The following is a 144,179-nucleotide window of genomic DNA, read 5'->3' as shown; positions in this document are numbered from 1 at the left end:
GGTCAGTTTATTTCCCACAAAGGTGTAAAGGCAAGTTAGTGGAGAAAGGATTTTTTTTTTAACAAATGTGCTGGAAGGATTGTATAGTCATATGCAAAACAATGAATTCCATTGTAAACCATAAACAAAATTACCTAAAAAGGGATCATATCCCTAAATGTAAAACCTGAAACTATAAAACTTCTAGACGAAAATATGAGAAAATCTTTGCGGCCTTGAATTAGGCAGATTTCTCAGTCAAGACTCCAAGCATGATTCAAAATAGAAAAAATTGATAAAGTAAGTTTTCTTCAACATTAGGGACTTCTGTTCTCTGAAAGACACTGTTAAGATAAAAAGCAAGCCACAGACTGGGAGAATATATTTGCACATCTCATATCTGATTAAGGACTTTTATCTAAGATACATATTTTTAAAACTCAAAAGAAAATGATGAAAACATTCCAATGGAAAGTATACAACATATTTGAATAGACACTTCAATAAAGAATATATATAGGTGGCAAATCAACGCATGAAAATATGCTCGACTTTATCAGTCATTCAATTAAACAACAAGAAGATGTCAATACACAACTGTTAGAATGGCCAAAATTGAACAACCATTCCCAGCATTGGTGAGAATGTGGAGAAACTTGAACTCTCATACACTGCTGGTGGGAATTTAAAATGGTACGACTACACAAAAGCACTAATTCAAAGAGATATATGCACCTCTATTTTTTTTTCAATATATGAAGTTTATTGTCAAATTGGTTTCCATACAACACCCAGTGCTCATCCCAAAAGATGCCCTCCTCAATACCCATCACCCACCCTCCCCTCCCTCCCACCCCCCATCAACCCTCAGTTTGTTCTCAGTTTTTAAGAGTCTCCTATGCTTTGGCTCTCTCCCACTCTAACCTCTTTTTTTTTTTTTTTTCTTCCCCTCCCCCATGGGTTTCTGTTAAGTTTCTCAGGATCCACATAAGAGTGAAACCATATGGTATCTGTCTTTCTCTGTACATATGCACCTCTATTTTTTAAATTTATTCATTTATTTTGAAAGAGAGAGACAGTGTTGGGGGTGGGGGGCAGAGACAAAGGAAGGGAGAGAATCCCAAGCAGGCTCTGTGCTCTCAGCATGAAGCCCCACTCAGGGATCAATCCCACAAACCATGAGATCATAACGTGAGCTGAAATCAAGAGCCAGATGTTCAATCAACTGAGCCACCCAAGTGCCTCTGGACCTCTGTGTTTATGGCAACATTATTTACAATAGTCAAGATATGGAAGCAATCCAAGTGTCCATTCATAGATGAATGGATAAAGAAGATGTGGTGTATATACACAATGGAAGATTACTCAGCCATTAAAAAAAAAAAAAAAAAAGAATGGAATCTTGCCATTTGAAACCACATGAATAGATTTAGAGGGTATAATGTTCAGCGAAATAAGTCAGTCAGAGAAAGATGAATACCATACGATTTCACTCACATGTAGAATTTAAGAAAGAAAACAAAGGCAAAAGAGACAATTGAAAAACAGACTTAACCGTACAGAACAAAAAGATGGTTACCAGAGGGGAGCTGGGCCGGGGGAAGGGTGAAATTAGTAAAGGGGGTTAAGAGGACACTTACCGTGATGAGCCCTGAATAATGTACAGAATTGTTGAATCACTATATGGTACACCTGCAGCTAATATAACACTGTACATTAATTACACTGGAATTTAAAAAACAAATGAATTCTTTTTTTTTTTAATTTTAATGTTTTTATTTATTTTTGAGACAGAGACAGAGCATGAGCAGGGTAGGAGCAGAGAGAGAGGGAGACACAGAATCCGAAGCAGGCTTCAGGCTCTGAGCTGTCAGCACAGAGCCCGACGCAGGGCTCGAACTCACGAACGGTTCGATCATGACCTGAGCCGAAGTCGGACGCCAAACCGACTGAGCCACCCAGGCGCCCCCAAATGAATTCATTTTTAAAAACAAAAAATACATTTAAAAAATTAAAAAATTAAATGGTACGACTACAGATCTTCCTCGACTTATGAGAGGGTTACATCTCAATTGAAAAATGTCATCAGTTGAAAATGTCGTAAGTTGAAAATGCATTTTAACCCCCCTCACCTACCGAACATCAGGTAGGTTTAGCCTCGCCTGCCTTAAACGTGCTCAGAACACTTACTTTAGCCTCCAGTGGGGCAAAATCGTGTAAGACACGATTTTCTAAGAAAGTCTTGGGTATGTTGTGTAATTTATTGACTGCTGTACTGAAAGTGAAAGCGGATTGGTTGTCGGTGTAACTGTTGTTTGCCCTTACGCCCCCGCGGCTGCCTGGGAAGTGCCACACAGTCACTGCCTGACCTCAGCAGAGTCTGTACCAACACATCACTAGCCTGGGGAAGATCAAAACTCAAAATTCAAAGGTCAATTTCTACTGAACACATATCACTTTCGCACCATTGGAAGGCTGAAAAATGTCAAGTCGACTTATTATAAGTTGGGCGCTGTTGGCATGTCGGAAAACTCTGGCAATTTCTTAAAATGTTAAGCAGACACCTAGCATATAACCCAATCATTTCTCTCCTTGGTATTTACCAAAGAGATATGAAAGCATATGTCTATCCAAAAACTTCTTTATGAATAGTTCGTGGCAGCTCGATTTGTACTAGCCCAAACCTGAAAACAATCCCAATGCCCATCAGCAATTATCTTAGTCCATCTGAGCTGCTATAACCAAAAATCACAGAGGGAGAAGTTTATGAACAATGGAAATTTATTTAGTTTTTACAATTCCGGAGACTGAAAGCCTGAGATCAGAGTGCCAGCACAGTTGGGTGAGGGCTCTCTTCCTGATTGAAGACTTCACAGTGTTATCTTCATGTTGGTGGGACCAACACACTCTCTGGAGCCTCTTCAATAAAGGCACTAATCCCATTTATAATGGCTCTGTCCTCATGATCTAATCACTTCCTGAAGCCTCCACCTCCTGGTAGCACCACCTAGGGTATTAGGTTTTCAACATATGAAACTGGAGGGGACACAAACATTGAGACCATAGCAATAAGTGAATGGAGACACAAATTATGCTATAGCCGTACAATGGAAGAATGCTCAGGCATAAAAATGAATGAGCTTCTGGTACATGTAAAAACACAGGCGAATCTCAAAATAATGGTCCTGTGAAAACAGCCAGATAAAACAGTGCACAAACTCTTTGATTCCATTCATATAAAATTGTAGAAATTGCAAGCTAAATTAGAGTGACAGAAAGATCAGTGATATTCTAGAAATGAGGGAGGCAGGCTAGGGAGGAAGGGATTAAAAGGGAACAGAAGGAAACTTTGGGGAGTGGTGGTTATATTCATTATCTTGATTTGGGGGGATAGCTTCATAGATGTATTCATATGTTAAATCTATCAAATTGTGGAATTTAAGCATGGGTGGTTTGGTGTATTTCAATTATACCTTAATAAATCCATTTAAAGAAATAACGACATTTTCTAAAATTAGTGAGAAAGGTGTCATTGCCTGATATTTCTGCACATTTGTTTTGTCACACTTAATAAAAGACAGCTGGATTCTCATATCTGCTTGCTACATTTAATATGTAGAATTATGTCGTTTTAGTTTAAGTATATAAAGAAAATCCATTTTCACACAAATATATAGTGAGAAAAGGGAGAAATATTTTAATAGCCTTCTCAGGTACTTGTCGATATTCTTCCTTGATATCACATTAAAACTTGACAAGTGGTACTTTCTTAGAAGTTAGTTGCGGTGTGAAATCTTAAACCAGATTAATGAGTTTTTCATACTCTGCTATGTTAAAATCCCCTGATTCATTTTATAGTTTGAAGGGATCTTTTTCCATGTGTAGTTTTATTATAGCATGCATCGGTCATTTGGAAACTATTGACTCACTGAGTTATGCAGAGTTTTCGAGTGTAGACACTGATCTTATCAAAAAGTCCTCAGGTATTGGAGAGCTGTCAAATTCACTGTGGCAAGTACAACTTTTCCAAAGCTCCTAATTTTCCCTTGAAAACTCAAGTCTTAGAATTGGCAGCAGATGCTATTCATTGTTTTTCTCGAAAAAACAGCCTCCTTTCAATCATTTTCTGAAAAAAAAAAAAAGAAGAAGAAGAAGAAGCCTGCCAAACATTCAAATCTAAATATCCAGTTTCTTTTTTTTTTCAATATATGAAATTTATTGTCAAATTGGTTTCCATACAACACCCAGTGCTCATCCCAAAAGGTGCCCTCTTCAATACCCATCACCCACCCTCCCCTCCCTCCCACCCCCCATCAGCCCTCAGTTTGTTCTCAGTTTTTAAGTCTCTTATGCTTTGGCTCTCGCCCACTCTAACCTCTTTTTTTTTTTTTTCCTTCCCCTCCCCCATGGGTTTCTGTTACGTTTCTCAGGATCCACATAAGAGTGAAACCATATGGTATCTGTCTTTCTCTGTATGGCTTATTTCACTTAGCATCACACTCTCCAGTTCCATCCACGTTGCTACAAAGGGCCATATTTGTTCTTTCTCATTGCCATGTAGTACTCCATTGTGTAAATACCCATAGTTTCTATGTCACTTATTCTCTTAAAAAAATGGTTTCCCCTAAGGCTAGTGGCGAGTTCAGCTTGCAACTCCACCATTTCACAAGGGCTCTTTTGGAGACGGCCATCTTCCTTTGGTAGACAGCAAAAGTGCTTCATGCATACCTCTCATCCCATCACACCACATATTAAAATGTTCTTTTCCAAGGATTTGAGACTGAGTAGAGGAAGTTTTCACATCGAGAACATTCTTTTTTTTTTAATTTTTTTAAATGTTCACTTATTTTTGAGAGAGAGAGACAGAGTGCGAGTAGGGGAGGGGCAGAGAGAGAGGGAGACACAGAATCCGAAGCAGGCTCCAGGCTCTGAGCCATCAGCACAGAGCCCCATGCAGGGCTCGAACTCGTGAACCGCAAGATCATGACCTAAGCCAAAGTTGGACGCTTAACCGACTGAGCCACCCGGGGGGCCCCCTCACATCGAGAACATTCTTAAGTGACACTGGTCCTTCTATTTTGGTGAGGGCATGACAGGGAATTGGACATTGAGTGCTCTGCTAATAGTTTGGTGCCACTGCTCTAATGTGTACTATGCCATTGCAGGTTTACTCCCCACTGTTTCTGAACTTTGTGTCCAAATGTTAACACAGGGAAAAGGGGTCTCTGGGACCCCTATGGGAGCACAGACCACATTTTAAGAACTGCTTCCCTAGACTGAAATTACAATGCTTGTGCTTGACTCTCATCATCCTGCCTAGAAATCAGTGTGCCCTTAAAACCAGTCAAGCTTCCAGAGTCCTACTCGTTCATCTCGTACATATTTACTGAGTGATTACTTTGGGCCAGCTCCAATTCTAGGTGCTGAGAAGAGCGTGAAGGAAACATAAGCCTTGCCCCCTTAGATCTTATATTCGGGGGAGGGGGGGAGACAGACCAGAAACAAACAAAAAATAAATAATTAGGATGCCCGATGATGATAAGTGTCATGCAGAAAAACACAGTTGGGAGATGGAGATACGAGGAGGGAACCTCCATTAACAGAGCGTCAGGAAAGCCCCCCTGATAAGATGCTTGAGGTAAAGCTTAAAGAAAGTGAAAAAGCTGACTGGGCAATATCTGTGGGAGGAGCATTTCTTCGGAGAGGAGCAAGTGCAAATGCACTAGATGCTTGGCTCAGTGGAAGGACCTCAAGCAGGATGTGTGACTGGAGGACGGTAGGTGAGGAGAGGAAAATGTAGTATCAGAAGTGAGGAGGGAGCATACCATGTAGAGTTTTGTGGGCCAGTGGGTTTTAAGCTGCCTAGGATGGGAAGTCATCAAATGACTTTGACCCAGTGAATGAATAACATGATCCACTGAATGTTTTCTAAGGACCCTTCTAGTTGATGTTTTAAGAATGGACATTAGAAGGTACAGACAGAAGCATGGAACCCCACGCACCAGGCCAGAGCAGGAGCTGCAGAAGAGGTGAGAAGCAGTCAGATTAGGGATATACTTTAAAGGAAGAGCTAGTCATATAGTATAAGAGAAAGGGGTGGCATTTAACCCCAAGACTTGGGCCTGGATAGCTAGAAAAATGGGATAGCCATTTATGGAGACAGGGAAGCCTGCTGAAGGTCGGAATTTGGAGGCCAGAGGAGACAAAGAGCTCCATTTTGGACATCTTAAGCATGAGATGCCTTCGGCCATCCAAGCTCCCTTACTCTTTCCTCCCTGTAGTCACCTTGCAAAATAGAGTTGCTTTACGTCACATGACACCAGGGCCGGTTTTACAGGCACACAATCTGTGTAGTGGGACAGGACCCACCCTCAAAAAGATCCCATTCTTAATTTAATGCTCAGCCATCACTGCCTTGAGACTTCTAAGAATTTTATCCTTGAACTTGTGCTTTGTAGGTGAAGTCCGATGGGGAAATGGGGCATGCCTGTGAGCAGCAGAGATGCACCAGACGGCCACACTCACTCCCAGGCACAGGGGGGAAGCTGGGGTCTGAGCAATTGGCCTTGCAGCCTGGAGCGCATGTGCGTACCTCAGGGAGGTGGGACCTGGCCACAGGTTGACTGCGGTAACTGAGGCAGCAGCAGCAACAGTGCATGTGGCCAAGGGAGGAAGAAGGGCAACAATGAGACCCTTAGGGGGAGGCCGGCTGGTCCATCCAACCTCCGGAGCCCACCCCTGCAACATCAGCACAGACAACTTCTGGACCTGAGCACCAGGACCGGAACTGCTAGCTCTTGGGCAGTGACCTCTGCCGATAACTTATTACAAAACAGAGACATACACGTGGATATTGCAATAAAGATAAGCAGGGAGTTATTCTAATTCTTGAAAGAAACTCCAGTTTTAAAACCCAATGCAACATCAGGGCGCCTGGGTGGCTCTGTCAGTGAAGCGTCCGACTTTCGCCCAGGTCATGATCTCACGGTTCGTGAGTTGGAGCCCCACGTCGGGCTCTGTGCTGACAGCTCGGACCCTGGAGCCCGCTTCGGATTCTGTGTCTCCCTCTCTCTCTGCCCCTCCCCCACTCATGCTCTGTCTCTCTCTGTCTCTCAAAAATAAATAAATGTGAAAAAAAAAAACCTACTGCAACATCACAAAGCAAATACGCACAAGCCTAGAAATTAAGATGTAAAGATCATCACAGCTGATAGAAAAGAGAGAAATTTTCAGATAAAGTTTCAGAAGAACCAATCTTTGAGGAAGATGATTTTAGAATGAACTTTTGCTGCACTGAAGCAAAACAGGCTTTTGGAATGATGTCTGTATCACGACAACACTTTCTGTTTCTTGCCCTGCCTCCACGTGCTACAGGAACCACCAGGAGAAAGACTAAAATGCTATTGTACAAATTAACAGTGAAAATTAAATCATTTCAGACTTACTCAACGCAGATTTGGATGAAGGGTCAAATCCCTTTAGAAAAATAGGTCGGCGAGAACCATCAGCTCTAGATGTGCTAAAAATTCTATTTTGAAAGAATTCTCAACACATAGGTCACATTGTTCAAACTATAAAGGAATCTTAGTAACTGCGATCATGGTTGTCCGCAGAAAGAACCTTCTCAAAATGGAAAATGATAAAAAAAAAATGATTTACAATCTCGCATTGGTCGAAAGCAACTGAGGTCTTTCAATTATATCAATTGAAAATAAAGCTGCTAAAAGTATAAATTGTGATGAGCTAATACATTTACAGAAAACTGAGCCAGGAAAGAAAAATCTTATGATCAAGTTCTCACATTAATAAAGCGTTATTATGTAGAATATTGTACAAAAATATAACACTAAAAATATTCTTTGCAGCTTGCAAGCTTATGTTGTTACTCACTTATCACTCTTCCTCCTATTGCATTTTATAAGTAATTAGTGGTTTTGATGGAAAAAGCTTTATATTTTAGTAAGTATAATAGCATTTTTCCCCCTGTTCTTTTTACACAAAGGCCTCCTGTCTGACAAAGAAGTCTGACCAAGCTTTCGGTGGGTTTCAGTGCATTCCGACCAGACTCTCCACATTGGCCACAAACCAACAGGGCAGTGACTGGATGGAGCCCGTGTCTTCAGGTACCTGCCGAAATTAGCGTTGACTGAGTGATGCATGAATTCAAGGATATTCTGGCTTCCTTCACTGGCAATGCCAGGATACTTAGAAACTACTTTGTAAGGGGATTGTTTTGAGTATGGAAACGAAAAGACACAACAAATGATCACACATGGTTTATTTAACTATGACCACGTTCATCTCAGGTTCTGGATATCCTTTCTACGCAAAAGTAGTTTTACTCGAGACCAATATAAATGTCATTGACTGAGGTCAAAGTGTCATGAAGAAGCTTATTCATAAGACCGTAGGTCCCAGATGGAGTCTAAATGACAGCCGGATATGTCTGGGCACATTTGGTAAAGTGGCCGTGTGGGTCTGCCAAATACTGACTGGCAGAAGAAGATACCTGGATAAAACTAGCAGGGCTTAATAAACACACCTGTGAGTAGAGGGGAAGGAGGCTGTTTACAGCACGGTGGTTGTAACTTGGTTCCCTCTCTGATCCAAACCCATAGCTGGGTGCCAGGGTTATAGAGAGCAAAGTAAAAGCCATAATAGCTACTTGGCTGATGTGTAGTTGGACCCCAAGCAGCACTAGTATAGGGCACCTTTAACAGAGTGTAACATAGGGGTGCCTGGGTGGCTCAGTCCGTAAAGCGTCTGACTCTTGATTTCAGCTCAGGTCATGATCTCATGGTTCATGGGTTCAAGCCCTGCGTCAGGTTCTTCACTGAGCACACGGAGCCTGCTTAAGATCCTTTCATTCCCTCTCTCTCTGCCCCTCCCCTTCTTGTGCTCTCTTTCTCTCTCAAAATAAATGCACAACAAAAATTAAAAACAAAACAAAGAGTGTAGCACAATGCAAGTACAGACAACGACACTGGGGGTGGGGGGGGCGGTGACGGGGGTGGCAAGGAGCATGGACCTTCCCACACTTTCATCTACCTTCAGTCCCTATTCCAACCAACAGCCAGAGAAACCTCGAGAAAACAAACAAGTTTTGCCTAGAACCTTTCAGATTAATCTAAGGACATGGTTTTTCTAAGATAAGATCTTGGGATGAAGTCCAAGCTTAAGTCACAAACATGTCCACTAAACTGATATGCAGAAGACAATGAAGGAAATAATTCTTACTCCTAGAAAAGATGGAGAAACGGGTGTCCCATCCCAAATCATCAGTAGAGTGCCTAACACCCACAGATGTTTAGTGTGAGGGCACAACCAATGCAGCATTGGGGGCAGCTGGTATCCAGGATTCAGAGGAGGCCAGAAGAGCCAGAGTTCTCCTGATACTTGATGGAAATCCCTGGAAAACCATTGGACTTGCACATAGCATGGGATGGTGGTGTTCAAATAAAGCTCATGTAGATCTCAAAGAATAATAGGGAGTTCCTGGTTGGCATCTGAGATAAGGTTGAATGAATGGAATGAATGAGGAAATGAAAGAATGAATGGAGTTAGAGGTGTCACCTTGAAGTGAGAATGGAGAATTTTAGCATTTTATATACTTCAGTAATCCTAGAGGAGTCTACGATGATGTCTGAGTATCAGACACTCCAAAGTCTATCCATTTGATTAGAATACCTCCGATAATACTTATAGGCACTTTAGCACCAGATTTCAAGTTTTCATCAGTCTAAAACCTTGAGGTCAGTCTTGTATCCTCTTTTCCTCTCATACCCAACATCCCAGCTGTCAGTAAATCCCAGTGAGTCTACCTTCAAAACATATCCAGAATCCGGGGCCCCTGGGTGGCTCAGTTGGTTAAGCGTCCGACTTCGCTCAGGTCATGATCTCACAGTTCGTGAGTTCGAGCCCCGCATCGGGCTCTGTGCTGACAGCTTGGAGCCTGGAGCCTGCTTCAGATTCTGTGTCTCCCTCTCTCTCTGCCCCTCCCCCACTCACACTCTGTCTCTCTCTGTCTCTCAAACATAAAAAAAATTTATAAAAAAAAAAAAACGTATCCAGAATCCAACCACTTCTCACCAGTCCACGGCTACCACCCCAGTCCCAGCCAACACCATCTGTTTCCTGGATAATTGCGGTAGCTTCTTTATTGATCTCCCTGCCTCCATGCTTTCCTCCCTTGGAATTATTCTCAACTGTTCTTAAAGTTTTCAGGTCATGCTACTCCTGCCCAAAACCTTCAGTTGTTTCCATATCTTGGCTACTTTGAATAATGCCGCTACAAACATGTGAGTACAGATGTCTCTTCCACATAATTATTTCATTTCCTTTGGATAAACATCCAGAAGTGGGATTGCTGGATCATATGGTAGTCCTATTTTTAATTCCTTGAGAAACCTCCATACCGTTTTCCATAGTGGCTGCACCAGTTGACCTTCATGGATGTGTTAACTCAAAGGGAGAACCCTTCCGCGATGTATACATGTATCAAACGTAGGGTATGCTTTAAATATCTCATAATTTTCTTTGTCAATTACACCTCAATAAAGCTAAGGGGGAAAAGTCTTCAACAGCTTCCATTTCACTCAAAGGGAAAGTTATAGTCCTTACAATGGCCCACAAAGCTCTATGGGATTGGCCTGCCCTAGCCCCGCCTTACCGCCTCATCTCCTACTGTTGTCCTCCCCCCTTCTCTTCACTTAGCCACACTGGGTTCCTTACTTTTCCTGCATGTGTCTCATGTCATGGAGCTGTGCATCTCCTCTGCCTACTACATTCTTCCCCCAGATAGCTGTACAGCTTCCTTCCTTGATTTCATCAAGATTTTGCACAAATGTCACTTTCTCTGTGAAACCTTCTCTGGACACCCTTTACCACTGTGAAACTCTCAACCACCTGGGACCCTTCCCTTTTCCTGCTTCATTTTTCTCTAACCATACATTATCATCTGACATAGGATATATTTCATTTAATGGTTTTATTTTGTTACCTGTTTCTTCCCAATAGAGTGAAAGCCCCACCAGAGCAGGGATTGTTATCTATTTTATCAGAAGCATATCCCTAGCTCCACTAACAACACCTGACCCTACCAGATGCTCAATAAATAAACAAATAAATGCATTGGTCATTCTAACTCTTATTTGAGGCCATTTATCCTGCCAAACCTCAGTTTATTTACAACCCTTTTCACAGCGACCCTATCCTGGCAGCTGACAGTGGCATGTGAAGGAAATCGTGCTTGGAAAAACACAGTCCATCATCGGAACCCCTAGGGGCATTGCTCGGGCAACAGAGATTATGGTTCAGCTAGTTTGGACTCAACTGCTTCCTCTCATCATTCATAAATCTGGAGCTGAGATTGGCAGAGAACAAGTGGACTCTGGCTGCCCAGTAGTTAGAGGAGGGACCTTTGATAGGCCCCCCCGAGAAGTCTAACAACCTAGTCCGAGAACCAGCTGGACTCTGGCAAAATCCTCAGAATTCTGGGAAGCTGTGTCTCAGCACAGGAAGTACTAATTCTCCCTTTCTTGGCCTGCTGACTGGTCATTCCCCACAGAAAAGTCCTTCTTCCTAAACAACAACTATTTCACTAAAATCAGACCAATACCCCTGCACTGCTTAGGATATGTATATTCTTCACCTACCCACTGGTTTTGAGATTAAAACCATGACATCTTATGTTGGCTGTGCATCTGTCCATGAAACGCAATAATTACAAGTTGACTTTTGATGATGCTTTCTGTAAGAACAGACTCTGGCGTGGGGTGGGGGCAGGGGGTGGACATTCTAGGACAGGTAAGGTAACCTTGCCTGCCTGGTGTGAGTGCTAACGTTGGGGGAGTCTACCAATCCCCAGAAATTCTTCCTTACTCTAACTCACCAAAACAATAGAAAGGTTAGTCAAGAAGGCTTGCTGCCTTGACAGGACAGATTTTACCACATTGTATGGGCTGGACTGTATCTTCCCAAAGTCATATGTTGGAAATCCCAAGCCTGGTACCTCAGAATATAACTGTATGTAGGGATAATGTCTTAAAGAGGTGATTAAGTTAAAATGAGGCCATTAGGTGAGGCCCTAATCCAGTATGACTGGTGACCATAAGAAAAGGACAGGGTGAGTGCACATGGGGGTATTCATGTGAGGATACAGTGAGAAGGTGGCCATCTCCAAACCAAGGAAAAGAGCCTCACAGGAAACTCACCCTTCTGGCACCTTGATCTTGGACTTCCAGCCTCCAGAACTGTGAGAAAGTAAATCTTTGGTGTTTAAGCCCGCCAGTCTGTGATATTTTATTATGGCAGGCTCTAGCAAACTAAGACATGACCTTATTTCTCATGCTCTATTTCTGTTCCTATCTGATCCATCAAAATCACAAAATGCTGAAAATTCTGAAGATATGAGGGCTTTCTGATGCAAATGCATTTCTTTTTTTTTTTTCCTTAATGTTTATTTATTTATTTATTTTTGAGAGAGAGAGAGAGCACAAGTGAGAGGCAGAGAGTGAGAATCCCAAGCGGGCTCTACTCTGTCAGCCCAGAGCCTGATGTGGGGCTCGATCTCACGAACTGTGAGATCATGACCTGAGCCAAAATCGAGAGTTGGACACCTAACCCACTGAGCCACCTAGGCACCCCTGCAAAGGCATTTCTTACGTACCCACTGCAAAGTTCTTGTAAATGCCTTTAGAAATTATAGCCCACAAGAGGATTCCTATGGCCCTTAACTCTCATGGCGATATAGAGTAACTTAGGGACAACCACGTAGGTGATTTGCAGGAAAAAGCTGACTGGAATCGTGCTCTTAATTTTGTTAGTGTACCAGAGTTGGGTGAGAACAAGAATGCTGACTTTTACCGCTGAAACTCACTGAAATATATGAACCAAACTACAGACGTATTACTTGACAGTGGGAGTTATCTCTCGCTAGTGGCTAAAATACTGCTACTCCTATCTGAGGCATGGTGTTCCCACTCACAGAACATATTGGCGAGACATATTGGCAACTGGTGATCAGAAGTGAGCCATGTGTGTGGCATCAGATCAAAGGAAGGTAGTGGATAGTCACCCAGGTGTTTTTCCAGGTCATGGTCCCTGTGCCAGGAGACAGACCTTCTCCAGGCACCAGAAAGCTGGTGCTGCCCCAGAGCATCTCCCTCATCCGGACAGTGCCAGGTACACACGGACAACTTTGCACGCTCCAAGCTGATCCCGCCCTTTCCTGTTCGCCTACCCTTTCTCCTCACAGGACACTATGTGATTGATTCGACTTCCTTTTTCTCATGACAAATCACATTGGAGTTGGAGTTTTAGCTGTTCCCAAATTCTCTGAGCCCTCACTTACAGTTTCTTGCTTTACCCTCAGAGACAACAGTCATGTTCATTGCACGTGGATTTTATTAGAGAAACACTGAGGGCAGCCATTTCTCCAGGTTTTAGGGAGCACGTTAGCACGACAATTTCATGAATGGGTAATAATACCTGGTTTTCAGTAGGAAAAAAAATATGTTCTGGGTGTTATTGTTTATTTTATTCCCCTTTTTCAATTCATGGGGGGTTGGGGGGTGACAACGCAAACCGAAGCCTCCTTTCGCTGCTCTTCCCCTGCTTCCTGCCCTGTCATGTGTGTGTTTAGCTTCTCTGGCAAGTTCCACTTAAGGTGGCCAACATCCCTCTTGAGTACCTAGGACAATAGAAGTAACAAACACTTCAAGGGATCTAGCCAGAATTTGTTTGGTTGCAAGAAATACCCAAGCTAGTTTGAATAAAAATAAGACTTCCTAACAAAGATACACAACCTATGGGAAACTGAAGCTTTTAAGTCCAAACCTCACCCAGGCAAAGCACATCCAGTCTGACTCCAGTGCAGGGGTGGGAGGAAGGGAGAGCTGTAGGAGCAGGGTTTTCCCAGGCCTGCAGCGATGGATCCAAAATCCGTGAGATCTTGTGTAAAACACCCTTCAAAGTTACTTGGGGGGTCTAAGAAGAAAAGGAAATCATTAAAATATATCTGTACGTGATTTTTGTTCAATTATAGAAAGCATTCTGCTGTGCCTCAGGATGAGAGGGTGTTTTGATGGCAAAGACCCCCTCTGTGCATCTTTCCTGTTCTTTCTCCAGGAACTGTTGGAAGATTGATTAAGAGGGTCTCTCACAGAGCTTTCAAGTAATCTTTCTCTGAATGTCGCCCTCTCGTCTGGTGTCTCCACCATTTCTCTTTGTACCTTGCTTCCATTCTTTCTCTCACTCTCTCTCTCGCTCAGCTGGCTTTCTCATTGGGCCATTTCTGCACCTTCTCCCTTAACTGAAACTTGCCCTGTGGCCTTGGCATCTCTTCACTGGGCCACAAAACTTATTCTGTAGCACCTGTCAGTGCAAATTACTAGTCTCTGTTACTCCCAGGCCAAATTACCAAGAGGGAGAGAATCTGAAGGCCATCAGGTAGCTGGATAGGTCTGCATCAGGCGTCCCCCATGGTGTAATCAGCATTGACGAAGGTAGACGTGCTCACCTCTCACATAGGATGGGGCGCAAGAAGCCAAGAGGGAGGGTTGGGTGGCAGCAAATGGATCAATCTGTTCTCTACTTCCAAGTCTCCTGGCTCCCCCTGGAGACACCAGCCCTGGAGGCCGAGGTTCCTGATGCCCATTCAGTGCTGCACCCACTACAACATATGCAGTGAATACACTAACAGTAGAATTCCTCCATCCAGAAATAGACCCACAGATACGCTGTCGCTTGCTTTCCGACAAAAATGCCACCATACCGTGGTGAAATGGGATGGCCTTTGCATTAAGTAGTGCTGGAACAATTCGATATTCATACGGCAGGGAAGGAAAAGGAATAAACCCTGACCCCTACCTCAGGTCACACTCAAAAGTTAATTTGAGTTGTACTATGGATACAACTGGAACTCTTACGCACCGTTGATGGGATCTCAGCCATTTTAGAAAACCATTTGGCCATGAGCACTAAAGTTAAACAAGCATATACCCTCTGAGCCAGAAATTCCGCTCCCGGGTATGTACCAAAGAGAAATGAGTTCTTGTGCCAACTAAAAGACATATGCCAGTGTGTCCTTAGCAACCTTATTTATAATGACCCAAGATGGAAAACAACCCATATGTCCATCAACCGGAGAATGGTTGAATTCTGATATAGTCAGCTAATGAAATGCATTACCTAGTTTAAGAAAGGAAAATCTACTGATGCAAACACCAGCACGAATGAGCCTCACAGACATGTGGAGCGACAGATGCTAGACACAAAAGACACACCCTGTGTGTTCCCGTCGATATGAAGTCCACCAGAAGGCAAAACTAATGGACGGTGATAAAAATCAGGAGTAGTCACGTCTAGTAGGGGGCTGCACACGGGCAGGGGAGAGCATAAGGAACCGATCTGACGTGCTGCAGATTTTTCTCTCTTGATCTGAGCGATAGCTACGTGAGTGCACACGTATGTCAAAATGTATGGAGCTCCCTACTTACAATTGTACGTCTTGCTTTGTCTACTTCAGCAGGCGCTCATTTTTGTGCCACAATAGAAAAGTAAATGCAGCCATTCCAAGTAAAAGCCTAAGTGGTGGAAGCAATGGTTCTTCTCATTTTTTGTCTTTTCTAGACTAGGCTCAAAGCCGCCATGAAATAGGGGAGTGGAAATTTTTTTTTTAATTTTTTTTTTTTAACAATTTATTTTATTTTTGAGACAGAGAGAGACAGAGCATGAATGGGGGAGGGTCAGAGAGAGGGAGACACAGAATCTGAAACAGGCTCCAGGCTCTGGGCTGTCAGCACAGAGTCCGATGCAGGGCTTGAACTCACGGACTGCGAGATCATGACCTGAGCTGAAGTCGGACGCTCAACCAACTGAGCCACCCAGGCGCCCCTAGGGGAGTGGAAATTAATAGCACTGCCACAGTAATGAATCATGAATAGTCTTTAAAAGAATCATCACGTCACCATATTAAAATCATTTGTCCAGAAATCTATATTTTCTCTCATATGGAAAAAAAAAATACATTTTACATGTTCCGGGCAGTCTTAACTTTTCTCATCAGCTACCCTTACACCACTCCGGAAATCTGGTGGGTTAGGAAAAATGAAGCAGGGAAAACAGTTTTTATCTTCTCCATCTGAAAAAAAACAAAAAAAACACAAAACCCTAAGGGGGTTTCTATAAAGAAAGAATAGAATGGGTTGTTCATGCTATTAACCATGTGTGCAATGGCCTCTCTGGCGGGCAATGCAATCACTGTACAAGTACTTCCCACACTCGGTCTCCTGTTTGTTAGGAAAATAAGAAACAAGATGTGAACACTGGGAAGATAAATCTTGAGCAGAACTCTGCTCCAAACAAAAGTAATAGAAGCAGCCGCCGGTTCAGGACTGAAGGGGCGAAGGGAGGGTGGTGTGCACACGGAGATAAAGTCTGGGAAGCAAGAGGCTTTATCTGGAAGCAGTGTGCAGAAAAGCATCAATAAGCTTGAGCAGACAGAACACGTGGGTCTGAGTGATAGCTTACCTTCGTCCTTAGTGCGTCTGTGCTGACCTTACAAACACTAGATTTGCACCTGATGGGAAAGTCTGCATAAGTTTCCTTAGCCATTATTTATTTTATTTTTATTTTTAATTTATTTTTAATTTTTTTTAACGTTTATTTATTTTTGAGACAGAGAGAGACAGAGCATGAACGGGGGAGGGGCAGAGAGAGAGGGAGACACAGAACCGGAAGCAGGCTCCAGGCTCTGAGCCATCAGCCCAGAGCCCGACGCGGGGCTCGAACTCACGGACCGCGAGATCGTGACCTGAGCTGAAGTCGGATGCTTAACCGACTGAGCCACCCAGGCACCCCCCATTATTTATTTTTTAAAAATATTAGATAAGAGAGTAATAACACTTTAAAGGGGGAGGGAAGAGTGGACTTGTGGAACTGAAAGACTTTTCCAAGTATTTCTCAAAGCCTGGTTCTACTGTGAATGGGTTATGTGGCCTGGTGTGAGTCCCCCAGCATTTCGGGGGGTTGAGCTCTGCACTTGCAAAACAGAGGGACTGAGTTAGAGTCTGAGTTTCTATCAGCCCTCCCCACCCTGACGTTAAATTGTGCTCCATATTCCCCATTTAAAGCACTTTTGGAAAACATGTGATAAGGTTTCAGAAAGATGTTCATCAAATATGCTTCATAGTTTTATTTGTTTATTTTGAGGGAAAGAGAGAAAGAGAAAGAGCATGAGCAGGGGAGGGGCAGAGAGAGAGAGAGAGAGAGGATCTCAGGGCTTAGAGGGTCTTGGTGCAGGGCTCGAACTCACAAACCGTTGAGATCATAACCTGAGCCAAAATCAAGAGTCGGACACTTAACCAGCTGAGCCATCCAGGCGCCCCTCAGACATGCTTTAAAAATGAAGGTTGGTGCTTGAAGGGCTAAGCTTCTGGTAATGTGACATTTTGCTCCTTTGAACATCTTTTGTGAGCTGGTTTCATTTGGGTACTTTTCCTCTCTACATAGAGTCTCTTCCAAATGACAGCTTCTCGATTATCATCAGTCTCAACTCAGAACATCAACCACCCTTGTTCTATTTCTTTTCCTGCACAGTCTCGGGGGCCCCAAATAGGGGACCACTAGAAGAGCAATTTTCGTCTATTCACATGACTTTCATCTACTCTCATAGAGAGGAGAACATAATCATGGCCGCAGTTCCCTCCCTTTGAGACCCGGAACACGGAAACCTACCAGCCACAAGGGAAGGGGGCTGGACGCTCCACAGTCCTGCCAGGATTTCTCCACTGGGCCTCCAAGGCAGACCCTGGGAAATCTGAAAACAGATGAGTGTCATGCTACACACAAAAGACAAGGCGGATGTTTATTCTGCATTTACATCATGCTGGATCTCAAGTTTTTGCTGCCCTCAAGTTTAGACCAAACCTGCAAAATGTCTGTGACACAGAAACAATTCACAGCGCATGAATTCAATACAACAGGTGTTTAACTTTGGATTAGTCCAAGTTTTTGACTCAAGAGTCTTTTTCAAATGAAATTGCCTTTTTTTCCAGGACTGCCTGGCTGAAGATGGTATCTCTACCTGTACTTTATCATTCAAGTTAACCGGGAAGACATTTGACACAAGTCTGCTAGGCTGAGAGAGTGAAATAGCCTCTCTTCATCATAAAACGTTCTTTCTTTTAGTGGGGAACCAGCAGGAAGACAGAAGGCAACATGCTTTGACCACAGTTGACCTTGAAAATGGTGATTTGGTCTCAGCGGACACTGATCACAATCTTCAATAGAGCTCAGAGATCTGAAGGAAATGGCGACACTTAACACCACCCTCTCTTCTTTTCTTAACTTTTCTGCATCAGATGCCACGCTCTCGTCTCTTTAACATTTTCTGCTTCTGAAATGTGTACTTAAAATCCCCCACCACGGTCACAAAATAGCATTTGTAAAGATATAATTCCCAAAACACGACCCACGAACAACCGTCATCCAAAATCCACTGGGGGTGGGGGCGTGGTCCTCGCAAAAACGCAGATTCCTGGGCCCAACGTCAGAGCTACCAAGTCAGAATCTGTGAAAATGGGACTTGGCCGTGTGGGCTTTTAGCGAGTGTCCTGAGTGATTCTAAAGCACAATGAATTTGAGAACCATTTGTCCGGCTTCCTTGGCCTAAACAAAACTGAGGTCTGACCGTTCAATTTTAACAACAGCTAAAGAAGACAACAGAAAGAAGTCCTCAGGTTTCTGATATATTTGAGGACAAGGCAGAGGAGCTTTTCTGGTTGACCAACGTGGGCTCTGAGGAGGAGGGGCGTGGCTTGTCTCCACGACTGCCACCACTCCAGTGGAGTCGCACTATGGAGATGGGAGGCCTCTGGGGGGATCGTCCTTGGGTGATGGCATGCAGTGTGGGCCACACGAAGTCTGAGGTGCACACTAGACATGTAAATGTCGGCATCAATTAGACAATTGAATAGGATTTTCCAGTTTGGGAGACTTTACTTGTCCACACCCACAGAATGTCCAACACCAAGAGTGAACCCTGATGTAGACTATGAACTCTGGGTTACAATGAGTCAATGTGGGCTCATCGGTTGTAGCAGAGGTACCATCTGATGGGGATGTTGCTAATAGGGGACTGTGCATGTGGGGGGCAGGGAGCATATGTGAAGTCTCTGCACCTTCTCCTCGATTTTGCTGTGAACCTAAAACTGCTCTGAAAAATAGTCTATTTAAAACAAAACAAAACAACGACCACAAAAACAACCTACAACCTGGGATGCCACCCCCCTGATATTGGCCACCAAGCCAGTTATCTCTTCTTTAGAAGAGAAGTTTAAATGACCACAGATCGTTCTATGATATAGGGTATCGATGTGTGTGCGTGTGTGTATGTGTGTGTGCTTTTCATGCGCGCAAGGCTTACCTGGGGATCTTGTTAAAATCAGATTCTGGTTCAATGGGTCTAGGGTGGGTCGTGACCTTCTGTGGTTCCAACAAGCTCCTGGGTGATACTGGCTGCTGATGCGTGGTCCACACTTTGAGCAAGAAGGGTCTAGAGCTTTAGGTCCATTCTGGAGTTCTCCATGTGTCTCACAACTGAAGGACCTGGTCTCTGGCTTCTGTGAACCCATGTATCCTCTGACTGACATGCCTGCATCTGGAACATTATGGTAACTGATTTGGCCACAGCCCTTTCAGAAGCTAGCAGCATTCTGAAAATAGTGATGAGGGTTTCGAAGTTACAAGTTTGGCTTCATGTCCCATTTTCACTGCCTGTTTCCCGCGAACAACCTTGGGCAGGATACTTAAGAAGCTATGCCTCAGTTTCTTCGTCTATAATGTGGGTATACTAATGCCCAACCCTCCATGTTGTTGGCAGAATCAGGTGAGGAGATGGAAAGTAACAACACTCTAAATTACAAAGGGCAGCATCACTTCATGGGTGATTGAGAAGGTGGGCTCCAAGGTTTGACAGAGTCATTGTTTTCCAGTTGTGGCACTTTAGATGAGTCCCATAATCTCTCCGGGCTTCAGTTTCCTTGTCTGTACAGTAGACCTGTCTCACGGAGTTAAGAAAATTAAATCAGATCATGTGCCATGCAAGGTCCATAACTGATATATTTCAAATGTTAGTAAAAACATTTTTTTTAAAAAGGGGGCCCCTGGGTGGCTCAGTGTGTTGGGCATCCGACTTCAGCTCAGGTCATGATCTCACAGTTCATGAGTTCGAGCCCTGCGTTGGGCTCTATGCTGACAGCTCAGAGCCTGGAGCCTGCTTTGGATTCTATCTCCCTCTCTCTCTGCCCCTCCCCTGTTCATTCTCTCTCTCTCTCTCTCTCTCAAAAATAAATAAACATTAAAAAAATTTTTAATATTACGATTTTTTAAAGATATTTTTTATTTCACTATTATAAGCGTTTCAGTACATTCCAATTTTTTTAAAGAAAACATGTACTATATTCACAAATCAGATTAATAAGTCACAGTTCCTCATGTGACAACCTTTCCTGGGTTTATCTAATGTCTAAACCCAGTTAAACATGAATCTCCTGAAAAAGACCATTAGGAAGGATCAGTGGTAGGAATCTGGGCAGGGTGGATGCTGTGGGATGAATTGTATACCCCCAAAATTCAAATGTTGAAGTCCCACAAGAATATAACAAGTACTTGAGAATATAACAAGTTTAGAAATAAGATCTTTAAAGAAGGTGATGAAGGGGCACCTGGGTGGCTCAGTCGGTTAAGCGTCTCTCGATTGTGACTCGGGTCACGATCTCACGGTTGGTGAGATTGAGTCCCGCCTCGGGCTCTGTGCTGGCATCACAGAGCCTGCTTGGGATTCTCTCTCTCCCTCTCTGTCCCCCTGTGCCTGCTGCTTCCCCACTTGCTCTCTCTCTGTCTCAAAATAAATAAATAAACACTTAAAAAACATGAAAGACGGTGATAAAGTTAAAATGATGCCTTTGGGGTAGGACCCTAATGCGATATGACTGGTATCCTTATAAAAGGATGACTCCAGAGGCGTGTGGATAAGGGGGCAACCAGGTGAAAACACAAGGAGACGACAGTCCTCTGCAAACCAAAGAGAGACGTCTTAAGAGAAACCAACCCTGTTGACACGTTGATCTCAGACATCCAGCCTCCAGAAGTGTAGGAAAATGAATGGTGCCAAGCCCCCCCAGTCTGTGGTATTTTGTTCTGGCAGCCTGGCACACTGCGGTAAAAGGAACTTGTGCCGTGAGCAAACCATACTCTACAAATACGCTGCTGTTTTCCAGGAGTGCCCCCCAATTCCACCTCATTATTATTACATTCAATAAAACTATTCAATGCACAGCTGACATGTGTCATTCTCATACTTTCACATGCGGAAGTTCACATTTTTCACATGACCCACTTTGTGAATCTATTTGTCATACCGCCGTATGAATTTTGACTCATACTGCAGTCTCCCCTCTGGGAGCTAACAGGTGCACCTGTACGTGAGGCTCACGCGAAGCCACCACACGTGGGGACCACTCTGTCATCTGGCATGCCTGGGGAACTGTGCAGCTTGAGGAGGAGCGTGCTGTGCAGAATAACAGCCCCTCAAAGAGGTCCACGCCTATGGGGCGCCTGGGTGGTTAAGCGGCCAACTTCGGCTCAGGTCATGATCTCACGGTCCGTGAGTTCGAGCCCCGCGTCGGGCTCTGTGCTGACAGCTCAGAGCCTGGAACCTGTTTCAGATTCTGTGTCTCCCTCTCTTTGACCCTCCCCTGTTCATGCTCTGTCTCTCCCTGTTTCAAAAATAAATAAAACAATTTAAAAAATTAAAAAAAAAAAAAGATGTCCACGCCCTAATCCCCGGAACCTGTGAAAATGGTAAAAGGGACCTTGCAAGTGTGGTTAGGGTAAGCGTCTTGGGATAGAGGGTGATCCTGGATCATCCAGGTGGATCCAATGGATTGACAGGGGTCCTTATAAGAAGGAAGCAGGAGGGTCAGAGTGGGGAATAAGGGATGTAATGGTGGAAGCAAGAGGTCAACATGATGTGAAAAGGGAGCCATGAGCCAAGGAATGCAGAAAAGGGCAAGGCAACATTCTTTCCGGAAGCTTCCAGAGCACCATAGCTCTGCTGACACGTTGATTTTAGACTTTGACCTCCAGCACTGCGAGGGAAGAAATCTTTGTTATTCTCAACCTAAATCTGTGATAATTCATTGTGGGGAGCTCTGGTTTGCAGAGGTGACTGGTTCCCGAGGAGCAGGCTGTCTCCCCAGTGGGTGACAGTGTCGTCCAGGGTGTGCCAACTGCAGGAGTGTTTGTGGCCACCTCTGCTTGCTCCCAGCTGTCCACTGCAGGGCATTGCCAGCCCCCCGTCTCTGTCTGGGCACCTCACCAACCTGTAGCCAGTCTGACACCCCAGCCTTCCCTGCCCTACTTACGGGCAAATGAGCGGTCAGAACTGTCTGTGCCAGGACCTGGAGTGAGGTCTCAGAGGCCCAGACTGTATGGGTTCTACCCTTTTGGTTGCTGGATCCTGGGAGTCCGGAGGCAGGGGCCTGGGCAGCTGAGGGCAGCAGGGAACAGTGGAAGGACACCGAGGGACCTGGGATAGTAGCTATGGAAATATTTCAGTATTTTAGCCTCTTTGGCAGCCTCACTTATCTGACCTCCTTGTGATCCAACCCCGCCACACTCCTTGTAGGGTTTTGTCCTTGATCTCTGCCAGAGATAGAGGCCCCACAGGTGGGCGACAGGGCCAAGATGGATTGGGTGTCCCACCCACGGATACTCAAACCGGCAGCACAGCCACGCCGGGCAGCAAATCACAGCCCAGCCACAGGGCCCGAGTCGGACTCCAGTCCGCAAGACAGGAGGAGATGGCAAGACACCAGTTATTGGAGCCAGAACTCGGATAGGGGAGCGAGAGAGGCCCCCGTTATGGAAGGAACTTCACTGTCACCAACCAGTTGGGAGCAGATCTGAAACACAGCTTTTCACGTGGCAGGATCCTGCTCTCCTGATACCGCGTTGCTCTTTGAAACAACAGTGATGGAAAACACCAGCAGGAGAGCCAGGGTCCCTGGAACCCGGAGCAAGGAAGAAGGACCGACAGCATCTGCCCACACACACCGGCTGTTTGCAGCCGTCAGTCTGCAGCTGCACTTCCCGGTAGAACCGAGATGACCTTCTGCCTTCAGATGCCGGAGGAACATGTTGGAAAGCGGCCAGGGAAGGCAGTGGGAGCAGGAGTGCTTTTAGCTTATGCAGCACTTAGAAACCCAGATCTCCATCTGTGTTTCCCCCAAAGATGTTTTCGGTCTCTTTGAAAAGAACTCATTCATCTTATAAATGTCATTAGGGAAATTGCATGTAACAGGAGGTAAAAGCAGGACCAGAGCATCCAGAGGCTTTGAGGACTCCCTACCCCGCTCTCCCCATCTCTTTCTATTGTGCTCTGTGCTCTCTCTCTCTCTGTCTCTCACTGTTTGAATCATGCAAATCTAGAAAGCTCTACTATTTGTAAAAGATTCAAAACAATAATGCTTTTCAATAGCAACAGACATTCAATATGTTCAGCATTCATTCACTTCTTCTTCCCTTCATGTACATTACACACACACACACACACACACACACACACACACATCAGCTTGATCCCCGTATGATCTACAGGACCACACTGCCAACTGTGACTTCGGGACTGGAGATCTTCAGCTGACTGCCAAATCAGGAAGGCAGCAGCCTGCCAGGATGTATCCCTTTCTGAAAGCTAGATGTACTGATAGCTGGGGAAGCTTTAATCCCCAGATCAGCTGCCTGTCCTTGGGCAACACTGTTTCATTCATACCATGAAATGAACTAACCAGATTCTTTGGGTATCTTTGATTATTTCCAGATGGGACTTGGGTCTTAGAACCTACCTGAACAGCTCAACTCTGGTCCTGCACACAAGGGAGTTTGCCCTGCATCTTACACTTGAGAGGCTCCCCAAACATTTTGCATTGTCATAAGTAATGTGTATGGAGCATTCAGCATTGATGTCTTGGGAGTCTAGAAATGATACCCTCTTTCTTCCCACTCCAGAGCTTGGAACCTGAGCAGTGAAACATGGAAGGACAGATGGAGACCAGAACACAGCCCTACTACTGATGAAGTGGCCACAGGACAAGGCTTTAGCTCATACACAAGTAAGCAAATGTATATATTTGATCCCTGAATTGGACTGGATCGCCAATTACAGACAACACTCCACAACCACAGACCCCTCCCCCTGAGGGCAGAGCTAGTCCCCCTTAACCTACCTCATGCGGAGACAGACCAGAACACATCCCTCTGTGGCCTGGCTTGTTTGAAATGACAGTGACTGAGCCATTAGGCTCATTTCTTCTCCCCGACTCCGTATTGGAGAAGTCACTCTGCTGTCTTTCTGGATAGGGGTTGGGCGGTGGAGGGGGAGGGGAAGAAGTAGTGACTGAGGAAAGATTCCTGAAGTCCCTTCACCTGGTAATACAAAAAGTGACATTTCCCCAACATTTCTTGTCTTGGAGCACTGTGCTAATCGTCTCCTTAACAAGCATTAATTCACGTAATTCCCCGAATAACCTTGTGAATTAGGCTCTCTCATTTAACCAGATGGGCAAATCTGGAAACTGGCTCAGAGAGATGCCCAAGAACCTATGGCCAGTGAGTGGCGGCACCAGAATTTGAACCAAGCCAGTCTGATGCTAGAGCAGGCAAGCCTAAATCACTTAATTGTAACTGCCCCCATCCATCAGTTTTCCTAACATCCCCGTAGAAGAGAAATCACAAAGGTTACAGGCAGAAGGGCAGTTACATCCAACCATTCCACCCCTAAAGAAACTCACGTACCTACGCACAGGAACTTTGTCCCAGAATGTAGAAAGTACCATTGTCAGTGAGGGCAAGAGCCAGAAACAGCCCGTGATGGAAGAATGGATAAATAAATGATGGGGCCTTCCAACAGCTATGCAGTGCAGGCCAGTGAAAGACAGTGAGTCACAGCACACGCAATGATGAAGAAATCTCGAGAACATGATGGTGGGAGAGAAGCAAGAATGAGAGTATGGTTCCATTTAACCTAAGTTTACAACATTGAAAACTAAAATATACACTGTTTAGAGACAATCACAGGTGATAAGGCTATAAGGAAAAGCAAAGACTTAATCAACAGAGAATTCAGACAATGGTCACCTCCAGAGGAAGGGAGGGAAATTCAATCAGGAAAACTGCACAGGAAGCTTCTGGGCTTTAGAACATAGTATTTCCTGGCCCAGGTAGGAGACACTTTTAGGTTGTGTTACTATTCTTCACATTGTAGAAGTATTTTGTTAAGTTTATTTATTTATTTTCAGAGAGAGAGAGAGAGAGAGCAAAAGCAGGGGAGAGGCACAGAGACAGGGAAAATCCCAAGCAAGTTTCCCACAGTCAGCTCAGGGCCCAACGTGGGGCTCGACCTCACGAACCACAAGATCATGACCTGACTCGAAATCAAGAGTCAGATGCTTCACCGACTGAGCCACGCAGGCGCCCCTGTACAGGTATGTTTTATACACTCTTGTATGTAAGGTATGTTTTACAATAATGTTTTTAAAATAAAAACAGTGGGAACATTAAGACGCAAAGAAGTCTGCAAAGTGACCCAAGTACAAAGTTCATGAAAGAGCTGAAAACAAAACTCAACTTTTTCTGATGCATGTAGATTACAACTGTTATGGCAAATTCTCCTCTACATACAGTGAATCAACATTAACTCATTCAGTGAGAAGCAAGAGAAGATTCCTTGGCTTTGCAAAACACCCAGCTGCCAGTCAGTATCCTTTGTCCTGGGGATGCAGGGGTTAAGAGGGCAGACCCCAGAGACTGACTTTATTGGTAAAATGAGCCTAAAAGTCATGCTTATCTGTCAGGATTGATGTGTCTTAAAAATGATCATGCACATAAAACCCTTTAATCATTCCCTAGAAAAGACAAAATAAAGACTCAATGACCATTAAGAGTTATTACTGGCCTAGAGATGAAGAATCATTTCAGCAAATTTAACTTTCAGGGCACTAACAGAGTAGATGTTTCACACCTTTTAGTATTTTTGTGTTGAGGGTAGGATAGGGACCGTGGTTTTTCTGAATTAGGAAATCAATGAAAAGAGAAATCTGAATTGGTAGCCATGGGAAGAAAGACTTGGCTGCAATCGTGACGTGTTTCAAGAGTGGAATCTGGAACTTGGTCAGAGGCTCTAGTTTCTTTCACCTACCGCCTGCCTCCAGCCTCTTTGGTGCCTGAATTTTCAGGGATCGAATTGCCCTCAAGTTCCTTTCCAGACTGAGGGTCTCATGGGATCTCATGACACCTTCACATTAGGGGTCTTTATTCTTTTACTCAACTATCCAAAGACAGGAGTCTGCATACTGTTGTTGATATTAGTCTGGACAAGACAGAATTGGACAAGCAAATATGTTCTCCCGCCAATGTCTCCAACACCCACCCCCCGTATTTCTTGAACTCCCTCCTTGCTTAATTTCCCAGATGCTAGCACTGCAAGCCATATGAGGTAAGAACAAAGACTCTGAAGTATAACAAATCTGGGTCCAAATCTTAGGTCTGCCACAGGCTAACGGTGTGGCCTTTGGTGAGTTATTTACTCTCTCTAGACCTCGATCGCCTCATCTATAAAATGGGCATAATTCCAACTTTATAACCATTTTGTTGTTGTGAGAATCAAATCACATACCGCATGAAAAAGTATTTAGCATAGTGCCAAGCATATAGTAAGCACTCAAAACAATAGTAGCTATTCTTACACTCTCCCAGATGTTATCAGACTTGATAAGCACCCTGTTGGTTTCATTGCCTGGCTGGCCCTTTCTGCCTGCACCGTTGACATCGGGTTTCATTTATCCCCCTGATTTGCATACTTACCCAGGGAACCTCACCCAGTCCCATGACTTTCACTGCCTACCACAGACAACGCACACACTGATGGTGCCCAGAGCTCTCTGTCCAATCTTGTTTCTAGATTTGCATCTCCACCTATCTGCCCCAGCCCCCTACTGCCTCTGCTTTGGTTCTGGTCCTCCTTACTTCAGGCTGCTTGAAGGAAATGGCCTCTATTTGTCGCCTCATGCCCCACACACTAACTCCCTCGCATACCCAATCATTCTCTAAATGCCATTCAATTTGTCTCCTTCAAAAACAAGCCATGGATGGACTACATCAATACTATCTGAATGCGGGAGAGAGGAAACATCTTAACAAATATTTAACAGTGAAATATTGGGGGCATACCCACTAAGATCAAGAAGCAAAAATGATGCCTAATAATGGTATTATCGAACATGGTCTGGTTTTTATCATTTACCCTGGGTATATCCTTCTCCCAGATGGAAGCAGTCGCTCTGCCTTCTAGCCCCCCACTACACTTGCTTGGCGCTTAACATGTATAGCAACTCATCATTCCCTCCCTGCCTAGCCCACATCATTGTCCTCTTTATATTTCCAGAATCTGCTGTCATGCCTAACACATAGTCAGAACTTGTTAACAAACAGAAAACAATCTTATAGTTGACTTTTTGTGCTTCCCTTTAAAAGCAAAGATAATTGAAATTTTTCTTGAAGTCACAGAACGACAGTATCATTTTTTGTGGGATCTAAGTATTTTCCCTTCTTAATAATTCAGAAGGGGTTGCATTTTTGTTTTTCTTTTTAATCCGTTGGCTAGGACCAAGGAGTGGGAAGGCAGCTTTGACCTATAACAAATGATTCATTTCTTAGCTTTGAGTTTCAATCTAGACTTTTATTAAAGAAGTAGGGAGAAAGTCTTGAAGGAACCAAAGCTTGGACAACGGAATAGACCAGAGAAGGAGGTCCTTGAAGGAAGCTCTTGCCCCCTGGGAGGAGGAAGCCTTTCCACTGGCAGGAGACCGTCAGTTTTCCCACTTTGCACATCCGGAAACGTAATGTCATCTGTGTATACAGGACAACTAAGTTTGGAAGGTCAAGCTTCACCCTAACTAAACTCATAAGAGATCAGTGCATAAAACACAATGGCAGGGGTTGGTTTGGTTTATAACTGATTCACCCATTTAACAAGGACATACAGCAAAAGGTTAACACCAGTTCCCGAGTCAAACTATCCGGGCATGAGCCATTCACTAGCTGTGCGACTGGGGCCACAGACTCAGTCAGCCTGTTTATTTAGTCCTTTAGCACAAAGCGAAGATTGTGTTCCCCCTCCTGTAGAGTCTCAATCTTCTATTCTGTCTATGTTTGTAACATCCTTAGATTAGCATCCAGGAAGAAGTTTCCAAATATTAGCTATTGTTATCAGAACTAAAGTTGTGGATACCTGATCCCTGTCCTTATGGTGCTCTCTGAATGCCAGACTAGAGTTCTGGTGTTCTTCATCAATGCATTCTTTCCCCACGGGAAATCTGTGGAAGCCAAATGATCAATGGCTATGTCCCTGGCAAACAGCAGCCAAAGCCAGGGATGTTAGTTGGTCCATTGGTTCTAGTTGTCACACTCTGAAGCATCTTTCCTTCTTTGAAATCACAGGTGCATGCTTCTTGAAAAAAAGGAACTCATTTATTGTAGCAGAAACTGCTGTGTTTGCATCAAAGACTCTTCTTACCGGGCACATACCTAACCTCCTGTCTCATCTCCCAGCTTTCCTTGCAGTTAGGGGAGGTCGTGTGACTGGGCACTAGCCAATGCAATGTGAATGGAAGTCGTGTGTGCCCGTCCTGGCCTGGCACATAGAAACTCCCCCCAAGCAATCCTCCACACTCATTGAGACTTTGAAAGCCGCATATTGAAAATGTCACAGCCACAAGAAGAAGAAATCCGGGTCCTCAAATTTCTACTTGAATGAGGCATCTACTCATCAGCAATGCCCACCGTGAACTTCATATGAGGAAGAAATGAACTTCCATCATATCTGAGCCATTACAAACTCTTGAGTATATTTGGTATATTTGCTACACATTGAATAATTACATCAACAAATACATCTGTCTTTATTATCGTGAACTTACAGTTCCTACAGCAGTGCCGGGTAGGAACTCATGGCCACAGAACCCCAGATTTCACTAGAAAACGGAGCCTGGTGTTTAAACAGCAGAGTAAGGGTCATCATTAACATGCAGGAGGGGCGCCTGGGTGGCTCAGTCGGTTAAGCGTCTGACTTCAACTCAGGTCATGATCTCGCGGTCCACGAGTTCAAGCCCCGCGTCGGGCTCTGGGCTGATGATGGCTCAGAGCCTGGAGCCTGCTTCCGATTCTGTGTCTCCCTCTCTCTCTGCCCCCCCCCCCATTCATGCTCTGTCTCTCTCTGTCTCAAAAATAAATAAACATTAAAAAAAATTTTTTTTAAATAAAAAAAACATGCAGGAGACAAACTCCGGAAATTTACAGACAAATGTAGTGATTGAAATTTCCAAAACATAAGAATGTTACGTCCAGGAAGAAAATATAAAGCATTTTTCTCCAATTTCAGTTCTCCTTAGATTTCACAAATCAGATCATCCAGATCCAGAATGACCAGAAGTGATTTCACTTAGAAACAGTAGAAACCAGGCCATGTACGTGCGAGGAGAGCAGCCACGCTCTGAGAAGATTCTTCTTTGCACAATCACTGACAGCTATTTAAAGAGATGGAAAATTGATATTGAATAGATGGGAGAAACTCTAGGTTTGCACTAAATAAAAAGACTGACTGAACCATGTGACCCCCCAGACTGGCACTGTCCCGGGATACCAGCAGTGTCTGGATAGATGCCTGAGAGAAAAGAACAGTGTTTGGATAGACGCCTAAGGTTTCTTTTCAAATACCTCCCACCCCGCTCCACTTCTCCACATTCCCCAGAAAGTTCTTCCTCTGGGAAGAGTCCCAGCATACTGCATTTGCCACCGATGGTGCACAAGATGTGTGTGTTGTTTCACACCACCATGAAACACTTCCTTCTTCTCAAAGTTTTTTTTTTTTTTTTAATTTTATTAAAGAAGCAAAATCATACCAGCTCTCCACCACCCCATCTGTTACTCCCAGTTAAAGAGAAAAGTAACACTTGGGCTCTGTCCAAGTAATGCAGGTGGCAACCTATAAAATGTGATCTTGGGGGACACCTGCGTTGCTCAGTGGGTTGAGCATCTGACTTTTGGTTTCGGGTCCAGTCATGATCCCAGGGTTGTGGGATCGAGCCCCGTGTCGGACTCTACGCTTAGTGTGGAGCTTGGGATTCTCTCTTTTTCCCTCTGCTCCTCCCTCCCACTCACACTCTCTCTCCTTGTCTAAAATATAAAAAAAAAATAAATAATTTTTAAAAATTTGATCTTAGACCAAGAAGATGAGCATTAGACAGGAAAATGTCATTGTAGGTGGGAGTTAGAGGCAGTCTACGGGTGTATATGGGACAGGAGAAGTCTTGGAACGCACCACTCCCACTGACCCCTCATAAAGGGTTATACACAAGGTTCCTCACTTCACTGAGATGCTGGTCCATAAGCATAAATGGCCATGTCTGTGCCCTGCCTCCAGACTCACAGCTTATCGAACCAGAAATGGACATCCAACCCAACGTAGTCAACTTAGGGTTGACCAGCAGTCTATGGGAAAGCCTGGTGAGAAATGGCTTCCCTTAGAGATGATGGTGATTAAGGCATCAAATTATCTTTCTCAGCAATATGAAATGAAGCCAAGAAGAGAGTCTGTCTTTGGTCGCAAGAGAGAAGGATAACAAACAACACAGGGAAAGGACAAACAGGATTGGAAACAAATATTAGAAGGTCAAGGGAAAGCAGAAATTGTGAAACTCGAGGAAGCAAAAGCTATGGGGACACAAAAGTCAAGATATATGCACGTAGAGAAGTAAGTAGCTATTCACAGTGGGTTGGAGATACAAACGGGAGGGGTGCCCCAGAATAGTTGACCACTTGAAGATCAACACATTCCAGCTTCTCAGAAGGAGAAGACAGGAGCTGAGGCTGGAAACAGGGTAACTGGTCTCAAGGACGATGTGAGTACTGAATGACCTTCCTGGTGCCATAATCCATTCTGGGCTCTGTGATGCTGTGCTTCCCGGTGGCTCTTACTCCTCTAGACAGGTTGCATGGCTTTACTTCGATTCCCAAATGGCCCGGCAACAAGCTTGAGATTCCGGTCTTTCTTATTCCCATGAAGACACGAGCAATACCCACCTTAACTTGAAGTGACACAGGTAAGTATATTCCTTTGTATTCCTTGCTATTGAAGAGTGGAGTGTGTGTGTGTGTGTGTGCGTGCATGTGTGTGTGTACAATGTGCATCAGCGTGCGGTGGGTTGGCAAGATGAGATGAGAGTAAAAGGATGTTGCGGGCAGCAGAGCAGTGATAAATTTGGGACAGCAGGGTTCTAGGGGAGGAGACCCTGGTAATGGGGGTAAAACAGAAATGGACAAACTCATTGGCGCTTTTTCACACTTTGTCTGGCACCAGTCTGGCCTCCTGTGTCCGTCAGATTCCCTTTCTCCTAAATATATTGCATGCAGAGAGAAAAGGGCCCATATCCCTTCCATTCACATCCTTTATCTATTATATTTACTCAGAAAGTCAGCTCATCTTCTTCTAAGGAAGCACTTCCTGCGCTGATTGCTCAGGACTCTCGGTGGAAAAGGGCAGGAGCTCAGTTCGGGCTAACCTCTGGGGCTGGTCTCTGATGGCTCGTCGGGTATCTTCTCACAGGCCTGCTGTCTGCCGGAGGCAGGAACCGTGAGGGGGTGGCTCCCGCCCTCACTCACATCCCTGCGGCTTCACCAGCCTGGACCCCAGACATCCCTAGAGCGAGCGATGTAACCAGAAGGGAGCCATCAGCTCCTATTTGCGTCAAATGTTAGACCCGTGGCAAGGCGTGGGGGCAGACTGGGCAAACTGCCGGGGGTTGTTGGGACCCCCCCACACACACTGTGTCTGTTGCGGGGCCTGGGGGTCTCACTCTGGGCTGTGACCAGCACAGCAGCAGCTGTGTGTGGATGCACACACACCTGCAGCTCCCCTCCAGCCCAGAAGGGGGCAGCATTGTCTCCCTCTGCCTGCTAGGCCCTGGCCTCCCCACTGGCTGGGATTCCAGGCTTCTGTCTCAGCAGGACTAGAAATGGAAAAAAGATTTTATCTTAGGAAAACCATCATGCCGCCAATGTCAAGACTCTCTGAGGTCAATCTAGATTTTCTTCCTCCTTTTAAGGTCTCACCTTTTAGGGGCGCCTGGGTGGCTCAGTAGGTTAAGTGACTAACTTGACTTAGGTCATGATCTCACGTTCATGAGTTCGAGCCCCACATCAGGCTCTGCACTGACAGCACTCAGCCTGCTTGGGATTCTCTGTCTTCCTCTCTCTCTCTCTCTGCCCCTCCCCTGCTCATGCTCTCTCTCTCTCTCAAAAATAAGTAAATAAACATTAAAAAAATAATAAGGCCTCACATTTTAAAACAGTCATAATACCCCAACGCCAGAAGGAGACTTTCGGATTATATCCTATCTAGCACTCCAGTTTAAAAATGAATAAATAGGCCCTATAAAGGAAAAGAGACTCAAATACATATTTCAACATTTGGTAGCAAATTGGCAAGTCACCTGAATCAAACTTAAAAAGCAACGAAGGAGAAATAAAATATCTGAATGAAATATTGGGTATCAGTTTCTAGAAGGCAGAACTAAACTTTCAACAGGAAGACAACTTGTCAAAAAAATACCCAAATAGCCTTTAAGAGGAAACGCGTGCACAAACGTTTTGGACACGCACTGGGCAACAGAAATATGATGTAAGCCAGATGTTAAGTCATAGATGTAATTTTTTATAATTTTTTGATATGAAATTTATTGTCAAATTGGTGTCCAATTTTAAAGTGGTTGCTGGAAACTTTTTTAAAGGTAAAAATCAACAGGTGAAATTAATTTTAATGGTACTTTAATTTTTAACCCATATATCGGAAATATTATTTTGCCATGTAGTCAATAAAAAAATTATGAATGGTATCTTTCACGTGCTTTTTTCATACCAAGTCTTTGATCGCTGGTATGTATCTTATGCTTAGAGCACATCTCAGTTCTGACTAGCCACATCTCAAGTGCTTGGTAGCCACACGCAGGGACGCAGGGAATGGCCACCGTATTGGACAGAACAGAACTGAACAACACATTCCTTCTAGACCTTGCAAAGACACTGCACAGACATTTACACTCACTCCAGAGCCCCCTGGAGAAATGTTTTATACAAATAGACTATAATGGACTGATAACTTTTGATCAGAAGGAGCTTCCTGTTTCAAAAGAACCTGCTTTTAACTTCCCCTCTCCTCCTCAGAGAAACCCCAGAAGGACGCATGATAATTGCAACATTATTATTCCTAAACAATGAACTGAAGTTGACATTGTCCGGTCAATGCCAATGGGAATTTGGTGGAAGAGGCCTTCTGTTTTACTCCCAGAGGGACCACCCACTCCATGAGCCAGAGGGTTTCAAAAGATCTCATCAAGCCAGCTGAGAACAAATGGATATTTTTTTTCCCCAGTACTGCAAACACCAGCGACAATTTTTGTACAGCTGCCCTCCCTTTTTCATAGGAGGTGATGGGAGAGGCAGGCCGTAATCACAGTGTGTTATTTGAGGACAAATAGAGCACGTCAGGCAGATTGCTCTTTCGAATAAGCAAAACAGCTTTCAGAGTTTCAAGTCACTTTCAAGTGCTCAGGAAAGAATGGCAGTTTAAACTTGCCATCAAAATGGCGGACAGTCAAATCCAACCGGGGCACAGCAAGGAGTGGATTCAGAATTCCCCAAGCCCCTCCTTCCCAGTAAAGATGGAGGTGCACGCCAGTGTCCCTTTTGGGGAGTGGATGTTTCACACTCTGCTCTCCTCAGCAGCAGCCTTTGAGATTTGTTCGTTATTGTTGTCTGGCATGGAGACAGGCACAATGTTTGTGCACACCTCCAACCACCTCTCCCTGGGGCTGCTGCTTCCCTGTCTTCCTCAAAGCCCTTGGCAGTGACCTCTGAGGTGAGGGTTTCTCACTCAACAGTGAGCCGCGCTGCAGGCACACCTTGACCCAGCCTCATCCTAACTGCATTGAAGTACAAGCATGCCCCCTAAAAGGAGGCAGTGTCATCCCTTTATTGATGGAGTCTTCCTTCCATGGAAGAATCTGTGATGAGGATATTTGTCATTCCCAGCCTCTGAGTCTTCTGTTCTAACAATAATGATTGACCTTCCCTGACCACTTAACTACAGTCGCCTGGGGTTCGCGTAGTAACTCACTTAATGCCCTTTTTCTGTCCAAGTGCTTTACTTACAGTTTTATGGGGCTAACAAAGGATCACAGACAGGGTGGCTTACACCACAGAGTTTTATGAAAGTCCAAGGTCAAGGTATTGACAGGGTTGGTTTCTTCTAAATGTTTCCAGAGAGAATCAGCTCCTTGTCTCTCCCCTAGCTTCTGGTGGTTTGCTGGCAATCCTTGGCGTTCCCTAGCTTGTAGGTACATCAGCCCAATCTCTGCTTTCATTTTCACATGCGTTCTCCCTGTGAATATCTATGTCCGCGCTTCCCCCTGTATCTATAAGGACACCCATCACACTGAATTAAGGCCCACCTTAATCACCTCATCTCAATTAATTGCATCTACAGTGACCCTATTTTCTAATAAGGTCACATTCTGAGATATTAGGGGTTAGGACTTCAACATCTCTTGTTTGGGGGACCAAATCCAACCAGTTTCATATACATTAACTCATTTCATCTTCCCCAAAGCCCTCTGAGATACGTTCTTAGAAGATTTATCCCCATTTGCATAAGACACCTGAGACACAGACAGAGGAAATGACTTGCCAAGGTCATATGGCTGGCCAGTAACAAAGCCACCCCAGACTGTCCAGCTGCAGCATCCAAGAGGCAAGTGTGTGCTATGCAGCCCTGTGAGATAAGCATTGCTATTTCCATGTCGAACTTACCCCTGAGGAAACTAAAGCACACAGAAGTCATGAAACCCACCCAGGTCTACACAGGTAGTGATTGGCAGAATTGAAATTTGAACCCACTGCTATTTGGCTCCAGTGTCCTAGTTGTTAACCACTAAACTATACAACGTCTTTAAATTAAAGCAAGTTCCCGGAATTCAGGAAAGGCCACACTTTCCAAGGCTGCACAATTTTTTGGTATTGTTGATTCTATGTCATATTAGCCCTTGGAAGGGAGCGATACTGGTCATTTGTACCCAGTGGAACCAGGCTAATACCAGGAGTGGGGAAAAAGGACTTAGAAACTTTGCCAAGTGCTTGAGGCCGCTTCCCCAGCACCGCCCTGGGCCACCTCAGGCTCTACCATGGCCACGGGAAGAGGGTGGACAGGTACGGAAGCCATTCTGGGCTGCTTTGGCTAAATGAAGAGGGGGGGTGGGGGTGAAAGGGTTCAGATCTTTAAAAGAAGAGTCTGACAGACCCCACCTGATCCATTCTTCATACCTAGAAGTAAGTGAGGCTCATCCCACTCTCTCAGGAGAAATGGGGGAGTCTAGCTCCTGAGCAAGCGGACCAGTCTTGCTCTGCGTCGCAGTGCAATGATTTTTCTCTCTGAAAAATTTAAATGAAGGGACACAGAAACTGGGAGCAGAGACCTGAGTTTCACTAATGTCATCGCTGGTGAACCACACAGGCCTCAGGATCGGCTGTTCAGCTTCTCCTTGAAATCTGAGAGAAATCCATTGCGTTCCCCTCTCCCAACCCTGCTACTTGCTGTCGGTTAAGAGAGCTTGAGTTGTCTTTTCGATACATTTAGTAAGAGTCCCATATAGTCAAAACAGTAGTGGCGCTAGCTTTCATTTCATCATTCCAAAAACCCTTCTCCCCTGGTTCACCCAACTGGAAGAAGGTTCCTTTACTTGGTTCTTACAAACTAGGTACCATACTTCAACTAGCTGCTTCCAAAATAAACCAATTCTGTTTACACTCCTAGGGTAAAAGCACCCCGAGGATAGCAGTGTCATCTGTTGTATTTACTTCTGCATCCTGAACACCTAGTGAAATGCCTATTACATGGTAGGATTCAGTAATATTAATGATGGATGTATAGCTATGCATAAATAGTTTCCCCCATTTTATGCATTTACTTGCAATATATGCCGTTCTGCATGTTGCTTTTTTTTTTTTTTAACTTATCCGTATGCATTGGAGATTGTCAACTGTTAGAGAGGCAGGAGGCAGGGGGTGGGACTCTCCTTTCTGTAAAGCAGAAAATAGGAAAAAAAAGCAATTCTCCGACCCCTTCATGCACTAATCCCAGGATACAGCCATCACCCAGCATGAATTAAACCTGCCGTGTAGGGCATGCCTGGTATGTGACAGAGCCTTCTCTTTGTTGTTTTGAAGCAAGATGACCCACACGACAGCCACTAGTTCTTAGTGCCCAGTATTCAGGATCTGGCTACATTTTTTAATGTCTATTTTACCTGTGGACTCCTGTTATCTTCCTATCAAGCTAAATATGAGTGACGTCCGCATCACGGGTACTCAAACACGTATGGGATGGATTAAAAGTTAAGATGCACTACGACATAAATTATATTAATTTTTCTAATTAGGGTCATTAAAATAACAATAAGATACCGGTACAGTGTCTGGCCAAAATCCAGAACATTAACAACACCAAATGTTGGAGAAGACAGAGCAACCAGAACTCTCACCCGTTGCCGGTGGGAATGCAAAATAGTACAGCCACTTTGGAAGACAATTTGGCCGTTTCTAACAAAACCTACAAAGCTAAACCATACAACCCAGCAGTTGTGCTCCTTGCCATTTACCCAAAGGAATTGAAAACGTATGTCCATTTGCGAGGTGGATGGAGCTAGAAGGTATTATGCTAAGCGAAATGAGTCAGTCAGAGAAAGACACATACCGCATGATTTCATTCATATGGGGAATTTAAGAAACAAAACCGGTGAACATATAGGGGGGAGTAAAAGAGAGAGAGGGAGGGAGGGAAACAAACCATAAGAGACTCTTAAAGATAGAGAACAAACTGAGGGTTGATGGAGGGAGGGGGATGGGAGATGGGCTAGACGGGTGATGGGAATTAAGGAGGGCACTTGTGACGAGCCCTGGGTGTTGTCTGTAAGGGATGATCTGAATTCTACTCCTGCAACCAATATTGCACTGTATGTTAGCTAGCTAGAATTTAAATAAAAATTTGAAAAGAAAGAAAGAAAGAAAACGTATGTTCATTCAAAAACCTGCACACAGATGTCTGCAGCAGCTTTACTCATAGTTGCTGAAACTTGGAAGCAACCAAGATGTCCTTGAGTAGATGAATAAATGAATAAGCTGTGGTATGTCTAGGCAATAAATATTATCCTGGGCTGAAAAGAAGAGAGCTGTAAAGTCATGAAAAGGTAGGCAGAGGCCTTAAATGCAAATTACTAAGTGAAAGAAGCCAGTCTGAAAAGGCTGGATATGGGATGATTTCAACCATATGACATTCTAGAAAAGGCAGCACTGTGGAGACAGTAAAAAGATGGGTGGTTGTCAGGGCTGGGGGAGGGGGGGGAGGGTAGGAGGATGATTTTTTAATGGTTTTCAATAAGGTAGCCTTTGGAATACCCTTGGGACTTAACAGGCTACTTGTAAAGTCTTTTAAGTAGCTTGTCCCTGCTGCCTGCCCACCCATTGTCTTCATGCCCTAGAGCCAAATTCTTCTGTCTGCCCTTGGGTGTGGACTGCTTCCATAAGAACCAGCTAATTCAAGAGTTCTATTCCCAGACAGAGTCAACTTTCTCATTTATGGCCAGGGACATCTCGGTTGCTTCCAGATTTTGGCAATTGGTGCACCGTAGGATGAAAAGTGGGATGTGGGCAGATGTCTTGGAATCTAGAAGTTGTAACAGCGGGAGACAAAGGGGTCATCAGAGATCAAAGGGGACCATTTATCAGGGTTACTCTTGTCATAGACTGTTTCTTCAGGGCATTTACATCACCCCCTGAAGTCACTGTGACCAAGAGCTTCTTTTTGTCTCTGTCTCCTCCCAATGGGATGTATGCTTCATGAGATGGGTGCCTCTGCCTGTCTCATTCACAGTTCTATCTCCAGTGCCTAAAATCACTCCTGGCATGTGTTTGGTGCTGAACAGTTATCTGTGGAACGCATGAACAAAGCAAAGAGAAGAATGGGGATAGTTTTCGGCTTTGTACCAGTCCGGGTGCTTAGGAGTCCTTCATTTTGGGAACCCATCTGGAAATTATCTAAGAAAGCTTTTCCCTGACAAACGAGAGGATCATTGAGAAAGGAGCAGCCATCTGGGGTTCGGTGGAATAAATGCTCCGAAAATGTAGTTACGGCCTGATGTCAGTGGAGCCTGACTTCAAGTGTCTCTGGTCATTCTTCGGGCTTTTGCTAACATTCCTCTCCACGTCCTTTGGCCCACCACCCCACTCAAAAATCACACTCCTATTTTCAGGATTTTGTTATGACGTCATCCCTCTTCCAAGTACCGATATCTACATTGGTTACCAATTGCTGAGTAAAAACATCACCTCAGAGTTTAGTGGCTTAAAACAATCATGGTATAATGGGAAATATATATCTGGTCTTTGCCCCCAGTCCCCGACACATAGCTCTTAAAACTCTTGGAATGTACTGAGTGATGTGTCTTTATATGCTAATGAGATGAGGGGCAGCCGGGGAACCCCTAGATAGCTTCAGGATGGTGGCTGGCCCCAAAAACACCAAGGCATAATTAGCAAGTTGGCTCAGCCCCTCCTACACCCCAATGCCAACCAGTGGGGAGGCAGGAGGGGGAAGGGCTGAAGGTTAAGTTCAATCACCAATGGTCAATGATCTAATCAATCGTGTCTATATAACGAAACCTCCATAAAACCCCCTGAACAATGGGGTTCAGAGCTTCTAGGTTGTTACACACAACAAGGTGCTGGGCAGGTGACATCCCCAGGCAGAGGATGAAGGCTCTTCCTACCATCCCCTCCCCTATACATTGACCTGTGGATCTCTTCCACTTGGCTGTTCCTGAGTTGTATCCTTTATAATAAACCAAAAATAACAAGTAAAGGGTGTTCCTGAGTTCTGTGAGCAGTTCGAGCATGTTATGAAGCCTGAGGAGGGGGTTGTGGGAACCCCGATTTATAAGCTGATGGGTCAGAAGTACGAGAGGCCCAGACTTGGGGCTGGCGTCTGAAGTGTGAACGGTCTTCTGGGACTGAGCTCTTACCCTGTGGGGTCTGCGCTAACCCCGGGTAGTCAGTGTCAGAATTGAATCCAATCGTTCAACACCCGCCTGGTGTGCAGAGAACGGGAGAACCAGTGTTGGTATGGAAAACCCACACACATTTGGCCTCAGAAGTGTTGTGAGTGAAAACAAGTCAACAATCGACGTTTACTACCGCATAGTTTCTGTGAGGAAGGACTTAGGGAGCCGCTTACCTGGATGGTTCTGGATGGGAGTCTTTCTGTGAGGTCACAGTCAAGACATCAGCCAGGCAATGGCCACCAGAAGGCGTGACTGGGCCCGGAAGTCCACCTCCAAAGCTCCACTTCACCGTTGCCAAGTTGGTGCTGGTTGTTGGCAAGAGGCCTCTCTTCCTTGCCACTTGAACCTCTCCAGGGGGCTGCTTGGGACATGATGGCTCCCCTCCCAGCAAGTGCCCCTGGAAAGCAAGATGAAAGCTATAGTGTGTTTTGGTGTCTGGGCCTCATAAGTCACACCGTGTCATTTCCACAATGTCCTGTGGGTTTCCCAGGTCCGCCCTAGTGTTTGTAGCCGGGAACTACACAGAACACGAATAGCAGGAGGCAAGAATCTTTGGCAGCCGTCTCGGAGGCTCAAACACAGGGCTCAAATATACTTTTCAAATCAATGAATGAATTACTTAATCAACTCCGTGTTTCTCTAAACCCAGTCCATTTGGAACTAGTATTTAGCACAAGAGCTTAGGCTTCTGGCAACACAAAACTTTTTATGGGCTTTAGTGTTTTCACCCTGGAGAACCTCAGACAAATGATCTACTTTCATTGTGTCTCGAGTCTGAAAATGGGAGTTGTAAAATCACCATGAAATTAAATAACTTCAGAGCCATGAAGAATGTTCATTATTAAAACTCTCCCACAGGCCTGGCCCCAGGCAAAACTGTGAAGCCAGGGAAGCTTGGCTTTTCTAACTTGACTCTGCAAATCTCCACGGCCCTCCCCCCACCACCGTCACCTCACTGTGCAGTATCCAGTTTAGTGGACACAGACGTGCATTTTGCAGGACTCGCTTTCACACACTTTGAGAAAGTTCCGGTTGGAGATGGTAATACTGTGTAAGTGCATGGTTAAGTAAATTCAGCAAGGTCAGTTTTTTTCCTCTGGCTTTGAAACACATCACCAAATCTTGGGGTGCCTGGGTGGCTCAGTCGGTTGGGCATCCGACCTCTGCTCAGGTCATGATCTCACGGCTCATGAGTTCAAGCCCCCGCATCGGGCTCTGTGCTGACAGCTCAGAGCCTGGAGTCTGCCTCAGATTGTGTGTCTCCCTCTCTCTCCGCCCCTCCCCCACTCACCCTAGGTCTCTCTCTCCTTGAAAACTAAATAAGCATTAAAAATTTTTTTTAAATAAAATTGCGATTTAAAGCACAGCCTCCCCACATATCTTACTCTGCTGTAGGCTTTGTTTCCCAGCACTAGCAAGTATTGAAAGTATTGTAACAAATTATGTTAGTGTTACCTGCTACATACTACAATGTAGTTCCTTATTGTCTTTAATTTGTGTCTTTCTCCCACACCCGCATGCGGGGCCAGAATTTCAGCTCCACCAGGTCAGGAATCTTCATCTGTTTTTTGTTTGTTTGTTTGTTTGTTTCACTGACGCAGTGCCTGGCCCGTAATCCATACTAAATATCTGGTGAATGAATGAATGAGTGCTGGGGTGCTGGGGTACAAGAGTGAATAGAACAAAGTTCTGTCTTCTGCGTGTTTATCTTTCTCTCTCCCGCTCTCCCCATCCAAGCATACCGTCGCCATTCTCTGGGTTCAGTCCAACGATGATGCAGGTATCCTGTCCTGATCTTCCAGTTTTTTCCTGCAGGGGCCTCCAGCAAGCTGTGGCATCTCCTTTCCAGAGCAGCCAAAGTGCCTTTGCTGCAAAACCTAAATCCCCAGGTCACTCCAGATTCCAATTTCACACTTGTTCTTAGGAAAATAAAGTTTGCCTTCCAAATGTAAACATTCCAGAGCCCCAGTCATGCTTCCTAGACTCTCTTCGTGGCAGTACCTCTGGGCTTCGGGCAGAACACCTGCCTGTTTTCACTCTCAAAATGTTCAGAAATGGGTTATAAGGCTACACACGTTTGTCAGTAAAGATTACCACCCGCCCCCTTTCTTTACTATGAAAGAGACAACGCTGGCTACTCCCCAAAAGCCACATTAAGAGGAAGAACATTCCAGTAACAGTTTATTAAAAACACAGGACATGCCAAAGGGAAGCGCACAGAGAATGCCAACTGGAATCAGACAAGGTGGCTGGAGAAGCCAGATGACAGGAACACAATTAACAACAACCAATCGCGAACGTTTAAAGGGTTTCATTAAAGTGCAGGAATGCAGTAACCAGCTTATGTAACATCAACCACCTTTCTCCGCAGATAATCACATTAGTGTATGTGCTACTGATGCAGATTAGACCCGAGGAAGCATTTTTCCAAGTACCAAAAAGAAAATGGGGACAAAAGGCATTGTATGTCATGACCAACTGGTTGAAAGACTGGAGAAATAGATATTTTAAAAAAATAATGATTCATTTTTGAGAGAGAGAGACAGACAGAATCTGAACAAAGCAGGCTCCAGGCTCTGAGCTGCCAGCGCAGAGCCCCACACGGGGCTCGAACCCACGAACTGCGAGATCATGACCTAAGGTCATGTCGGACGCTTAACCAACTGAATCACCCAGGCACCCCCAAAGGCTAAAGAAATAAAGACAGAATGTGAGTGGGGGAAAGTTGCTGAAACCAGCTACTAGGAGCTACCTTGGGAATTTAAAGGAGTGTTTTGGGGGCAAGGAGTGGGGAGAGACGGACGCACAAAAAGGCTTTGTGACTTTTGGCACTTTGCTGAAGAAAGAAAGGCCAGTGGTACTGGTCTGCAGTCAAGACCGTATGGCCAAACCTGACCCTCTACAACTAAGCTGTCCCATAAGGCAGCCACTAGCCACATGGGTTATCTAGAATTAGCTAAAATGAGTTGAAATTAAATAGACTTTAAAACTCAGTTCCTCAGTCACACTATACACACATCAAGGGCTCAATAGCCACATGTGACGTAGAGGCCTGTGCAGATATTTCATGTTTCCATCATCCCAGAAAGCTCTGTAGGGCAGCACGGCTATAGAGCTTGACAGGTGGAAAAGCAAATACCCATCAATATCTACACCAGCTAGACCTGTTCTTCTCGTACACTCCTAAAGAGAGGCACTCTCACAATGTCCTAGTTGGCAAGGACCTTGGCAAGCTACATCAACGTTCTTATTCTTCCTGATGCTTTTTTAAAAATCAGATGAGGCCGAGAGAGGTTAGCTTAAGCCATTTATTGAACATGTATTTTAAAAGGTGCCACAGACATTAAAGTGAATGAAACGCAGTCAAAACCTCAAGGTGTTCACATTTTTTTAATTTAATTTATTTTTTTAATTCACATCCAAGTTAGTTAGCATATAGTGCAACAGTGATTTCAGGAGTAGATTCCTTAATGCCCCTTACCCATTTAGCCCATCTCCCCTCCCACAACCCCTCCAGTAACCCTCTGTTTGTTCTCCGCATTTAAGAGTCTCTTAAGTTTTGTCCCCCTCCCTGTTTTTATATTATTTTTGTTTCTTCAAGTTGTTCACATTTTAGTTAAAATGATAACATGAAAGAAACTAATTATATTAAAAGGTAAATTTTATAATAGAGGCATGCATAGGGCATGGTAGCAGATTGGATTTTCCAAAAATGGTCTGGCAGTATTTTTAGTTCCACATGCTTTTCCAGAACCACCCAGGACCTTCCACTCTTCATCAATAGGGGACATCTAGTTCCTCTCTTCTTTAACTTAGATGGGCTCGTGACTGTTCTGACCAATATAATAAAGCAGAAGTGATGTTCAGGGACTTCTAAGACCAGATCATTTAAAGAATACAAGCTTTCTCAATTCCTCTCCTCTCTCTCTCTCTCTCTCTCTCTCTCTCTCTCTCTCAGTGTGCACCTTTGGAACCCTGAGTCACTTTGTAGAAAGTCCAGCTTCCTTAAAATTGCAATGCTGAATGTAGGGAAGCAACAGAGATATATAGAAAGAGCCTCGGGGCTCCTGCTGTTTTAGCGTTGAGGTGTTCAGCCCTTCCCCTGCAACAACTACCAGCCAAGTGAATAAACAAGTCCTCAGATGATCCCAGCCCAGTCTTCAAGTGTCCAGCTAAGGAGAGAGAAGCTTTTCCTGCTCTGCTGTGTTCAAATTCCAGACCCATAGAATCCAGGAGCATAATAAATGGTTGTTCTCACCACTAGGTTTTAAGGTAGATTGTTAAAATTGGAATAGCCACTCTGGGATCATAGAGGGAATTCTCAGCCTTCCTAGGGGAGTCATATAAGATTGTGAAGAGCTGCTGATATTTGAACTCAATCCTGAAGGATGATACATAGGAACAAGGAGGAGATAGATAGTCTACCAGAAACAGAATAGAGTGTGGAAAATACCGAGGCCAGAGAGCAAGGGCTAATCTGGGAACTGTCAGCAGTCAGGTACAACTGGAGTGCAAGTGGGTATGGTAAAGGTAGGAGTTTCATTCATTGGTTTTTACTCATCCAGTCTTATCCTGCTCCGCTTGTGTATCAGTTAGAATTGCTTTTGGCTGCAAATCCCACCTCCAGAAAAATGTGGCTTAAACAATAGGGACTCGTTGTTTCCTTAGTGAGAAAATCAGAGGTGGGCAGTCTCAGAAATGGTTTGCCATCTCCAGCCAGTCTCTTGCCATCCTTCTAATACACTGACTCCAAATGTTGGTTTTTCATCTCGATGCCTCATGGTTGCAAAATGGCTGCAATGGCTCCAAGCATCACAAGCACCACATTCTCTCCTACCACACCCAAAGGCGGGAAGTTACCATAAGTGAGTCACATGGCCACCCCAGCTGGGATGGGAGCAGGAAAGGAGGATGCTGGGGAAGTGAGGATCTGAGACACAGGCAAGGGAAAGGGGGCTTGGGAAAAGTTGGGGGAAGACCACCAGCAGTGCCTACCACAGCTCGGCACAGCAAAGCGCTTTAGACATCATGTCCTTTCAGGATGCCAGATGAGGTTGCCAATGGAGGCAGCACCAGGTTATGCAACTCAGAGCCGTAGAAAGTCGTGGAAACACTGCAGCTAACACACTGATTTGGTCAGTAACACGGAAAGCAGAGGACAGAGAAAGAAGGCGAATGAGAGCGTAGTAATTCCTATGCCACATCTTCACAACTGTCACTAATCACACGCACACACACGCGTGCACACACACACACATACACACGCAACCACCTAATTACTGTTTAATTCAATAAAAATACTAGGGCCTATTAGAAAACGCTGGTGCTTGTGGGAAATGGATTGGAGAGGACTAGGTCAGAGGCAGGGAAACTAGACTTTCCCCCCAAATCCGCCTTGGTTTCAAAACAGAAATTGGAAGGTAAGTTTGAAAATCCTACTTGGTTACTGTATGATCTGCAGAAACATAAAGACTACCTTCTCCAGAACTCCCTTAAATTTCAGTGTTTTAAATATCCAGAGAAATAGGGTGAAGGGAGAGGGTGAAGGCAGAAGTAAATTTCTTCAGATTCAAAAAAGTTTCCAGTGCATTAAAATGGAACAAAGTAACCTTATAACACAAAGAAGTATCGGCGCCAGAGACAATGCCCAGCCCCTCCCTAGCACAGCGCTCCTCTCTCCCGGGCAGGAGGGGAAAATGCTACCAATTTTTCACTGAACTGTCAAACCCCATTTTCTCTTCTCCAATTCAGTCCTGGGCTTGATAGATAGAAAGTGTTCAAATAAGAAATGGCTCTAAGATATTCCAAAATAATAAAGCCGCATACACAATTGCTCTAAGCGGAAAGGGTCTCTAAGCATTTTTCAATGGATAAAAAAATATACATGATTACCCGAAGGCTCTGGGTGTTAATATTCAAAAGGCGTATGGAGAGCAAGACTGAACAGGAAGGATAAACTGAACATAAAGGTAAACTGGATTATTCTACCAGGAGAGGTTAACCTTTTTCGAGGAAAAGCGAATCCAACAATTAGGTGCTGCGTTTCTCCCAAACGAGTGTTCAGCCAGGAGATTTGAAGGATCTGTAGGAATGACAGAGGACAATAGGTAAGTGTACGTCTATGGATTTTGCGAGGGGATTGAATATAGCTCGTCGGTGGAGGGTGGAAAGGGGGGTGGAGGAGTCCATCTAAGACACTTAAGGCCCCCTTTGGAATTCTCTTCATCACCGAGTTGCCCCAGCCAGGTGTGACCTTAGATGAAATGAGAAAGCCCCCCGGGTGCAGTGAGGGGGAGGTCTGAGTAAGCAGAGCAAATACACATTTCTCCGTTGCCCAAGTTTCTTGGCGGCTGCCGAAGCCTGATGGAGCCACACTTTGCACCTCCCCTCCCCCGCCACCGACTCTCCAGCCATTGCTTGGAGTCAGTCCATGCCCAGTTGTTGCCCAATCCCGGCAGGAGCATGGTACAGGTGAGACAGTGACGTGTATGGTTGGGAAATAAGAGAAAAGGGGAGAGAGGAGTTGCAGAGAAACTATACCCCCTCTTGCTCTTCCACAGTTTGTCTCCCTCTGCCCCTCCCCCCACCACACACACACACACACACACACACACACACACACACACATTGTGATGACTAATTTTATGTGTCAACTTAGCTAGGCCACACTCTCCAGATGTTGGGCCAAACACTGTTCCAAATAGTTCTGTGAAGGCATTTTTTAGAAGAGGTTAACATTTTATTTTATTTTTTTAATTTTTTTTAAACATTTATTCATTTTTGAAAGGCAGAGAGAGACAGAGTGTGAATGGGGGTGGGGCAGAGAGAGAGGGAGACACAGAAATGGAAGCAGGCTCCAGGCTATCAGCACAGAGCCCGATGCAGGGCTCGAACTCACGGACTGTGAGATCATGACCTGAGCCGAAGGCAGCCGCCTAACCAACTGAGCCACCCAGGCACCCCGAGATTAACATTTTAAACCAGAGACTTTGAGTAAAGCAGATTACCCTCCATAATGCGGGTGGGTCTCGTCCAATCAGTTGAAGGCCTCAATAGAACGAAGAAGAAGAGGGAATTCTGCCAGTAGCCCACCTTTGGACTCAAGCTGCAACCCTTTCCTGGGTCTCCAGCCACCATACAGATTTTGGACTTGCCAACCTCCACTATTGTGTGAATCCATTCCTTAAAAAGCCCTCACTCTGTTGCTGTCATCTGTCATGCTAGGGGAAGCAAGCAGCCATGTTGGAAGTAGCCCTATGGAGACACCCATCAGGGCAAGAAACTGAGACCTCTAGCCAGCCTCCAGAGAAGTTCTGAGACCTGACAATAGGCATCTGAGTCGACTCAGAAATGAACATTCTGTAGCCTGCCAGCAATGACCCCAAGTGGGCTTAGAAGACCATCTTGCAGTCAGTGCTTCAACAGCCCAGGCCAACAGCTTGACTGCAATCGCATGAGAGATCCTGACCAAGAGGACCTCACATGAGTAACACCGTGACCTGCAGAAACTGTGAAATCATGGATATTTGTTGTGCTAAGCTGTTAATTTTGGAGTAATTTGTTACACAGCCATAGATGACTAATACATTCCTAATGGTAACACAACCACTTGGAAAGCAATTCAGCAATATCTACTAGGCAGAAGCTATGCCTGCCTTCGAACACAAAGTTTTAATTTAGGGTATCATAGTGAACAGTTATTATGCTTTTTAGCCACCAAACTGTCCTCCACTGGAGGAATTTCCTACCCTTAGCTCCATGTCCCTTGGGCAAAAGCCTGCCTTCTCTTTCCCAGCCTCCCTTGCTGCTAAAGCTGAGGGATATGACCCAGTCTTCCCCATTCAGATGCACCCAGATGAACCTGTGATTGAGGAAAGAATAGGGTGACACTGATTCTGGCATGGGGGATGATGTGACATGGGCCCTTTGGAGGCAGTAGACGTAGAATTCCTAGTGATGACATCCCAGCCTGGCATCACGGGCAAACAGCAGCACCCCTAAAGACAGTGGATATGTTTCCTCACTACAGGCTTCCAAATCTGCTGCTTTGCCCCATCTCAAGCTTCTGTTTGATTCAAAATCCTCTAATAGATCCCTTTTATGCATGCCGAAACCAGCTAGAGTGGAGTCTGTATTTTTGCAACCAAGAACACCAAGAAAGTCCAAGGAAGTGTTGGGTTGACCGCCTCAGTTCTTCATTCTCTGATGATCAGAGGCTTCTCTGGGTGTCTTGGTCCATCTGGGTTGCTATAACAAAGTGTCACAGACTGGAGGCTGAACTACAAACATTTATTCCTCACAACTCTGGAAGTTGGGAAGTCCAAGATCAAGGTGCCAACAGATTCAATGTCTGGTGAAAGCCCTCTTCCTTCATCAAAAGGCTGCCTTCTTGTTATGTTTTCACGAGAGAGAGAGAGAGAGAGAGAGAGAGAGAAGGGTGGTCTCTTCCACGTCTTAGAAGGGCACTAATCCCATCATGGGGGCTCTACCCTCATAACCTCACCTCCAAAAGTTCCCACCTCCAAATAACATCACACTGGGGACTAGGGCTTCAACATATGAATTTTGGGGGGACACAAACATTTGGTTCACAACACTAAAGAGTTCTGCACTTTTGCAAACAAAAAGACATGCTAAAATGGTTGCTGCAACCAGAGAATGGAAAAATAAACTGTGGTGTATTTACAAAATGGAATTCTATACATAGGTTAAAAATGAATGAAACATGTATGTGTCAACATAGATCTGAAACTGTAACGGTGAGTGAAAAAAAATAGCAAGTCCTCTAGTATCATTTTAAAAAAACACGCAAGGCAAAACTACTTTTGTTTATGGATACATACGTAACAACCCTAGTCTTAACATATACACACTAAAGATAAATACCAAGTCCAGGGAAATGGCTACTTCTGGGGTGGGGGGAGAGCAGGGGATTAGGAAAGTGTCTGGGGAACTTCAATCTGTTTTTTAGACAGACCTCATGTTATGTTACTTCACTTTATTGGGCTTTGCAGATACTGTGTGTGCGTGTGTATGGGTGTGTATGTGTGTGTATGTGTGTGTGTGCATGTGTGTGCGTGTGTGCGTGTGTGTGTGTGTGTGTGTGTGTGTGTGTGTGTGTGTTGTATTAATTGCAGGTTTGTGGCAGCCCTGTGTGGAGCCAGTCTATTGGCCCCATTTTCCCAAGCAGAATTTGCTCACTTAGCGTCACATTTTGACACACAATATTTCAAACTTTCTCATTATTATCATATTTGTTATGGTGATCCGTGGTCAGTGATCTCAACTTGCTGAAAGCCCAGGTGATGGTTAGCAGTTTTAGTATAAAAATAAAGGATTTTTTAACGACACAATGGACACAAAGGATTTTTTTAGACACAGTGTTATTACACACGTAATAGACGGCAGCATAGCGTAAACGGAAGTTTTGTATGCACTGGGAAACCCAAAAATTTATTTGACTCACTCATCTTCTTTATTGCGGTGGTGCTTTATTTCTTTTTTCCCCAAAGTTATAGATATAGTTGAGATAACATTGTGTAAGTTAAGACGTACAACATGATGCTGATACACGTAGATTGCAAAATGACTGCTACAGTTGGTTGGCTAACACCTCCATTACCTCATGTAATTACCATTTCTGTAGTGAGAATATTTAAGATATACCTTCTTGGGGCACCTGAGTGGCTCGATCGGTTAAGCAGCCGACTCGGCTCAGGTCATGATCTCGCAGTCCGTGGGTTCGAGCCCCGCATCCGGCTCTGTGCTGACAGCCGAGAGCTGGAGCCTGCTTCGGGTTCTGTGTCTCCCTCTCTCTCTGCCCCTCCCAGCTCACGTTCTGTCTCTCTCTGTGTCTCAAAAATGAATAAACATTAAAAAAATTTTTTAAATAAGATATACCCCTTAGCAATTTTCAAGTATATAATACAGTATTGTTAGCTCTAGTCACCATGCTGCACATTAGATCCCCAGAGCTTATTCATCTCATAACTGGAAGTTTTTACGCTGTGACAACAGGTCTCCATTCACTCCACACTTCCCCGCCCCAGCAACCACTGTTCTACTCTTGTTTCTATGATTTTTAGATTTCTACGATTTTTTTAGATTTCATATATGAGGGATATCAGAAAGTATTTCTCTTTTTCTGTCTGACTTCATTCACTTGGCATAACGCCCTCAAGATCCATCCATACTGTTTCAAGCGACTGAATAATATTCATATATATGACATATGTAATATTTTATTACCTATATATATCACATCTTCTTTATCCAATCATCCACAGACAGACACTTAGGTTGTTTCCATATCTTGGCTATTGTGAATAAAGCTGCAGTTAACACAGGAGTACAGATGTCTCAAGATCCTGATTTCATTTCCTTTGAATCTACACCCAGAAGTGGGATTGATGGATCATAAGTTAGTTCTAATTTTAATTTGGGGGGAACCTCCATACTGTTTTCCATGGTGGCTGCACCAGTTTGCATTCCCACCAACAGCCCACAGGGTTCCCTTTTCCCCACATTCTCACCAACACTTGTTATTTCCTTTGTCTTTTTTTTTTTCTTAGAGAGAGAGAGAGAGAGAGAGAGCATGCCCTGGGGAGGGGTAGAGAGAGAGGGAGACACAGAATCTGAAGCAGGCTCCAGGCTCCGGGCTGTCCGCACAGAGCCCAACATGGAGCTTGAACTCATGACCTGTGTTATCATGACCTGAGGCAAAGTTGGACGCTTAACTGACTGAGCCACCCAGGTGCCCCTGTCTTCCTTCCTTCCTTCCTTCCTTCCTTCCTTCCTTCCTTCCTTCTTTCCTTCCTTCCTTTCCTCCTTCCTTCTTTCCTTCCTTCCTTTCCTCCTTCCTTCTTTCCTTCCTTCCTTTCCTCCTTCCTTCTTTCCTTCCTTCCTTTCCTCCTTCCTTCCTTCCTTCCTTCCTTTCCTCCTTCCTTCCTTCTTACCTTCCTTCCCTCCTTCCTTCCTTCCTTTCCTCCTTCCTTCCTTCCTTCCTTCCCTCCTTCCTTCCTTCCTTCCTTCCTTCCTTCTTTTTCTTCCTTCCTTCCTTCCTTTTTTTTCTTTCTTCCTTCCTTCCTGTCTTAATCAGAACCATTATAACAGGTGTGAGGTGGTGATATCTCATAGCTTTAATCTGCATTTCCCTGATGATGAGTGATGTTGAGCATCTATTCATGCACCTGGTGGCCTTGTATGTCTTCTTTGGGAAAATGTCTATTCAATCCCTCTGCCTGTTTTTAAATTAGATTGTTTGGTCTGCCTGAAACTGAGTTGTAGGAGTTCCTTATACATTTTGCATATTAACCCCTTAGCAGATAGGTGGTTTGTAATCATTTTTTTCCCATTTGGTAGGTTGCCTTTTCATTTTGTTGGTTCTTTTGCTGTGCAGAAACTGTCTAGTTTGATACAGTCACATTTCTTTATTTTTGTCTTTGGTGCTTGTGCTTTTGGTGTCATATGCAAAAAAAGGAAAAAAAAAAAGAAAAAGAAAAAGAAAATCATTGCCAAGACCAATGTCAGGGACCGTTCCCTCTAGGTTTTCTTCTGGGAATTTTACCATTTCAGATCTTGTCTTTAAGTCTGTAATCCATTTTGAGTTAATTTTTGTGAGCTGTGTAAAATCAGGGTCCAATTTCATTCTTCTGCAAGTGAGTATCAGTTTTCCCAACACCATTTATTGAGCAACTACACTTTCCCCATTAAGCAGTCTTGGCTCCCTTGTCAAATATTAGCTCACATATATGCAGAGGTTTATTTCTAGAGTCTTGATTCTGTTCCACTGGTCTATGTGTCCATTTTCATTCTAATACTATACTGTTTTGATTACGATGTGATATAGTTTGACATCAGAAGTGTGATGCCTCCAGCTTTCAATAATCCCCTCCAGTACATTAAATTTACTGCTATGCACCATACTCTATGTACTGCCTGTATACCTGTAGGTTTCCTTGAGGGCAAGGTTTATGATTTACTCATTATTAAATGCCTAGATACCGGCAGCATGCTGAGCCCATGGCAGATAATTGTTAAACAAATGAATTTGGCTCAATCTTTTTTTTTAAGTTTATTTATTTTGAGAGAGAGAGAGAGAGCATGAGTGGAGGTGGGGCAGAGAGAGAGGGAGAGAGAGAGTCCCAAGCAGGCTCTGCACTGCCAGTGTGGAGCCCGACACAGGGTTCAGTCTCATGAACCGCAAGATCATGACCTGAGCCAAAATCAAGAGTTGGACGCTTAACCGACTGAGCCACCCAGGCGCCCCTGGCTCAGTCTTTTATAGCACCTGAATATTATTTTATATTTGCTTTACAAGGCACTCACCACTCCACCAGACATCTTCTTCCAGATTTAGAGAGTTCTAAATGTCAGAAAAATAAATCTTTCTTAGAATGGACTCACAACTGCCTTCAGGTAGTTTTCCCCAAGCTGCACTTAATAAGCCCGATGCCTGTTCCATCAATGACTCCTTGAGCGTGAGGAGTCACACTCTCCCTTTCCAGACGGGGCCGATCATCTCCCCTTTAGTCTTTAGATCAAGCATCTGGATACTTTCAACACACGTGACGTACGTATTTTCCTAGTGAATGCTGTTTATAGGAAACCAAATAGATTTCAGACCCAAAAGAAGTAAGACATTTCTCAGGGCCAAAAACTCCATGTTATTTTGTCTATATCCACTTCCAGCACTCAATGGATGCTCAAATTAAACTCTTTTGGCTATTCTTTTCCCGTCCTTGTATAAAAATGAAAAGATAAGCATGAGCTTCACAACGTCTTCCCTAATATCACCCTTCCTCATTCTCACCCCCCATCCCTGTGGGAAAGAATTCACTGACCCTTCACGTACTTTCCACAGCACTTTGTACAAGCCTATCTCAAAGTACTGATCAAGATGTATATGATGGTGAAGTTTCTGTCTGTCTATTTCCCCAGGAGACCATGAACCCCTTGAGGAAAGTCTCATTTGTTATTGTATCCCAGCATCCCAGTATCCCCTCATTTGTATTGTATCCCACCGCGCCTGGCACATAGTGGATATTCAACATCTGTTGCGGGTAAGTGCAATAAAATATCTAAAATAAAATTACCTTATTTGAACACAGGATTCCTTTTCCATCCATTTTTAATAAAGGGATAAAGCTCTGTTTTCGTGGGTCGCGTTGGGGCAAGAAAAGATGACTGTACTTACACATTATACATATTTGGGGGATACTGGAAGGGAGTCCTTGCAGGCTTTTGAGAAAGAAGATACAGGTTTTAGGCTTCCATGTAAGAAATTTGCAGAGCACAGGGTAGACCTTGAATTGAGTTTAATAGCATGATTGCTTCCATAAGGGCACTCTGAAGTTCCAAACCAAAGGCCCAGAGAATGCAAATAACCGATGCCCCTTTAGGACAATTTCCATGGAGAGGCAGGTATCTGAGCCAATACGCCTCCCCACCTCCTGCCCGTGGGGTACGAAAGCTTTAGAAGTCAATCCTTAAAATGAAATTTTCTTTCTTTTTTAAAATTTAATCCCCATCATCCCTTTAATCTTCTTTGGGGACCTACTGGATGGGTGGGTTAGAAGTCAATAGCCGTGACAGCATTTTCCCAGGAGGTACGTTCATCAGCTGTTATGAAATCGGAAGTGTGTGTGTTGGGCGTGGGAGTGACAGACACGGCCAGGGTGACTTCCGTTCAAACAGAACCCGAGCTACGGGCATTTTGTTGAGATGCCCCCAAGGACAGACACTCAATCTACAAAAGTGGAGTCCAGAAGAGAGTCCATGGCGACCATCCCTAGGAGATAGGGGGATAGTAAAAGAGAAGGGAGCCAGGAGCAACAGATTGGCTTTTAGCTTGTGGCTATTTCAGGGTTGGCTTTTGAGAGAGCCAAATTTGTGACCCACCCATGGCAAGGGTGCCTTTACGATTTGTGCACAGCCTCTTTGCTGACCCCTTTTACATCTCTACCTTATTCTTTTCAAGTCCTCAAAACTTCATTTGGGAACAAAGTGAGAAAAAAACGGAAACTCTGAACACAACGTTTGTTGACGGGTGGGCTTCTCTCGTAGGATATCAGGCTAGAGATCATCAATTCTTTTCTCTTGAGCTGCTTGGTTTTACCAGACAGGAATCCTCCAATTTTCTGCCGTAGGACAGAGAAGGGTACAAAGCCTCTTTCCCTGTCAGAACCCAGTGGGGAAAGGGAACTTGTTTGCGATTGAAGGTATTCACTGTTCACTTGGTGTCTTCCTGCAATTTCACCTTTCGTTGTCCCTTCACAAGATATTGGTGACAGGGTGGGGTGGTAGAATGAGGTAAGTGTACGTGTTCAACACTCTGTGACTAATGGCAAGTCTTTGCAGTGATGTCTGGGAGAAGTTAGCCTCCTGTAAGTGATTCTATGAGCAGGAATGTCAAATAGCCATATGACCTAGAGAATACACGATGAACTTTCTGTACTAGAACCAAAGCTATTATTCTTCAGCTTACCTGTAGTTCCTTGGACTGTATTAACCTAGTATTTTCCCAAGGGATTAAAAGAATCCATCATTGAGAGTTGCAGAAAAGGTCCATTTAGATTCTAAGCCACTCCCAATCACTAGAGATGTCACAGTCTTTGGAACCACTGTTGGGAGAGGTATGGGAGCATGCCAGGATGGTCTGGTCCCCCTCCTCAAAAGGGCTACTCCAGATTAGAGTAAAGGCTAGCGTCCTGCTAAGGGTGCCTCATGTCCTTCTCTGTGGTCATCATCTCTGGAAAGTCCCTCCAGTGTCCTCAGAGAGTGACAGCCTTCCAAGCTGACCCCCAAGCAGACTCAAACCCGGAAAGATTTTGTTAGTAGGTGGACTGGGGAGACCTCACGCCCTGAGGCCTCGACCCAGCCTGTCCAGAAGATGTCCTCAAAGGCCTTTTTTGGTCATGAGAAAGAATTCAAGGACAGACCCAACACAGTGGATTAGCAGTACAAGCAGGAAAGTTTATTAAATCGAAAGTACACTCTGGAAATGTGAGAACGGGTGAGCTCAAAAGAGAGCTGAACCTGGGGTTTGGGTCTCTACCTTCTGATGAAAGTTGTTAACAAGGGGAGGAATATTCATCACTTAAGGTGGAGATGAGCAAGGAGCAGGGTTTCCACATCTTACATTCTAGTGGGAATGACGCAGAGCTTATCTTGAAAGGCAGCAGGACCAATTTTAGGAAAGATCTACCCATGCATTCTAATTTGATAAGAAGAGATTCATTTGGGCTTGTAAGTCGTAAGAAACTCAAGAAGAGTAAAGGCAACGGCCCCGTGGAAGCAGAAGGCCAGGTGAGCGGCACAGCAAGATCCAGCAATGTTCCCTGACCCCCAGGGAGGTCTGGACTAGATGTCCCTCCCCATCCATTGCAGAGCTGGAGATCTAAGGTCCTAATTTCTAATGTCTGCATTTTCTCTATTACAGAAACACGTATAAAGGGCTGAACACAGTGCTCAAATCTAAGGGCTGATATTACAGCGGTTGTAATTATCTGTCCTCTTTTCTGCCTTTCGTCGTTCGAGGCTGTCAGTCAGTACGCGTACACATTCCCAGAAACACCCTGCTTGTCCGGAACTTTATTCTCCCAAAGCACTCGGATTTTACACTCTAGATAAAACTTCTCAGACAACCCTGAGCCAAAAACATCGGGAAACTTGAAGTCTCCTTTTACCATTTGGGGAATTACAGACTTCTTTGGTGATCTTAATGTAGAGGACAGGTTTAGACAGGAACGGCAATAGGCATTTGCTGATCTGGGGTCATCCGGTGTCCGTTCAAGCTACTTCCATTAACAGGCTCTGTTCTCATTCTTACGCCCTGGGGCTCAGATGCACACCGCCCTTCATTTACACCTAACCCCATCACCCCCCAAAGCACCAATGATGAAACACGTGACTTCATTGAAGGAGCTCATTCAGCTCCCCCCACCCGCTCCCCACAGTGACTGGTCTAAGGTATCAACAGGTGTTCTAATCAGTGCTGGGGGGGGGGGGGGCGGGGACACAATGAGACCTTTTGCGGAAATGCTGCAAGGAAGCACGCGCTCTTTCCTCCTGAAGCTGAACTTCACATTGGAAGCTGGAGGGCCACAGCCATCTTTGAAACAGGTGGGCACTGAAAACAGAGCTAACTCCGAGAGAAAAAAGCTGGACGAGTAAGAGAGATGAAAGATATAAAAGGAAAGAGGGATCACCAGATGGGATCTTGGTGGTATTATTTTGAACTCTAGGCCAAACGTGCTAGAAGCCGAAGATAGAGCCCTGACGTTTCCATCACGGGAGGCAACGATCTCCCGTTTCTACTTGAGCCAGTTGGCACTGTATTTATGGCCACTTGCAAAGAAACAAGCCTAGTTGTTGAGCTGAGTGGCAGCTACCTACCACACAGAGTAGGGGGAACGGATGCCTCGCTGATGTGACTTGAAGGAGAACAGGTCCAGGACAGCCGGGTGGGATGGGAGAGACGATGTGCAAGCGGCAGACTCCCCCGGTCGTGCTCCGCGAGTTGGGACTGAGAGCTTGGAAAGATACCTCTGTGGGTGTCGTGCAACACCGCGCCTACTCGTTTGTAAGTGTGGGAGGACATGGGATTTGAGAAATTGCAATTAGAATAACAGCGGCGCCTGGGTGGCTCCGTGGGTGAAGCGTCCGACTTCGGCTCAGGTCACAAATGGCGGTTCGTGAGTTCGAGCCCCGCGTCGGGCTCTGTGCTGACAGCTTGGAGCCTGGAGCCTGCTTCGGGTTCTGTGCCTCCCTCTCTCTCTTTTCCTCCTGCTCGCAGTCTGTCTCTCCGTCTCTCAAAAATAAATAAAGATTTAAAAAAACGTTTAGAAGAATAACAACTGCCTAATAGGGTAGATTTCCTGGGTCTCTCAGATTCCAGAAAGGAAATGACTCTCATAGGGTTCAATTCTATGGATTCATCAAAAGTTCATTGAGTCAAGAGAAAGAACCCAGCTCCGGCACTGTAAATCCCAAACAACCCTCTTTTTAATTTTTTTAATGTTTATTTATTTTTGAGAGAGAGAAAGAGAGCACACGAGCTGGGGACCGGCAGAGGGAGAGGGGGACAGAGGATCCGAAGCAGGCTCTGCACGGACAGCCCAATGTGGGGCTCGAACTCATGAACCTTGAGGTCATGGACCTGAGTCACAGTCGGATGTTTAACCAACAGAGCCACCCAGGCACCCTCCAAACAACCCTCTTTTTAAACTGAGGTACAAAGTAAACCCCTGTATTAACTCAGGCTGTTATATCAAAACACCACAGGCTGGGACTTAAACGGACATTTATTGCTCTACGTTCTGGAAGGTGAGAAGTCCCAGATCAGGAAGCCAGCATGGTCGGGGTCGGGGAGGGCCCTCTTCCTGGCTTGCAGATGGGGCCTTCTCACCGGGTCCCCACTCGATGGAGAAGGTGGAAGTTCTGGTGTCTCTCCCCGCTCCTTGTACTGCCCCCCCCACTCCCACCATGGGGGCATCACTTGCATGATCACATGTAAACCTAATTACCTCCCACAGGCCCCAGCTCCTAACACCATCCCTTTGGGGTTTGGGGCTTCAATATACGGGGAGGGGGGCGGAGGGGGCAACATTCAGTCCCTAACAATCACCACCGTGCTGCTGATATTCAGAGGGCTCCTGCCATGTTGTGGCTACTTAACTTTCATGCTATGACCAAACCTTTCTGGTTTTCCAGAGGCTGCTGTGGCGATCTTTATAGCTGAGATTCCAGAACCTCCGTTTTGGTCTAGCATCCAGAACCAACGTGCCCCAGTTCTGCTGGAGTGGGCTGGTTTCCTCTTGTGTTTTCCTGCGATTCCAGGTTTGGGCCCATTTTCTAAAATGGGTATGATGCCCTTGGCCACTGACCGTGGTGACCCTCCAAAGGAGCTTAGCCGACAGAGTAATCCTTGCTCATATGAGAGACCCCCGCCGCGAAAGCTTAACTTAAACCACATTCCACAAATCACAACCCCCCAGGAGAAGCCTCTGTTCTAAGGAGATGATTGCACTTTTGTCTTTTAAGTAGAGCTCAAGCTCCTGTAAATTTTGTCAGGGATTCTCCATGGATAATGAGATTTGGGAATAGGATTAATACCAGAATATGTGTTCCCCAAGTTTCTAAGAAGTACTATTATTTAAATCCCATTTTTCATTTCGTTAGAAAATGATGTTAAAGGGAGTGCAAATTACTTGTTGGCTTGTTTGTTAATTAGAACAATATGAAGCGAGAATTCCATCTTGGGTCAGTTTGAACAAAGCATTCTGTAGCCAACGGATGTACCCCTTGAGTTCCAGAGTGTGATTTCTACTGGTCTGAGCAAAAAGGTTAAAAAAAAAAAAAAAGAATAAAAGAGAAGGAAACAGGGCAAATATTCTCATCCTCTCTGTTATGAAGGGCACACGCACAATTGCAGGAAATAACCCCCATCTTAGTGACTTAACTTGAGACCATTTTATTTCTTACTCATGCAAAGCTCAACTGACTATTGGGCAGGCAGTCTCGTGGGTGCCATGGTCTTCTGGCTGAGCCTTAGAGTTGTCACTAGACCCCTCTGGCCCTGGCCAGCAGACATGGAAGGCAGGAGACTAAGGACACATGTGCAGGACGATTTAGAGGCAGAAGTCTCTCTACCCACAGATGAGACTGAGAAATGCACCCTGCTCTGTCCCCAGAAGAGGAGGTTTGGGTTTGGGGAGCTCTAGCTGATTCTGCTACCTCTGTTTTGCTCGGCACTCCATGTCAGTACAATGGCTTGCCTTCTCCCTCCATCTTCCGCGTATTCCTCGTCAACATCACAGTATTTGCATAATACCCCGCACTGTATAAAGCCCTTGCCTGCGCATTCTTTCAGTTAATCCTCCCCAGCAGCCCAGGAGCACCAAACAGTAATCTCCACTGGGTGTCGAACCCAGGTCTTCTGGCTCCAACTGCACTGTCCCCCAGGGAGGCAGCGCGGTGACCAGGCTGAGGGACCTGGCTGTGGTGCCAGAGTGCCTGGCCGAAATGGGGGCCCCGGCGCTAGCTGACCAGCGATCGGGGCGTGCTGGGGACCTCTCTGGCACCAGCCTTGAAGCACAGGGCCATGGAGAAGTGCCTCCCTCATAGGGCTCTGGTGGGGGCACGGGTGGTGATGGCCATGGGCCCAGCAAAGCACCCGGCTTCTAAGAAACATCCACAGTGACTTGCTGACGGCCGCTGTGGGAAGGAGACTAAAAACATCCAGACTCTCGTAGGGCCCCTGCTTACACCTCCAGGGTTTCCTACTGCAGAACATTTTCTCAAACTTCATTTTAACATGGAGAGAAAGCATTTCTGGCTGCATTTTCATTTTCATGACCACAAAGGGGTGCCCTCTGTCACTTGGTGAGGGACCCAGGGGCTAAGGCCCTCTCCCCAGACCATCAGTCATGTCAGTCCTTCCGCAATGGTCACGATATGCTCTGCCCCCCACCGCCCCAGACAGGGAGGCTACAAAACTGGAAACTACTTCTGAGGGGCCATTGAACAAGGAACCCTTTCCGGGGACCCAAGGGGGCCTTTGAACTTGGGGCGTACAAACACTTCAACTGTTTCAACACCACAGGTAACTTTTAACTATACCAAGGCTACACCAAGTTTCTGTGAACTCTGTCACTTACAAAGGCATTTCTCATTTGACTGTCCCACAAGTCCCCCAAGAGGGAGACATGGAAGATGTTATTACTCCCCATTTCTAAGGTTAAGGAAACCGAACCTCATTTAGATCACTTTTTCCAAAACTATACAGCTACTGAAGAGCCTGGTCAGTACTGGAATATGCCAGAATATGAAGTGTTACTGCCTTTCTCGGTATGGAATCCTCAGAAGCAGATTCTGAGACGAGGGTTTGAAAGCAAGTGGTTAGAGGTGATCCCAGGAAGTGGAGAAATGAGAGAGGAAAGGGAAGGAAGCCAGTAAAGTGTCCCCTGTGGGCAACTGAGGCTCATCCTGCTGGGAAGCTCTGGGAGACACTGAGGGATGTTTATCCTCTAACCTCTGTTACTGGCTGAGGGATCTTCCAAGGGCATGAGCTCCCTGGCCCGCTCAACCTACCTCATGCCCAGACTGAGAGCAGACCTTTGTGTGGAGAATCCCCGGGGCTGGCAGTAGGATGCTTCTGCCACGAGTCTGGATGGTGAGCGTGGAGGGGATTTGGGTGGGGTGCCAACAGCATCTGCCAGGCTCCTGTGTGGGACCAGAGGCTCCTGCAGGCGCCCCTCCCTCACCCCAATATCACCCCAACCTATTGTCACTGACTCCTCATGGTGCAGCCCTGGTGAGGACTATGACTTTCCCAAGGGCACCACATGTTGCCTGAGAAGGAAGGGGTTAGAAATAGCTTACGATAGGGATGTAGGTCCAAGACTGAATCCGGTTCTGCCATTTTCTAAGGTAAAGACCCCTAACCTATTAGTGCCTATTTCCCCACCAGGAAAACAATATATATTGCAGTGGATGGTTGGGAGAATTAAATTTATAAAAGCTAAAGGGTGAGCCCAATGGCAGCAGGAACTGTGCGTGTCTTAATTATCAGTGCATTCCCAGGACTTAACACAGTGCTGGGTAATGGGAGGAAGGAAGGAAGGAAGGAAGGAAGGAAGGAAGGAAGGGGAAGGGAGAGAAAGAAAGAAAGAAAGAAAGAAAGAAAGAAAGAAAGAAAGAAAAGAGGAGGAAGGGAGAAAGAAAGAAAGAAAGAAAGAAAGAAAGAAAGAAAGAAAGAAAAGAAGAGGAAGGGAGAAAGAAAGAAAGAAAGAAAGAAAGAGAAAGAAAGAAAGAAAGAAAGAAAGAGGAGGAAGGGAGGGAGAAAGAAAGAAAGAAAGAAAGAGGAAGGAAGGAAGGAAGGAAAGAAGACGAAGGGAAGGAGGGAGGGAGGAAGAAAGAAAGAAAGAAAGAAAGGGAAGAAAGAAAGAAAGAAAGAAAGAAAGCGAAAGAAAGAAAGATGAAAAGAAAAGAAAGAAAGAAAGAGAAAGAGGAAGGAAGGAAAGAAGATGAAGGGAAGGAGGGAGGGAGGAAGAAAGAAAGGGAAGAAAGAAAGCAAGATGAAAAGAAAAGAAAGAAAGAAAGAAAAAAGGAAGGAAAGAGGAGGAAGGGAGGGAGAAAGAAAGAAAGAAAGAAAGAGGAAGGAAGGAAGGAAAGAAGATGAAGGGAAGGAGGGAGGGAGGGAGGAAGGAAGAAAGAAAGAAAGAAAGAAAGAAAGAAAGAAAGAAAGAGAAAGAAAGAAAGATGAAAAGAAAATAAAAGAAAAGAAAGAAAGAAAGAAAGAAAAAGAAAGAAAGAAAGAAAGAAAGAAAAAGAAAGAGGAAGGAAGGAAAGAAGACGAAGGGAAGGAAGGAGGGAGGAAGAAAGAAAGGGAAGAAAGAAAGAAAGAAAGATGAAAAGAAAAGAAAGAAAGAAAGAAAGAAAGAAGGAAAGAAGAAAGAAAGAAAGAAAGAAAGAAAGAAAGAAAAAAGAAAGAAGGAAGAGAAAGAAGCTGACAAATGTCAGCACAGAACCTGATCCTCTAAAGTTTCTCAAAAAGTGTTGTTTCCCAACCTGCCTTGCAGTTTCTTGGCCTGGTGATATACTACAACATCATAACAGCTGAATCAGGGAGAAAATGAAAGTTTTAAGCACCATTAAACGTAGTTTCATTTTTCAGGGGAACCATGAAGTATCGACTTGGAAAAGTGTTTCCCAAGAGGCTCAATGTCTCTCTAGCTTGTCTCTCTGTGAAACATTGTGTGGATTTGCCCTCTCTCCTCCCTCTGACCCTGTCCTGTTGTTCCTTCTACCGGGACCAGTAGTTTATCTGCCCAGGACCGCCAGGTGCAAAAGGCAGGGGTGGGACAAAAGCCCTGATTTTCTTGCTGCTTTCTGTACCTTTCCTCTTCCATCCTGCTTGCTTGCCACACACCACCCCTGCCTCCCCGCCTCCCCCTCCACCACCGCTTGTCATAAACCATCAGCGAGCCCACGGGGGACCTCATATCACATAGAATCTTCTACCCATGTTGGGTCCCAGTGAACATTACTGTGAATGCTCATGTATCATGAACCCCAAAGCCAGAAGCATGCTGTGCACATTGCAAGTCATCATGACAAGGCTGAGACACCACGAAGCAACCCGCTCATTCCACAAACCTTTATGGAGCAACTTTTATATGCCAGGCACCGTGCCTGCCTCTGGGGATACAGTGGTAAATATGGTGGAGCCTATCTCTCCTCTTATGGAACTTGAAGCCTCGTGGGTAGGCAGAGAGCAAACAAGTAATCAACAAATAAATATGTGTGGTTGACCTTTGAATAACGCGGGGGTCAGGGGTGCCAACCTACTGTGCAGTCAAAAACCCACACAGAACTCTTGACTTCCCCCCAAATGTAACTACTCATAGCCTACTGTCGACTGGAAGCCTTACCAATGACGTAAGTGGTCAATTAACACAGATTCTGTATGTCATATGCATTATAAACTGTATTCTTATAAGAAAGTAAGCTAGAGAAAAGAAAATGTTATTAGGAGCATCATAAGGGAGAGAAAATACATCTACAGCACCGTACTGTGTTTATGGGGAAAACGTCTGCATATAGGTGGACCCACACAGTTCAAACCCACGCTGTTCAAGGGTTAGCCGTAAATACAGTCATACGCAAGGTGGAGGAAATGTATAAAGTCCTATGAGATTCTGTAATAAGGAGAGGTCACCTCACCTGGGAAGTGTCATTTGGTATGTAGATGCTAAGTAAGAGAGGAGGTATGAGAAAGAGGGGGGAACTGCCTGGTAAAAACTCTTTAGGACGGAAGAAAGCCAACATATGCAAAGACCCAAGAGGCTCAGTGTGGCTAAGGCATAGTGAGCCAGGCACAGCAGGGCCCCGGAGGGAGCCTGAGAATTTCTTCCTAAAGTGATTCTTCCCAAAGTCACGCAGCCAGCACACGTGGGGCCTGGCTAGATTCTGAGCTAGATTATGCAAAGCATCGTTTAAGTCATTCATTCCATGGACATTTATTGAGTACCTATTGTGGCCACGCACTGTTTTAGGCTTTGAAATAGAGAAGAAAAGGAAACAAAGTCTCGGGAAGCCTGGATGGCTCAGTGGGTTAAGCGTCAGACTCTTGATTTTGGCTCAGGTCATGATCTCACGGTTTGTGAAATTGATCGAGCCCCCGCATCAGGCTCTCCCCTGACAGCTCGGAGCCGGTTTGGGATTCTCTCTCCCTCTCTCTCTGCTCATGTGTCCGCTCTAAATAAAGAAATAAGTAAATAAATAAATAAATAAATAAATAAATAAATAAATAAACTTTTTTAAAAAAATTAAAAAGGAAGAAAAGAAAACAAAGTCTTTCCTGTCAAGGAGTTTGATCTCTTGTCCAAAGAGCCCCAGATGCCTAGGGGGGACTTTCAGGCAGGAGATAGCGAGTGTGACAGAGGACTGGAAAGAAGTGGGTGCATTCAAGAGGTATTTCGAAGGTAACGTCCAAGGCCCGTGTGATTAACTGGACATCAGGGTGAATGTGATGGGGAGGCCGCAGGTAACTTCTGGGTGAATGTGATGGGGACATCACAGGTAACTTCTGGGCCTCCAAAAATATGCAGTGCCTTCTGAATCATCCAAGAGCGAATCGTTTATGTGCAGCGTAGTTTAAATATTTGGATTCCTTAAATGTACAGATACTGGTATGGGACACCGTCTGAACCAGAACCTGCTCTTTTTCTAGCTATGTTTTATTTAGGATAAATAAAAGGTGAGTGTGTGAGGAAGGGGTGTCATTTGTCCTAGCAGAAGTAGAATATCTAGGTCTACACTGTAGTTTTCTTCAGTTTCTGATTTAAAAATTTCCAGAAGAGTGCTCACTTCGGCAGCACATACACTAAAATGAAATTTTTTCAGAATGCTTTTTATTATCATGAGGGTTAGTTTCCCAGTGCTGCCATAACAAATTACCACAAATGTGGCAGCTTGAAAGAAGAGACATTTATTCTCTCAGAGTTACAGAAGCCAGAAGTTGGAAATCAGAACGCTGGCAGAGTTGGTTCTTTCTGGAAGTTCTGAGAGAATCCACCCCCAGAGCCCCGCTGCTAGGTTCTGGAAATCCCTGATGTTCCCTAACTTGCTGACATGTCACCTTTCCCCTTGTGTCTGTGTCTCTTTTTCTGTCCCTTATAAGGACCAGTCATTGGATTTAGAGCCCACCCTACATCCTGGATGATCTCACCTTTAGCTCCCTAGCTTAATTATATCTGCTGAGACCCTATTTCCAAATAAGTTCACATTCACAGGTACCAGAGCATTAGGACTCAGACACATCTTTTGGGGAGATACATTCAATCCACTACAAGAGAATAGATACTCATATTAGAAAATGTGATTGCAGGGAAAGACTTTCTGGGTTTTAAGGATGTACGCAGAAATGCATCAGTTTTCTCTTTGTTGCTAAACATTAATTATGATAGTCTTTTTCTCCTTCCCGAAATACCATAGAGAAGAGCAGAGATTTCAGTAAGTTACAACCCACAGTTTATGTATAAACAGAGGAAACAAAAGATTTATTTCATTGTGCATAGCCTTGGAGATATATACAAATTTTTTCAAGCTAGGACTAATTGTTTAGTTTAAAGGTTGATAATTTACTTGCCAAGGAGTCAGAAAATAACCAGAGATTAAAGAACAGCTGTGGATGAATTAATTTTATCCCCAGTCACATGAGCAAGATCTGGAAATGTACCAGGAGGAAAAGCAAATGAGTTGAAAATCCTGGCCATGTACATCATACTTAAGCTGATCATTTTCAATCTATTTCCCACTGCAAAGAATAATAAGAGCTCAAAGCATACCACAACCCTGACAGTTATCACCCCATATTGCAGAGGAGACTATTGAGGCCACAGGGAATTAAGTAACTTGCCCAAGGTCACAAAGCTGCCAGACAGTAGAGGCCGGGATTGGAACTCAAGCACATATCAGAGCACCTACTTTTAATCAGTATGCAACTTTTTTTTTAAACGGTGATTTTATTTTTATTTATTTATTTATTTATTTTAATGTTTTTATTTATTTTTGAGAGAGAGAGATAGAGTATGAGCTGAGGGAGGAGCAGAGAGAGAGGGAGACACAGAATCAGAAGCAGGCTGCAGGCTCTGAGCTGTCAGCACAGAGCCGGACGTGGGACCCGAACTCGTGAACTGCGAGATCATGACCTGGGCCGAAGTCGGATGCTCAACAGACTGAGCCACCCAGGCACCCAGTATGCCATTTTTAAGGTCTTTGTTATTTCAAAACTATACGTGTAATAGTGGTTATTTTTCTGCTAAAGGCAAAATGTTGGGTAAACCCCCGCTGGCCTCTACTGAGCACCCACACTTCTATTTCACCCTCATTTTCCTACCTTCCAAAATGATCACTGGACTATATTTTATGTCTTTCTCCAAAAAATGATAGGTGTAAAAATGTCTCTTAGGGCAGGTTGTCTCTATTTGCATAGCTAGCTGGTATACAAGGGAGTCCAGGCACTGGGGCAATGTCATGTCAAAGACACCCTCCAAGATTAAAACCAAGAAAATCCTGACTGTGGATTTTGGTGGGGAGGAAAAAAAGGATAAGAAGAAACTTTAGATTAAAAGAAACTCAAAAGATGTAACGATTTTTTTAAATGATGAAAAATAAACGAACCATAGTGCCCAAGGATGCACACCAGGTGATGAAACTATTTTAAAAACACAAGACAGTGATAGCAAGAGAAGTCAGCAGAGTGGTTACTTCCTGAAACAGAGGGACAATAAGGCTGGGGCACATGGAGGGATGTGTCTCAAAGTTCTGTTTCGTGTCTTGGTTGGTAGTTACAAGGTGCTTGGCTCACTATATCCCATTAAACCATTCATTGACTTTGTGTGGTGCTCTGTGTCTGTATTCTATTTTGCCTTAAATGCATCTTTTAAATTTTAATGATAATGCAAGCGTATTATTTACAAATCCAGAGGTAAACACCAAGAGAAATGGCTAGAACAGGTGAGTGTGGATTACTTCTGGGGGTTGCATGGCTTATGGGTGATGAATTCCTATATTTCATCATGAATCTTTGATGCTGAGCTTTTCTGATTAAAAAATAAATTAATTTTTAAAATAAAATCAACCAGGGATAGTGAAACCTTACTTTTGGCAGGACTGCGAAAAGATTTCATTAGGGATATAGGGCACCCAAACCCAATGTCTAGGTTGTCCCAGGCCCCCCATAAGTAATTGTGATTCTATTTATTCCCCCATGCCAAATTGCAGGGTGAAGAAATGTGTCCATGACTCCCCAGCACTGCCTGGCACATAGGATGCACTCAATAAATATCTACTTATTAAATAAGTATGTGAATATAGAGGTATCTTTACAAAATTAAAACTGTTTCAATATAAACTTCCCGGCCAAACCTTGTTAGTTCTGGCTATGAACCAGCTTGGAAATGCCAAATCATATTAAAGCATTTGGAATTAGCATCAGGGAGGTATTGGAGCAGGGTCTGATCACAACACTTCAAAAGAATATAGCCCCTCTGACCCCAGAAGCAGTTGAAAAAAAAAATTTAATTCTAAATGGCGAAACTAGCACGTACGCTCAAAATTTTGAAGCTGCCTTTGTCCCCACCCCTACCCCCAAATGTGAGCTGGATTTGGTGACTTGTTTCCAAAGAATGGAGTGTGGAATGGGAAAAATAATGTTATAGTGGTGAAGGGTGCAGATATGACCTTAGCCAAGGGACCAAGATTAATACGACAGTGGTAAGTCCAGTTGGTAGGACACACCCATTGACTGGAGACAATAAGAAGACCCCTCACCTCTGAGGTTTTCTTTCCAAAAATTCATATCGTTGATCCCATGATGAGAAAAGCATCAGACAGGGGCACCTGGGTGGCTCAGTCGGTTAAGCAACTGACTTCGGCTCAGGTCACGATCTCACGGTTCCTGGGTTCGAGCCCCGCATCAGGCTCTGTACTGACAGCTCAGAACCTGGAGCCTGCTTCTGATTCTGTGTCTCCCTCTCTCTCTGCCCCTCTCCTGCTCATTTTCTGTCTCTCTCTGTCTCTCAAAAATAAATAAATGTTAAAAAAAATTTTTTTAATAAAAAGAAAAACATCAGAAAACTGAAATCGAAAGACATTGTATAAAATATCTGATCAGTACTCCTCAAAACTGTCGAGATTTTGAAAAACATGGTAATTAACTTGACCGTGGTAATTATTTCACAATGCATACATATATTGAGTCCCCATGTTGTACTCTGTAAAAAGTATCAGTAAAAGTTTGTTGAATGATTTAAAAAAAAAAAAAATCATGAAAAACAAGGAATAAATGCAAAACTACTCCAGATCAGAGTAGGCTGTGGAGACATGTCAACTGAATGTGTTGTCCTGTCCTAGATGAGATCCTAGGACAGGAAGAGAACATTAGTGGCACAAGTGGGGAAATCTGAATGAAGTCAGGAGGTTAGTTACTAATAATAGGCCAGGGACGCCTGGGTGGCTCAGGTGGTTGAGTGTCAGACTGTTGCTCAGGTCGTGATCTCGAAGGTTGTGGATTCGAGCCCCGCATCAGGCTCTCTGCTGTCCTCGCAGAGCCCGCTTCAGATCCTCTGTCTCACCCTCTCTCTCTCTCTCTCTCTGCCCCTCCCCCACTCGCGTTCTCCCACTCTCTCAAGAATAAATGAACATTAAAAAAACAAAAAATAACATGGCCGTCTTGATTCCTTAGTTTTGACAAAGTACCAAGGGAAGGTGAGATGTTAACAGAGGGAAGGAGTGAGGGGATTTACAGGAACTCTCGACAATCTTTGCAACCTTGCTGTAAGTCCAATTAAAAGTTGATTTTTAAAATGCTGCCTTTTAGATTCTCTTGTTAAAAAAAAAAAAAAAAAACACTCCACCAAAACCTAAGCCTGTCACACAGAGTTGGGGTTGTACATCAGCGTGTGCCAAGTCCCAGTTATAGCTCAGCCTGCCTTTTGGGCAATCTGGCATTAAAAACTGAAGCGAAGAGAACAAAAGACAAGTAGCCTTAGGGAGGTAAAATGTTTTTGACAAAAATCGTCTTGCTGTGACTTCCATTTCAAAATAATGGTGATTCCTTCTCTCTCTCTCTCTCTCTCTCTCTGTCTCTCTCTGCTATAGTTGAACTCCTGGAATGTACAGACTGACCAAATGCAAGTAGAATGGGGTGGGAAGAGCTTCCCAGGGACAGGGGTGACCGGCTCAAGGAACTCGAAGAAGCCCAGTGCGGCGGGAGTACAGGGAGAGGAAGGGAGTGGATGGGAGGAGGGAAGGTAAAGAGAAGTGGCCATGAGGCGGTGCGGGGCTCTGTGGCCAGGGCGTGGAAAGGTTACCTGAGGGAGAGGCCACCGGAGGGTGACAAACCCACAGAAGCACCAGCTGTTCAACGGTCTGTCGGATCCCTGCTGTGATGCTCTGGGAAGGAGCCTACCCAAATGAATCACCTGCATTTACTCATGAGGAAATCTCAGACAAATCCAAAAGGAGGGGTGCTCTATAAATGATTGGCCTGCACTCTTCAAAAATCCTAATTTATGAAAGACAAAGTCTGAGGTTAAGAAAGCCTAAAGACATGGCCACTAAATGTACGTTGGGGATTGGATCCTAGAAGAAAAAAATTATAAAGGCTATTCTGGGGACAATCGGTGAAATTTAAATGTGGACCGTTTATTAATAATGGTATTGAATCGATGTCAAATTTCCCGAATTTGATCATTGGGCTGTATGTATTTGGTATGAAGAGGATGCCCTTGTCCTTGGAGGATACAGACTGAAATATTTAGAGGTGAAGGGCCATCATGTCTCCTGCATACTCGAAGTAGAGCAGCAAGAAATAAATAAATAATAAATAAATAAATAAATAAATAAATAATTGTAATAGTGATAGCAATAAGATACACATATATAGCGGCATCTGGGTGGCCCAGTCGGTTAAGCATCCGACTCTTAATTTCGGCTCGGGTCATGATCTCCCCGCTTGGTGAGTTCAGGCCCCACATCTGTCTCTGTACTGATAACGCGGAGCCTGCTTGGGATTCTCTCTCTCTCTCCCCTGTTCTCTGCTCCTCCCCTGCTTGTTCTCTCTCTGTCTCTTTTTCTCTCTCTCAAAATAAATAAACTTAAAAAAAGATACACATATATAAAGAGATAAAGCAAATACGGTAAAATATTACAATCAATAAATCTAGGTAAAGGTATATATGTGCTTATTATTCTATTCTTGCAAGTTTTCTGCAGGTTTGCCATTTTTCAAAGTAAAAAGGTAAAGGCAATCCCTCAGGCTGCTGTGCCATGAATAGACTGGAGGGAGCAATCCAGAAGGTTGGTCCAGGCAAACAGAAACGTGGCTTGGTCTAGGCATTTGACAATGGACGTGAAGGGACGCCCATGTGGTTGACATTTTTCTTGAAGGTGAAGGAATAGGCCTGCGGCATGAGGAGACAGAGGTATCAGATTTACACTTGTCATCGTCACGCAAGTCTACATGTCAGTTTCTTTCGAGTTGACCCATCAGCATAATATTATCTTTCAATATATTACGATAATCCTTAAGGTCACCGTAAACATAAATGTAGTGTTATCATTCATGTAATTATTGCAGACTACATACTCATAACTTGTTCCCACTGATGTAACACATGTTCATGGAGGAACCATAACCACTCCTGGAGTCTGTGATTAGTTAGACGTGGGGTACGTGAGGGTGAGACCCGGGACACGGTGCTGCTGAAAGCTTCCCACTGGCCCTGAGACGCAGTCAGTTGGAGAACCACTGCTCCAGGCATAGTCTTGGCTTTGGACTTCAGTCTCTGACTCCTGTTGTGTTCACCTCCCTCAGTGTTTGGGAGTAACCCTCCACTCGGGCTGGACGGGGTTTATTAATCGTTGTCCCAGTGATGGTCTGACAGACAAACAAGATTATTCAAGAGAGTCTAAAGTCAAAGCAACGTGTGATGGCATCACTTTCATGAAGACTTTGAAACTGTAGCTTCTGAAGTCCTACCTGCTCCTTTCCAAGGCCTACTCTTCAAATTTCAGATCCCCCACATTTTATCTCAAGAATAGCAGGATGAGAATACACTCTGCGGCATTTGTAATTTAAATCGTGTGACTTTGGCAACTGTTAAAACCCACTCCCAAATCAAGGAAAAACATTTCAGCAAAAAGATAAGTCTCACAATTGAACCAGTTGGAAATTCTAGACCCTGGTGAAAGGGTAACAATGGAAAAACACACATAATCAACTTTCAAGCCTCTTTTGGCTCTAGGACACTTGAAAGAATCCCAAACACCAGATGAGAATAGACATCAAGCCCATTTTATACTGTGTTCCAGTAATCTTAAAATTATGTCTGCAGTTACTACCCTTAGATGATAGCTCCAGGGTCTGTGTATGTCAAACAAACATGAAACTAAAATATCTCTTTGGGCATTTGTAAGCCCAAATAGTTCTGAAGTTCAGTGTTAGTTCTTGTCCAAAAGGTTTCACAGGGGGCATCTGGCTGGCTCAGGCCGTAGACCATGCAACACTTGATCTCAGGGGTCATGAGTTCAAGTCCCATGTGGGGCATAGAGATCTCTTTAAAAAGAAAAAAGTTTAATGAGTCCCTTGCAAAGATACTTACTACAAGGTTGCTTATAATAGCAAGTAAAGAACATAACTGTTCTTTAAATAAGTTATGATATATCCATGTTGTAGAATTATAGGAAATGACTTTTTAAAAAAATTTTTTAACATTTATTTATTATTGAGAGACAGAAAGAGACACAGCATGAGCATGGGAGGGGCAGAGAGAGGAGGAGACAGAATTTGAAGCAGGCTCCAGGCTCCGAGCTGTCAGCACAGAGCCCAATGAGGGCCTTGCACTCACGAACCACAAGATCATGACCTGAGACAAAGTTGGACACTGAACTAACTGACTGAGCCACCCAGGTGCCCCAAGGTAAAGTATCTCTTTAAAAAAACAATAAACACATCTGACCGGAGCTAGGGAAAGCAAGGGTGTTTCTGAATTTAATAAAAAAAAAAAAAAAAAAAAAAAAAAAAAAAAAAAAGCCCAGTAGGAGATCCCTAAATGGCTCAGAAAAGGGGCTGCAAAATTGCTATAGATTTGGAGCAGCTGGGCCAGTCTTCAGTGGATGGACAGGAAGTGAGAAGCCCTTCCACGTGGGCCCCCGTGACTGTCCCTTTAGGCCAGGGAGAGATCCCAGTATCTGTGAGTCAGGGCCTCTGCAAGCCCCGCTGAGGCTCAGCTGCATGCACGAGGGCAGCCAGCAACCGGCAGGCCCCTTGTCCTTTCCCAAGTGCAGAAACGGCACTTATGGAGAAAATGCTGACTTATTTAGACACCAGCAGCACGAACAGCTCTCAGGGGCGCAAAATTTGTCCCAAAGCTGCTCACGGGCCAAGTTCACTTCAAGTACAGGAATGATGAGTTGATGACCTCAGCTCCTTCTGCCCTTTCTTTCCACAGATTGGCCAGAGCAGCAAGCACCTATGCCCAGACGCTGATCTGCTGACTTTGTTGCCCTAAAGGAAAAGAAGACATAAAACACTAACCTTATGTTTTCTGACATTAAGTCTCTGCTCTTTAGGCTTAAACTGCACTGGGTCGGGGGAAGGGGCATACATTCCTTCTAGTAATAGTAGCTTCACTGTTAACCTGTTTGGGCCCAGAAGTGTTCCTCATCTGTAAATGTGATTTAAAATCTGAGCTATGAGGGGCTCAGTCAGTTAAGTGTCCAACTTTGGCTCACGTCATGATCTCGTGGTTTGTGAGTTTGAGTCCCGCGTCGGGCTCTGTGTTGACAGCTCAGAGCCTGGAGCCTGCTTCGGATTCTGTGTCTCCCTCTCCTCTCTCTCTGCTCCTCTCCTACTCACACTCTCTCTCTGTCTCAAAAAATAAATATTTTAAAAATGAATAAATAAAATCTGAGCTATGAATATGTTTTATTTATTAAAACAAAAGGTTTACATGGCGGGTATGGAGGAGGAGCAGTAACCTTGGAATTAGGGCACAGCAGGGGCACCTGGATGGCTCAGTCGGTAAGCATCCGACTTCGGCTCAGGTCATGATCTTGCAGTTCATGGGTTCGAGCCCCGCGTTGGGATCTATGCTGACAGCTCAGAGCCTGGAGCCTGCTTCTGATTCTGTGTCTCCCTTGCTCTCTGCCCCTTCCCTGCTCATGCTCTGTCTCTCCCTCTCAAAAATAAATAAATGTTAAAAAAAAAACTATAAGGACAAAAAGGAACTAGGCCACAGAAGACACCAAACATGAGCTAGCATCTCTCAGAGGCCATCATACCTTAAAAGAATAAAACCAGTCATCTAAATGGTATTAGCATAGTCTCACTTCTTCTCTGAAATTAATCCAGGCAACTTCGTTTGTTCCTATTTTAAATATGTGCATAAGTGGAAGACTTGACTGGTACCATCGTGTTCAGCCAGTCCAGACCTATTAATGAATTAATAATGACAAAATAATAACTAATACTTTCTGAACACTTATAGCATCGAATGTATTGAATGCACTGAACTCAGAGGCAAGAGTTGTGTTACCTGTCTGACATATTTCATCTCAGTTAATCTGCATAATGTTTACACATAAGTACTATTATTATCCTCATCCCCATTTTACAGATAAGGAAACTGAGATTGACAAAGAACACACCGCAGGTAGGTGGCAGAGCCTATATTCAAATTCATGGTAATTTGATTTCAACGCCTGTGCTCTTAACTGCTCTGTTACTGAAAGAAAATCTGTTCTTCAGATGAACAAAAGCTTGGTTCTAAACCACCTCATTATTTGCACCTGGAATTCGAACCAGGTAGCTTTGGTGGCAGAACAGCAAGCTTCAGAAGTGCCAGCCTCAGTTTTCCCATCCCTAGATGGGAATAATACTAGACCCCATCTCACAGGGTTGTTGTGGGAACCCAAGGCGGTAACTCATGTAATGTGCTTGGCTTAGTATCTTGCACATAGCAGTTGCTCAATAAATATGTAATACAAATAACTAGTACTTACAAAAGGGTACCAGTAGACACAGCAGCCAAATGGGTTTACCAGGATAGCCAACAAACTCCGTGCAGAAATAGGGTCTGAGTCAGGGAATACTGAACAGAGAGAAGTCTTGATGGAAGGACTGAAGAAGCCATGGGAATCAAGTTCACCTACTTGATTTATTTGGCCCTGGAACCCACCCAGGCAGAACAAGCTGACTACTTTATTCTCCTTTCCATCCTCTGACCAACAGCGCTATCTTAGGGAAACAGTCAAAATGAGCTCAATCAACCTTATCTGAAAGTTGCTAAGAGAGTAGATCTTAAGTTCTCACAACAACAAACAAACACTAACTATTTGAGGTGATGGATGTTAACTAAGGTAATGGTGGTCATCATTTTGCCACATATATGTGTATTATATCATTACCTGGTACACTTTTTTCTTTAAATGTTTATTTTTAAGAGATAGACAAAGCGTAGGTGGGGGAGGGGCAGAGAGAGGGAGACAGAATCTGAGCTGTCAGCACTGAGTCTGATGTGGGACTCAAACTCACAGAGTGTGAGATCATGACCTGAGCCAAAGTCTGACAACCCACTGAGTCACCCAGGCGCCCCTTACCTGGTATACTTTAAATGGATACAGTGTTGTGCGTCATTTACATTTCAATAAAGCTTGGGGGAAAATCAGCTCAATGTGCTAATCTTGGGGGTGGGGGGGGGGGGTGAGAGCCATGAAAGGGCACATTAAAGGCTGAAAGACGTTTGGGTAAGGAAATAAAGGAAGCCTTACTTTTTGAAGACCAGATTGGTAGTTTTCAAACTGTGTTCCACACAACCCTGCTTTCAGGGGTTCCAGAAATGTTTTCATTAGGATTTTCCTTTTTTTTTTTTTTTTTTTTTTTTTTGAGAGACAGAGAGAAGGCACAAGTGAGCAAGGGGCAGAGAGAGGAAGAGAGAGAGAATCCCATGAGTTGCAGAGAGAGAGGGAGAGGGAGAGAGAGAGTGTGTGAGACCAGATGGGGGCCTGAGCTCACCCCAAGATCATGACCTAAGCTGAAGTCAGATGCTTAACCCACTGAGCCACCCAGGCACCCCATTAGGATTTTACTTTTTAAATATAATGTGGTTTAATAATCAACAGACATACTCAAGTGTGTTATAAATCAAATTTAAATTCACTGGAGACTTCCAGCTGAAATAACTTCAGAGGTTAACTTATTTTTATGAAGATTTCAAAAATAAAATTCCCCCACTTTCTTTACTGAAAAGAATACTGGAATTTGCAAGACAGCTTTTTAAAAAACAACAGAAACAAAGAAACAAAAACAAAACCCAAAACATTATTTGTAATCATATAACTGTGTGAGCTTGGATTTTCTTAATCCTATGCAAGCAAAACAAAATTCATAAAGCTGGGTCCCGGGACCAATAAAACGTGGCCACTTTCGAAATCCCAGGTTCATCAAGTAGTCTCATTGTTCTCATTAGCTTTATAAAGCTAACTTATAAAAGGAATGTAGACTAATAAAATGTGATATAAACTACTATATACACCCACAGTGAGGTTCTACATAAGATTTTATTTTTCAGAAAAGATCGTGCTACTAAGTGAAAAGTTTGAAAACCTCAGCCCTAGCCCATTTGGACAAGGGGTGGGGAGGGAGAAGTCTCATGCACAAGACCCTCAGGTCTCTGCTCTACCCCGACTGCTAAGACCACCTGTTTCTCTTTCCCTGCTCAGACCCTGCAGCTCTGAGGTCCTGTCTGCGGCCAGCCCCTCCTGCCTGACGCTAGGCCACACCGGCTTGGAAAGCAAACCAAGCAAGTCTTGCTAAGAGCTCAGGGCTTCCGGTTCTTGTTAACCCGGAACTTCCTTTCCACGTTAGCGTTCATCCGTTTACTCCACTTATCGGCGAGATCTGTTCTTGAGCTTGTGGGAGGGAAAATACCAACAGGAAAGGATGGAGGCAAATAGAAATTTTGAGCTTGGCCCCATTTCTCTGGAAAATTCCAGAAAGAGAAGGGGTAGATGGAAAAGTGAAGACCTAGAAGAGAAGGCGTATGAGAGAGATCGGAGCCATAAAACTTTTCACTTTTGCATAAACATACGGAGGACCGTCTTCTAAAATCTAGATTAGTTTATAACTAATAGAAGGACCATTATTTTCATCATTATTTTCCAAATAAATGTGGTCACCCTCAAACCCTGCAGCTTCAGCATTATATTTCATATTATTTAGCCATTATACAAGTTAAGCCTACCTCCACCATAAATCTCTGTATTGCAAAAATGTCTCCACTTGTATGCAGAAACATTTCAGGTTCAAGGAATGACGTTAGAGGAATGACAAGATAGACAGGTAATCCCTTAGAGCAGGTTGTTAATCTGAACTGTACTAATGCCTCATATATTTATTAGATATCCAGAAGAGTTGGAGGCTTGTGAGTTTGGGTAACTTTCCAGTGCGATCTGAAAACTCTATCAGTCTAACACAAGACCAGCCATAACTAACTGCTGAAGACCGGTCGTGGGTTTATGGAGGTTCAGTATTCTATCCTACTTTTATAAGTCTTTAAGTTTTCTTATAATAAAGTTTAAATAAATGTATTTATTTGTACTGAAATAAATCTGAAATCTATTTTAGAATAGATCCTCCCTGAAATCTCTTTTAGAATAGATCCTATCAGTCACCTTCATCTGAATCTCAGTGTGACAGAAGTCACACACTAACCAGCCATGCCTGAGAGGAATAACCGTTATCTCTCCCTGTTCCCTCTGGCTCCGCAATGCAATTTTTCTTCCTGGATGTTCTTCTCACACCTCATTCTCTTATTCACAGCTCCTGTCCCCAAATGTCACTATAGACGTTCTGTCCATACGTCACTCCCTCATTTGTCTAAATGCAGAAGAGAAAAACCCTGAGCCTAATTGTAATTAAAGTTCTGTTGTCTATACCCTATAGTTGAGGGTCAGCAGACATGATTACAAATACACACCTCCAGAAAAAATAATGTAAGGCTGCCCCAAATGCAAAAGAGTTTTCCAGAAACTCTAAAACAATAAATGAATTCCTACCCCCATATCACCCTTGCAGAGGTCTTACAGTGTTTGTGCACAAAAATCAATAGCTTGCAAAGAACGTTCACCAAAATGTGAATAGCAGAAAAAAGAGAGAACAGTATCTTTTCCCTTGGGCAAAACCGTAAGGATTAAAATTACGCCTTGTCACCTTAGCTGGCTTGCTGTGGGGCACTCCGTCCTTTTACCTTCCAAACATGAAAGTAGCCGTCAGATGTTTCACTGAACTCTTTATAACAGTTCCTCAGTGATGCCATATTTTTTCCTTTCTTCTTTTTCTATTCTTCCCTTTCTGCTTAGTAACATTAACAAGCTACATAGGACCAGGAATCAACTGCCCTCTGCTCTCCTGTCTTAGGTTCCTCTCCTCTAGCTCCTGCCTGATATCAAGCGCTTGTTTTCACTCTACAGGCTTTTCCAGGCACGAAGCTTCGGATGTGAAAGCAACACTCCTCTGTCTCCAAAGAGATCATTTTCTTCTCTCCTGTGACCCCGCCCATACCTTGCTCCACTGCGCCATCTTGCAGAAAAGTGAGGGCCTGTTTAACTAAAGCCTCGATGTGGATTCAATGTAACTGTTGTCAGGTTTAGGGTTTGTTTGTAATTAACAAAAACCCATGGACAAATAACGTATATAAAATAAAAGCAGACAAACAGTAATTCTTTTGAGAAAATTCAGGGGTATTTTTAGGTTATTCCCATTAGGGGGCACTGGACCCTGCACCAGGTTCTCAATCACCTCTAGGACCCTGGGCTTCCCCACCTCTCAGTGGCCCTCACCCCTCACTGCCTCTGTAATTCTAAAAAGCTATTCAGCATACATAACAAGGTCCAGACAGAACTGAGACCTTCTTCGTTGGTGAGAATGGGAATTCCTCAAGTAGAGTTTGCACCCTCCCTGCAGATGGAACTCAGGCCCATCTCACGAGTTTTCAGACCCTGCCTCAAAATAGGGGTTCTGACACTTGGGTGAACTCAAGGGGGCTCTGGAGAGAGTCATACCTGAGCCTGAGAAATTCTAAGTGTGGGCAAATATGCAGGTACCAGGGATCCATGAACAATGAGCAATATATATCCTATCCTGCTCATAATCCCCACGTTGTATGCCTACCATACTCTCCAGTGGTTTTCTGCTCATCACAGTCCTGCTGTAACTTCATTTTACAGGTTAGGAAAAACTGAGGTCTAGATTTATCTGAAGTCACTTGTAAGAAGCCTCTACAGGAACTGTTAAGTTCCCGTAATGACAACCTTGAACGTGTGTGGCTCATTTTCGCCAGCCAGGAGGCTAGCTGATGCAGGCCAACCCCAGGAAGTGGCGTATCTGTCAGTGTAGGACACTCCTGTGTGGATGCTCTCCAGCCGGACCACCAGGAACACGACTGAAGCTGAATGGATCGTGTTTAATGTTCACAGCAGCAAGACCACACATGGTGCGGAAGCGTGGGGCCCTCGGGAACAGCGTGTAGAAAGATCCAGTGGGATTGGGGCTTTGGTCTGGTAATTTGGGGGAAGGTCCAAGGAACAGGGGTTTGCTCTGGAACGAGTGCTGTCGGGAAGTGGGGATAATTCTTTGATGGTGTATCACAATAAATCTCACCTAGGACAGATGAGAGCAAAGCTAATGCTGTCACCAGTAGAGCAGCGGCAGTGACTCAGACTTCGGTGGGAGAAATGAATGTTTGGTAGTTTGTGGCTTGCAGTGACCTTGTTTTTGCCTGGGCTTAGATAAAATTATGACGTGGTCTTGTTTTTTGTGTCACTTCATCGTGGTCACGGCATAACCTTGTTTGAGGTTGGTGTTTTGTGACATTGGGTGCGTCCAACCAGAAAACACGGTGGCCCAGCCGGAGTGCCAGGTCAGCTCCTAACAACATCTAAAGTGTTATCTGTCGCAAGCTAGCTCCCACCTGTCCGGGCTGTTTTTCTTGTTCTCAGCTCTGTTTAGTCTTGTCTTTCACGTCTGGAAGATGTGGTTAGATAAAAAAAAAAAAAAAAAGTAGTACAGCATGGTATCCCAGAACTTAATTATTGAAGCTGGGTGGCTCAGTTGGTTAAGCATCTGCCTTCAGCTCAGGTCATGATCTCACAGTTCGTGGGTTCAAGCCCCACGTTGGGCTCTGTGCTGACAGCTCAGAGACTGGAGCCTGTTTCGGATTCTGTTTCCCTCGGTCTCTGCTCCTCCCCCACTTGTGCTCTGTCTCTGTCTCTCTCAAAAATAAATAAACATTAAAAAAAATTTTTAAACTAGCAATTACATGCTTTCCATTGTTGTCAGCAGTTGTGTTTTTATCTGCCTTAGAGGCCTGTGGAGAAGGGCCCCTTTGCAAATACCATTCATTAGCACCCTAACCCCAACATTGTGTCCGACGTCTGACTTAGGCGACAGATCTCTAGCACCATCCAACTAGGATGGCAGTTAGGACTTGAACTCGGATTTTATGGCTTTTACTCTGGAAAACAGTGTGGAGGTTCCTCAAAAAATTAAAAATAGATCTACCCTATGACCCAGCAATAGCACTGCTAAGATTTTACCCAAGGGATACAGGAGGGCTGATGCATAGGGGCACTTGTACCCCAATGTTTATAGCAGCACTCTCAACAATAGCCAAATTATGGAAAGAGCCTAAATGTCCATCAACTGATGAATGGATAAAGAAATTGTGGTTTATACACACAATGGAGTACTACGTGGCAATGAGAAAGAATGAAATATGGCCCTTTGTAGCAACGTGGATGGAACTGGAGAGTGTGATGCTAAGTGAAATAAGCCATACAGAGAAAGACAGATACTGTATGTTTTCACTCTTACGTGGATCCTGAGAAACTTAACAGAAACCCATGGGGGAGGGGAAGGAAAAAAAAAAAAAAAAGAGGTTAGAGTGGGAGAGAGCCAAAGCATAAGAGACTCTTAAAAACTGAGAACAAACTGAGGGCTGGTGGAGGGTGGGAGGGAGGGAGGGTGGGTGATGGGTATTGAGGAGGGCATCTTTTGGGATGAGCACTGGGTGTTGTATGGAAACCAATTTGACAATAAATTTCATATATTGAAAAAAAAAGATCATATTTGTCAGAAAAAAACAAAACAAAACAAACTGAGGGTTGATGGGAGGTGGGAGGGAGGGGAGGGGAGGTGATGGGTATTGAAAAGGACATCTTTTGGGATGAGCATTGGGTGTTGTATGGAAACCAATTTGACAATAAATTTCATATATTAAAAAAATAATAATAAAATTAAAAAAAAAAAAAGATTTTATGGCTTTTGATCCCTTGCTCTCCCCACATGCTCTGCCGAGGGCACCAACTGGCGACCAACCCGCACGAGAACCCGGAGCGGATTCCGAGTCCGGGAGGACTTTCCACATTGCCACTGAATTGAGCCTAAAATTCTCTCGTCAGATATCAGGACAGTAACGAAAATGGCGTAGCATCTGTAGGCTGTACATGGGCCAGAGGCACCTGTAGGGTTCCCTGGGGCTCATCTAATCCTGCATGGCAAATGCAGATTGGGGCAGGTGCAGCAGTGAGACCCAGGCTGGAAGACTGGTAGATGGGTCTTATTCCCCTCCTGAGAGCCACACCCCCTTATTCTTCTACATTCTGTACAAATTCCCACTTGAAGACAGATTCTGAGGTAAGTTTCACAAACTTCCAGACTCCTCAGAGGACATAATTGAGGGACCAGGTCAATCAATGAACATCCAGGAAGAGGGATCGTCTCCACAGCCTTCACCCCTCCTTCTGTTCAAAGTCCAGATTGGCACAGAGGACCAACTTAGGTTGGCAGCTCATACTTATTTTTGTTCTCTGGGCTTTGGGGTTGCAGAGATGGAAAAATGAGCAGAAGCAACCTCTTTTCAGAGTTTTCCCAAACAATTTATTCTGGGGGTGGGGGTGAATGAGTCTTCCCGCAGCTTTTATCACCCATTAAAAATATTTTCCAGTGTGCCTGGGTGGGTCAGTCTCGCGTCCGGCTCCACACTAACAGAGCGGAGCCAGCTTGGAATTCTCTCTCTCCAAATAAATAAATAAACTTAAAAAAAAAAAGATATTTTTCTACCCCTCAGCATGGGAAACAGGGAATTTTCACCTGGAAAAGACCTCCTTAGTGAAGAGACTCAGCTTGCTACAGGAAGGATGAAGGCTCACTCTTAAATTGTGTGTTTATTTTCAGTTATCCCAGTACAGAATGTTCTCTCAGGTAAGGTGGATTAAGAGCCTCTTGAATACAAATACAGTTGAGTTGGATCTCAGGAGGACTTGGTTAAATACACAGAAATGGTGGCTTCAACTATTAAATTACATTGCCTCTTGCCAAGTCAAATCTACATCTGTTTTCTTCTCCAAGCTCCCTCCTGTGAGAAGGAGGAGGTAAAAACAAAGTAAGAACTCAACCCACAACACAAGCGCCCAACCTTCTCGGAGTTTCTGTGGAATCCCACACTGCCTTAGTAGAACCTGTGTGCTCGCTTGTGAAGATGCGTCCACGTTAACTTACGACGCGGATATGCGACGCCAGGGTCATCAATAAAAACTTTATCATGAATGATCATGTGGGAAATGAGCACAAAATTAGGAATCCTTTTTACAACATTTAATGTCGTTTCTGACTCTGGTGTCTCACAACCAAAATGGAGCTTTTCATTTGTTTGTAAGCTCCCACCTAATGTGCTTTGTTCAAAGCACTTGTAAAACAGAAGGGAACTTGGGACGCGTGGGTGGCTCAATTGGTTTAGCGTCCAATTCTTGATGTCGGCTCATGTCATGATCTTGCAGTCATGGGATCGAGCCCCACGTTGGGCTCCACGCTGAACACGAAGCCCTGCTTGGAATTCTCTCTCCCTCGCTCTCTGTCCCTCCCCCGCTTGTGCTCCCTTGCTCTCAAAATAAATAAACATTAAAAAAATAATAAAACATAAAGGAACTCAAAAAAGGGAACACAGTTGATAAGTCAATAAAGTCATTAGTCGCATAGCTTAGAAACTCTCCTGCCCTGATCGGTCTTGCTAAGTTCAGACAGGCTCCAATTATTTGGTAATAATGTAAAGGGATTATTTATCTTATTCAAAAATCCTCTGTTAAGACTTTCAAAATTCTGGCTCTTTTGACATGAAATTAAGAGGCAAAACGCTCAAGTCCATTGCTACAACATAACAGATTTATACACTGTTTTTAAAGATGTGCTGGGACACCTGGGTGGCTCAGTTGGTTGAGTGTCCAACTTTGGCTCAGGTCATGATCTCACGGCTCTTGAGTTCGAGCCCTGCATCAGGCTCTGTGCTGACAGCTCGGAGCCTGGAGCCTGCTTCCAATTCTGTGTCTCCCTCTCTCTCTGCCCCTAGCCCACTCGCATTCTGTCTCTGTCTCTCCCCAAAATAAATAAACATTAAAAAATAAAAATTAAAGATGTGCTGTCCCTCCCTCGAAGGAGCAGGCAGAGAGGAACCTGGAACTCCGAGAATGGGACCCAGGGGAGAGAGGAACCCGCCTGCCTTATCTAACTGCCCCCCTGCTCCTGGAGACCCAGGCCAAAAGCCAAACTGTGCTCAGTTGTGAATTCCCCTCACACACAGTACTTCCACAATTTAAATCTCTTTTCCACAAATCTTTTCTTTCTGAGGTTAAGAAATGAGAAAGGAGATCCTCTGTTTCCTCCTTTTGTCCCCTAACTCCCAACACACCTGGCATGTAACAGGTGCTAAATGATGGCTTCATTAGAAATCTCTCCACTGGGGGCATCTCTAGGACAGGTCTAAGTGGTTTGTTTTTAGTACTACCCCCACAATCAAAACCCTCCCTACTTAGCAGATATTATCTTCATGTAAATAGGAGGCAAAGGGAGACTTCTTTCTCTGTTAAAGGTGTTTTAGGAATCAAAATACAGAAATGGAGGATAAATGGAGAACACTCCTTATTCCCCAGGAACTGGGTTCCTCTGGCGGTGACAGACCTATCCTACAGACCCCATTTAACAGTTGGCCAACACCAGGCCTAGAAAAGAAAAAGGCTTTCCCGAGGTCTTTCCTTCCTAGAGCCTTCATGGAGGATACAGATGACTTTCCCACAAGCCTCTGTTGTTCCAGCTCGGTCACTCAGCTGACTTGACCTGAGAGAAGAGGGACAGAAGCTGAGAGACTTAATGGCACACTGTCCCACTCTTGGCCTGTGGGTTTGCATTTCTCATAATTGGGCCCAGACAGATGCATTCAGATGACAAGTTCCTGCCCACACATGGCCCCTTGAAGTGACTGGCTGGGGGCGGGGGGCTGGTGTGCGGTGGGGAAGCCTTGAGCTTTTTAACAGCAACCTTGAGTCTGGGGCTGGAAGCCACATACTGCCCCTACTCTGGCAGGCCAGTGTAGGCAGTGGTGTGCACCTCGCTGGGGTCCCTCCCACCTCAGCTTGGAAACCACCTAGAGGTCCGGGGCTGGCTGTCAATACAACAGGGCCAGGGCCACACTGCCCGCTCTTGCCTAGAAGCCAGAAGCCGGAAGCTACTTTCTTACTTAAGGAACGGACCTTTTATTTCCTAACTGGGAAAGGACGTGTTGATATGCAGAGTCCCAGCTAAGGAATTCACTGTGATGCCTAATATACTGCCCCCATTCTCCCCACCCCCTACCCACTGATACCCTCAATTTGCTATTCCCCAAATACAGGTTTCTGGATTACTTCTGTTGATCTTTTTTTACTCGGCGCAAGGGATGAGTTACCTCCAGAACCTTGACAGTAGCATTGCCTTTATATGTCACAATGACCAGAATGTTCTATACATTTCCACCGCTTCAAAATTACATTTGGAATGATTAGCCAGACATGAGACTTGCCAATAACTCACATTTTATAAAAAGGATTTTAAGTCCATGTGTGTAACATTACCAAGATATAATTCTCTAGGAAGGGAATTCCTATTTTATTTATTTATTTTTTTTGCAAACAATTTTAGAGGCAGGGTGTTAAACTGATTGAAATTTCACAAGATTGACATTATTGCTTAAAGTGCTTGCCTTGGTTACAAAAAAAAAAAAAAAAAAGATTAAGGTACAGATCATTTTAAATAAAAACTAAACTTGTTTTCTTTAGCAACAAAATGAAATGAATGCCACACAAATACAGTACCTATTTTGGTTACAAAGAAATGGAAGCCAAAAATAAATTAATGTAATACTGGAAAACAGAAATTTAATTAGGCAGAAAAGTAGGAAATAATTTTCCCTGACCCATGCCATTTACATGAGTTAATCACAATAGTGCCGATAAATGCCTTGACCATATAATAGCAAATGAGGGCAAAACATTTAGTGCACAATATTTTAATACACGTAAATATACAAAGTTGATCAAAATGCAATGTTTAAAGATAAAATCCATCTGTAATAAAGCTACACTCCAATATCTAAAATAAGCCCTAAGCTCCAGTTAGAACATAGTTCATTGTTAGGCATGCCCATGAAATTAAGCATATCCATGAAAATAAATGCATAGGGACCACTCCTGTCATTTTTTTTTTTTTCCCATTTCATCTGAAATCCAAAATATACCAGGCGGTAAAACCAAATATGACTGGCTTCCGAGTCAAACCAACACCCTCCTGCATTCTGTTCCTTGGCTCTCTGAGAACCAGTCCATTTGATGTTGCCTTGGAAGGAAAAATGCATCCATGTAACAGGACTGGATGTCAGCTCATTTTGCCAAAAAGTGACTTTTAAACAAATGCCTTTTTAGCAAACTGTACCATAATCTAGATGCTCAGCCAGTAAGTCACCAATAGAGCAAATACTCTTCTCTTCTCTAGGTGTAAAATATTGTAACTTATTTTAAAACCCTGCAGCAGTTAAAAGAAATACAGCAGGCCTACTCACTCCTGCCAGAAAAGGACCCACAAAAACCCTGCCATTTGAGGGAATATTGCTGAGCCTTTGTGCTATCGTTGACCTCAGAATGGTCTCACCTACCTCACACCATTCCCTGCCCTGCACGATGAACAAGGGTGAAAGAGAAAGTGTTTGCATGCTACTGTCTTTACATAAAGTGAAATGATTCTGGGGAAACGTAGCTGCCTAGTGTTTGTTCCATTTACTGAAGAGGAAAGAAATTACCAGATAGCTCTAAGTTTAAAAGCTCTGATGGAGTGTTGGTGGATAAGTGTGTTTTGGTCTTTCTCCAAGCTTCTTCTCCTGCATCACACAACCATTTTAATGCCTTCGCATTTTATCTTCCATACTTGTTTTTATTCCTAAACTCTATCCATGAATTCAGAATTTTAACTGACCCTTTCAATTACTTCTGTTAAGTCACTGGGAAAAACTCTTCACACATACAGACCAAAAACAAAACAAAACAAAACAAAACACCCAAAACCAAACCAAACAAAACAAAAAAATCCAAACAAACAAACAAACAAAAACAGTAGTGAATCTGTGACTTAGCATTTAGATGTTACCTCTGTAGGCTTCCAATTGAAACTTTCTTTCTCTAACAAATTAGCCTCAAGAGTCATTCCAAAGATAATTTTAATAGTTTTTCTTATGAACCAGCTCAAATATATTAGATATGAACCATCATTTTTTAAAAAAAAACTTTGCAACCTACAGTCAAATATATGGGTTATATATAGTACAAACAGTTCCTCGGATCAGTTGCCTTCAATTGCAAAGTGTCTCCTCTTAAAAACGGAATAAATACTCACCTTCCAGGTAAGTGATTACTGCATATGTTTCATGAGGAAAAAAAAAAAAAAAAAGACAAAATATTTATAAATATGAATTTGCCTCTAAATAAGGCAAGGTATATTTTCATCACTTGTATAAAATAACGTGAAGATCACCCTGTTTTTGTCTTCTCCAGTGAAAAGTAAAACATTTCACTTCAAGCATGAACAAATGAAGTGTTGGCATGCTTATTTAAGTTCTGAGCAATAAACAGTTCAAGATATCTTAAAGACAAGAAATCCAGTTTTCATCTAGATAAAGTGCTATGCTCTTAATTGTTACAAAATGGCTGCTAACATTTCCAATTTCAATTTTAGTTCACATTATGCCAAACATTTGCATGTTCATTCGCTGATTTATTAGGTAACAAAATAGTATGTTCACAGTATCTTAGAAGTGTATGGAAGTCAACCGACTTCCCAAAGGAAGCCAAGATCTATGCCTCATAGTATTTGTAAGAATCCAAAAACCAGCTCAACAGCAAAACGCCAAATTGACCCTTTTAATAAAAGGTACCAATACTCAAGTGATCTAATAAATACATACATAACAAAAGTGAAAAAAGTAAAAGTAACTACAGTGAGATGAGGTTCTTCCAAAAAACGGTCTTGTCAAGCGTTCTAGGAGTCTGAGCCAAAGAAAAGTTGCCATTTTGTTCATTCCTCCGCCCACCCGCTCCCACTTCCTTTGACCCACCTTCACCCCCAGCTGACTCCAGTGGTCCCTCTAGGGAAGGTTCCTTATTAGTCCTGGGACTCGCCAGCGCCTCAGTCAACAGACTGAAATGTTAAAAGGTGAACAGCTGTACAATGCGGCCAATGGTGGTGACACTGCAGTGTCTGGGTCCTTCCTGACCGAGAAGGTGGTGGGTACTGACTGGCTAAGGAGAGCTGTGCCGGAAGCAGTCACCACGGTAGCTCAGCCCTGCGGCCACAGCCTGCACAACACCAGCCGGCCCGGGCAGATGCCTTGGAAAGCTTAGCAGCGCCAGATAAAGGACAGATACAACTCACAGGACCTTACGGAAGTAGAGCATCACTAAAAACAAATGGCGTAGGGGTATCTTCCTGAAACGTGGTTTTGGTAGAAAGGTAAGAAAAGTAAGTTTTCACTGTCCACAAAAGCGTCCTCCTCTGGGCTCTGCCTGCCCTGAGCTCCGTGCCTTCTTAGCCTCTGGGGTCCTAACGGCGGCGGGCGGTGAGGGGAGCACAGCCCCAGGCAGGCGCTAGCCACCGTGAACAGCTTCTCTCCACCCTGTTCCACCTGGAGGATGATTTTAGTATTGAGGTTACTCACTTTTAAACGTTTTCACTTGCACAAACTTAAAGCTATAGCTGCAGCCCTAACAGGTGAACTTCCACCCGATTCTGTCCTTGCGTCAGAAAAGAGGCAGAGAAGCTACAAATGGGTAGCAGTGCTTCCCGGGACAAGTTAAAGGAATGCACTGACATGAGATCCCGGAAGCCACTTGGGACGTTTAGCAGGGACCCAAAACAGACTGTAGACCTTCCCGTAGGAAATGTCACTCTAATTCAGCCAGACATAGCCGGTGGCGTAGCGTTTACCCAATCCTAAAATTAGCAACTGTTACTCATACAAATCTTACTACAATCTGATTGCAGTTAACTCTACCTCAGACTAAAATAAAACCACAAGTAGTGCTGCATGTAAAAAACCAAAGGGAGAGAAAGTCTAACCCAGCCAGACCATTACACTTGGCGTAGTACCACTGGCGGGGCCACTGGGGAGGAAAGTCTGCAGAGAAACCAGGGAATAGTGCTGTGAACAGTTCCCCCCATGTGAATTCGTCCCACAGTTCTTCAAGTTATTCTCTTGACTGATAGAATAAAATATATCCGGACTCTGAATTTTTTGATATATCTGACGTCAGGCCATAGAATTCTTCAATAGCTTGGGCATCTATTTTCTGCAATAAGAGAAAGAAAACAATACAACTGTTTAATGGGATGACTGAGAGAAGGGAAGAAAAACAAATGGAATGAACGAGAAGACTGAAGCAAACACTGTTTGCTACAAAATCACAACTGGGAACTTTCAACAGCAAACAGCTAATTCCACAGACCTGGCAATGGGGCATGATTACATACGTTGCAAATCCTGGAGGAGGGAGGCCAGCCTTCAAGCTATCGGCAAACATATGTGGGCATGCTCTGAAGCAGCCAGGACGCCCGTCTTTCAAATGGTAAACTGGGGGGTCTGGGGAATAACCTTAATTCTTGCAGGTCGTCAGACTTCATTCCCATTAGTGTCACCCTCTGAGCTAAAACGGACCTTGTCTGAGTGTGGAATTCTCTCCGGCTAGTATTCCTTTACAACAAAATCAATATATGGGAACACTTGAGTGTAATATAAAGATTTCCAGGTCCAACAGACTGAAAACATATTTTTAAATATCAATCCATACAAGAAGAATCTGGCATAATGAAAGAGTGCTTACAGAGCTTTTTATTAAGTTTATTATTGGGCTGTGTGCTGACAGCTCGGAGCCTGGAGCCTGGAGCCGGATTCTGTGTCTCCCTCTCCCTCTGCCCCTCCCCTGCTCGCACCCTGTCTGCCTCTCTCTCCAAAATAAATAAACATTAAAAAAAATTAAAAATTTAAAAAATGAAAATAAAGAGTTTATTATTTGGTCTGTAGTAGAGAGGGCTTTAGTCACAGTGGAAAATGAGACTTACATATGAATACGGTTTCAGGGGACAAAGAGATCCCACATCTATGGCTGATCAGTTAACAAGAACGCAGTTAACTCATTAGTCCCCAGTCACACCCCTTTCTCCCTTTCTATAGAGAATAAAGAACAGCAGAATTTAGTCTTGAGAGAAATGTAAATGGTTTTTAAGCCAGGTTATGGGAAAACAGGCCTATTTTAGGAAATGTCCGCACATACACATTCCCCCAAATACAGTCTACGCTGCAGCCCCATTATAGAGTAATCTGCATACCAACCTCTACAATGTCATCATCAAACAAAAGCCAGAAGCCATGACTCTTCACAATAGTAATATAATGCCCACGATTAGGACCACTGGAAAAGAACAAACACAAGTTATCAAGTTAACATTAACTTCTTTCAAAAACTAGGTACTTCTTTTTAGGCAGTGATCTACCTGAACAACCTCCCTCAGCAGGAGAATGGGTATAGGTCACGTCTATATCCACATTTATTTGGCCACAATTTATGGAGGAAGACCCATGTGGTGGTGCTGTGGTGAGCATAAAGGAATCTTCTGCAAAGATGCAAAAAAGTCAGGCTTCTAAAGACCCACGGTCCAGTGGGGAAAGCAGATATTCAAATTCAACAGATATAAATGAATAATTACCGTACACCTACTATGTGCCAGACTCTCTTCTGGCCGTCAGACAAAAAAGCAGTGAAGAAAACAGTGTCCCCACTTTCTTGGGATGAGGGCTGGAGAGGCACTGAACAAACTAAAATAGATTTCAATGTATACTAAGTGTGATGAAGGGGCGCCTGGGTGCCTCAGTCAGTCTAGTGTCTGCCTCTTGATTTTGACTCAGGTCACCATCTCACAGTTCATGAGTTTGAGCCCCGCGTCGGGCTCTGCACGGACAGTCAACGCAGAGCCTGTCTGGGATTCTCTCCCTCCTTCTCTCTCTGCCCCTACCTCCTCCCTCTCACTTGCTCTCTCTCAAAATAAATAAATAAACTCAAAAAAAAAAAAAAAGTGCCATGAAACATAAAGCAGAGTAAAGCATGGTGAGTGACAGAGGGAAGTACTATTTGATACACAATGGTGACAGTCCTCTGCTAACCCAAGATCTGAGCAGAAGGAACTTTCCCTGAGAGACGAGGTGATGGTGACGAGCCATGTGACCATGTGATGGAAGTTTACAGCAGGTGCAAAGGTACTGGGCATGGCAGGGGTGGGGGGTGGGGGGGTTCCTGCAGGGTTCACTGAAGAGCAAGGAAGCCTGAGCCCAGTGAGCCAGGGGGAGGGGAGGAAGGAGGCCACAGAGGTGGGGCATGGGGTATCGTGGTTTGGATTTTGGACTCTGCGGTGAGTCAGTCAGGAAGACACTGGGGAACTCTGAGGAGTGGCATCATCTAAGTTTTAGAAATATATTAAACTATAATATAGAATAACACGTGCTCAAAGGAAAAGGTATGTATCACATAATATGGGAAAAAGTAGAACTACACAGCTGTTACTATTAGTTAGATCTGCATGACTGAGGGAATTTAACCCCAAATCTAGAGTTCCGTTTTGTTTTTTCAGTGTACCACTAAAGTTCAAAAGCCAAATTTGCCTTTGTTTTCTTTCTTTTTTTTTTTTTAATTTTTTTAAGTAACCTCTGTGCCCAATGTGGGGCTCGACTCACAACCCAAAGACCAAGAGTCACATGCTGTACTGACTGAACCAGCCAGGTGACCCTGTCCGCTTTCTTTAAATACAAGACGAGCCACGCGAACTGTTCCTGCCTTTCTTCAACACTATCCAGCCACTCTCTCCCCTCCCTGGGCTCTGGACCCCTGGTTTCCCGTTCTTCACACGGCAGGCCTTTGCCCTGGAGACACTCTGCCCGAAATGATCCTCTTCCGATGTGGGCCTTCCAGGCTCATTTTAGCCCTTAGGCCTCAGCCCCAATGTCACCTTGGTAGCTTCACTTCACCAGTCCCCATCCCTGCAGAGGAACCTTCAACTGCTCTCTCTCAGCGCCCTGTTCATTCCTCATAGCGTTCCTCAAACTCGAAGTCATCTCCCAGTGCTTTTGTTTTGGTGCTGACAGGCGGTGTGCTTACTTGCTAATTATCTATCTTTCTTGCCAGAGGCTCAGCTTCATGAGAACAGGGCCCGTGGATCTTCATCACTGCTGTACCTTCAGACTCTGCTACGAACCCAAGAAACAAGGGTTCAGAGAATAACTGCAGTCGAAATCAGAGAATGAGACCGCACCAGCTGCATCCATGGGCCAGGAGGTCCTGGCGTGGATGAGGGAACGCTCAGTTCCCCAGCCTCGGAGATCCCCAGCGTCCACGGCCCAGAGCCACCTGATCCCCATGTCAGCCCTGCTCTGTGTAGGAGGACAGTCCTGTCTCTAGTGGGGGAGAATTTAATGAATGCTAGTTAGTAGCACGTGTGACTCGGCACCAGTTGGCCCTCGCTGCCAGGACCGCTCTGACCTTGAGCCCTCATTACAGAAAGTCACTATTCTGCAACCCAACCTCACTTGTCCTCCAGGTCCCCTGTAGGGGTCACTGCCTTATCCTCACCAATGCTCTAGGGATTAGTCATCACCCACAGAGATCCGTACTGAAAACGTGTATATACTTCTGAGCACCTTCTGTCTCCCCATCACCTGCCCACATCAGCCCACTGCCAGCCTCGGCCACAATGCCCTCCAGGTACCGGGCTCTGCCAGCCCTAAGACCTTCCAGTTCCTGCCACGAGGTCCCACCCAGAATTCACAGCTAGTTTCCAGATCACGGGCCTCATGTGTTCTTTAGAAAAATAACTGGTGGAATTCCTCTTCAGGAAAACCACAGAGCTGGCTTATAACAGACCAAAACACAGAACACTGGGAATGTAAGAAAGGATCCTGTGACTTCAAGTCCGCTCTGCATGGGACAAATAAGGTGCTTTAGAGGCGAAGCATCCGCCACCGTGCAGGGGGAAAAGGAAATCAGTCTACTCCTCTGCGTGGAACCACGCATCCTCTTGTTATGGTCTGTGCACGAAAATCCAATCCAGGCAGATGGAGAGGAAAATAATCCTGCTCAGTGACACACCCCTACCTAAAACCCAGAAGGGTAGGGGAACGACAGAACACAAATCTCTTCCAGCTGAGCAAAGGATAACAAACAGGTGTATTTTCAGTGGACTTTTCCATGCTTGTATCTATAGCTATGGAAGAAAAAAATATCTGCTCAAAGGACTTTCAGCAAAACACTTTTCTTCTCCGTATCTAGGAGCCTTCTCTCCTACTCTCTTTTTTCTGGTTGGGGAAGGGCTAAAAACTGCATGAAGAATATCTTGAAGAGTACATTTTGGATTTATTTTGAGATGATAGGTAAGAGCCTGGAAGACGTTCTCAGAAGTCCCATTACTACGGAGTCTCACAGCCCAGGAAAGGCATAGCTGCCTCTGTTTCGGCACCCTTCTCGCGTGCACCCCGCCGTGCGCCCGCTTTTCCGCCTGCCCTCACCTGCCACAGTGAACCACCACAGCGACCAGGTCGTACATGCGGTCCAGGTTCACGGCGTCGCTGGAGGTGTTGAAGAGCCGGAGCTCCAGCGGGAAGACCACCCGGTAAGACAGCTTGGTGTACCTGTGCAGCTGTTCCATGTACTTGAACCGCTTTAGGTGCAGGGCCAAAATCATGGGCAGCTTTTTTACTCTCATCCTAAGAAACCACGAAATAGAAAAGAAGTTGTACCCCCTAAGAGCTGTTGGGGGCAGAATACACTGCTGCCACACAAACGGAGAGCAGAAGGGGTCTAACAGACTTCAGGTCAGCAAGTAACCACACCACCCGCAAGAATAAAAGGATGCTTGCACACATACAGCTGGTTAACCTGCTTGCTCGGCTAACCGGGCACAGCCAGCAGGAGAGGAGGACAACAGCAGCTCTGTTTCTCTCTGGCCAAAGGAGACAGTCCTGAAGTTTTATACCAGTGCAAATACGGTGTGTAACTGCTCTCCATTACTGCCCCCTGCCTTCCAGAAAGGAACAATATTTGGACAGCCACACCCCCCCTCCACCCCGCCTGGAGATAATGGAGAGGAGGGGTGACCACTTTTGGGAAGAGGACAAGCAGAAGGCTGCGGTATGGACTTCTGGGGTCTGAGGACCACGGGGGGGCGCTTGGGGAAACCAAGCACGCTGGGCTCATGCTCACTCACTCGTGTGTCGGTCCTTCCCCTCGTCTAGCTCTTGGTTTCCCCACTCGTAAAATGTAGGGGTTGGCTTAAGGGCCACACTTCTCAAACTGGGCTTGTGGAGCACTGGAGACATCAGCAGAGGCGGGGGTTCCTGGGGCCAAGTTTGGACAGCTACTTTCTATTTCAAAGTTCCTCCCTGTGCACTGGCAGAGAGGTTCTGAGAAATCCTACAGTAAAGGAACTGTTCTCTTTTGTCTGATGTAGCAGTTCCCAAACTTACATGAACACAGAAATCTTTTTTCACTAGGTGACCATTAATATTCCTTGGTAAAAAAAAAATTCATAAAAACAATAGTTTATGGAGACCAACTCTGCTGGAATAGAGACCTTTGGTCCCCTTCCGGGACCCCCATTCTAGGAATGCCCTGAGTCAGTGTCAATGCTGTTCAGCATGCACACATTTTCAATGCATATTATTTGAAAAGGACAAATTTTAAGAGACTGTTGTTCAGGAATCTATTGAGGTAAAACCCTGTTTGTAAAAATAAGCAAAATAACGTCTGCAGAAACAGAAGAATCATGGGAAGCCTGATGTTTTACAGGAACACACATTATTTTAATGAATATGCCTTCATGCCATATAGGAAGGCCTGGGCTGGCCTTGGGTTGACTGAGATTGTAAGGACAGGGAGAAGTGAGCTCCCCTGATGACTCACAAAAGTTAACCAGCTATCACTGCACTCCCATCTGCCACAAGGAGTCACCTTTTGTAAGTTTTGATGCAGCAAGGAAAGATGTGCATGTGTGCATGTCTAGGGGGGAAGAGCAGGGAAGGCTGAGCAGAGAAATGATTTCAACCTCAGCTCAAGACCCCTGAAGGTTTTAGATGATGGTAATGAGCTTCTGTGAACTATTCTGAATATTCCACAACCATGGGCAGGGTAAATTCAATTCACAGTAAGGCTTCACACGATAATTAAAATGTCAAGTTTCTTGGCTTCCGGGGGCAGATAACAGAGAATCACTGATTCGCACACATTGTCCAGGGGCTCTAACTTGCCGGTGCTGGTAAGAAGGCAACCATGGATCCTGTATCAATTCAGAATGTGATGCTTCTTATCACCTATCCATGCAACTGATGTGTTATTGATTTCCTCGTGTTTCCACATTAAATCATTAACTTTTTAAACCTCTTGTGCCTCTAAATAAGAAGTTCCAATATGAAGTAACAATTCTACTAGATATCTACTATGTGTTATACTCTATGCTAAATCCTTTTTATAATCTGTCTTTAATCACAAGAAAATAGTAATTATATCTGACCACCACTCATTTACCCAGCATAGTATCTGATACACAGCACACAATAAATATTTGTTGAACGAATGAACAAATGATCAAACGATCAGACAAATGGACAACTTTCCAAGGCAGGCACTCTTATCCTAGTTTATCCAGGGAGGAAGGCAATTGACTTCTTCAAAGCTACTTGGCCACGAGCCCACAGAACTGGGATTCAAAATCAGGTATGGTTCCTTCCCTCAAAACCAAGCCACCCTCTGGGCTAAACCCTTTTACACACCTTTTCTGGGCCTCCTGTTTGCTGCAGCACGTTTCACAATAATATTTCTGTTCACTACACAGTGTTTCTGTGTTGCTGAAGTCTCTGCAGAGAAAAATATTTTCAACTCAAAAAACAGTCCAAAATGTACTTAGTATACACCATGTTTTAAACCCTTTATCACCTGCAGGGTAATTTTTAAGTGAATGCAGGGAAAGAAGTAATGAGAAAAGACTTTTCTTATGAGTAGGGGCTATGATTGCCATTACAGCATGTCTGCTGGACTGGGTTATGGTTTCACCTTTGGAGATTTCCAAGGATAGCTTTATTAAGTGGGACACAAATAGATATAAATTAGAGTTTCCAACTGATTAAAAAAAATATCAAGTTTTAACAAGACTACCTATAAATTGGAGATTAAAAATTATAACAGAAAATACTATTGTAAACGTCCATCATTACACTGTAAGTCAGGTCCAAAAACCTCAATCACATAAAATGCAAGGTGACATTATTGTGTAGTTAATGAAAAACAGGGTATCTCAGGAGTCTGTATTTTCTAAGATCACGAAAGTAAAGATAATGAAATTTAAATCACATACAACTGCCCTTATATTGAACTAAGAAAATCCCAAATTAGCAGGAGATGCCAGCTTTCTACAATCCCCAGCTCCCCGCCCCCACCCCCCCACCCGGCTCCCTTTGAGAACAAATGTCATTGTGATGTTATATCTGTATTCACCCCTATCATGAGACTTACTGCACTACTTATAAGTTTTCATTTTTTTAAATGTCATGGCTTTTCATTCTTTTCTGGTCATTGAGATTCTACTTAACATTCCTGTGGTACCGCTTCAAAGGCTGAGAAGAACATCCAGAATATAATAATACCCTAGAGTCTTGAGAAAGCCTGTGATGTTTCTTTATTCATAGGGAGTATCCTAGCACCAGAATGATCAGATTTTATTAAACAGAAAGTGTTATTTACATGGTGTTATGGACTCACACACATAAACAGAGCTTACCAAAAGAAAACATAGATTGCTCATTTATTCACTACTCAAATGTTTACTGACAGCACTCTGGGCTTGGTGCCAGGGGTTCACAGAGGCACCTGCCCTCACACTGCTCACAGTCTAACACGCACACATGCGAGCGAGCCGCTTATGTGTTCAGTGCAGGTCAACAAGTCATTTCAGGGGCGCCTGGGTGGCTCAGTCGGGTAAGTGTCCGACTTCAGCTCAGGTCATGATCCCAAGGTTTGCGGGTTCAAGCTCCGTGTCAGGCTCTCTGCAGTCATCAAAGAGTCTGCTTCAGATTTTCTCTCCCTCTCTCTGTCCCTCCCCCACTCATTCTCTCTCTCTCAAAAATAAGTAAACATTAAAAAAGAAAAATCATTTCAGGGGCACCTGGTTAAGTGTCAGACTCTTGATTTTGGCTCAGGTCATGATCTCACAGTTTGTGAGATCAAGCCCCAAGTCAGGCTCCACACTTGTGGTATCTCTCTCTCTCTCTCTCTCTGCCCGCCCCCCCCAATCTCTCTCTCTCAAAAAAAAAATAATAATAATTTCATACAATTCTCCTGCCTAAAATGCTTCAACAGTTCCTTAGTGCAATTCAGAATGAAACTCGAATTCTTTGCCATGGCCAGTAGGCCCTCAGTCCCCATACCCCTAGCTGTTCTGACCTCATCTCCTACCCTGCCTCACCTCCTTCACCTGGCTTAGGCCACACCAGCAGCTTTCTCCTGTCCCTCCAGAATGCCATACCCTTTCTGCTTCAGGGCTTCTGCAGGTGCTGCTTCCTCTGCACTAACAGCTCATTTCCAGATGCTTCCATGGCTGCCTCTGCCCATTGCTCAGAGCTCAGCACAAATGTCACCTCCTGGGAGACTTCTTTGTCCACCTTCTCCAAACCCACTCAGCCTCTATCTGGTTTGCAGTCTTGTTTTCTTCTGAGCACTTACCCTTATCTGAAACCATCCTCCTATTTGATTAAATGCCTTCCCTCTATGTGGGCAATGACTCTGTCTCACTCACTGCCGCAGCCCCAGCACCATGAAGAGGCCCAATGCAGCACGGCATTCCATAATATTTGTTGGCTGAGTGAAGACAGAAGCACGTGTATAAAGTCCAGGGGAAAGCACAGAGGAGGGAGAAATGAACTTGGGGTAATGTGAGTTGTTTCCAAGCGGTGATGTGGAAGTCAGGCTCTCGAAGAAGGAAAGTGTGCAGGTGGGTAAGAGGCAAGCATTCCAGACAGAGGGAACGCTCCAGCATAGGGAGACGGAAGCAAGGTGTGGGTGTGCCTTAGAAGCTGGTGTGGACCCTGTGACTCTGGAAATCCACTGATGGGGCTCAGCAAGGAAAAGATGTAACCAGACAGTGCTTTCTAGAGTAACCATTTCTGGCAGCACTACAGAGGAAGGACAGGAGGTGTTGAGAGGCAAGAAAATGATTTAGAAGACAATTATGCTCAAATCTCAGATCTCAGCTGCTCGGTGCGTAATACAAACTCACACTTAACTGAATGAACACAGGCTAACTCCTTTTTATTTTATTTTTTTTTAAGTTTATGTATTTATTTGGAGAGAGTGTGAGAGCGAGCATGAGGAGGGGAGGGGCAGAGAGAGGGAGAGAGAATCCCAAGCAGGCTCTGCACTGTCAGCGCAGAGCCCGGCGTGGGGCTCAAACTCACGAACCGTGAGGTCATGACTTGAGCCGAGGTCAAGAGTCTGATGCTCAACCAAAGGAGCCACTCAGGCGCCCCCAGACTAACTCTTTAATGAAGTAACTGATGTGAAATCCTTTCTTGGCCTGCACAGGGTTGGGGTGGAATGGGGCCGGGGGAGACAAGGGAGGGGGAGAGGAGAGTATGTGTAGGTGATGGTGGAGGTTCATACCCATGGGATTTCTACCACAGATACAGCTCTTTATCCAGCTCAAGAGCCAGAGTAACCAAGGCAAGCACAGCAGTGAATAAGGAATTAAATACTTTCTACTCTTACTTTTCAAAGAAAGTTTTCTGAAGTGATTGCAGACCCACACGAGTGGAAATATAGCAAAAGTTAGTACTTAATATAAAGACCTGATTTAAAATTCACCTCCATCCTGCCACACCCCGGCTGGCTGGGGGCTTACTGCCACGAGACACAGGGCAATGCTTCCGGGGCATCTGTGAGTTGAGAAGTGGAAAATGAGGCTACATCAGGGAAAAGGGCTGACCCCAGCAGGAGACTCAGAGGCAGAGCAGGTCTGTCGATAGAGGCTGTACAGTTGTTGGAATCAAAGCAGGCAACAAGGGGTGAGGAAACCTTTCAAGGAGAAAGTCAAAGAGGAGGGAGAGAGTAGAGAGGCCTTTCTGATGCTCAGGATAAATGACCAAAGCACAGAGGTAAGGTTAGGGGAAAGCACAAAACTCTGTATTTCTTTACAAAGAGTTACAATAGCAATAAAACATCGTTCAGAAATACACTTTGGAAATGAATCTAGTAAGAAATAGAAGTCTTTATAAAGAAAACTACGAAATTCTAGAAAAATGTATGAAAGAAAACTTGAACACCTGAAGAAAGACTATGTTTCTGGGTGGAAAGACTGTTGTAAAGACAGCCGTTGTGTCCAAGGTTATATCCATGTTTGACACATTTTTTAGTACAGTCTTAACTTTTCCACTCAATGCAATAGTTCAGAAATTGATTTTTTTTTTTTTTTTAATTCTCAAACAACACTTCCCGATAAGCGTCCTGTCATGATCCCCACAGAAAAGGTTACCCTGTAGAAGAGTTAGCCCAGAGCAGCTCCAGGCTGTGCCTGACCTCCCAGGAGCCAAAGGGATCAATCCACACCTGTAACCTATTTCCTGGTGCACACCAGCTGGGAAACTTTGTTCTGGGGTTGACATCGGCAACATCAGTGGGTCTCCGGGCTGCCCATTAGAGTTACCCGGGGAGCTTTCGAAACACACTCAATGCCTAATTCCTCCCCCTGGCCCCCACTTGATTACACCAGAATCTCTCCAGGTAGAATCCAGGCATTATTGTTCTTAAAGTTTCCCTTTAAGAATATGCTTCGAAGTCTGAGAGCCACTGTGCTCTGTACTTTATATACCTTAACATGCACTTGAATCACATGGAGATCCTGTCAAAATGCAGATTCTGGTTCATTCATTCATTCTTGGGGGAGACCTGAGATGCTGTTCTAATGAGATCCCAGGTGATGTCAATGGCGCTAGCCCACAGACCACTGTTTGAGTAGCAAAGATTTAGAGCAGCGGATCTCAAACTTTGGTGGTATTAGGATCACCAAGAAAATTAATTAAAAATAGTGGCCAAGGCTCACTGAAGGTGAATATGGCCAGGGCCAAATTATGGGAGCAGCCTAAGTGTCCAACGATTGATGAAGGATAAAGAAGATGTGGTGTGTGTGTGTGTGTGTGTGTGTGTGTATTTCTGCCATAAATACTATTCAGCCATAAAAAAGAGTGAAATCTTGCCATTTGCAACAACATGGATGGAGCTAGAGTGTATTATGCTAAGCGAAATAAGTCAAAAAAGACAAATACCATATGATTTCACTCAAACAAAACAAAGGAAGGAAAAAAAGACACAACTACAGAGAACAAACTGATGGTTACTAAGGGGAGGCTGGTGGGGGGCTGGGTGAAATAGGTGATGGGGGTTAAGGAGTGCAAGTGTTGTGATGAGCACTGAGTGTTGTGTAATTGCTTAGTCACTATATTGTACACCCGAAACTAATATAATACTAGATGTGAACTATACTGGAATTAAAATTAAAAACTTTAAAAAAAAAAAAAAAAAAAGAATATGATGGCCAAAACAAATAAATCATTGTTGGGCCCTGGCTCTGAAAAGGAAAAAAAAAAAAAAAAAAAGAGGGAGAGAGAGGCCTGGGTTCACTGAAGTTGAATACTGGCTAGGCGCCCATTTTTATAAACTTCCCCAAGGTGATTTTCATACACACCAAAGTTTGAGAACCAATGAGCAGAGTATTAAAGAAGACTGAAAAAAGAAATCCACAAGAAACACTTAGATGTCAACTATTAGAAAATACTTTATATCAGTAATAACCCAACACAGGTCAGAGAAACAAAACAGAGAAACCAATAAACAAGCATGCAGCAATGGATGTGTGGTGGGGACAGGAGATATATGAACTTAGTACTTAAAAGAAATTTTCCAAAAGAAGTAGAAAAATAATTCGTTTTAGAGAGGATACATTTTTAAAACAGCTACGGGAGAATGAAAAGCTACTTTCCTCCCAGCTGACCTCGGCAGCGCTGGAAGAATGGACATTTAATATGAGAGGAGGACAGGGGAAGGGAAAAAAGGTGCTTCAGAGAGTGGACCGCTTGAAGAGAAGGTTTCCGCTTCAAGAGAAGGTTTCCGTAAAGGAGCCACAGGGGAGACTAAGGCACTGAAGTGAAAGACAAAAACTACCCAAAAGGCCATAGAAGGGTAATTAAGATAAACTTCACGTATTTGAAGTTTTTGCCTGAGGCCATCCCTGAACTTTTCAAAAGAAGAAAAAACTATCTTGGTATTCACTTCTGATACCGATGGCTCCCCGGGCCTAAGACAAGGCACTGACATATGAAATATTTGGAATATAGGTCAGTTACAGTATGGATTTAATGGCTTCTGTAGGCCTGTACCCTGAATAGAACCACTATTTCATCATTTCTCTGCAACAAAAGCAGTGAAAACACACCGTAATTGGTCATCTAAAGTCCCTTGAAAGGAGGTGGCAAAGGCCCTGCATTCAAATCCTACAATTTTAGGGGTCTTACTTCGGATCAGGTCATGATCTCACAGCTTCTGGGTTCAAGCCCCCCCTCCCCCAAGTGGAGGTCCTAGCTGTCAGCACAGAGCCCACTTCAGATCCTCAGTCCCCTTTGCTTTCTGCCCCTCCCCCACTCACGCTCTTTCTCTCTCAAAAATAAACAAACATTAAAAAAAAGTCCTACAATTTTAGCTTGATTTTTAACTTTTTTTTGGCCATCAAAATGAAGGAAAGATAAAATATCAGAAGAGGTGCAAACATAAAAAGAAAATTCATAGTTCTAATTTTAAAAACAAACCTTTAAGAATGCAAACGAAATTAAACCATGAATGAGGCCCAAAAGATCAAGATCTGTAATCATTCCTTCTCCCTTGTCTCAGACAGAAAATGCTAATGATCAGCTGATATCATTTATTCCCCTGGGGCCTTGGCTCCCCCCTTCACTCCTCTGGGGCAGATGAGAAAGCCGCCAGTCCCAGCACAATACTCTCTGGGAGGGTGAGGGTGGGGGTGGGTGGGCCTGGCAGGGCCTGTCTTCCTGTTGTGGGGGTGATGTCAGGCCTGCCTGCGTGAGGGCAGGTGTGGGGAAGTCAGTCGTGGGGAAGTCAGTCAAGGTCTACTTTAGGGATGATGTAAAATGGCGGCAGGGCAGGCAATTCGGGAATGTCAGCCCAGAAAGCCCAATCGGATGGCAATCTAATGTTTAAAAAGGCATTCTGAAGCTATTTCATGCTCATCCATCCCAGCTTTAACATCTCCAAACACCTCTACATCAGGTATGCATGACTAACATATACATTTCTCGAAATAATAATGATAATAATAGAAACGTAAATCTGGGTTACATTTCTTTATAACAAGGTTCCCCAAAGATTAAAATTGTAACTAACAAGTTAGCCCTCCTCTAGCTGGTTGACTGAGATCTCAAAGCTACAGCCACTGCCATCTGCCCTTTTGAGCAGCCCAGGAATTTCTAAGAAGGAAGGGGAAGCAGTGAATCTAACTCCAAATGCTCCCTAACGCCCACTTGTTTAAAAAAAAAAAAAAAAAAAAAAAAAAAAAAAAAAAAAAGAGGCGGGGGAATGAGGGGCACCTGGGTGGCTCAGGTGGTTAAGCATCTGACTTGGGCTCAAGTCATGATCTCAGGGTTTGTAGGTTTGACAGCCCTGGTTCTGTGGTGACAGCCCAGAGGCTGGAATCTGCTTCAGTTTCTGTGTTTCCCTCTCTCTCTGCACCTTCCCTGCTTGTGCTCTCTCTCCCTCTCAAAATTAAGTAAACGTAAAAAAATAAAATAAAAAGGGGCGGGATGGGCAAGTGATACCTTTCCTCCCAGTCCTTCGTCTGCAACTGAAGTTGGCAAAATCATAACTTTCCCCACTCCCTGTGATCATAAGACCTTGGGGAAATAAAAAATGGCTCCTTGTCACAGGAATATTAGGAACCCATGCTATAAACAGAACCATTCAGAAGAAAGAGGCCACCCTGGCCTACAAAACACTTTGCAAATAAAGAGTTAACACACTTGTCCTAGACATCTGGGCCTGAGGCACTTGGAACAAGGGCCGGTGGGCCACACCAACAGGAAGTGCTGGGTAACTGGTCACTCATGAGGGAGCGGAGGGGAACCTGGGGCCCTGGGAAATCAGAAAGCAATCAGCTCCCCACCCGCTCACACAAAACATGAAACCCAGATGAAGCAAGAAACTCTCCCATGTTGACGTTGGTGCCTTTGCCCTGCAAGATGACTTTCTAACAGCCAACCACCACAGCGAGTCCCCTTAACCTATCCTTCTAAAAGGTCCCAAGTAACCTGGACTAACATCTCTGTCACCCAATCACCATTGGTAAAAATCAACAGTGCCTTGTTAGACACTATAAAATGTCTCAGAGCTCTGGGCTCCTAAGCAACGGGGAAGCCTGCCCTGACCACGAGGTCTATCTACACTGGCACCCCCATGACCACGCACTCTGTGGACCTGTTAAATTTCTTCAAGGCACCAATCGTTGCCTGTGGATCCCCCCCAGGATGTAAGTGCTGTGAGGGCCCGGAATGTGTCTGCCACTCACTCCTCCATGCCTAGTGGCTATAGCAGGGCTGGGCTGCTGCTAAGCCCTCCCGACCTACTGAAAACAGGACAGGAAAGAAGGGATGGAGTAGGGAAAAGGGAATCGTGTCTCCGTGTCAACTCTGGGCACATTTCCAATGTTCGAGTCAATACACGACACGCATGGAACCCTGGACATGAGCTGTTCCTGCATTCCAGGCTCGTACCTTCTCTCAACCCTAACAAGGAAGATATTCCTTCTATTAAAGATCTCCACAGAATGCCGAAAGGTGGAGGAGAGGCAGTTCCCCTCACCGGGTCTCCGCTCAAAAGTACATAATTTTTAATATTAGCTTACAAAAACAAAAACAAAAAAAAGGGTAACGGTAGGTATGTGCAGCATTTATTAATTGTGTGATTGTGTCAAGGAGACAAAGAGGAGAGAGAGAGAAACTGATGAAAGCCGAAAGCCCACATCTGTGTTAAAGACTAAAACTTATTTTTAAACTTAATGACTAATGACTTCCACTTGATCCTCTTTCTTCTCAGCAGGATCCTTCTCTAGACCACATATATTTATTTTTAATCTCTCTTGGGAAAGAAGAAACAGAAAATAATAGGATTATATGGGTTTAACAGAAAGGAAGATTACCTCCTGAGGAAATACAGGATTCCCCGCTCCTCCCCTCCCCCCCACTTATTTACCGGTCTGATCCAAATCTCAGATCACAGTCAGAATTCATGAGGTTACCTCAGACAGTGGGTAATAGATGTATTCTGCTCCACATCGACAGAGAGGTCAAGAAAATCTTCATCTTTGCTACTAACCTGAAGCAAAATAAGAAAAAAAAAAGTATTAGGTACAAAATACATAATAGACATAGATAAAATTTTGAATGCTCCTAGGCAACCAAACCCCACGACTGCAGAAACAGCCACGTACGGTTTTGTACAGTCGCTGGCAACCAGCTACGCTGAAGACGACCTAGAGAAAATCGCAAATTCTCAATTTACCCACGGTCCCATTCCAGCTTTGATCTAGAACTTTTAGCAGGGAACACTCAACCAGATGTCTCTTCCTCTCTATTCATTTTCCCCATCATTTCAAAGTAGGAAGTTATCAAATAAACACCCGCATGGCCAAGACTGGCACAATGATAAAAACGGAAATGGAGAAAGGACAAGAGACTTTGAAAACCCCCGGCTCAGAGGGTCACCTCTTCGTGACACTGTCTGCGCTTAACTGCCAATCGCTTGAAATCACTCACTCCTGCGCCTCGTCATCCAAACTGTGTTTGGGGCCAGGGAGCCTAGTGTGAGCCGGGCTGGACAGTCACACTAACGGCACGTGCACCTGTCTCTCAGCTTGGGAAGTGGCCATCATTTGCAGAGCCCTGTGCTGTCTGTGGTAACAGCTGGGCCCGGAGCTGGCCGGGGGCCCTGGCTCACACGGGCCCCGTGCTGCGGCCTGCTCTCGGGGGCTGGCTCCCTGGCCCAGCTGTTTGTCAGCCCCTACGGTTCACACCACACCGATCTTGGCTCTCGTACCTATCCAAGCTCACCGAGTAAGTGCTTGCACTTGCCAGAAGTTCACTGGCAGCCTGGCGTTTTACTCTCTGGCAGTGGGAGGAGCAAACTAGCTCAGCAACAACCTTGAAGTGTTCCGCCAATTGGCAACCAAATGAGAAAACACTCCTTTAAGTGTGGCATTTACCCTATGACCCAACACTCTACCGCTAGGCCATTCTCTACAGAAATATTCAGAGTGTGGGCACACTCTTTTATATTTCCATTAGTATACACAAGGAAGGGTATTGAGGCAGGATATGAACTTTCCAGTTCCATATCCTGTCTCTGCCACCATGCAGTGGATGACTTAAGGCCACTTAGCCTCGGTGTAGCTCAGTTTCCTCATCTGTAAAGTGGGGACAGTAAGAATATCAATCTCATAGGGCTGTCGAAAGGATAAAACAACACACATAAAGTGCTTTCAAAAGTAAAAGTCGGGGCACCTGAGTGGCTTAGTTGGTTAAGAGTCCAACTCTTGATTTTGGCTCAGGTCATGATCTCATGGTTCAGGAGTTCAAGCCCCACGTCAGGCTCTACGCTGACAGCACGGAACCTGTTTGGGAGTCTGTCTCCCTCTCTATCTCTGCCCCTCCCGTGCTTGTGCTCCTTCTCTCTCAAAATAAATAAATAAACTTACAAAAAAAAAAAAAAAAGGAAACAGTCACTAAGTCGGAGAGGGGTATAAAAACTATAAATGGCCTAACATGGTCTAAGAGCTGGGAAAGGTTTACTGCATGGTGCGTACCACATTAAATGAATAAGTAGGCTATACTACCATCTATAGGCTAATTCCAATTTTGTATAAAAAAGGCACATATACATCTACACACATATACATGCCCTTCTACATATACACACACTACGTCATTCTGCCCCCCCCCCTTTGTTTTTTAATGGCACTTGTTACTGCTATGGTAGGATGCATAAAAAGCCCCAGATCTTCACCACTGCCTATACTGGCTTCTTCGCCATATGACTTTACAGATCCTCCCATCAAGAGACAAGCTTCCCTATCCTTGATTCTGAGTTCAGCCATCTGAATGCTTTGGCCAGTGGGATATTAGAGGACACGTTATGAGCAGAAGCCTGAACAAGGACTTATGAAATCGCTCACTTCATTTCTGTCAGCGCCATAAGAAAGATAAGCCCAGGGTAGCCCACCATCCCCAGGAAGAAGATGAGAGACTGACCCATGGAAGAGAGCCGTTCTCACTAAGGTGCCCCAGACAAGACCAGGCTAGAACAAAACGTGTAGCTAGCCTGTAGACATACAAGTGAGTCAGCTGAAACAGAAACACCCGGGTTCAGCCAGGTCCAGCCTAGATCAGGTGACCCTCAGCCAACCCACAGTTGAATTAATTACAATGAACAAGAGTTGATTCAAGTCTCAGTTTTGGGGTGGTTTGTAACAAAGCAATAGATAACTGATACAACTGCTTCACATTATAAATGTTTTATTTGTATTTTTTTTTTATTGTCTGACTCTCCCTCACTAAAATGAAAGTTCAAGACTGGCTCTAGTAATGACTAAAATCTTATGATTTCAACGCTCCTCCAGAAAACTATATAAAGCTCAGAGAACTATAAATAAAAGAAGCTACCTGAAAGTGTTGAGAGTAAACACAGGGAAGTCCGTACCTGAAGGAAGACAGTTGTATACAATAACCTTATGGTTTCACAGCCTTTATCTGGGAAACAAATGCAGTCTGTTTGGTTTTGGAACCAGAAAACTGAATCTGGGAAGCCATGTCTACTGGCAAGAAGGGAATGAGTCTGGGAAGGTATCCCCGACTCTGTCTGTCCTCATCTCTGCCTGACTCCTGAGCACATTATGCACAGGATACACTCTCAGCAACTCGGCTACAGACAAAAGGGCTGACCCAAGATTCAAGTGGCTGTAAGAAACAGATCGGTAGTTGGAGTCCAACCAAGAAAAACTGCCTGCTGAAGTTCAAGAAACACGATAATCACTGAAGAAAAAATAATAGAACCCAAGGACTCTCAAATTTTACATCCTTAGTGTCCTAGATATCACTCAAACTTACAATGTGTGTGAAGAACCAGGAAAATGGGAGACATTCTTAAGACAACTAACACCGATCCTTAGATGACGCAGATGTTAAAATTAGCAGACAAGAATTTTTTTTTAGCAGATAAGAATTTTTAAGAAGCTCTTCTAACTATCCTCAGTAAAGTAAAATATACTCACAATGAACGAAAAAAACCAAGACATCTCAGCAGAGAAATAAGAAAAAAAAGGAATCAAATGGAAATTCCAGAACTGAAAAATTAATATGTGAGATGGACCTAACAATGAACCGGAGATGACAGAAGAAAGAAAAAGTGGATTTGAAGACAAATCAATGAAAATTACCCAATGAGAAGAATAAAGAAAAAGTAGATTGGAATAAAAAATTAACAGATACTCAGAGAACTGTTAGAAAATATCATACATATAACTGGAGTCCCAGAAAGAAGGAGAGAGAATAGGGCAGAAAAGCTATTTAAAAAATAATGGCTAAATATTTCCTGATTGGGTAAAAGATATACATTTATAGATTCAAGATGCTCAACAAAGACCACGTAGGATAAATACAGAGAAGGCCAGCCAAGGCACATCACAGTCAAACCATTACAAGCCAAAGGTAAAAAGCAAATCTTAAAAACATCTAGAGAAAGATGACACATCACAAAAGAATGATTCAATTGGAAGCTGCTCTCTCATCAGATATTACGGAGGCCCGAGACAGTGGAACAACATCTTTAACATGCTAAAAGAAAAAACTGTCAACGCAGAACTCTTAAGAGTCCAAAAACAGATCCTTCAAGAATGAAGGTAAAACAAAGAGAATTCATTATTTACAGACCTGCACTGCAACAAAGGCTAAAGGAAGTTCTTCAGGCCGAAGGGAGATGATACCAGATGGAAATCCAGAGCCTCAAGACAGAGTGAAGAGCATCAATAATTTTGGGGGCACCTGGGGGGCTCCATTCAGTTAAGCGTCCGACCTCAGCTCAGGTCGTGACCTCGCAGTTCATGAGTTCAAGCCCCACGTCGGGCTCTCTGCTCTCAGTGCAGAGCCCGCTTCAGATTTTCTGTCTCCCTCTCTCTGTCCCTCGTCCGCTCCCTCTCTCTCTCAAAAATAAACATTAAAAAAATATATAGTAATTTTGACATTGCCCTGTGGGGTTTATAATGTGCATAAATGTAAAACATATAACAACTACAGCATAAGGACAAGGTATGGTGGGGGTAGGCGGAAGGCATATGCCTGTACAGTAACAAGCTATGTTTTATGTGAACAGTGACATTAGTAGTCGTAAGTGGACTGTGAAAAGTAAAGATTATATATAGTAATCTCTAGAGAAACAACCAAACCACAATACACACACAAGTGCACACTAAGAGGAAGATTAAAATGGAATTGTTCATATAAGCGTATATGAACATATGAGTATATGTACATATACTCAACATATACATGTATTAAAATACTTTTTTTTTTAAAAGCAGAGGAGGGGGGCGCCTGGGTGGCTCAGTCGGTTAAGCGTCCGACTTCAGCCAGGTCACGATCTCGCGGTCCGTGAGTTCGAGCCCCGCGTTGGGCCCTGGGCTGATGATTCAGAGCCTGGAGCCTGCTTCCGATTCTGTGTCTCCCTCTCTCTCTGCCCCTCCCCCGTTCATGCTGTGTCTCTGTCTCAAAAATAAGTAAATGTTAAAAAAAAAAAAAAATTAAAAAAAAAAAAAGCAGAGGAGGAACAGAAGAATAAAAAACTGAGGGGAGATGAATGGAAAACAAATAATAAAATGGGAGCCCCAAACCCAACCACACCAATAATTACATTAAACATTAGTGGTGGCCTGGGGCTTGCAACAGAGATTAACTGCTGGGTACACAAGGGATCTTACTAGTGTGACAGAAATGCTTTAAAACCAGATTATGATGATAGCTGCACAACTCACCAAATTACTTAAAAAAAATTTTTGGGGCGCCTGGGTGGCGCAGTCGGTTAAGCATCCGACTTCAGCCAGGTCACGATCTCGCGGTCCGTGAGTTCGAGCCCCGCGTCAGGCTCTGGGCTGATGGCTCGGAGCCTGGAGCCTGTTTCCGATTCTGTGTCTCCCTCTCTCTCTGCCCCTCCCCCGTTCATGCTCTGTCTCTCTCTGTCCCAAAAATAAATAAAAAACGTTGAAAAAAAAAATTAAAAAAAAAAATTTTTTTTTAATGTTTATATATTTTTGACAGAGACAGAGCATGAGTGGGGGAGGGGCAGAGAGAGAGGGAGACACAGAATCTGAAACAGGCTCCAGGCTCCGAGCTGTCAGCACAGAGCCTGACGAGGCTCTTGAACTCACGGACCGCGAGATCATGACCTGAGCCAAAGTCGGATGCTCAACCGAATGAGCCACCCAGGTACCCCAACTCACCAAATTACTTTAAAAATTACTGAATGGATGAACTTTATGGCACATGTTATACCTCAATAAAGTTTTTTAAAAAGTAAAAGACTTATGAAGCAAAAGCTGACAGAATTAGAGGAAGAAATAAAATAACCCCATAATCATAGATATTTTAAACCCCTTTTCTCAGCAGCTGATAGAAAGGTTAGGCGGGAAAATCAAGAAAAATCATAGAAAATGTGAAGAACTCTGTTATGTGAATAATGTATCCAATAACTGCAATATCTATATCCTGTTCAACCCAGTAGTTCTCAGCAAGGGAAACTTTTCCTTCCCGGGAACACTTGGCAACATCTGGACACATTTCCACTGTCACATCTTGGGGGGAATGCTACTGGCATCTGGCAGGTAGAAGCCAGGGATGCTGTTAAACATCCCATGATACACAGGGTAGCACCCAAAGAGTTATCTGACTTTAAATAGTAATAGTTCCAAGGTTGAGAGACTCGTTTTCAGGTACATTTACTAGGAGAGACCATGTGTTAGGATACAAAACATGTCACATTAATTTTAAAAGACTGAAATGACACAGGCTATCTTCCCGTTAACCACAGAGAATTGAGTTTTGAATCAATAAAATGAAGGTGTCCAGGAAAATCCTAAATAATTGCAAGTTAAACAGCACATTTCTAAGTAATGTATGGATCAAAGGGAAAAAAGCACAAGAGAAATTAGAAAATATTCTCAACTAATGACAAAGAAAAATCAGAATTTGTGGGATCTAACTAAAGCAGTAAAGGGAAATGTATAGGTTTAAATGTGCATCTTAGTAAACAAAAGAGCAGGGACTATCTTTTCAGCTTGTTTTAAATGCTATATCCCTAGTACTTAAAATAATTTCCAGCATTTATTACCCAATAAATATTTATTGGGTAATATTTATATTTATTACCCAATAAATATTCACTAAATGAATGAATATATAACTGAACAAGTGGAAAGATATCTAAATGCCAATAGTGGCATCTGGAAAACAGAATTATAAATGATTTTCATTTTAAACATGCCTGTGTATGATTTGCAAAAAATAAATAAATAAATAAATAATAATAATCCATAGGTATTGCATTTTTTTTTTTTTAATTAGTAAAACTTTTTAAACCTAAATGGTCCTTGTCTGGGAGAAAATAAACGGATTTACGGCTAACTGAAATCATACATCATTTAGAGAGGGAGGATCAGGTTCTAAGAAAGCTTTTATTTGAAGGGGCAAAAACAAAGAAACAAGGTTTCCTGCTGGATGCCAATCTTTTCTCTACTTAATTATTTTAGGGAGGGGAGAAAGGTACAAGCCTGATTAACGAAATTAAGAAGCTTACTGTAACTTTCCCAATTCCCAGTGTAACCTGCTTCCAGAATTTACGGTGTCAGAAAGCACTGCTCAGGTAGATCATCCCCGTGGGGAATATGAAAAAATGGCTCTAAACCACTTCCATCAGGATTCTTCTTCCCTCTGACTCAGACTGACATACTCAAAAGCAATGGGTGATCAAGCAATTTTTTTTTTCCCCCTTTCTATCTTCCCAGAAAGCTGCCAGATAATGAAACCATTTTCTTCCCACACACAAGGATCTCATTGTGGTCTAAGTGAAAATACAGCTTGTCTCCAAGGAAACATATATGTCACTAAGGCTCCAATACTCTCAGCAAGCACAGGCTACATCTTCTTCTCCTTTCTTCTCCCCTAGTTCTGGGCATGGAGTTCCCCCAAAAACTAGTTGAAAAGGTATCTAGGAAAATTAAGTGACCCTACCTGCTCTTCGTTTTAACAAATCACAAATCAATTCATAAAACAAATTAATATATAAGGTACACATATAAATTAGGAGCTTTCCAAGGGCTCTAAGTAATTAACATCATATTCAAATGTGCTTCGAGTCCCCAGATGCCTCTCCTTGGCCTGGTGGAAAAGGCCAGGGGGCTATTCGACGCCCATCAGCCAGGAACTGAAGATGTGCTACCTTAGAGCAGTGCCAAAGCAGTGGGCTTAGGAAAAGTGGTAACAAAAGCCCACCTGAGGGACTCAGAAGCACCAGTGAGTGATGTCACCTGGCCGCACCACCCACCCCAACTCCTCCTCTTACAGAAGAGCTCAGAAGCTCTACTGAATCAGTGTTAACCTCTGCAAATAAGCAAAAAGGAGCCGTACAATTGGTACTTAATAAAGCAGTTCTTTAGACACCCTTTTGGCTCCAGCGACAGATATAAATGTGCCTTAAAGCCCCCGAGAAGCACTAAAAACCACCAGTTTGCAAAGCAAAACCCCAGCTTAAATGGAAAGGGGGGAAATTAACACCAACAAAATTAAGCTCCAAATGGCCCAGCAAATCTTATAAACCAAGCAAAGGACAACCAAAGGAGCACTGAGACTAGGCTGGAAAATCCCCATGCTGCAATTCTGAAGTGCCTAGATCAAGGTTATCTGGGAAAGTCTGCACTGAATTACCCCCCTTAAAACAGTTTCTCCAAGTCTATTGAAGAGGGAAACTATTTGTCTCCATAAATCTCGCAGTTGACATTTTGCACTGCAATCACAAGCAACATTCACAAAAGGTAAGACCAAGAAAAAAAACAATCACTGTTTTCTAAAAGCATGAAAGCCCGCACAAAGAGTTTTTTGCACAATTGGCTGAGGTGGCTACAATGGCAAGGCTCCCTCCCTGCTCCCCCAGGGGCTCATTTGCCGCTTAGGATCTAGTGCAGTTGAATCCCACTGTGAGATTTCACAAATGTGACTCAAGCACCATCTAAAGGCTGCTTGCCTTGGACAGAGGACCTGACTCAAAGGCTGCCCCTATTTCTCAGCCAGTGAAGGAAAACTTAAATGTTAGGTCTTCTTTTACACTAAGTCCTCGACATTTTACATCGATGACGACGACTACGACACGATGACCACGACACACACACACACAAAAAAAAAGCCTGCAGGCTTTGTATTTTCTTAGAAAGTAGAGGGCTTTTCTAACAATTAAAGCTTTCTAAAAATGGAATGCACTGCTGGGAAGATTGAGTTCCCCATCTCTGGACAGAGTCCAAGCAGATGCTGGTGACCAACTGGCTAGGATGTCACAGAAGGGACTCGGGCACTGGTAGGGAAGAATTAGATGACTCCTAGGATCCCATCCAGTTAAAGGATCTATGAAATGAAGGTGACCACCTAAGGAACTCCACAGAAAACTCCTGCCACAAATCGAATCCCTTTTTAAAAAACACAGGTTTTTCAGAGTGTGCCATCCTCCATAAAGATACACTCACACAAAAACAAAACAAAACAAAACGATACACTCACACATTCACATTCACTTCCACCAAGTATAATGGTTGTATAATTAGAATCCCATTATCCCAAACAAATTTGGTCTCACCCCAAATTTTTTTTTAATTTGTTTTTTAATCTTTATTTACCTTTGAGAGAGAGAGAGACACACAGTGCGAGCAGGGGAGGAACAGTGGGAGAGAGGGAGGCACAGAATCCAAAGCAGGCTCCAGGCTCTGAGCTGTCATCACAGAGCCCGTCAAAGGGCTTGAAGCCACAAACCGTGAGATCATGACCTGAGCCAAAGTCAGACGCCCAACCGACTGAGCCACCCAGGCACCCATCACCCAAAAGTTCTGAAGGGTATCTTTGGGCATAGGCATCACATCTATGGTAACCCTTTAGGAAATAACAGGCTAAGTGATAGTTACTGCCATACAAATGTCTGAGAGTGCGGTATTTGCATTTGTTGGGCTCAAATAACTGTTCACAGACAAAAAGAAAAAAAAGAAACTACAAATGTGACTAAGCCTATTATCTGAGCCTTCCTGAAAACTCTCACTTAGTTTTCCACAAGATAGATTTAGTAACCGTGTTAATTTCAAAGATAACCAAAAGGACCAGACCAGCCACACTGTCTGCTGCAGGCTTCTTGGCTAAATGAAGACATGCGATGCCCCACTGTTCTGGTTCATGTAGCATAAGTTCGCAGAGTATCTGGTACTTCTCCTTCACAGCATTTTATAATCTTAATTGCAAAACTAATTATTTATTTTGTTATTAATGCCTGTCTTCCATGTTGAAAGTTCCAGAAAGGCAAGGCTCTCATTATATCCTCAGTATCTGTGACTTTACATAGCAGATGTGAGGTGGGTTGGGGGGGGGGGGGAGGGTAATAAAAGAGTATTCAGCTACAAAGTCACTGTATTATCCAAAGTGAAGCCATCTAAGGAAGGCTCTCTCAAAGGATAGTAGATATAGACAAGAATGTGGAGAAAGGAGAATGGTCATATACTGGATGTGTAAAATGGTACAACCATTTTGGGGATTTAACATTTTCTGATTAGCATACCGTATGATTAACACATAGATATATACATACATATACGTGTGTGTGTGTGTGTGTGTGTGGAGGGAGAGAGGGGGAGGGGGGGAGGGAGAGAGAGAGAGGGGGAGAGAGGGGGGGGGAGGGAGAGAGAGAGAGAGAGAGAGAGAGAGAGAGAGAGAGAGAGAGAGAGGGAGATTTACGTCCACTAGATTATATGTACTGGAAGGTTCACAGCAGCATTGTTCAGAGTTGCCCCAAATTGGAAACAACCAAACATCCACCAAGAGTGAAATGAATTAGTAAAGTGTGTTGTGTGTGGTATATTCATACAATGGAATGAATACTATATGGTGATGAAAATGAATGAACTAAAGAATCCTGCAACAACACAAAAGAATCTTACCAGGGATACAACAATGCAAAACCAAAAAACAGTACACAAAAGAATACATATTGTATGATTTCATTCATATCAAGATAAAAAAAAAAAAAAAAAGCCAAATGGAATGATACATTTTAGGGATGCAAAAGTAAGTTGCAAGTTCTACCAAACACTCAAAGCACCGATAGACTGCTATAGGTTAGTAGGACAGTAACATGCAGGAGGCAAGAGAAAAGGCAGAAAATCCCAATAGGAAGTTACTGCAATTTAACTGAGACCGCCTGCCAAGAGCTGAGGGGGCCTGAGCCAGGGTGTGATAGTGGGGGCTGAGAGAAGTAGAGGATTAAAAAGAGCAGTGCCTGGGTGGCTCAGCTGGTTGTATGTCTGACTTTGGCTCAGGTCATGATCTCACAGTTCGTGGGTTTGAGCCCTGAGTCGGGATCTGTGCTGAAAGCTCAGAGCCTGGAGCCTGCTTCAGATTCTGTGTCTCCCTCTCTCTCTACCCATCCCCTGCTCATGCTCTGTCTTTCTCTCTCTCTCTCAAAAATAAATAAACATTTTGGGGCTCCTGGCTGGTCAGTCAGATGAGCATCTGATTTCGACTCAGGTCATGATCTCATGGTTCGTGAGTTCGAGCACCGCTCTGGGCTCTCCGCTGTCAGCACAGAGCCCTGCTTCAGGTCCTCTGTCCCCCTGCCTCTCTGCACCCCGCCCCCCGATGTCTCTCAAAAATAAACGTTAAAAAATAAATAAATAAATAAATAAATACATTTACTTACATAAATAAGATAAAATCAAAATTAAATAATAATAATACAACGCTCTGTGCTGACAGTACGGAGCATGCTTGGGATTCTCTCTCTCCCCCTCTCTCTGCCCCTCCCCTGCTCACCCACTCTCTCTCTCTCTCTCTCAGAATAAACTTTAAAAAAAAAAGAAAGAAAAAAGAGATACAACAGACAGAACCTGATGACAGAACAGATACGAGAGGTAAGGTGACGATGGTACCAAGGAATCCTCCCTTATTAAAAAGAGGGAAGAAGGAAAGAAACAGACTATACATCTGCAGATTATAATATTTACAATATAGCTCTAATTTTGATGTTTAAAAGACATGAAGGTATTCTAAAAATACATTACCAAGAAGAATAAAAAACCGCAATGGATTAAAACACGTAAAATGCTAAAATTCATGAGTTCATCAGAAAACAGTAACACAAAAGAAGGAAAAGGGAATGAAGTATGCCACAGGTTCTAGCCATGTTGGGAAAGTGGTAAAAAATTAAGGCAAAGATGTATATCATGGAGTCCAGAGTAACCTCTAAGAGAAGTTAAAACTAACAATACAAAAGATGCAGAAGGGGGGTGGGGTGGGGGAGAAGAATTCATTGATATAAAAGAACAGAAGGAAGAAAAAGGAATATAAAATAGGAGGGTTAAATAAGAACAAAGAATAGGACGGTAGAAACCTACTGCCATTTTCCCGTACCTGTTAACACCCCAGGATGCTTCCAGAATGTGGGAAATTCTACAAGACAAACCTGATTTCTTCAACAACTAAATTGCAAGGAAAGAAGGAAGGAAGGGGAACAGTGGGTGGTAATTTATAGATTGAGACACATACTGGCTAAATGCAGTGTGTGGACATTTGGATCCTGATGTGAATTAACCAACTGCTTAAAAAAAAAAAAAAGACAGAGACATAAACTGAGAAACTTAAACACTAAGTTAATAATGATTTAAAGGAATTCTTTTTAGGTGTGATAACGGTATTGTACTTTTGTTTAAAATGTTTTTTCTTACCTTCTAGAGATCTGTAACAAAGTAGTAAAGGAACTACAAAGGAAGTGATATGTTATCTGAGATTTGCTTTAAAATGACCAGTTTGGCAAGGGTCACGGGGAGGGGGGGGGGGGGGGGGGTAGGGGAGGCATGAAACAAGAAATGATCAAGACAGGCCGACGTGTTAACAATCATAGTAATACTCATATGGGATTTACTCTACTATTCTACTTCCGTATTCATTTGGATTGTACTGGAATATAAAATATAAAGGGACAGAAGGAGAAAGGGAGGGAGGAAAGATCTCTAGATAGAAAAGTATGTGTAGAAAACGTTTTGGCAGGATGTATCTCAAAATGTTCAAGTGGTTCTCTCTGGGCAAATGTGATCACAATTTTTAGAAAATGTTACAAATTTATCATCTCTGGGTAGGGAGATCACTGGTAACTTTTAGTCTCTTTTCTCTTTTTGCTTAGCTATGCTTTCTAGTTGTTTCTACAATGAACAGATCAGAATGTTGATTCAAAAATTATTTAAAAGGACAGAAGAAAGACTGCCAAAAAAAAACCAAAGAACCTCCCACTTAAATCCACATTTTTTAACCATTTCTGGGTCCTAGCCCCTTAGCAAAAACTAATGAGAGCGACTCTCTCTCTCCCCCCAGAAAAATGCACAATCCTACAGAATTTTTCATATGATGTGAAGAAACTCTGAGATTCCTAACGAACTCGGAGGCTTTCTACGTTGTTAGCAGTTATAGTAAATAATAACAGCTGACATTTATGGCATATTTGCTACATGCCAAGCATGGCCCTATGTGCTTTCCAACTGTTAACTCATTTCACCCTCCCACGCAACCCTATGACATAGGTGCTCTCATCGTCCCCAATTTACAGATGAGGAGAGTGAAGATAGAGAGGCTGAATAATACGCCCAGGGTCCCATAACTAAGGAATGGCAGAACCAGCATACAAACTCAGCAGCCCGGCTCTAGAGCTGGGCTTTTCACTTCCCAATTATGAGACCATTCATAGAGTTAAGTCAAATATACCAAGCAAATGTGACATCCTGAGTCGCACTCCGGAGACCATGACTTCAAATTCAACTAACAGTAAGTGCCCACCATGTGCCAGACTCCTCCAGACAGATGAACCCACCCAGCCCTTGCAACAGTGCTGTGAGGGACCCGCCCCAAAGACACCCAGCTAACTGCAGCAGGATCAGAAGCCGAGTCCGACTTCCAACTTCAAGTTCACCATCCCATAGCTGATTCCTTTCAAGTTGGAGGGATGGTCTGTTCTAAGCCTCACATGACCTCCGCACGAGCAAAATCTTTTCAAGGTAACTGGTGGAAGTCTAGTTTAACCCTTAATTGGCACCCTTAATTTGTGCACCCTTAGTTTGTTCAATATGTGCACCCTTAATCTGCCCATGATCCAAAGACATCCAAGTTTTGAGATTTTCCCTCATCAGTCTACTTTAGCCACAGCTGAGACATCTTGGATGGAGACACGCTTCCACAAGTTTGCTCATATACATAAATAGAACTGTCTGCATATCCTGAAGACAAGTGCCAGGTGCTTACACTCACAGACAATGCACTCACACACACCACGGCCTGTACAAATACGCACAAGCGAATTACATGAAAGCCCTCATAATGCTCACAGTTTCACAGTTTAAGCATCGAGTTTCATTGGTGAGCGTTCCCTGAAAAATCTCATGGACCCAGGTGAGTTCTGGTTTATTATTCTCTGCAGGTTCATTCATGTTGCCATTTTTTAATTTTCCATTTTGTTTTTCCTGTTTCTTCTCTTCCTGCAGGATGTCCGCAATAGTGTTTAGCAAATAATTTAGAAACTCGTGAGCATCCTGCTGCATGTAGTTATCAAAGAGATCTGGAAAAGAGAAGGTCATCGTTTCAGTCTCTGGTTCTTGAAAAGCAAACACGATCCTCCATTTTACACACCACGCTTCAGTTCTATATTGAAATGTCCAGTGGACAGGTATCACATATATTCATCTCTATTTTCCAACTTTAATGGGTACATTTTAAAAGAATCTTGTTCATTTTTCTCACCACCCACCAAGAACTAAATTTCCCATGTCTCCTAAAAGTCATCATGTATATAAAAAGCTACCAAAATTTTTATTTGTTCTACAAAAAAAAAAAAAACCCAAGAAATTATTTGATAAGCTCCCTGATAAAATATCAATATTTAATATGATGTGACCACCAATGATCAATTATTCATTTTGTTTTTTATCTAGAGCGAAAGGGGTCTCTTCCCAAAGATCATATTAAGCCCTGGACCAGACTGGAAGCAGCTTAAACGAAACACATATGGGAGATGAGGGATATATGTGTCTATCTGATAGTGTTCTGAAACCAAATACGAGTGATTCCAGAAGCCTACTGCTGTTCCCTGCCGTAGGGACAATCAAGAGACGAATGCAGCTGTGAAACTTCGTTATTAATCACGTTCGCGACAAGACTCGGGGGCGCTCTGCCTCCTGCTCACATTATTTTTATTCTGGCACGTATAAACTACAACAACGTTAAGAGACAGCAATCAAATTAAATGAGACTTTATAAAACAAACATCTGATTAACTGTGCAAGTCTGTTGGAGTAAGGCTGAAATCTAGGATAAACACAAGTTGCCATACCAACTATTTCTAGTCATAGAAATTACCAATGCAAATCTTCTGGAATAACCTAGTCCCCACCACCACTCCCCGCCCCCCAAAAAAAACCAAAAAAAAAAAAAAAACAACCCAAAAAACAAAACAAAACAAAAAAAATCAGAAGACAAAAAAAATCAGGTGACAGCCAGGCATTTTTATAGTATACAGATATCAACTTAATATCCTTCAATTGTCTCAGGCATAAAAATCAGAGGTATTATTTTTAAAAGAGCAGAGTCTCCAATTAGAGAATATACATTTATTTTAATCACTTACGACAACTTTATAAGAGTACCATTTTATTCAATTACCGCATCAACTTATTTATTCCAATCAGTGTGCCGGCCTAGAAGGCTGCCTTGGGCAAGTTTTCTCTTACATGGGTCCTATCCAGAAAAAAGCCCCTCCCGATGCACGGCAAATAAAAAGACCATTCCAAAACGAAATGATAAATCCGAATTTGTAAGCATATTTTTTATCCAGTCTTATTTTACGTATACGTGGTGGAAAAGGAGAATTATATCTGCCTTTATGAGTAGTTGGCCAGACCATTTTCCCATGAAAAAAAGCAAGAGGGGAGGTACATTTTGAGGATACACAGAACTATGAATACTCCTTTTTTCGGACCTTCAAACACATTACTCACCATTCTCTTTTCTCAGCCTCGAAATGAACTTCTTTGGTGGGATCACGCCAACCTTCTTCTTCTGCGTGGCAATGCTGTGGAAAAGGTCTGCCAGGCACGTCAGTAAGTTTTCCTTCTTTTTTTGCTGGGCCTTGTATGCCAACACATTCTCCCGGAAAGGCCGACAGAAGTATAATGCCTGAAGCACGGAGTTACAGTAGCACGTGTTTCCGAACTGACAAAGGACAACAGGGATGGTTCAAGTTCATGGTCTGGAGACGCGCCACCTCCGGTGGGAAGAGGGAGAAGCCCACCCTCCAGGAGCCAGCCCAGATTTCCCAGTATCGGAGGCCTGCTCGCCATGTTAGAAAACCAGCAAACCACTCTAAACACACACCAGTGACTATCTGAGCAACAGGGAAACGAATACAGGTTTATATCAGCCTGGTGCCTCTCTAGCCCATGAAAGTCCCCAAAATAGATAAGAAGCTCTCAGCCTTAATTAAAAAAAAAAAAAAAATCTAAGGGGAGCTTCTGGTGCTTAAAAAGAAAAGAAGAAAACTTGACATAATATGGTGACGAAGGAAAGTAGCTGGCTAAATAAGAGAGGCCATGTTGTAGGGGGTGCCTGGGTGGCTCAGTCAGTAAGTAGAGCGACCAGCCTCAGCTCAGGTCATAATCTCATGGTTCGTAGGTGTGAGCGCCTGCATCAGGCGCTGGGCTAACAGCTCAGATCCTGGAGCCTGCTCCGGATTCTGTGTCTCCCTCTCTTGCTACCCGTACCCCACTCACACTTGTATGTCTCTCTCTCTCTCCAAATAAATAAACATTGAAAAGTAACAATAATTAAATAAATAAGAGAGGCCACATTACGACATATCTAAACTCCTATGGTGGAAAATAAAAATCCAAATCAGAAAGAATCCAAGAAAAAGAACCAGTTGGTCAGCTGAAGCAGCCTCATCTACATGGGGACTTGTTTTAGTCTTACTCTCCCAAGATTCTGGCGCCCCTGCGCATTGCTTCAGACCCCATGTCCTCACTTACTCCAGAGCAATGGGGCAAAGAGGTGCCTCCCTAGGTCATCCCACCAGCTTCTTCCCCTCCAACTCCTGAGTCACCCTCAGTCTTTTTTCTGCCATGATGGTAAGTGTCCCAACACAACGGCACTCAGTTCCTGGTCACCTACAATCACATTAGGACTCACACCCTAATATTCTGTTCCTCTCAAAAACCACGGATACTCAGATTATGATTAAAGAAGGGAAAAGTCATCATCTCAGTGGTTTTCAACAGACTGTGACACCAACTCTGTGGAAGAACACAGCCCAGACTATCACTTTAGGAATCTTCACAGAGAGGAAAATAAAAAGGGAAAAATCTAAAGAAACCACAAGATTAATAACATAGATCTCAAAATCCTTTGTAAGATTAAAATAGAACATGAACATCTTCTCAAGATTGGTTGTTGGCTTGTGTGTCATTTTCCCAAGGGTGAGACAGATGCTCCGCCATACTTAATGTGACATTTCTACGTATGCTAAGAGAGAACATTTCCTATTTTTACATATTTTAATCTACTTTGACATAATTATGTAATAGGAGACAAACCTCTTTTTAAAGAGAAGCTGGAACTTTCATGAATTACCATTTGAAGTGAACATAAACGAAACTATTAATAAATGTAATCTCACAATGCTTCCACAAACTAGGAAATGGACTTAATTCTTTTTTTCCTCGTTTGTATTTTCCCTAGCCAGGGCAGAATTTTCCACAACTTGAACAACTATCTTCATAGAGCTCAGCAGAGGCCTGTGCATAATGGCTAAAAAAACTGTTATTAAAATTAGAAGTCCAGGGGCGCCTGGGTGGCTCAGTCGGTTGAGTGTCCAACTTCGGCTCAGGTCATGATCTCATGGCTCTTGGGTTTGGGCCCCGCGTCGGGCTCTGTGCTGCCAACTTAGTGTCTGGAGCCTACTTCAGATTCTGTGTCTCCCTCTCTCTCTGCCCCTCCCCTGCTCACGCCCTGTCTCTCTCTGTCTCTCAAAAATAAATAAATGTTAAAAAAAAAAACATTTTAAATTGGAAGTCCGTATTTCGCCAACAGAATGCCCTATATTCTAGTACTTTAGCCTTCCTTCTTCCATCCTTTTCTCTTTGACTCAGTGTATCCGCCTTTGCCTAGACACCCTTTAGTAATACTTGGCCCCGATCCAGTGGATGACTCTGGGAAGGAAAAGGAATTAACGTTTACGGAGTGTCCACAATGTGCCTCAGCCTTGTGTCAGGGTCTTCAGTAGGAGCTTGCTCACTGATCCTTCATTGTAACCCAAGAGAAAGATATTATTATGGTGTCCAATTTACAGATGGAGAAATGGAGGCTCAAAGAGGCCCAGTGACTTGCTCTAGATCACACAGCTAGTGAGCAGCACAGGCAGAATTCAGGGCTATATTACTTCAAAGCCAATGTTCTTTCCATTATGCCACAAGGGGCATTTGTTCACTGAGAATACTTCTGGCTTCCCCAGTGGAAATTACTAGCTGTTACACCTGGGTACTGACAGATTCTGCTCAGAGCGGTTGTACCAGAAAACCAGGTGCTTATGAGGTGGAAAACCTTTACCCCAGAGGGGACGGATCAGGTGAGGAAGAAAGCTCACAAGGGTATTGGGTAACATCGCCTAACGACTTAGTCATAACCAACTCATCAAGGAAGCAGAGCCTAAGTGTGGTCACATGCAAGGCAGCATTGCTGAGCACAGATAAGACAAGGCCCAGGAATTGGGAGATAAATTGGTCCCAGTCTTCCCCCCCCCAACAATCCACCCCTGCTTTCAGTACCAGCATCAAGTTTGATTGTTAAACAGTTCCTGGTGATGAGCTGGTAACGCTTTTAAAACTCTGTACTCATGCATACTGAAACAGAGACTGGCCAAAGACCAGCTCACCCACATGATACAAGCAGATATGGCCATAAAGGCTAATAAAATTATTCCAAAAGTTACAAAGGAAATCTCATGAGCACCGGGGAAAAAAGTAAGAATGTGACCCAACAATGCAGTAATTAAACCCTTTTTTCTGGGACAACTGACACTTTGAAAAACTGAACTAAATTTCTCCTCCCCAACACCTGCCATTTCTAGGAACTAAGGCGCATGAACAATTATTTAAAAATTGGTAATAAGAGAAACTGCCATGGAGTTGCTTCAAGTACTCTAAAACATTTGATAAAAATAAGACATCTTTATATACTTACATTGACCAATCCAAAATAGTGTTCATTGATTGGAAACTGCTCTGGACCAATGTCTTTTTCCAGAGCAGAGGCATTGGTGCCCTGAAAGAGAAAAATAACAAAGTTTCTATTGTACATAAAATGGACAATAGACTCTTAAGAGAGTCCACTATTGAGATCAGCATCTCTCTCGCCCTCGTGGTGGTTAGTGCTGTTTGTGCTGGGGAAAAAAAGTGTCAGAAGTAAGTCGGTAAAGGAATTAATAATGTCAGCCTTATTCTTCTCTTCATCCAATGTAATCATCCCTTCAAACCCATTCTACCTGACTTCGATGATCTTCTATTAGTAAAGTTGGTTTGAGATAGGCAAATAAGCAAATTATCATTAAGAGCTTGTGAATAAAACATTGTAAGCCCAGCAGCTTTTATAATACTTGGTGGTGTAGAGAATCATATCACCACTCTCAAAGTCAACGTCTTCATTCTGATAACGATTTACTGCACGCCCACTATGTGCCAGGTACTATTCCAGGCAGTGACAATGTAACAGTGAACAAAACAGACAAGGAAGCCCACACTCACGGAGCTCACATTTTAGTGAAGACAGCCAGAAAGAAAAAGCAAATACAATGGACAGTATACAGGAAGGCGGTAAGCGCAGTGATGAACAACAAATCAGGAAATGAGGGTGTGGACCTCAGGGAGGAGAGAAATGAAGGTGGGGGGCAGGGGGGGGGAGTGTACATAGTTGAAGCTTTAAATGTGGCGCTCAGAGAAATGCCTTAACTGGGAAAGTGAAACGTCCAAGGAATACTGTGAATAATGGAACGATATACTTTAAAACCCTTCCCAAATGCATCAGATTGGTAAGCCATGTGAACCCAAGTTGAAAGCTCCAACGTGATGATGAGAAGTTACTGGGTACTCCTATTAAGAGCCAGGGACCGCACTATTCATTCTCACAACAATCCTAGAGGTAAGTACTGTTACAACGCCTACTTAACGGATAGGAGCATGAAGTTTACAATGATTTAAAATCTGCCCAAGAACCACAGGCAGTAGGCGGCAGAGCTAGGACTTGAACCCAGGAGTCAGGCTTGGGAGCCCCTGAGCTTAACCAAATGCTATGCAGGGCAATCGAACGCACCGCTAAGGGCAAAGTGGCCACTAGCGACACGACACCCATTTCTCCCGGAAGGCCCAGACGGGCCCGCTGCAATTAGGAAAAGTGACGGAAGTCCAGTCCGACAAGGTAAGCTGTTTGGGGTGCGAGGATCAGGCTCCACATATACCTGTGGCTCTGTCATCATTCTATAGCCTTCTCTCGTTCTCAGGCTATCAGAGAAGGACTCCGTTCAGAGAATCTCAAAGATCTGGGAGACAGGAAGAGACACCGTTGTGCTTTCTAAAAAAAATGAATCTGCTGCTAATATCTATTCTTGATCCATATAATTGGCATCTCCTGTCATGGGAAGAAATGGCCAAAAGGTGGACTGAGAACCAGACAAAATGGTCACTTGTCAGCAAGAAAATGGTAAATGTAAAATAACCCAATTTTGAGCAAACAGGACTGCAGCAGAAATGGCCAATTCTATTCCCTTATCATAACATCCTGTTTTCATGTGTTTTCTAGGTCCATTATACAGCCCACCAATCTAAATTCCCTTTCCTGTCAGCTGAGACTTTGAGCTCAGTGGTCATTTGTGCATATTTGATAGTTTCACTATCTTCTCGTGCGCGCGCGCAGTTTTCATCACCTTTCACAATAAGTGACACCATATACAAGGCTGAGTCTTTTAAACAGCAGTTATAATATTACAGCAGGATTTTATGGTATAGACAAAAACCACTAAAATTTTTCAAAAAAGCCACATCCCAATCATAAATCAATATAAATAATGCATATTAAATACACCCACGGCCATATCTGAAGCAACATTAGAATATATGGCTTAGAGCCCGGGAGGAATTTCAGATATAAAAGTATAGCACATGGAGACAGAGCTCATTAAATCTCTCTTTATGAGGTGGCCATATATTCAAGTTAATCCATGATTTTCACTATTTAGGAATTCTTGGATCGAGTCTGCTTTTTTCTATCTAACTTAATATTTTCCCACTGGAGGGAGAGAGTTGGGGAGGTGATTACCCAAACGGAGGGCAATGTTTAAGAGGAATAACCTGTGCTAAACACCTGCCCTCCTGAGGTCCACACCTCCCAGGTCTGTGCAAGGCCCTTCCCATCTCCTTTTCTTGGCTGACCTCCATTCACAGCCGACCTCACCCTCCCCTCGGCCTCCTGCTGTCATCCGGGGTCATCTCAATACCCCCGTGGAGGAGCATTCCCACAGCCTGCTCTCTCGGTAACTGGATGTCCTCTTTACCAGCTGGTTTTTTATTCCACTCCACTCCAGCTCCTCTGGACCTGGTCACCACCCTACAATCAATCCAGGCTCCGCTCTGCCTGCCAGCTTCCTTAAGCATCCCAGCACCATGGCTACATTCACCCCACCTGATCCTGTCACGCCTCTTCTTTCTTATTCAGCATAGAGCCCAGGGAGCATGACTTCAATTGCTCTTAAAAACCCTGTCCTCTGGTCACACCACCTGGCAAAAAACTAAGCCAGTAGGAGCCAAATGGTCCGCCATCTCTGAACATACACCCATAGAGACATGCAATGCTAACGGAAGAAGTCCCACAACGATGCCGGCTGGACTCACTTGAATTCACCAAGCAGGCCCCGAACATGTCCCGCCTCCAATAATGTCTCTTCAGTGCACTCATTCTCTCCACAGTGACTGTTTCCAACTTTCCTGGAGCTCCTCAAATCTTCAACATCCCCTAGTTCCCCTCTGCCCCACTCACTGGCTTCCTACTCAATAGGGGAACATTTTTTTTAATTGGATTAAATTAAACCAGCAGAGAGGAACTCTCATTCCCAAACCTTCAAACCTACATGCCTCCCTCTGTTAATGACGGACACGTCTCTTGTCCAAGCCCGTCTCTCCTCCACTGTTAGATCCTTCCCGTCAGAATTTAACATGCCTACTACAGGGCCCTGTAGAGGGTGTTAACATGATGTGATTTCTGCCCAGTGCTGCAAATGTCAAAGTGAAGAATTTAGCATGCCTAACTGCCTCCCCCACTAAAAACGCACACGTGCACACTCTCCCACACATCTCCCCAGTGACCTCCCCCTCATCACTGTCCCATGAAAGCTCAACTTCTTTAAAGAACTCTATTCTGAAACATCTACAGATGAGTCAGATAACTTCTAAGATTTATTTTAAATAACCAGTGGTGAGGTGGGGAGAAGTGAGGACACGCTGTGTTGTTGAAGCTGAGTGCTGGGTACGTGGGGCTCGTTATACTATTCTGTTTATACGTTAACATACATGTGTACTGGCAGAGTAATGATCCCCCAAAGATATCTATGTCCTAATCCCCAGAACTTGTGAATACATTACCTTACGTGGCTAAGGAAAATTCAGCTTGTAGATGGGATTAATTTGCTTATGAGTTGACCTTAAAATAGGAGGACTGGAGGTGCCTGGGTGGCTCAGTCGGTTAAGCGGCCAACTTCGGCTCAGGTCATGATCTCGCAGTCCGTGAGTTCGAGCCGCACGTCGGGCTCTGTGCTGACAGCTCAGAGCCTGGAGCCCGTTTCAGATTCTGTGTCTCCCTCTCTCTGACCCTCCCCCGTTCATGCTCTGTCTCTCTCTGTCTCAAAAATAAATAAACATTAAAAAAAAAAATAGGAGGACTGTCCCAGATTATCTTGGCGGGCCCAATGTTATCACAAGCATCTTTAAAAGTGGGAAACACGCAGACCGACAGATCAGAGTGATGCCATGTGTGAAGGACTCAACTGGCCCTTGCTAGTTCTGAAGATGAAGGAAGGGGACCAGGAGCCAAGGAGCACACGCAACCTCCAGAAGCTGGAAAAGGCAAGAAACAGTCTCTGCTGGAGCCTCCAGGAAGAACTCAAACTTATACATCCTATATGTTAGCTCCGGGAGGCCAATTTCAGGTCTTTGACCTCCGGAACTATAAGACAATAAATTTGTGTTGTTTAAGGCACTAAGTCAATCCTAATTTCTTATAGCAGCAATAGGAAGCTAATACAATTTTTGGAAGTTTTCCATAATACTCTTTAAGATTCTTCTGTTTCTTCACCTCCACATTTCTTCATCTGGATTCTATCGCCACTTCACCCCTGATGAGCTCGAAACATTGCCAACTACAGAGGGCGCTTTTAGCTACCCTGGGCTTTCTACAAGCACTGAGGCCCTCTCCCCTCTTCTCCATGCCTCTCTGTAGGGTCCAGGCAATAACCACTCATGTGGCATCAATCAGCAGCTACCATTTCCAATTTCATCTTCATTCCAGAAAACTTCTGAGCTCATTCAGACTGGATGAATATTGACATTTCCACTGGTTTGTCTCATAGGCCCTCAAAATCAATCTACTCCAAATTAGAGCATTCCCTTCTCTTTCCCCCCAATTCCAACACTTTCCTGGTGTTTCCCCACAAATGACAATGCTGCCACCTTCTTGGCCGACGCTTGGTCTAGCCTGGGGGTCTTGCCCGACCCACCCACTACCATGTCTGTGGTTTCAATCTCTCAGAGCCATCCGCTTCTCTTTCATCTTCTGCCACGAGCAAGGCAAGGCCCCCAGCATCTCTCACCTGAATTACGACAGCCTCCTATGTGGCCTCCAACACCCTCCATACCCACCTCTAACCCCACCGTCATCATGGCAGCACAAGTGTTCTTTGTAAATACAAAGCTACTCTAAAACCCTCCAGTGACTTCCCCTGCTGTCTCCAGCGTCACCTCTCACCACCCACTCCCTGGTACACTTGGCTGTCACAACAGCCTTTCGTTCCATTCCTCATACAGATCAGGACACCTCAAATTCCATCCCACTCACCACCTGAAGGTTCTTCCTCAGCTTCTTCACCTGGCTGTACCCCATCATCCTTCTCAGGGCATTCTTCACTGACTACCCCCAGGCTCTGGTAGTCCCTGTGACAGAAAGAATAATGGCCCCTCCACACCCTGATCCCTGGAATCTGTGAATCTGTTACCTTACACGGCAAAAGGGACTGTGCAGGTACAGTTAATTTAAGGATCTTGAGATGGGGACATCACACTGGATTATCTGGGTGGGCCCAGTGTAACCACAAGGGAGGGTCCTCAGGAGAGGGAGGTGAGAGGCAAGAGTCAGTGAGAAGACATGACAACAGAAGCAGAGTTCCGAGAGTTCCTGGGCGATGGAATGTAGGCAGCCTCTAGAAACTGGAAGAGGCAAGGAAACGCATTCTCTCCTAGAGCCTCTAGAAGGTGTGCTGCTAGCCCGAACCTTGACTTTAGGATTTTTGACTTCTGGAGCTTCAAATGAAGCTCTGAAGTCTGTGGTAATTTTTTACAGCAGCAATAGGAAACTTCGCCCACACAACCTCCACCCCCCACCCGGGGACCCTGTATGGTATCCGTACCTACTGCAAGGGGACTTGGCAGGTGTGAGTGGCCATGACCAGCTAACATCAGAAATGGAAAATGGGTGCCTGGGTGGCTCAGTCGTTTGAGCGTCTGACTTCGGCTCAGGCCATGATCTCACGGCTTGTGAGTTCAAGTCCTGCATCGGGCTGTCTGCTGTCAGTGCAGAGGCTACTTTGGATCCTCTGTCCTCTTCTCTCTCTCTGTCCCTCCTCTGCTCGGTCTCTCTCTCTCTCTCTCTTCCTCTCTCTCAAAAATAAATAAACATTAAAAAACAAAAAACAAAACAAGAACTGGAAAATGGATACCAGGGGGAACAACCAATGTTGTCCCCAGAGGGCCCTCAGTCAATGTCTCAGAGGGCCCTCAGAGCAAGGTTTGTGACAGAAAAAGTTAGAAACAGCTTGAACTGGTTAAAAAGCTATAGTAATCCATACAATGGAATACCATGCAGCTATTTAAAGAAGTAAAGTTGCCATACAAGTCCCGCTATGAAAATCTGTAGAAACGTGCTGGCGAGTGACAATGTGCAGGATGATGCTGGAGATGCCACTCATTTAATCAACGGACACCGAGCCCTGCTTTGTGCCCAGCACTTATATCTGAGGCACACAGCACACGCAGGCCAGGCCTGTGTTTAATGCCTACATTTTTTCTTTTTTGTTAACGAGAGAGAGAGGCAGAGAACACATGTGCGTGCCTGAGCGAGGGAGGCACAGAGAGGATCCGAAGCAGGCTCCCACTGTCAGCGCAGAGCCCGACGTGAAGCTCAAACCCACAAACTGAGAGATCATGTCCCGATTTGACCTGATTTGATTTCACGATCATGAAATCAAAAGTCAGATGCTCAACCGAGCCACCCAGGCGCCCCTCCGTGCCTACATTCTAATGGAAACCCCTTCAAGAATACTTGGGAAATTATGAACACTAATCACCAGGGTCTAGGAGCAGGGCTGGGAACTGAGGAGGCCACCAAGGGGCTTTTCGTGTTCTCTTCCCAACTATTCACCCTTTTTACACTGGGCATTGTTATTTTTGTCATTAAAGAAAGTTAATGGGGGCGCCTGGGTGGCTCAGTCGGTTAAGTGTCTGACTTAGGCTCAGGTCATGATCTCATGGTTTGTGAGTTCAAGCCCCACATCAGGCTCTGTGCTGACAAGTCAGAGCCTGGATCCTGCTTCAGATTCTATGTCTCCTTCTCTCTCTGACCCTCCCCCACTCACACTCTGTCTCTTTCTCTCAAAAATGAACATTGAAAAAAATTTTAAAAGAAAAAAAAGAAAGTTAGTGAAAATTAGCAAACTAATATCCTGCAGACCAGTTATCTCGAGCCCACAGCACACAATTCAGACTGTATTTGGCCATTTTTTCCTCCCAGTGTGAATTTGCCTTTGGTTTTGGTCACTCTTGTCTCTTGGCCTTGGTTTCCTGGCTGGGGAGGGTGTGGGTGGGGGAGGAGCTGGAATCGGGCCAACCCACTACTCAGGGTAACAGGGAGAATCAAGCAAAACTGGGAATGTCATCAGCACCATGCAAATTGCAAGGTACACTACAAATCCCAACGCCTACACTCCCACTGCTAGCACCCAGCCCACAGGCACAAAAGGCAAGTGGGAGGCACTGAGAATAATTACTCCATGACCAGATGCTGAACAAAAGAACTTATCAATGGTGGTAAATCACAGGGTCTGGAGGTATAGAAACATAAAGATCTTATTTCCATCAGTAAAAAATTTGGTAACCTTTGAAAAACAATGCACCACACTTTATTAAAAATAGAATCTGAACTGGGACAAGTTCCAACAAGAAGACTGTAATGTTAGCTCTTCAGAGCACTTCTGAGAGCAATCCTGTGCCTGCCGAGGGGGGGCTACAGAACCACCAAATAAACAACCACCGCCACCGGGAAGGATGAATCGTAAATGCATAGATGGATATAGAAAGGCATTTCTTTTTAAAGTGATTTTAAAGGCAGTTTACAAGGAAAGCATATTAGGACTTCGTCCAGTGGGGGACAAAAAGGAGATAGAATCTTGCTCAGGAGGATGGTATACTCAGAACAGCAGCACTGCAAGGTCTATAAAAGCTAATGAGAATATTGCCAGACTATGGGATCGCCTGAACAAAAGCCACAGAGACCAGGAAGAGCCCTTGGAGATCATCTAGACCCATTTCACAGATGAAAAAACTCAAGGCCCAGAGAAGTAAGCCTACTTGGCCAAGATAACCCCAGGACAGCCCATTTGTCAGCATCCTAGGTTAGGCAACCTCTCTTTCAAGTTTTTACAAAGTAAAGAAGGGCCACACACAAAAAAGGCCAAAGAGAACATGTAAAAATCTCCAAGTATACACAGAATAAGTCATCAGTTATAAAGCCGGAATTAAAGTACGTGACAGGAGGGGCTCCTGGGTGGCTCAGTCAGTTAAGCACCCGACTTGGCTCAGGTCGTGATCTCCCAGTTTGTGAGTTCGAGCCCCGCGTCGGGCTCTGTGCTGACAGCTCAGAGCCTGGAGCCTGCTTCGGATTCTGTCTCCCTCTCTCTGTCCCTCCCCCAGCTGTGCTCTGTCTCTCTCTGTCTCTCAATAATAAGTAAACATTAAAAAAATTTTTTAAATAAAATAAAATATGTGACAGAAGAAGATAATGTTGTTGCCAAAGACATACTTTTAGGTCTATGTTCAAAAGGCTATTCTACTTATCAAGTAAGTTTTCCAAGTACAAAAGTACATAAAGAACTAGATTTCAAAAAAACTAGGTTTCCCTGACTTCTGTTGATTAAAGTCACTCCTACAGCCTTACACAGAGGGTGAAACAAAAATGAAGTGATACAGCCCAAGATCTCAGGATGAGTCAGGAGCCACTTGCCAGAATTCAAGGATGGTTAAGGAGGAATAGGGCCACTGGTTCCCCAGCTGTAACTAGTAATAATAACAACGGATAACACAAATCATCCTCCCTACTGCAGTCACTGCTCCAAGGACCTGATGTGTATTTTACTCATTTTACTCCTCTAATCCTCTAAATTTAACTCCATGAGGTTAATGCCACGATTGTTCCCATTTTAAAGGGAAGAAAACTGGGACCCAGAGAAGGTAAGTAACTTGATCCAAGTTCACACAGTCAAGGAACAGAACTGGGTTTAACTCACACCAGTATGCTCCTAAACACTGCACCGCAATGCCTCTCATGCAGGCAGAGTCCCCTCGGAATCCCAGAATGGCAGAAAGAGAAAACTTGACGGGGTCACAAAGTTGTACAGACAAACCCCTAACTCTGAGGCACCCCTTCAAATAGTCCACAGTGAGCAACATACGTGCCCTTTTCCGTAAAATCTCTACGTAATACTGTAAGATGCTACAACCCGTCTAAAGGAAATGTACAGGGGCGCCTGGGTGGCTCAGTCAGTTAAGCGTCCGACTTCGGCTCAGGTCATGATCTCCCGCTCTGTGAGTTCCAGCTCCGTGTCGGTCGGGCTCTGTGCTGACAGCTCAGAGACTGGAGCCTGCTTCAGATTCTGCATCTCCCTCGCTCTCTGGCCCTCCCCCGTTCATGCTCTGTCTCTCTCTGTCTCAAAAATAAATAAACGTTAAAAAAAAAAAATTAAAGGAAATGTACAATTGAGGTTGGAAATCGGGAAAAACTCAGGATGTAGTCAATAAGAAAACAGATTTTTTTTTCCCAAAATGGTTTTAAGGTCTGTGAATCTTTAGCCAAATAGGAAAAGAAAAGAATCTTAAGTTTAACCAGGCAAAAAGAGAAAAACAACATCAAAAAGTAAAAATGAGTTCTAAGGGGTAAAACGTTTTATACCTAATAATGAAATAATGTGCAATCTTACTACTCTAACTTCTGAATTTTTAGATACTGACAATATAATGAAAACACCTGCATAGAGAAAATAACCTACCAGAAGAATGCATAACAAAATGTGTTTGTTTATATATACATATATATCTTTTATATGTGTATATATACCTTATATGTATATATATATACCTTGTATATATACTTTATATAGATCTCTTATATATGTGTATATATACACACACACACCTTTTTTTACACCTTTTTTTTTTAGAGTTTTTTTTTTTAACATACATTTATTTTTGAGACAGAGAGAGACAGAGCGCGAATGGGGGAGGGGCAGAGAGAAAGGGAGACACATAAACAGAAGCAGGCTCCAGGCTCTGAGCTGTCAGCACAGAGCCCGACGCGGGGCTCGAACTCACGGACCGCGAGATGATGACCTGAGCTGAAGTCGGACGTTTAACCGACTGAGCCACCCAGGCGCCCCTTTTTTTAGAGTTTTTTAAAGTAATCTCTACACCCAATGTAGGGCTCAAACTCACAAGCCTGAGATCAAGAGTCACATGCTCCAGGTGCCCCAAAATGTGTTAATATATTAATACAGCTCATCTCTCAGTGTTAAGATTATAACAGGAGTTAGGGAGGTGGGAAGGGGAAGACAAGTGGCATGAATTATATTTCAGGGGAAATTTCCCATTTCTGTTTAAATTTTTTTTTTAATGTTTACCTGTTTTTGAGAAAGAGACAGAGCATGAGTGGGGGAGGGGCAGACAGAGAGGGAGACACAGAATCCAAAGCAGGCTCCAGGCTCTGAGCTGTCAGCACAGAGACTGATGCGGGGCTCAAACCCACAAGCCGTGAGATCATGACCTGAGCCGAAGTCAGACACCCATTTCTGTTTTAATTCAAAGAAAACTTCAAAATATCCAATGTGCTCCAAAAGACAGAAATGCAGGCTGTAATTCTGAGCCTCTTAGCTAACAACTGGTGTGGCAAGTTTAAAACTGGCCACTAGAGCTATGCCTGCTGCAGCTGCCCTTTCTTCCTTTGGCTACCTTCCTACCATTTTGCTTCAATGTCACTTCTTCAAAGCTACCTTTCTTGACCTTTTTCTTATGTAATCCTGTGAGATTTCCGTTTTATAAAACCTATCAAGACTTCTGATAACATATTTGTGCTTACTTAACATGTTTTCCCACTGAACCACAGGTTGACAAGTGATGATCTATGGACCAAATCTGGCACAACTGCTTTTGTAAATAAAGTTTTATTGGAACACAGACACAGTCATCCATTTACTTATTGTAGCTACTTTCACAATATGATAGTAGAGTAGTTGTGACAAAGACATTATGGCCCAGAAAGCCCAAGATATTTACCATGGAGCCTTTTACCGAAAAGCTTGCTAATCTCTACACTAGACCATAAACTCGACAAGAACAGACTCTTATTACATCTGATTCGTTTGCCAGCACCTAGCAGAGCACCTGGCATATAAAAGGCACTTAAATAAATTTGCTAATTGAATAAATTTGGCAAATGGGGAAGAGTAAGTGGTAGGTGCCACTCATTCAGAAACTTCATGTCTATATATTCACTTAATTTTGTCCACTAGCCCAAGCCAGATTATGTTTATTACCCCTGTTCTACTTATGAAGAAATGGAGGGAACTTGCCCACCTTCACTCAGTCTGTAAAGCAGACAGAACTTGAACATAGGCCGTTCAGATTCAGAGCCCAAACTCCTGACCCCCAGGCAAGGGAGATGATCTTTTCATTTGTATTTTTCATAATTCCATAGCTGCAGATTATAGGGACTAGGCAGGGAGCCAGAGCTGCTCCTGAGCACGTGTTCTCTGGCCCTTGGTCACACATCACCTCATCACCTAACCATCAAACGCTAACCACCGACTACGCAACACCTCTCTGCTTAGAGAGCAGACAGGTCACCCAGGCCCAGTGAGCAACACTGAACCAAACTCTCCTTCCAGGTAAACCACTCCCGGGGACCACATTTCATAGGTGAGGGAAATGTGGTTAGTGGGGGGTTAAGGAACTCGCCAAGGTCAGGTGTTAGTATGAAGCAGAGGTCTGCTGTGAACCCACGACCTAAATCCTGACACGTTGCAGCCCCAGCTCCTGGCACGAGCACTCACCCGCCTCCCGGACCTCTGCCGGCTTTCCCCGGGAGCCATCATCCATGGAAGGCAGTGAGAACACATCTTCATTCTGCACCACGATAGCATGACATTTCCATGCCCTCTATGATATTGGGTAGGGGGAAACACGCAGAAAAACATCTCAACAGGATTTAATTTAATGATCATGACACAACAAAACAAAAACGTCTGCTACTGAAGAAAGATGACCCTGGGATACATAATGATCCCAAGTCATCACAGGAAGGGACATTAAAGAGCATCTAGAGACTCTGGTTTGTAAAATAGCTCTCCGCATGCCTAGAGACAGAGCGTAACAAAGTCCTCATGCAAAGATAAAATTTCAACTCAAAAGCAGAACAAAAGATACTGGTCTGTGTCTATATTCTGGCTGAAGGGGGAGAAAAAGGAAATTTCACCCACAGCCACTGAACTCAGTGTGCTAGAAGAGAAACTCATCCCCAATCCAACGTTCTGCAAAGCCACCAACGTGCCACCTTGATTATGAGGTCTCTTAAGCTCTTACTTCACCCAGGAACCCCTCCCATCACTTCCTAGAAAAGCAGCATGAATGGCATGGGATACTGGCAAAATCCCAGGTCACAGAGGTCAACTCTGCAAATTGGACTAATCGGGTGATTTTGAGCTCCACCCAACCCTGTCTAGTAGTTCAAGTTCAAGGTCTTCATCCAGTGAAAAACCAGGACACCAGTATTCCATGTTACAGCCTGGGAGAACCGAAGGGGTTAAGGTACCCGATGGGTTTGCATGGCACCCTGCCCTTCTGGATCAGTACTGCACCACCAGAGATATTCTACTCTAATGGAGCGAAAACATCTAGTACTGATTGTGAAACATAAAATATAGAATTCTGTGCTCTCTTCTCTCATCCCCAAACAGGGCTGCAATGGAAAAAAAGAAACGACAGGAGTTCTTTACAGCAATATTACCCAAAGTGTTGATAGTGCCATGAGCTAAGTTCAGAAAGTAAAAACAGATATAATGAATGGATAGAGTAATTCTGTATCTGTCAAGTTAATCATAAAAAATAGGGGTTTTGAGGGCGCGTGGGTGGCTTAGTCAGTTAAGTGTCCGACTTCGGCTCAGGTCATGATCTCACGGTTGGTGAATTCGAGCCCTGCATAGGGCTCTGGGCTGACAGCTCAGAGCCTGAAGCCTGCTTCAGATTCTGTATCTCCCTCTCTCTCTGCTCCTCCCCTACTCGTGCTCTGTCTCTCAAAAATAAATAAACATTAAAAAAAATAGGGGTTTGTGTGCTTATGTATCTTTGGAGTTTTTAACTCTGTTTTGCTAATAATTCTTTTTTATTGTATTTTATAAAAATATCAGTCTGCCACAGATTGAAAATAAAAATAAAACTGGTCCTTCTCTACAGACTTCGAAAGTAATTGCCAACAACAAAACAGTTAAATGAAATTGAGCTGGTTTTCTTGAACGTGTGAATAGCTGCTCAAGCTCACTTCTAACAAGAGAGACGCAAACTAAAAATATACTAAGACTCCATTTTTCCCCTGACTGGCAAGGATCAAAAGGTTTCTGGATAGCACACTGCTTTGGCAAGGCTGTGGGTAACGAGAGTCGCACATATTGCTGGTGGAGGGCAATTTGGCAGAATCCGTCAAAGTTACAAATGCAAATCCATTTCTGAGAAGTAAGCCGACAGCTATATTCACACACATGTAAAATGATTTATGGACATAAGGATATACGTTCCCTATAGCCTTGTTTGTAAAAACCAAAGGGTGGAAAACTACCTTTATGCCCATTAGTGCTTAAGTGAATCCAATACATTCAAGCAACTGAATACTCTGTAGCCATTAAAAAAGAATGAGGATGCTCTTCACTTACTACTAGCACAGACCCACCTTCAAGGCATAAAAGCAAGGGGCAGATCAGGATAGATCAGTATATGCCGGAGGTACTACCTGTGTTTTTAAAAACTATGAGAGAAATATAGAGGCGCCTGGGTGGCTCAGTCGGTTGGTTGACCGCCCGACTCTTGATTTCGGCTCAGGTCATGAACTCCAGGTCGTGGGGCTGAGCCCGCATCAGCTCCGCGCTCAGCACAGTCAGTCCCCTTGGGATTCTCTCTCTTCCTCTCTGTCCCTCCCCTGCCCCTTCTCTCTCTCTCTTCTCTAAATAAATAAACATTTTTTAAAAAACAAAAATACTCTCTCTCTCTGACCCTCCCCCGTTCATGCTCTGTCTCAAAAATAAGTAAAAGTTAAAAAAAAATTAAAAAAAAAAAAGGGGGGGGGCCTGGGTCACTCATGCAGTTAAGCGTCCGACTTCAGCTCGGGTCATGATCTCACAGTCCACGAGTTCGAGCCCCATGTCGGGCTCTGTTCTGACAGCTCAGAGCCTGGAGCCTGCTTCAGATTCTGTCTCCCTCTCTCTCTGACCCTCCCCCATTCATGCTCTCACTCGGTCTCAAAAATAAATAAACATTGAAAAAATTTTTTTAAATAAAAATAAAAACTATGAGAGAAATATAAACATATTCATTTGTATATGCATAGGATACGTCTGAATGGAAGCAGAAGAAACTGCAAATATTAATCAGGCCAGTTATAACAACTGGGTGCTGGCTATATTTTCAAGATATATCCTTTTGTACAATTTGAAATTTCTACCATAGGAACTCATATTACCTTTTTAAAAACTTAAAAAAATTTTTTTTTTAAAAAAGAAACTGAGCTCAGTTACTTATGTATTTCTCAGGTAGGAACACCTAACTGCAGATGCCAGGTAGTACAAGAGGGTATGTTAGACACTTATTAGGTGATGAAAAGTCTTTGACTAGATGACGCGCTCTCATTATCAGGAAAGGGAAAAACATTGTATCCTGACCGATGATTACAAAAGTTTTGCCTGCACTGTGCCTCCCCAGGACCTTTCAGTGGGAAATCACAGCTTCTTCCTCCTTTTGTCCCCTCCCAGCTTTCCCCACAAGTCCAGTCTCTGACTGGAAGCCGTGCTACATTGCAGTGTGCAAACCCAAAGAGGTCTAAGTCACCTGCCCATGTTAGGAAAGCTACAAAGTGGCAGGATCAAGACTGGAAACTGAGACTTCAGATCCCAAGGCAATCTCCACTCCATCCTTTGGACTGCAGTGCTAGTGGGAAAAACAGGGGCACTAGAAGGCAAGAGTAGTAAAATGGTCAGGCTCTGGGCTAAGCACCAGACATTAATGAGTCCATTTCAGCCCCACAATACCACAGGGAGGGAAGTTCTCTTGCCACCAACATTATGGGTGACAAGCAGAGTCTCTGAAAGGGGAGCATTGGCAACTCTCACACTCAACCACCAACAGTGTGGAAACCCCAACCAGATCTCCTCCACTTGTTAACCTGCCCCCCAAGGAAGCTCGCCAACCTGTAACCTACAAACCACTGTAACAGTATTCCTCTAGAGGCGCCTGGCTGGCTCAGTCGGTAGGGCATGGGACTCTTGATCTTGGGGTCATAAGTTGGAGACCCACATTGGGCATGGCGATTACTTAAAAAACAAACAAACAACAACAACAAAACCACAAGTGTTCCTCCAATAGTCGGTTATTTGAACCACCATAAAGAACCTCTTATCTGAGCCAATGCCTCCCAAACTAGGAACCATGAATCCCAGTGGGAGGTTAGATAATCTTAGGTGGCACAACTATGAACACTTTTAACTCCAGCAATTATGCATTTTTTATTGAGGTATAATCGACATACAGCATTAAATTAGTTTCCGGTGTACAACATAATGATCTGATATTTGTATCTATAGCGATTATGTTTCTGATATGCATTACAAAAGCATACAACTAGCTCACCAAACCCATTACTTCACAGATGTCTTAGCACAGAATGAGACCAAATTAAAAGAAGTTGGACAGATTTAAGGAAAACTACGACTAAATTCAAGTGGTTCAAAGATACAGTGAAGGGGTGCCCAGGTGGCTCAATTGGTAAGCGTCTGTCTTCAGCTCTGGTCATGATCTCGCAGTTCGTGAGTTCAAGCCCCGCGTCGGGCTCTGTGCTGACAGCTCAGAGCCTGGAGCCTGCTTTGGATTCTGTGTCTCCCTCTCTCTCTCTGCCCCTCCCCACCGCCTCTCTCGCTCTCTCTTTCTCTCTCAAAAATAAATAAACATTAAAAAAAAAAAAGATACAGTGAAGACTGGGAATAAAAACAAAAAAAACTGCAGCATACAATACACACTAGCTCTGAATGTCCCTTTTATTTTATTTGTATTTGCCCTCCTCTCTCTACACCACACTGCCTCTTCTCAGGTGGATGAGGCAGTATCCCCAATAAATAAAGCACCCTGAAATGCTGCATTTAAATGACAGTGTCCTTCAGTGACTTAACCTTGGGTTGACCACAAGGCCCTGAATAGCTTTGATTACACCTACAGTAAATCAATTAATGCCTAATAGCTATTTAGAGCATCCCCCTCTCACTGTAAGAAGTGTCCGACTTGGGGAAATAAACTAGAGAGCCTCCCTACTGTCCTATCACCTGCTACAGTGCAGAGCTGAGTGGGAGAGAGTTCTGGGCCTCTCTCTAGTCCCGTTCCTCCCCTTACCACAAACCAGTGAAGAGGGAACCCCACATCCCAGCACCGCAGTCAGAACCACACAAGGTGAATTTTGCCTCTGCTCTTTGCCTGACCTCCTTCCCCCAACTCCACTCCTCCCAAAATGCCCACTAAACGTAGACAGCAGGTCAAATGAGAGCAGAATTCCATCAAACCAGTGATTCTCAGACGTCAGTGTGTTATCCTTTGTGGTTTTCAGTGTATCTATAAACTACCTGAACTTATCAGCTGCTTTCCCTAAAGCCGTTCAACTTCTTTTAACAACAGCTTTGTGCTTTGGGTAACCTGAGGGAAAAACATTAATTCCCTAAAAGAACAAGAATAATTATGAAAAGTAGAATGTGTGAGGGCATCGCAGTTCACAAAATGCTTCCACAGGCAGCAAGATCTTCTTTGATTCTTCCCCAGAATGCTGTGAGAAAGGTACTTTATCACCTGCCTTTTTGTGTTATCAAGAGATGAGGAGACAGGCTTTGAAATTTACCAAGCAGGATTCCAAATCCCAAACTCCTCACTTTAGGAAAAAAAAAAAAATTTTTTTTTTTCTTTTTTTCCCTGGGGACTTGCTGTTCTACGTGTGCTTCCCAAACCAGGACAATCTGGCCACGCTAGAAATGCAAAATCTAGGCCCCACTAGAGGCCTCCTGAATCAGAATCTGCATTTTAACAAGCTCACCAGCGAATTCCGAATTCCGGTGGACGACGGAATCCGAAATCCGAGGAGCACTACCTCCCTCCAAGGCAATTCTCCCATTCTCCCAGGCTCCAGCTCTTCATTCGATCAGCCAGGAATCATTGGTTGAGCCTCTGGCACGTATGTGCCAGGCACTGCGCTGAATGCCGGTGAAGAAGATAACCTTGAGGAGCCGCCAATCTAACACCCTGGTGTCTAAGCTTGGGATGTTCCTCAGAATCAGCGGTGGCACTTAAAAAACTCGCGGGTGATTAAAACCCACTGCGGACCTACCTACACCTCTGTACAGTCACAAACTCTGAGACTAGGGCCCCAGAAGCTACACATCCAAAAAGCTCCATTTCATGCAACCACCTTGGGGAGCAATCTGGCGACACCTAGTAAAGCCCCGGATGGGCACACTCCGAGAGCAGCACTTTCCTTTCGAGGCCTACATCCTGGAGAAACGAAGGCACGTGTGCAAAGAAGACAGGCGTGAGCACGTTCACGGCAGCACTGTTTCCAGAGAAATACACCGCCTTTCTAAAAGAACTTCCGAAAGCAACTGGGTAAACAGGAAAACTCTGTAAGTCCAGCCTTGCTGTCGTTCTCACCGGCGACGTATCACGAATTTACTCTCAACACTCAACGTATCTTCTCCCTTCTAGTCTGTAGTCTTGTCGCTGCAAGTCTTCAGCCCCTTTCTATCATTCCGTCAACCTGTATCTTCCACTCCACCCGTACCGTTCTCAACTTGTTCTCTGGTCTCCCCACTTTCCCCCTGCATCCTCCCTTTCCCTATTTTCAGACAAAAGCAATGCAATCCTGACTTTCAAGCCCTGGAAAACTGCCCCGGAGTCGCTGGATGAAAAACAACCCAGCACAATAAACACACGAAAAGATGTCCAGCCTCATTAGTAAACAGGAAAGTGCACATTTTAAACCACAAAGATCCCACTTCAGACTGGCAAAACATCAAGTCTGACAATGTCGGGTGTTTGAAAGCACGTGCAGCCGCTGGCGCTCCCCAGCGCTGCTGGTTGGAATGCAAATCGGCATGACTGCTTTGGAGAGCAACCAGGCAATATATTAAGAGTTGAAGATGCCCATTTCCTTTGACCCAGCAATCTCTCTTCTACGTATATGCCACAGAGAAACTTCAAACATATGCACAGGGAGACAAGTTCAAAATGTCACGACAAACACAGAAAAGTGTAAAGCCAAGTGCTTATCAACAATAAAGTGAGTATATTGTAGCATACGCATGGAGAGCAGTTAATAACCTAGAATCACGTAGACTTTAATGGATGAATCTCGAAATCAGAGTTTATTTTTTTTGTTTGTTTTGTTTTTAATGTTTATTTATTTTTGAGAGAAAGAGCACGAGTTAGGGAAGGGCAGAGAGAGAGGGAGACACAGAATCTGAAGCAGGCTCCAGGCTCTGCTCTGTCAGCACGGAGCCCGACACGGGGCTTGAACTCACAAACCGCGAGATCACGACCTGAGCAGAACTCGGACGCTTAACTGACTGAGCCACCCAGGCGCCCCTCGAAATCAGAGTTTAAAACAAAAGCAATCTCACTATCAGGGAGCATGTTTAAAACATGAGGAAGTGACACTACATGTGGTTGATGAACATACACGTATCTAGTAAAAGTATACAAACGGGGGATAAACACCAAATGCAGAAGAGTGGTCACCATCTGGAGCAGGGGGGAGTGAAATGAGGAAGGGTTCGCCTGTATTTATATTTTATTTCTTCACTGGGTGGTGGATGGAAACACGGGCATTCACTCTAGTATTCTCCGTATTTTTCTGTGTGCCTGAAATTTACCACCCAGGTAAGCACCCAGAAAAAGAGTCCCAAGTCTGAACAACTTTAAAGCATTTTCAGGCTCTGCAAGTGGCATGAAAACTGGACGGGCGGGAGAAGAATGGACCGACAGGTGAAACATGAAGCTTTGGGAACCAACAAGGTTTCCATCCACACGCTCTTAAAAATATCCAGCACAAATAACCATTCTTAAAACTGTAGTAACTAACATCTCATGTAGAGGACTTATGACATACCCAAAATTCTTGGCAACAATCTCCGAACACAAACATTCCAAAAAGCCTTTAATGCCAGGTTTGATTGTTGATACAGAATTTATTTGTCTCAAAAAAGTATCTGCTTGTTCATGTTGGAGTGGCTTTTTCTCTTAAAAGATCAGCAAGGCCTTTCAAACCCTTAGATTAGCATTGGTTTCACCACAATTGCAATTTAATTTGCATTAAAATATTTGGTCCAGAGCACTAACTAGACTAAAATACACCAAACTCTTCCAGTCTGTTTGCTTTGGGCTAGCTCCATGAGAAGGCTAGAGATAAAACCACCCAGAGACACCTTTTGATACCACAGAATTGAACACGATTATAAAGCCTGAAGTCATTCAAACAAACAAGCTGGGGAAAAAGAAAACGTGACTATAGATTTCTCTTAATTGCTAAGAGAATCAAAATTGAAAAATACTTTCAATTACAACCCCAAATACCCAAATTTCACATTAGTTAAAAAATAAATAGGTTTGGAGGCAGCTGGGTGGCTTAGTCAGTTATGCGACCGACTCTTGATTTCGGCTCAGGTTATGATCTCGAGTTTGTGGGTTCAGGCCCCACGTTGGGCTCTGTGCTGATAGCACAGAGCCTGCTTGAGATTCTCTCTCTCTCCCCCCCACCCCCTTCCTGCCTCTCTCCCACTCATGTTCTCTTTCAAAATAAACATTAAAAGAAAAAACAGGTTTTATTCTGTGGGTGAACTGGAACACAAAGTTGATATTTAGAAAATAATATTATAATCTATAACGCTAACTAAATATTGGCATTCAAGTTTGTTTTCATATAGGAATCCAAGAAAAAACAGAGAAAAATCTATAGGCCTAATTGTCAGGTACTGATCCAACACAAACATCTACATACTAGACCAAGAGGCCAGAAGATGAGAATTTTTTTTAAACCTCAGCCCACCCCACCCCACCCCACCCCAGGCTGCAATTTCTAAACTCTGACCACTATCGGAGTAGACCCTCACACATGACTTTAAAGACCCCTAGCTGATACATTAAACTGAGTCTCCAATTCTCTTTGGGAAGGGGAAACGACAGTAACAGTACTAGAGGAAGAGATAAGTTATGTCTTCTCCCATATCATAAGATGTACATACTTTTTGAATAGTTTAAAAAATTTTTTCCAACTAGTCTCAAAATACTGCCTCAGGCAATTGACTTAGCAAGATAAAATGATCTCTATAAAATTCTCTAGCTCTGTTCCAAATTGCTACTCAATTTACTTTCCCTTCATAACAAGGTGACTTCATTTATTCAAAACAATTCAAATACGGCACTCACTATGGTGTCCAATAATATCCTGGGACTGTTGAATGAATACAAAAATGCTAATATGTGGTAAATTCCACACAGTTTTAAATAAGCTGGTTCGGTCCTCAAATGGTTGCTAACCAATTAGGAGATGGAGATTTTTTATAAAGACTCTAAGAAATACCGTTCACTGAGAAGCTTTGGACAACCCCAAAAAGTGTATGAGTTTTACAAGGTGAGAAAGACTAAGGTCCCAAGAAATACGACAACTTGTCCAAAGGCACCCTTAGACTCATGCCTAAAAAAAGAGACAGCCATGGAACAGATGCCAGGTCTAAGCTACGCTACTATAAAATAAAAAATAACCCAACTTTGGTCAAATGCAAATTACGTTAAAGAAACATCCTGCTGTGTTCATCAGCCTTTTCTTTGTATTGCTTCTGAGATTCTGTTCAACGTTCATCTGTGCAGATACCACACCGTATGCAAATTGTTTCATCTTTACCAATGTTATGCCCACAAAATACGAAATTGCTGAGCTCTGTGGGGATAGGGACTCCCCTCATTCATGAAGCACCAACACATAGTTTATGCCAACCCAAACATAGCAGGTCCTCAACAAATGGCTGCTTATGCGAACGAAACTGTAGTCTATTTGACACACAGCATTTTCTCTATGGTACATCTTAGAGCGCTCCCAACAAATGAAGATTCAATGATTCAGACCAATTTGCATCGGTACAAGTCCCATTTCTAGAGGGCACATTTGGTTTCTCCTAACAAATGCTTCCTCTTTAGAAAAATTTCTCAAGCTCTTCAAACTGAAAACAGGAAAAAAAACAAAAACAAAAACAAACCCACACCAAACCTTTCCATTCGTAGAGCCATAAAAATACACAGGAAGTTAAATCCATTGATCTGGATAAAAATCAGAGGATTATCAACGAGGGACATTTCCTCATGCTTGGCAGCAGCTAGTACATTTTCAAAATTACAACACACCAGCCAAACAAGCTTTACTCTCTCTGAACCAGATGCGCGGTGTGGCGAAGCTGACACAAGCAAGCTGATCAAGAATCACTACGGCAGGAGTTCACATGGAAGTAAAAGGAAAACAAATAGGAACTAGCATGAAACTTGCAAGAGACAATAAAATTTCAGCGGGCAAGGAGACAGGCAGAGGGGTGCGGATATTCTCCAGAACGCCTGTATCTAAAACCGGCATGAGAAGTACAGGGGGAAAGAGAAGGTGATCATTTCTCAATCACATAAAGGATTTGCTCCAAGTTTAGTTTCTGCTCTGTTGGGTCCTTTCTTGTCTGGTAGAGGAAACAAATCTACTTTTCAGTGCTAGGTTTTGGCTTGTTCAAGTCTTACCTGGATGGATGGTATCTTTTAACACCCTTTCTAGACACATCAGCCTGTTTAAAATATGCCAAACGACCTGCTAAAAAAAAAAAAAAAAAAAAAAAAAAAAATGAAGCTGCCACTTGCTCTTACTACAACTACTCAAACCAGCGAGGACCTAGCCACGTTCGGAGTGGAAAAGACCAGTCAGAGCCCCAGAGAGAAGCTAAATAGTGAAGAGAGATTCAGACAACACCTACCTGGAAACAATTCATAATCGTGAAGAATTTAAAGGGGGATCCGGTGCAAAGGTACGTGCGGCCAGGTGAAAAGACAGCAGCCACCTCATCAGCAAGCCTTTTCGCGTGGGAAGGAAGACTGGGAGGGACAGGGGTGATCTGAGCAGCCTTTTACAAGGGGCGGGGTAAAGGACTCCCATCCCAGCCTTCCCATACAGTCTCTCGGCTTGGTTTGCATAAATGATCCTGGGGCTCGTTTACAGTAGTGGCTGCTTCCACCAGGTCCAAGAACGCATCATCTTCATTGGTCTTTTAAACCATTGGAAGGTGCCATAATAGCGACAAAGAGCTTAATAATAGCAGCTGCCCCTCACTGAGGACTTGCCAGGTACCAGGCCGTGTAGTGCAGGAGCTCATTTAATACAACGCCTGATGAGGTAGGAGCCACTGTCATCCCCTTTTGCTAGATAAGGAAGACAGCAACTCATTCAAGGACAAAAAACGGGTACATGTTAGAGCCAGGACTTGCACTCACTCAAGACAGTGTCTAAACAGGAGCGGAAAAATCCTTTTTTTAGGAATTACCGGATCCTCATTTCACCCGGGTGATGATGCTAACCCTGATGCCTTTGTTTGCACTTACGGTGTCGACTCTCCAGACACAGTACTGGCCTGCACCTCTCACGTCCTCCCTGCAGTCCACCTCCCTGAGTTTTACTGGAAACTGGTTGTGACATTCCACCCAGGTGTGCCAAGAAGCCCCAGCAGCACGGAGGGGCGGGGGGAGGGAGGAAAGCTGGAGGCTGGCTTCCTCTTGGGACATGTAAGCTCTCAAGTTCCCAGCCTACTTCAATACAGAGAGGTGTCACCACATCCAAGCAGGAGAGGAACGCCACCAAGGGCTGGGACCATGCCTCACTGCCCTGTAAGCCCGAGGCCACACAGCAAGCACGAGAGAGTATTAGAGCTGCTCTGGTTTCACAGTTCCCCTCAGGAGCTGGTCTTCGCAGAGAGAGAAACAGAGAAGAAAGGCATCACCTTTCCACTGCACCAAGCAACGTTAATGCCACTAGACAGGAAGGAGCAGGAGACCCATCTCTGCGTGGAGAAGGAAGGAAAAGGGAGGAAATGGAACGGCTTCAGGGGCCACCCACCACATCTAACTGGTCCTGCGCCAATACCTTTGCAGCTATCACTCTGGGAAGCCCCAGCCTTTGCTCTGCTGGCCAAGGCAGCAGCGACGTCCAACGGTGCTGAAAACCGAAGCCAGGGCCAGTGGGTCCTGAGCTAACAACCCAGGGCTCCGTAATGCTCCTTGACCATGTGTTAATCTTGTAGGAGAATGTGGGACAGAAAATTTAAAAAGCTGTGTGACGGGGGCAGGGTAGCCAGATCACCTTACCCCAAGGCTTCTCAATCAAGCCTTCTCAGATTCCCTTTAGGGGCCTGTATTATTAGCTTCAAGGGAGGTTCTCCCCCAACTGGCATTAAAAGAACACATGTTCCAGCTTGGGGGGGGGGGGGGGGGGTGAGACGCTTTGATGGAAGGGAAGGGGACCCTGGAGAATGGAAGCAAAGCACAGTCTCTCACCCTGCACAGGAGGGCAATGCTTTATGCCAGGGGTCAAGCTGAGGCTTCGCAAAGCTCTGACAAGTGGGGGGTGCCAGCAGGACGCACCCTGGGCACCCAAAGGGCTGGAGGCTGTTCCCACAGAAACTGAAAAGGTAGGGAGAGCCAAGGGAGAAACCCAAGTTAAAGTGAGCACCACATCATGGACCCAGCCCCACCAGAGCCCAATGGCGTCCCCTTGCTGCCCTGCGCCCCTGCTCACCAGCCTCTACTGGGTCTGGCAGTGCATCTGGCAGGATAACCCTGGAGACCTCCTCCAGGCCCAAAGACCGCCCCACCCTCTGGGCCTCCACGCGTTACCGCCAATAACCTTGACCCTCCTTCACAGGTGGGGAAATTGAGGCATCCACCACAAATTACCGTGCTTTCCCAACCAGGTAGAAGTTCACTTCTGTACCTACAATTCTGCACTTCTTTACAGCTTTATTGCATTTCAAATTTCTCCAGATACAACCGGCTGCCTTTGCAAAGTGAATTTTAAATACAGTTGAAGGAGTGAACTCAAAATGAGATGAGGGCGGTCAGGGAGACCGGCAGGGCTTTATCTACCGCAAGGGCAGGATGGGTGCCTCCGATCCCCGGCATATCCCCCCAACCCCCAACCCCCCCCCCCCGACGCCTCCACCACAGCCCGAGGGCGGAGGCACGGCGGCGCGGCCGGGCACCCGCGGGCGAGCTCCCGGGTCCCCGGGCTGGGAGGGGGGCGGGGGATCGGGCCCCTCCCCCGCGGCCGCCCCGGGGGCTGCGGCCCGCCCGCCGAGAGCAGGGGCCGGGAACTTCTGGCCGCGCCGCACGGACCCCGGCGCGCCCCCCCCCCGCCCCCGCCCCCACCCCGGCGCCCCGCGGGTGTGCGGCTCGGGCTTCCCTTTCTTCGCCTCGTCGCGCCTCGGGCGCGACCCCCGAGGCGGCGGTGGCCGCCACTCACCATATTACAGATGGAGGCGATGTTTCGGACAGTCATTAGTCTAAAGGTTGCAGCGATCCCGCACCGCCATCTTTATAAGGTGAAAACAGGACTGTCCATGGTGGAGCGCTCGCGGGGAGGCCGGGCGGCGGGGCGGCGGCGGCTGCGGGGAGGCGGCCTGGGGTCCGGCTAGCAGTTTGGCTGGGAGAGGGAGGCCGGGAGGGAGGAGGAGGAGGAGGAGGAGGAGGAGGAGGAGGAGGGGGAGGAGGAGGAGGAGGCGGGGAGGGCGGGGAAGGCGGGGAGGCGGGAGGGAGAGCGGAGGGGCGGGGAGTGGCGGAGCGAGGGAGCCTGGGCCGCGGCCGGCGGCGCGGGGAGGAGGGGCGGCCCGAGCGCGCCGCGTGCAGCCCGCGCTCCGAGCGCTCCCGCCGCGCGCCCGGCCCCGGCCCCCGCCGCGCCCGCGCCGCTCCCCCGCCCGCCCGCGCCCCCGGCCACCCGGCCCGGCCTTTCTCGTGGCCTCTTTATTTCCTGCTTCCCCCTCTCTGGG

General features: G+C 44.3%; 1 protein-coding gene across 1 annotated transcript; it reads right to left on the bottom strand.

Annotated features, from left to right (window-relative positions):
• Positions 1-82,689: 82,689 nt before the first annotated feature.
• Positions 82,690-143,835, bottom strand: USP46 (ubiquitin specific peptidase 46). Its single transcript, XM_042984544.1, has 9 exons — positions 143,657-143,835; positions 119,438-119,518; positions 116,203-116,416; positions 114,538-114,767; positions 101,122-101,198; positions 92,549-92,632; positions 90,290-90,487; positions 87,071-87,149; positions 82,690-86,030 (listed from the first exon to the last, which is right to left on the bottom strand). The coding sequence occupies exons 1-9, from the start codon at positions 143,690-143,692 to the stop codon at positions 85,929-85,931; spliced, it is 1,101 nt and encodes a 366-aa protein (XP_042840478.1). The 5' UTR covers positions 143,693-143,835; the 3' UTR covers positions 82,690-85,928.
• Between the last annotated feature and the right edge of the window lie 344 nt (positions 143,836-144,179).

Source organism: Panthera tigris, chromosome B1 (assembly GCF_018350195.1).
Source record: "Panthera tigris isolate Pti1 chromosome B1, P.tigris_Pti1_mat1.1, whole genome shotgun sequence".
NCBI lineage: Eukaryota > Metazoa > Chordata > Mammalia > Carnivora > Felidae > Panthera > Panthera tigris.
Note: the sequence above shows the minus strand (reverse complement) of the source record. Positions and strands in the feature narration are given on the sequence as shown.

What these genes read in the sequence shown, in the direction of transcription:
- USP46 (XM_042984544.1), bottom strand. Translation starts at nt 143,692, where the DNA reads ATGACTGTCCGAAACATCGCCTCCATCTGTAATATG. An exon ending in TCGCCTCCATCTGTAATATG is followed by an intron (nt 119,519 to 143,656) that starts GTGAGTGGCGGC and finishes TTTCTCTTTCAG; the next exon opens with GGCACCAATGCCTCTGCTCT. An exon ending in GATGCTTAAACTGTGAAACT is followed by an intron (nt 101,199 to 114,537) that starts GTGAGCATTATG and finishes ATTTTGCTTCAG; the next exon opens with GTTAGTAGCAAAGATGAAGA.